The 144,179-nt window shown below is 36.4% G+C and overlaps 1 protein-coding gene across 1 annotated transcript; it reads right to left on the bottom strand.

Annotated features, from left to right (window-relative positions):
* Positions 1 to 23,071: 23,071 nt before the first annotated feature.
* BMP5 (bone morphogenetic protein 5) lies at positions 23,072 to 138,603 on the bottom strand. The gene is made up of 7 exons (XM_004615792.2): positions 138,105 to 138,603; positions 88,478 to 88,670; positions 72,458 to 72,606; positions 50,250 to 50,444; positions 30,421 to 30,497; positions 28,998 to 29,108; positions 23,072 to 24,790 (listed from the first exon to the last, which is right to left on the bottom strand). Exons 1-7 carry the CDS (start codon positions 138,592 to 138,594, stop codon positions 24,641 to 24,643), a joined length of 1,365 nt encoding a protein of 454 aa, XP_004615849.1. The 5' UTR covers positions 138,595 to 138,603; the 3' UTR covers positions 23,072 to 24,640.
* Positions 138,604 to 144,179: the final 5,576 nt, after the last annotated feature.

The following is a 144,179-nucleotide window of genomic DNA, read 5'->3' as shown; positions in this document are numbered from 1 at the left end:
GAGTCGGGGGGGGGGTTCGGGGGGGGGGGTGGCAGGAGGGATACTGGGGTCATTGGTGGTGGAGAACTGGTGGTGGGGGGGATGGGTACTCAATCATTGTATAACTGAAACATAAGCACAGAAGTTTGTAAGTCTGTAACTGTATCTCTCGATGATTCATTAAAAAATAAAATTAAATAAATAAATAAATAAAGTGAGACCCACAGAGCAGGAGGTAGTACACTTGCCTTCACATGTCCGACAATTCCTCTATCACTACACACGGCCCCCTGAGCATCACTGAGTGCAATCCAGGACAAGGAGTTATGAGCACAGATGTAGGCTCAAATAAAAATATCTGAAAAAAAGGTCCATGTGCTGGAAAAACACACATGACCATTCAAATCCACCAATATACAGAAAGAAAGTAGCATTCATTTATAGTATGGTCTATTAAAAGGAAATTGATTTTTTCAATAATCCCTAATATCTGGCATTAGAGTTAAGAATGACACAGAGCTAACAGGTCCAGTTCACACTTAGCTTGTTTTTTCAGCATATTTACAACAGACTGATCACTGATATTTTCATATATAAATGTTTGACTCGAATTATTATAAACATCAGATTTATTATTATTGAATATAATTATTTGATATTAAATGGAAGATGATCTTGTAAAGTTTTTGTATCCCCTAAAAGTTCATTAGTTATCACCTGTCAAATATTTTGGTTTGTTGAATATAAGTGTTATTTATAAAAAGAAAATAAAAACACACTTATGTTCATGGCAACATTATTTCAAGTAATTAAGATATGGAAATAACCAATGTGCCTAGCTATATAAGAACAAAGAAAAAGCAGTATAAAATATAAAAGCAATATTTGCATTTGTTTTAGGGCCATAACTGGTGATGATCCAGGGTTATTCCTGGCTCTCACTCAGGAATCATTCCTAGCAGTGCTCAAGGGGGAAATATGGGATGCTGGGGATAGAATCTGAGTTGGCTGCATACAAGGCAAGCACCTTATCTGCTATACTACCTTTCCTGCCCCATCAATGGCACATTTTATATCCATAAGATTAATAAAAATTGTGACTGTTTGAAAAACATGGATGGAACTTGAGGGAAGTATGCTATATGAATTAAGTCATAAGAGAGACAAATACTTTTATGCTCTCATAAATACAGAAAACTAGTTGGTGGCTGCTACGGGTAGAGGTGGGACAGAGGTTGCGTAAAATGGTTTTGTAAAGGTTATCAGAAACTACAAACTTAAGTGATAAATAGAATGTCACTGGGGTTCTATTCCTCCGTCCCTCTCAGAAAGCCTGGCAAGCTACCAAGGGTATCTCGCCTGTATGGCAGAGCCTAGCAAGCTACCCATGGCATATTCGATATGCCAAAAACATTAACAACAAGTCTCACAATGGAGACGTTACTGGTGCCTGCTCAAGCAAATTGATGAGCAACGGGATGGCAGTGATACAGTGATACAGTATACTGGCTATAGCAAATAATATTAAATGGAAACCGAGTATTTAAAAGTTTCTAAGCTTAAGATTTCTCATCACAAAGAAGGGGAACTATGGGAACTATGCAGGATAACAGATGTAAACTAGACTTACTTTGGTCATTGTGTTTCAGTATATACATATATAAAATTGCTCACTGGTATATCTGAAACTAGCTTAATTGTCATATGCCAAATAAATCCTGACAGAAGCAAATTTTAAAAATGCTTTTTCCAAATAATGTTAATTGTACTAAATTGAAAAATACATGGACATATTTTCTCACTCATTAATTTTACTTTATATATATGCCATATAGATATGTCTCTACTTTGAAATCAATCAACTATCATTAAAATAAAATGGAATTTTATTAATCTAAATCCAAATCTAGATAATGTTTATAGAATCTAGAAGAAAAGAGATTCAGAATAAGTTTCATCTTTATTTAGAGTTTTTTTAGACAAGGTATTCTCATTTATTTTTCATTTCAGTCTTGACTCCCTTCTTTCCATTATAATAATACTCCGGATACACAATCATCTACATACATACTATGGAGAAAGAAATTTTTTAAGAAACATAAAAAACACTGGAATCAGGTCACCTACAGAGGCAGAGAAACTTGGAAGTATTAAACCTGGATTGGAAGCCAAACAGGGAGAGACTGTATGGGGTTACCTGATAAGGGTATATGTCCAAGGCTAGTTTTAAAGGATTTATAAAATGATCTATATAAACTCTGGCATGGGATGGCCTGTGGATTTAGACTATGTCATTTGACATTTGATATAAATGTGGGGTTTTCATTTTGTATTTTTCTCTCTCCCAGCAAACTAAATTGAAAACAATTTGAGTTAGACTGTCTCTTCTATTTTTTATCTATTTAAAGGAGAACAAAAGATGGCATCAGAAGGACTTTCTCTTGGCTTTAGTGTTTATATTCATTTTCTACTGTTGTCATAAAACAAGTTACCACAAAACTATCACCTAAAACAGCACAAATGTTTTAGCTCCAAGTTCAGTCAGAAATTTCAGCTGATTTTTCTCTCTTCCATTAGCTTTAACTGAGGTATTAGTAGGGCAGACTTACTGTGAAGTTCCAGGCAAGAATTTGCTTCTAGAATCATTGAGTTTGGTGACCCAGGGTCTAAGACTTGTGGTTGTAAGACTGGGGTTCCCATTTTCTTAGCGGTTGTCAGCTGGTCACTGGTCTTGTCTTCTAGAGATGACCTATATTCTATGGCTTTTTTCCTTTCCTGCATCTCCAAAGCTAGGTCAGGATAAATAGCTCAATGGGTTGAGCTGTGCTTTGCACACAGGAGACCCAAGTCTGGTCAGCAGCACCACCTGGTCTGCAGAAGACCTGCAAGCTCAGAATCTGGAGAAGCCCTGGATCATCACCAGGTTGTGGCCCTCAAACAAACAGAGATGAAACAAAATGATACCTCGAACACTTATTTCCCCTCATATCTCAAGTCTTCCTCTTTAATGGCATTTTTTTGGATTTTTATATTCTCTTGTGAGGAGTTCATGTGATTCAGCTGCGTCCAGTCAAATAGTCCAAGATAATCTCCCTATATTAAGGTCACCTTTCTCTCAGTTCTGCTTTGGGGCAGGGGTTGGGGTTCAGGATGGGAACATCCAAAATATGGTGGTGAGAAGGTGTAATGGTGCTGGAATTGGTGTTTGAATAGTAAATTCATAAATTGTGAACTACTTTATAAATTGAACTTTATAAACTTTATAAATATCATAAATTGTGAACTACTTTATAAAAATAAAATTAAATTTAAAAAATAAAGTCACCTTTCTATCAGTTTTTAATTTTCTACATTCCTAGATTAAGTACCTTAATTCACAGGCAATAACTTAGAAAAGAGAAATTTGTTGTCACTTTTTTCAGAATTCCATTCTGTTATAAAAAATTTTGTCACTCCAACCAAGCAGGTAACTCCTCTTAGATGCTTCCCACCAAAACATTACAAAATCAGGTCAAATACCTTGGACTCTGGGCTCAAAGGGACTGGCAGCAAAGATCCTCTGCCCATTTCCCCCCATTCTCCGGCAACCCAGGGATCACACCCATAAGCCACCTCCTGCCGGCTTCAGACAATCTCGTCATCGGCCATCATCCAGATCACACAGCTTTTTCTCCCTGAAGGGAGCTCCCTGGCGACCACCATAGCCATGCCACCGGACTCCGAGCCAGGCTGTTTCACTTGGGGCACCCCAGACAGAGGCAGATGAGAGCCCGCCCCGCCCCAAGGGACCCAGCCCCTGCAGCTGTAAACCTCCAGAACCCAAGTGCTGCCATTCTCAAGGCTGCTCCCCACATGCTCGGCCGAGCCTCACCTATGAGTGATATTCCTGGACCACGTGGCCACATTTGCGGCCATGCAACACATAAGATGGTTTTCCATAACAGACAATACAAAATATATTTTGGTTGTGCTTTGGGACAGGGCTTTGGGCTTGGGATGGGAACATCCCAAATTTGGTGGTGGGAAGGTTTGTAATGGTGGTGGATTGGTATTTGAATATTAACTGTAATCAATATTGTGAACCACCTTATAAAATAAAAAAAATTAAGGGTACTGGAGCAATAGCACAACGGGTAGGGCATTTGCCTTGCATGTAGCTGACCCAGGTTCAATTCCCAGCATCCCATATGGACCCCTGAGCACCGCCAGGGGTAATTCCTAAATGCAGAGCCAGGAGTAACCCCTGTGCATAGCCAGGTGTGACCCAAAAAGCAAAAATTAAATTAAATTAAATAATAATAAAAAATTTAAAAAGCAGATCAAATGAAACCTTATTTTCCAGACTTGATTATTCACCTAAAATTCTTCTCTTGGCATAACAGAAGCATTCAATAGGTACCAATAAATATGTCTAAAATTTTGTTGATAAAATTAGCACAATTCCTGCATATTTGTCCTATTTCCATTCTGTTTACTTTATAAATATCTATTACTGAATATAGAACTTCTTATTCCTAAATAAAAATTCTATTAGATATAAATATATATTTATTATATATAATATATGCAGTTATTATTATATAAAAATTGCACAACATAATTATTTATCTTGGTACTCCTGGTGCTGTGCTCACTCTTCATGTAGTTTAGGGGGCCATATGTGGTACCGGGGATTTAACCTGGACCAGCAACATCAAGGCAAGCACCCAACCCTCTGTCCTATCTCTCTGGCCCATGTATAAAGTTTAAAAATACTGGCAGATATTTCAAAATCATTTCACGGGCCCCTCCCGCCGCCCGGGGGCCACAGGCGTGTGCGGCCTCTCTGCAGCTGCACGAGCGTGAATCCAGACCCAGCAAAACCTCTTTCGGCATGGGCAACTCCTCGCAGAATGTCTCCAGCCTGAAAACTAAGCCACAGCCCCGTGCCCGCCCAGGAGGGGAAAGGTATTTTGGTATTTCTCTCTCTCTCTCTCTCTCTCTCTCTCTCTCTCTCTCTCTCTCTCTCTCTCTCTCTCTCTCTCTCTCTCTCTCTCTCTCTCTCTCGCCTCTTTCTCTCCGGGGATGAAGGGCGTGGTGTCCGCCATATTATGACGACCACAGATGGGGTTTTCAAGCTTGCGATGATCCAATACCTGGAAGAAATCTCCCTGGACTTAGTTGTGAAAGTACAGAAATCCAAAACCGCGAGGCCACGCGACCTCATTTTTCTTCACAATAGGTCTGACTCTAGTGGGGTACTCCTAACAATAATAGTGACGTTTGTGTTGAAATATTGAATGTAACCAAAGTAAACAGAAAGTAAAGTGAAACTTATCAGTTACAAGGTGGGGGGTGGGGGGCAGGATGGGAGGTGTACTGTGTGGGTTTTTTTTTTTGGTGGTGGTGGTATATGGGCACTGGTGAAGGGATGGTTGTTTCAGCATTGTATAACTGAGACTTAAGCCTGAAAGCATTGTAATCTTCCACATGGTGATTTAATAAAATAAAATCTTTATTTAAAAAAATATATTTCACTCCCCAAGTCCCCTACCCCTACACCAAGATTTACATATCCTGCTGTTAACACAATTCCAATGCCAATTATTACCTTAAACAATATAATTATACCACTGTACTCAGACATAGAAACTCCAAGGTCCAATATATTCCCTCCTGAATATTTTCAACTATCAGACTTCTCTTAATTGAGGACGTCAGAAGATCTGATTGTGTTCCTTTTCATTTTTTACTAGTAATTCTGTCTTCATTAGGGATATGTGAGTGAAAAACATTCTGAGTTTCTTCAGTTCTCTAGTAGGTGTAGCAATGTCTGGTGAATTTTTGCTTTTCCTCAAATAAGTGGATATTTGAGGATACAGTTATCTAGTGAGTAGAAGTTAGATATGCTGCTAAATATTCTATAACTCATATAAATTTTCTCCAGAAAAAAAGAACTATCTGATACAAAATGTCAACAATAGCAAAGTTGAGAAATCCTGTGTGACACCTGTGAGAAATAAAAAAAAATGATTCATTTACTGATCTTTATTAGTCTTGATTTAGAGATAACGATTCTTCTTCATATATATATATATATAATTCATCACATTTATATAAAAGGTACAGCATTGATTTCTGGATTTTCCTTTTGATTTTATCTATTTCCCAAGAGCTTCCCCCTGAGTGAGAAGCCATTGGTTGGTGTCTGGTCACAGTGGTGTCATGTCAGCAGATCAATATCACTGTGGCGTTCTTGGCTATGGATTAGGTAGGCTGATATGATTTCAATAATGAAATTAAGGAGACTTGACTCTGGAAATAAAGTTATTTTCTGTGTTTCAATGCCAACTGGAATTAACGTTGCTTCTTATTTTTCTTCCCCAAATTTTATTTTGTTAAAGCACCATGGATTATAATATTATTCATAGTTGGGAACTTTGCTTCTTTTTCTTTCTCACTTGTTTTTCCACTGTCTCTCCTGCTCACATTTTTTCTTGGCTTAATATAAAGCTGGAGTAACTTCTCATCTCTGCTGCTTCTTTACCATGCCACTACTCATTCTAAGCCTAGTTTCTAAAGCTAAGTAATGCAACCTCCCGTAATAACTGAACACAGGTTCAGGACCAATTTGGCAACACTAAAAGGTTTTTGAATATGCAATTATCAAAAATTATTTCAAAATGAAAAATGCAATAAATCTGGGGTGTTTGAGACGGTGGTTATCCATGTTACATTTCTCACGTGAAAAGCAGGTGTATAAAGTTTAAAAGTCCTGCTCTAAAGTAACTCTGAGTTAGATGTCAGATTCTAGACTGGAGACAAATATTACTACTCCTGGTAGTAATATTTGAGAAATACTAAAGAGAAAGGAAAGATTTATCTAAGCCAAAATATTACTAATTCATTTATGCAATTTATTTGCACGCTTATCACCAGGATGTCTTCCTAGTCCTTTGTATTTCCTGATCTTAGAGTTTCTCATGGGCTGTGTTAGGACTGATTGCTCTCACTTCTGGAATCTTGGCATAGGTTTTTCTGCTCTGGTTTCCCCATTAATTCCATCCCACCTGTTTTTTAGCTTCCAGGTTTAGGCTTTCTGGTCCACTGGTATCTCTATTTCCTGTTTTTCAATGCTATTTTGTTTTGATTCTTAAGAATGGTGGCCTTAATCATTTCAACAAAACCTTAAGGAGGAGGAGGCATAAACATGTAAAACAGAAGTTTTCCTAAATGAGTTACAGAAATTTGATTTAACAGATATTTGTTGGTTTTTAAAAAATTGTCAAATGCCTTGTATTTGGTATGTTCCCCAGATGGATGTATATTCTTAGATAATGATCCCCATATTTATTGATGAAATTAATGATTAATAAAATTTTGATAAGGTAACCTACTGTGGGTATGAGGGAGCAAAGTAGGAGACACTCAAATGTGATAAGCAGAATAATTTTCCTTCTGAAAAAACATCATGCCACATATTAATCTCCCAAACTCATGAGTATGCTACCCTCAATGGCTAAAGCAATCTTGTTGGTGTAATCAAGTTAAGGATTTTGGAGAAAAGAGATAATCCTACATAAACTAACTGGGCTAAATATTATCTCAAGAACCATTAAAAGTGGTGAAAGAGGGTGCCAGGGAACTAAACATATTTTTAATGGTTCCTTGTCTACTTTGAAGAGAAAGAAACGGCCCACAGGTCATCATCATCATCATCATCATCATCATCATCATCATCATCATCATCATCATCATCCCATTGATCATTGAATTTTTTGAGCAGTCTCAGTAACATCTCCATTTGTCCTAGCCCTGAGATTTTAGAAGCCTCTCTTTACTCGTCCTTTCCAGTGGTGCCACATTGGAGTCTCTTTCAAGGTCAGGGGAATGAGACCCATCATTGTTACTGGTTTTGGCATATGAATTATGCCATGAGGAGTTTGCAAGGCTCTCCCATGTGGGTAGGAAACTCTCGGTAGCTTGCCAGGCTCTCCCAGAGGGAGAATTAGGCCATAAGAAGTCTTGAGGCTGCAAAGGGGCCATGCACTTCCAGGAGCTTGGTTTTATAGTCTCTGCATGTTGGCCGTTGATGAGATTACACGGTGCTGAGGGCAGTCCGTGGATGTGACTGCCTAGCTATTGGAAGATGGGGAATCTGGGCAGAAGAGGCCCAGTCTGGATCCGAGCAGGCTTGGAGGTCTCAGCCCCGGGTACCACACACCTGGGTTCCTCTGCTGGTTCCTTCATGCGTGAGGCTCGTCCAAACGTGTGGAGAGGGACCTTGAGCATGGCTGTGGCTGGGGTCCGGAGGTTTTTGGCTGCAGAAGCTCTGCTCGGGGTGGGGAAACTGAAGCCCACCCCCTCTGAGGGGGCCCAGGGAAGACAGCTAGGCACAGGAGCAAGAGACTCTCTGCCCACAGGTCAAGGATAATTATAGAATAATTATTCTATAATCTGGACTAGACAGGAAGCACTCTGGAAACAATGCTCCTTCTGAGCTTTCTGAGACCTCAGCATTGCCAAGCCTCCATTGGCCCAAAGGAAACCAGTTTGGGCTTTTCACTTTCATTTTGAAAAGTGTTAACCTATTCATGCTCTGATAATTTGTCACAGATACAAAAGGAAATGAATACAATAAACAACAGTGAAATCTCTAGTAAAAATCCATCATAAGTTATCTTTGACCTGATCCCATAGACGTATCCAGGGGTGTTAAAAACTGCCTCAGAGTTGCTCCCATGTAAGTGGGTGTCATTAGGGACTGTCAGGACTGTTCCTGTTGACAATTATCACTAAATTTCCAGTATTACTCAAGTGGGAGCTCAGATCCGTAAAAATGCTTCTTAGGTAAATGCTGGTGCTGTGGTGTTACTCATCAACCTCCCCTCATCTCATCCTCGTTTCAGAAATCAGGCCCAAGATTTTAGAGAACTGACACCTCTAAATAAAAATGCTTGCACGTTCGAAGTAAAAAATTATTTTTCTGGTGTTAAATTTCTGCCTTCCTGTTTGGAAATGTTTTTCTTTAATTTTACTAATAGTGAGTTTCTACTTTTCACAACCTAATGCTTGAACAACATGGCAAATGGATTATAATATAGAATCTTCAAAGGGATCGGGACTTGGTTTTGACTGTCTCCCACTCTAACTTAAATAGGGTACCAACTTATGAAAGTCTCAAAATTGCAAGACAGGAATTAAATAGTTCTTATCATAAATGCTGATATCTGAAGAAAAGTATTCTCTTAGATCATTAGTAACCAAATATCTTTTGGAGGCATTTAGGTTTGCCTATCTAGGATTTTATTTTTAGACCTGAGAATACTATGAATGGTATAAAACAAAGATTTAAAGGCAATTGATTCCATATAAATAATTGGTTACAATAATAGAAGCCACAAATTGATATACTAAATATGATTCAGACATAATTTCAGAAGATACTTCCTGAAGCCCAACCTTTGTCTCATACTTAACACATAAAAGACCAAAACCAAAAAACATAAAGCAAATTGCTTCACCCATTCAATGTATCCAAATGAGTACATTTTAGTAATGTTTATAATGCAGTGTCACATCTAGAATTAGCAAGAATAATAAGGAGTAATACTACACATGCTCTTTGATTTCAGAAAGATGATAATCGTAGTATAGGGCATACATACATACCTAAATATATGACATATAAGTATATAAATATGAGATATATCTATATGATATAAATATTTTGTGCACTATTAAATATAACATACCTCATTTACCTGAAGCAAATACAATGAAAAATATAATTCTGGCAATTATATCATTAAAGAAAAACTAGCTTAAGATACACTGTGTTTGGTTAAATAATTACCATGAAAATATGGGACAGTAAAAGCATCTAATCCAAGTAACAAATTCCTTCCCACCAACACTCATTTCCTGATTCCACAAAGATATTTCCATCAGCTTTGGTTAAGAAGGTATATTATCTACATTTCACCATATGAGAAAGTAATTGCCTGTTTCATCATATCAATGTGGTACTTAAATATGTAAAGATATAACCAGCTGTTTAACATTTCAACCATCTTTCACTTTACTCCGATTAACTTAAAACTTTAGTAATTGCCATGTGGGAATTCAAAACTCTCACTGGTACAGGAGATGAGGTTTGAAATTTATTTTTCATATTGACACTTTATACATTCTTAATATTAGAACCATTAATTCTAAGAAACTCATTGACAAATTAAGGCTTTATTGTATTCTATACCTGAAATTACTTGATTCCAACAAAAATAAAACGCAAGTTATATCTACTTACTGTAAAGAATTGTTACATTTTTTTACTTCAGGGTTTTTCCCTTGTACATATTAAAATAGGAAATTTAAATCCAAAGCACATTTAGTTAATTTTCCTGTAGATTTAAGGGCAAAATATAAGTTTCAGATCCTAACCAAGAGTTCATAAATCAGCGATACAGTTTCATCAGTTCAGTTGGATTTAATTCACAGAAACTATAATTAAAATAGATTGAGAGTAACAAATTAATGAGACAAAAATTTACCCAAAAAGTTTTTTTAACCATTATTTGTAAAAGATTCTAATTTAAATTCAACTAACCTAGTTGTCAATATTTTATTGCCCTTATTCTATTGCTTTTATTATAGAATTCAGCATACATATTTTTTCTCTAATACAAAGGCCTTTAAAAAATTTGTTCTTTTTTATTTGAATTAATGTAAGTTTATTTGGGAAATAAGGAGTGAGAGAGAGGGAGGGAGACATTGTGTGCACAAGAGAGCTTCATGGGCTTCTTCATGGAAAAACTGCCAAGTACACATCTCTGGCAGATGTGGGCCAGTTCCTGAGTCCACGTTCTTCACAGATGCAGGCCATTCCCCAGAAGGGAAATGTACCCTCAAGTAGAAAGTATAGGTAACAGACAGTGATGTGGGCAAAAGTGCCATAGGATAAGACAATAAACATCTCGTGGGGAAATGTGGGCAAATGCATTCTAAGGTAAAAATAACAATGAATACACATCGCAGGCAGATGCAGGCAAATGTGCCCATTTGGTACACACACTTTTAAACTATGTATTATAGTTTATTGTGGTGCTGCCTTCTTCATAATGTTTATTGTTATTATTTATGTCATTTTTTATAGAAATTCACACAAAATACCATTTTGGACTCTGTTTAAGGGAAAGTGTAGCCAATGACACTATTACAGAGAGTGAGTACTTGATATTGGACAAAAACCATAGTTAAGTGAGTCTATATGACCCACTTATACATAAGTGTCTTCTTCACTGCATACTTTCTGCAATGTTTATCATGAAACCAATTCCTTTTGAATTGTAACCAATATGTATCTACAAGCTGAATAATTTATTAAAATTTAAATATTTGATCTGATGTGACACCACCGCACCCTATAATTACTTCCTACATATTAATAAGAGAAGAATGCAACCTAAATAATACATAATGGTCTATGGTAATTGGTTGTTTGGTAAAGCATGGACATGCAAAGGGCATCTCTGGCATGAGAAATTCGAGAAGGCATGTCTGGACTCAACTTGGGGAATATGAATATTCCAAGTACCCAAGTGAGACATAGTCAAGTTGATTTGATTTTCTAAGCAGGAAATATCCAGCTATATATGGGATCAGATGAAGAGGTAGTTAATTTTTCTATCCTTCCACATTAATTAAAATTATAAGTTAAAGAAAATAACAGTGAATATTTTTTATGTATTTTAATTATCATCACTCTTTCTTAGTGTGCTTCTAAATAAATGTCTACAGTTGCAAAGGTTTATATAACAAATTTATTAGTCTTAATAATTACCACTATAGAATGACCATTAATCTAAAATATAAATTTCAGTTGGAATAGATAATATAGGGATTAGGCATTTATTTTCATGTGGCTAGTTCTGTTTAATTCCCTGGCACCACATATGTGTCCTGAGCTCTACCAGGCGTAATTTCAGAGCACAGAGCCAGGAGTAAGCCCTAAGTACTGTGTAATGTGACTTAAAAAACAAAATCAAAAGCTTTCAGTTAATTAGAACATATATGGACCAACACCAACTTGTTCTATAAGGTTTCCAAAACAAAATTTATCAACTGATTGGAAATAAGATCTAAGTATCAGGATTTTTCTATCATGCAATGAAAAAACTAGATAGATCATAAAGAATGTCACTATTCTCTTGACTCAAAGTAAAGTGAATATTTAAAATCATTTTTGAAAAGTAACTTGAATTAATACAAAAATAAAGTATATAAAACTAACAGAAATTGAAGTATGCAATATACTACTTTGCATTTTCTATCTGAAAAGTTAAATGGGAATAAATTGTAAGAATTCCAGTTGTAAGTAAATACTCTTTATTTAAATAATATAATTATAATATAATAATATAGCGTATAACATAATAATAATGTAATTATAACAGACTGTGTTATGACCACATTGAAACCACTGAATATGAATAGCAAAATTAACTCCTATTTCTTCACTTTTAACCTAATGTAACATAGGATGTGCTTCTAAAATTAGAGCTTTGCTTTACCTATGAAAAATAATATATTCCTTCTGGAAATACTCTATATAACATAGATGTATGTGTAATCTCCCAGCAGTAAGAGTTTGGAGAAATTAGTCCGTAATGATATCCACACACAGGTCTTTTATTATGTCAACAACTGCTCTTCACCACTGAAAAATAGGCAGAGAATCCTGTCGGGTCATCTAAAGGGGGCAAGGCGTGGCAGCTCTGCGGATCTTGATTGGGGTTGTTCCTGCGTCACATCCTTATATCCAAGTTTCTTGTCCTTTAGGAGACAGCAGCCTCACTAAAACATGCCCGTCTGGTTCTGGCAAAAGTGCAATGAGCGGGACTTTGTGACTGAGAACTCTGGGTTCAACAAGACAGGAAATGGAGATCCTCTGCCCATACCCCGTCTCTGGCATGACTCAGCAGTCATGCTCATAAGCCACCCCTGGCTGGTGCCAGACAATCTCCTCATCGGCCACCATGCAGATCATACATCCTTCTCTCCCAGAAGGGAGCATAACATGATGCCTGCCATAGCCATGCCACTGACCCTGCGCCAGGCTATTTCACTCAGGGAGCCCCAGAGGGGACAGGTAAGAGCCCTCCCCACCCCAAGGGGCCCAGCCCTGGCAGCTGAAAACCTCCAGAATCCAACCACTGCCGGTCTCACGGCCGCTCTCCACATACTCAGGCAGAGCATCACCCATGAGTGAACCTATTCCTGGACTGATACTTCAAACCACACACCCTACCCGTACTCCAAGATTACAGCACCATACTAGATAGGGCTCAAAGTAGGAGGGGAAATATACATTTTTTTACAATGTACCAATCTTAGAGGGAAATACACATTTTTTTACAGACACGCATATTAAAAAAGCACACAAGGCTCAACCTTTAACAACATGTTAGTCATCTCATATAGAAGGGCTTAATTGCCCCTGGGTGAAATACAACAATCTTCACACTCTTTCCTCTAAGGTTACTTTTTTGTAGCATTTTCAGTGGTTTTTCATAACAAACAATACAAAACATATTATTTCAGTTCTGCTTTGGGGCAGGGATTGGGGTTCAGGATGGAAATATCCGAAATATGGTGGTGGCAAGATGCAATGGTGGTGAGATTGGTGTTTGAATATTAAATGTAATGAAATATTGTGAACTACTTTATAAAATTTAAAAATTACTAAAAAAAAGTGCAATGAAAAATGCCCAGTCATGCAAGTCCTTTATGATGCCTTTTTCAGCCACCAACCCTCCATTCATTAATCAAAGTTACATTATCAAGCTCAAAGTGAAGAAATACATTTTTTTCTTGGTTTAAGTTAGAGGAATAACAAATCCAGTAACAAAGGATGTGGATACATAGAAATGTGAATAACTGGACCTTTTGGAATTTATCATAACCATTTATAATACAAAGGTGTTTGTGATACTTCTACGGCTTTCTTCTATAAATCCACAGGCCGAAACCACTGCCTTTGCTACTGGTGGTTTTATTTGCTTTTAAATTTATATGTTACTATATAAGTTTTTTATACAAAACATTTACGATTAATTTTTATTCAATCAAACTTCTTTGTTCTTTAAATACCTGGTCAGAAAGACCTCTTAGATACTGCCTATTAGAAAAAGTGATTTAGTTAAATGTGGTTACTTTTGTTCATTCTTGAAAAGAAAAAAATCCTTAATATCACTTGATTCCTTGATAAGAGCTTCCTTAATGAGGCCAGAATTAGCTTCCAGGATGACTTGGGAAACACTATTTCCAATTGGGTAGCTAGGCATCCAAGATGAAGAGGACAAGGATTTGGGTGAAACACAAAATACCTAATTAAATTTTCCTATCATCCCTTTAAATATGTTTCAATTCTTTTAATGACTCAGAAAACAAATCCAATGCCTTCTTTAATGTTATTCGTGTGAGTGTGCCGTCTGGTGCCTCTGTTTACATAGGTAATAGAAACAAAGCTAAAATTCTGTTGTATCAATAAAACTAAACATTAAAAACTCCCCCCTCTCACCTTGCCCTTCGTTGCTTGGAGGGTGTTTCTTTGGCTACACTTCTGTACCATCCTACCTCCCCCAGCCCTAACCCCATGTGCTCAAGGTCACCAGCCAAAGCTTCCAGCACTATGACTCGGGTCTTTCCGTCAGAGCAGCGCTGCTCCTGATAGCTCCCCGTGCTCTGCACCTCTCCGTACATGCTGCCCTTCCTTTCTCTTACTGGGAGGTTGGTGTGCAATGGTGCGAAAGGCTTCTTCATGGATCTGAGCTCAGGGCTCACTCCTGGCAGAGCTCAGGGGACCATGTGGGATGCTAGGGATTGAACCCAGGTTGGCCGCATGCAAGGTAAGCCCCTTACCTGGTACTATATCTCTGGACCCTGCTGCGCTCTTTCTTTATTTCATTGTGCAATATTTCATATATGCAAGCAATATAAAAAAATACATTTCAACAGTTCACCCGGCAGTCTGATCAGTCTCTTGTAGACAAGGTGTGGGTGGAGGGAGAGTGGAAGAAAATGAGAGTGACTGCAGGGGGAAAGGAACTACTCCTCATCCATGCTTCCTTCTCTTGCTTAGTTTTCAGAAAACCTTATCTGTGTCTTTGCTAATCTTGAGGTGGACAGTTCTACAACTTGTCTTGGCTTAGGAGACAATTGCAAATATGATGCAAGAACGTGAAAAGGCCTCTCACAATTACACAGCACTACCCAGCTTTCCAGGGGACACTGTGGCCTGCACAAGTGAGTAAGCCTGGATCAACTGGTCACCAAAGTCATCAACCGATACACTGCTGGGCTACTAAGAAGGTCTCCTAGTCTCCAGCTCAGCAGATGCGGAAACTGACTCAACTGCAGAGATGAACTCAAGCAAGAGGAACAGAACAGTGATATTTGAGCTTTGTCCATATTGCTCATCTATAGAATTATGAGCCAAAATCAATACTATCACCCATTCAGCTGCAGCAATCAATATATATCTTTTATTGGTTCACCATGAGCTACAGTTACAAAGCGTACATGATTGAGTTTCAGTCATACAATAATCAAGCACCCAGCACCCATCCCTTGACGAGTGCACATTCTCCACCACTAATGTCCCCAATATACTCCCCATTTCCAATTTTCCCCTCGCCTCCATGCTAGATATTTCCCCTATACTCTCTTTCTCTACTTTTGTACATCAGCATCATGGTTTGCAATACAGATACCGAGAAGCTAACACATTTGGTCCATTATCTACTTTCAGCACACATCTCCCATCTCGAACTGTTTCTCCAACCATCATTGACTTAGTGATCCCTTTTCTATCCCAGCTGCCTTCTCCTCCAGCTCAAGGGGCAGGCTTCCAACTATGGAGCCATCTTCCTGGCCCTATCTCTACTGTCTTTGGGTGTAAGTCTCATATTATGTTATTTTATATTCCACAAATGAGTGCAGTCATTCTATGTCTGTCCCTCTCTTTCTGTCTCATTGCCCGTAGCATGATACTCTCCATGTCTATCCACTTATAAGCAAATTTCATGACTTCATCTTTGCAGCAATATTTTTACAAAGCAAAATGTGGATGAAGTCAGCCATTTTTATTACCATAGATACTAAGAATAGCATCACTGATAACCCCATTCTCAATTAAAATCACTTCCCCATCAATAAGGATGGGGAACATTTTGAAACTTTACTATGAATAACTTTGTAAATCACTGACTCAATAAAAAAGCAGTTTAAAATATTTTTGAAACATCTTGAACTTTTTTCTTGTCATTCTTTAATGTACTTATGCACATATGTGTCCAAAATACATTACTCAGTTTTGCTTCAAAATTGATGAAAATAATACCACCTGTCACTATTTCTCATACAGGGGCTATATAGCTACCAGAATATCCAGAAAGCTACAGGGGAAAAAAATCCCAAAATGGGCAGGTGGTGGTGGTGGTGGAAACACAGCAAAACAGTAGTGGGCCACCCAGAAGCACATGGAGGCAATGAAAAGAAAGTAAGTTGGAAGGAGGCCATGATAATCAAGGTGGTTCTAGTATTCTATAATATTTCTTTTCAACATTAACTTTCTGTTATTTATACAGTTTTGTAGCATATTTATGTTCATACTTTGGTCCATTTCTCTAAAGATAAACATCTGTGTCAAGTTTAGGCTTTTGATTATAAGATATATATGCTTATTCATTTTTGTATCTCCATAATTATTATATAATTTCATAATTCAGACCTCCAGACATGTTCCTGGAATGAATACTTAACAGAGGAATCATTGGGTGGTAGCATATGTAAATTATTTTAACATACTTATACAAAATCATTTTTGAAATTATTTTACCAATTACCCTATAGTATTCTATCACTAAATATTAGATTAGTCTTTAAAACTTCTTTGCCAATATGGCAGAGTATGTAATCTTATTATGTTCTTTGTGAAGTTATTTTTACATATTTCTTGGTCATAACTTTTTCCTTTTGGGAAAAAAAGTTTCGCTCAAATGTTTACTCATTATTCTATTGGATTATTCTGTATATGTTCTCATTTCGTTTTCATTTTCTTCTTTTTCATTATGCTTAGAGTGTATACCATGGAAAATTAGGAACACTGTAGGAAGTCAAACTCCCCATGAAGGAAAACTATGTTTTTGGTTTTTAGACAATGAAGAGTAATGCATTATGCAAATTGTGTATGATAGGAAATTTTCTACCTTTAGTTTTCATGGGAAATATTATATCAAAAACAATTTAGTGGGGGTCGGAGTGAAAGACAGCAGGCAGGACATTTGCCTTGCATATGGCCAGCCCAGGTTTGATCCCCAGTACCCCTTCTGGTTCCCTGAGTCCCTTAGGAATGATCCTTTAGTACAGAGCCAGGTGAGGCCCTGAGCACCATTGGATGTGGCCTCCCAACAGACAAACAAAATTTAGTGCACGTATTTAAAAATAGATTATACATTTGTCTTTCTGAGTTGATTGTCAGTCGCTCTTGCTGGAGAGGGGACACTTGAAAAGAGGACATAATGATTTCTTTAAAAGACTCACCACAGTGTAACATGCAATAGATGTGGCAGGCTGAATCCCTTCAAAGAGTTGTTAGGAATTGTGGCTAATAAACAAACAAAACATACACTATACTGAAAATACTTCTTCGGGATCTACAGACAAAATTTTAGGTACTTATACCTAAAACTAAATAGGAACATCCAACATAGATGTAAAACAGTATCTGAAAAAAATGGTGACATAGTCTACATTGTGTCACTAGCATTAACACATGGTATCTAAAAATATTTAATAATAAATAGTTTCTTGATTTAATAATATTGCCTACCTATGGAGTCATTCCACTAATATAACAATTAAGAAAATTTGCCCTTCCTTTTGATATAAATTCCTTTCTACAATATATATGTTGTTTAGAAAACAAACTTTCTTACTAACTAGGTCATAATGCAAAAAACCTCTAATTTTTTAAATGGGAAATAACTAATTTCTGTCCAAATATAGCATTTGATTCAACTAAATTTTAATAATATGCAAATGATATTATAGTTGGAAGATTTAAGGCAAGTTTGTACCTTATCAATACTGAGAGATAAGAATTACAAAATACTAACAGCAATTCTAGAAATGTTCTTCCTCCTTTTATTGGAAAACTATCTTAATATTTATTAAAAACTTGAATCTAGAATGCATTTCTTAGTAGATGCCTTCTCTTTTAACTCTTTCATGTAATAAATGTGCTGTTATATTTATTTCCTGGTGATGTTTGTGCCTTGCCAACAAGATCAGGAGCTACTGCGATCTGGTTCTGTGCTGGAGAGTTTGAAGCCAGTGAAGCCCCGAGCATCCTTAGTTCTGGAGATGGAACTCGAGCTTCCCACATACAAAGCTGTACTACCTACTGAATTCCTAATGATTAAGAGCTCATAGGCATGTAACGTTTTTGTCAATGACATTTTATACAAATGGATATTCCGTTTTATTCATAATTTTTCCCACAGCCTTATTCACTTTCTGAAGACTACTTGGACTATTTTAAATGCAAAGCACACAAAATTTTATTACTAAATTACATTAGTATGCTTAGTAAACTAATATTTAGATTTACTTTCTGAGAAATGTTCAGGAATTTAACCAAAGTTAAACTTGCAGAGATTTAATGGGAGTTTAACTTCAACTCTCTCAGGACACAGAAATAACCTTATTCATAAAGTCATAGGACTATTCATAAAGTCATGGTTCCTCATATGTAGACATGTGGCATGATTGAGCTGGTAATGAAAACCAATTCTCTTTTATTGCTAGTACCTTATATCTCCAGGGATAATTTTGCTAATCTTATATATCTTTGAAAGACATTATATGCCAATTAATGTCACTGTCCAAAACCTTTTATCTTAGGATATATATTCATGTGGGCTTCTCTCTCAGAAGTTAAAATGCCAAGTAGTGGTGGAGTGGGGGCTGCGGGGAGGGAATCAGGAAGCACTGGTGGAGGGAGTAATCTTAAATTAGTCTAAGATGCAACTCTCAGTAACTTTGTAAATCATAGCTCTTTAATCAAACTCAAAGGAAAAAAGAAGTTAAAATTCCTACAATCAACTTATATTCTGGGAGCAACTCATCCCATATTCTGTTGAAAATAAATTTTCCTGTTTACTTGGGTACAGGCCACCCGATACCCCCCAACCTGCATGTGCTGTGAGAATACTCACACACACACAACTCACACACACACACACACACGCACGCACACAAAGCATACACATGCACACATGCACACACACATGCAAATACACGCACATGCACACACACTCAATGCATGCTCACATGCACACAGACGCACATACATGCACACACACACTCACATATGCACAAATGCACTCAAATGTGCACACACGCACACAAAGCATACACATGCACACATGCACACACACATGCAAATACACGCACATGCACACACACTCAATGCATGCTCACATGCACACAGACGCACATACATGCACACACACACACTCACATATGCACACATGCACTCAAATGTGCACACACGCACACAAGCACACACACATACACACATATGCATACTCACACACACACACACCAAAATTAATATGGTAAGCTACTTGCTATTCATTACCGAGTAATTTATGGAACATTAACTCAGAAAATATTTTTATGATCATTTCTAAGGAATTAGAATAAATGAATGAACATGGTAGGATTTCTTCGTCTTCCAGTGTGTAAGGAGTACAAGATTTCTTTCCCAAATAACTGTCATAGCTGGTATAATGTGATGCATAACTCAGAAATAAGAGTGTGGCTGTGGTTTATTGGAGGGATCAAGCACATCTGGTTTGGTATATTCAGCTTTTGTGAAGGAAGTAGCAAATGGGAAGGGCCTTTGGGAATCAGGAGAGTACCAGCAGGCAGAATTCAGTGAGGCCATTTCTCTAAATGGAAAAATTTTATCAAGACCTGGAAGCTAAATTAGTGTAGTGGGGATACAGGAAGTAGCTTCACGTCTTTTCACGTAATAACAGCCCTTGGAGTGTAGTGGGATATGAGAGTCATTGGAACAATTATATTCAATAGCCAAGATCTTTCAAAAATTCCTCTTTCTCATATCTCTGGACTAAAGCTTGTGCTCTCATATCTACTTTATTTTATTTGCTAAGTGAAGCAACTTTAGGAAGGCTTTGTCAGACCTAGAGGTGCTGTCTAGGCAATACTCTGGTCTTTTTTCTTTCAGTCACACAATTTTAGATCCACCAGTGTCAATGACCTTTATAGGGAATGTCTTTCTGAGCTAAGATAAAATCCCTTTGATTTATTAGTTTTAAGCAGAAAATTTTAAAAGTTCTAAATACTTTTATGAGGAGGAAGGCCAACAAATGAATAGGTAACAACAGCATGTTCTTATATTACAAAAGAGGACACTGTAATTTAGTTATAATCTTTCTGAAGGAAATATTGTTTATTTTGTAGTTGTACATCTACAGGAAGAAAAATTTGTTCTAATGTACTTACACATCATAAATTTGGCCTTGTCATGAATTTGACCTGATTCAGCATATGGTTTTTAAAAGTGGGTGAAATGACCAATTATAATATGTTTTCTGTTTGCTTGAAAATCATGTCTATTCTGCAGTGTTCTATATGTTCATTAAGTTATCCTTATTAATGAGAACATTTGCTGTATGTCCATTCATTTTTTTCTCTTGCAAATGTATCACTTAATAACCTTATTCATAAAGTCATAGGACTATTCATAGAGTCATGGTTCCTCATATATAGGAATCATATGTAGTAAATAACCTTATTCATAAATTGTTAAAATTTTATACTCAATGGTGTACATTTAAGTTTTTCTTGTAGTTAATTTTACTTTTTATATTCCAAGACGGTTACTGCCATACATATAAACTTTCAACTGTGTCTGGAATTTTAGATGTGCCTATTTGAACAGAAGTAGGAAAATAATTCCTTACCTCACACCATTGGCCTTGTGGCTCGAGAAAAAGAATTTTCCTAATTTGGGCTTTCTCCATGGCCCACTGTAAGAGAAAAAAAAAAGTACTATCTGCCTTCTTAAGTAGAGTAGATTTATGTTTCCCCGTAATATTTGTAGCCACAATGAACTCTTGGCAGGGGCTACAGTTTTCACTTCCCACTTGTGCTCCCACTTAGGACCTCTCTGACACTCATATATAAACTGACAAATTCTGATATGGGGGCATAGAGACAGTGGTGAAGTAGGCAGAGTGAGAGCAGAAAGAAACACCCCAGGAGAATGGGCCCAGGGAACCTCCCCAGGGGACACAGAGAACTGCCCTCTTAGTGTCTTACTCTTCCGCAATCCTCTGTTTGCCACTTTGCATACCTTACCCCCCATGTAATGTGCTCAGCAGTGCTCTGAGTGATGAGCGTGTAAAAGGAGAGGCTTTTCACCTTTATCAGATCAATTTAAGGACACCCCATGCCTTAGCTTTCCACCCTTTCATGCCTTTTCTTTCATAAAATTTCTATTGAATTCCGCTGCCTCGTTGCGTGTATTACTCCCAGTCTCTGAGAACTGTCTCTGGACAAGAACCCACAATCTCCAGGGTCCACTGTCCTCGCTGTGAGCTTTCCAAAGTGAGTAAAGACTAGGTGCTTTCAGGAAGCTGAAACAAATACTTAAAGGTTAAGTTGCATGTTTAAAAATTCTGAAAATTCTTCGGAATTTCAAAATCTATCTGTGCAATCTACATTCCTCTGTTTTTTTAAAAATACACTCCTATCCTGATACTTTCAAGCAATATTTAACAAATAGTTCAACCCACTTTGAAGTAATTTTTACAGAATATTTATTCCCTTTAAACTGTTGATTTGATTGCCATTGATTGTTACTTTTCCTACTTTCCCTTCTATTATGAAAAAAGAACTGAATTTAACGAAGATGATTTAAAAAATCTATGTACTTAGCAATGTGATGCTTTCTTGCTAAGATGGACCCACTTCACGTCTAACTTTAAAAAGTTCCAGGTTCCCCTCATTCCTCTCAAAAAAAAAAATTCTGCAAAAGAGAAAACAGAAAAACAGGTAATCTGAGATGGAAATTGGATGGTTGATTGAGCACTTGACTGGATGGTTATGAGGCAGTTACTTGTGTTTGAGATTGAGGATTTCTTATGCCTTGACTGGAACTGCGACATAAGCTAATTATTCACTGGGAATGTCTCGAGAGATAATATTTGCCAGACCATTTACTACCCAGGGCTCTGGCTCAGAACTGATGCTGGTGTATCAGAACTTATGAAAGAACAGTTCTTTCACTGGAAAAAGATAACTGAATTCTCTTGTATTTTCTTGTATTTCTATAAGATAATTTATTTTGCTTAGTTTTAAAGAATTTGAATATTTCTTTTTTGAAATATTCAAAAAAGAATATTTGAAATATTGAATCTTTCTTTTTTGAAAAAGGGCTAGGGCCACTTTACAAAGCAGAACATTTATAAAGCATAAAATATTTATAATACACAAACAAACAAAAAACTTTAAACCTAAAAACACCTAAGTAGTTGATATTCTATTAAAATAGATAAGATAATTTTTATTCCTAGTAACAGCATTAGTGTTACTAAAGTAATGTTAGGAATTTGCTCTCATTGTTAATTGAGATTGTTTGCATGTACAAACTTATAACATGTGCAGATATATGTAATTTGAGAAAATAAAAGTAATGAAGGTAATATTTCTGAAATTAGAGAGAAGTTATATATTTTATCACCCTAATCATATATTGCTATTTTTAAAATACCTTTATTGTTTGAATACATTAAAATATTTAATTCATGAAATGATCATTTGGTCATTTAATAGTGAGTTGTTTATTAACAATACAACTAGTTTGTCAATTAAAAACAAAATAAAGAATTATATAATCCAAAAATATTTTACATCTGATATACTTATAATCTTATTTTATGACATACTTACAGTTTAAATTCCTCTTAAATAAAGAGCCAAATCAAGGAGCACATAGAAACTAGCATTATAAGTTTAATATATTTTAAAATATAGAAATATTTTTAAACAACACATTTAAAGAATATAATAGTCTTCCTTTTAAATTCTTACAATGGTATACCTTTAATTAAAAAATATATTACTTAACGTACTCCCAATATAGTTATCAACTTTTCTTTTAGATAAATCATATTTTAAAACATATTGCAATAAACCTGAATTACCAACAACCCCATAGCAGTTTTGAAGAAATATCTGATACAAATTTATTTTAAAAATCCCAAAGGATGAGTAATAAATGTTTTATGGATATTTTAGATAACTGTAAATAAACATAAATGGAGTCGTATTCCATCTAAATGCCATTCTTCAAAAACTCAGTGTTTGTTAAAAAAAAAAAAGCAAAAACTAGAAGGCAGAAAGAGAAAATAAATTAATTTCAGAGGAAAGGGCACACATGCACATACATAAACAGGACCTTCCCACTTGGAGTTATTTGTGCTTGGAGGAAGGTTTACAAAATCCCCTTACAAAATAAGGTTTTCATTGAGCTCATTCTCAAAGATATGAAAAATGGATTTCAGCTGTTCTTTCGAAATGGCAATTCTGTCAAAGCCATTCTGGGATTTTTGGTAATTTCCTCCAGTTTAGTTTCAGTGCTTTTACCCTAAATAAAACCCCTTGTATCGCATCAATCAGCAAACTCAGTTATAAAGTAGAGCTGGAGAAAATGCTCTAAAGCCATCTTTGCTCTGGTGTATTTTATACTCAGTGACTCTTTGTGGGGAGAGAAGCAGAGCAAACGTAAATGTTTCTTTATCTTGGACTATTCTTAAATTTCAGGGGAAATGCAGCAGTAGTGTTCTAGATAGTGGGCAGGCATGATTTATTTGAGGTAAGAAGGTTGTCCTGGAATTTTTTGTATGAACTCAGAAAATTATGGACACAGGCTCAAGCTCACCTCCACAGAATCCCTGAAGTTTTGAGCTCTTTGCAAAATCTACAACCCACAAGCCAAGAAGAAACCGGCTAGCGTCCCACCAATTCTGTTTAAGCAAACAGATAAAACAGTTATACGTAATCTTTGAGCTGCTATGTTCTGCCTACTGTTGACTTATTCAAATCCATTTCAACATTTTACTTTATCTAATGAAACAAAATCTATAAAGGGACTCTTGACTTAAGGTTTTTGTTTAATTTTTTTAAACTTTAGTTAAAAATAAATATTATGTCATGGCTTTAATTGGCACAGCATAACTAAATGCATTTGAATTTCCTTCCACAAAAATTTAAGTCAAGGGAGTACTAATCTCAGAAAATTAGATAACAAAATATTAATTAGAAACAAAAGGTTGAAATGGTATTGAATAGGCTGGTGAACCAATTGTGAAATATAGTAAATTATAAAATATATTTTAATAATAAGGTATCCACAAAAGAGAATATATACCTTTAAATAAATAAAAGTGACTATATACATGATATCTACATAGAGATGAAATGAACCACACTAATTTTACAAAATTTCCCTGTTGTCTGAAAGCAGTATTTTTATTGTAGTCATAACTTTAATACAGAATTTTCTTATTAACGTTATTATTTAATCTTAGTGACAGCCGCAGGAGCGCACTACCATATTTCTGTATTTTTTCAAAATAACATTGGAACTGTCATCAAAGTACAGCACAGAGATGGCGTTTAATTTGGTCGGAGCGCAACAGGGTTTGGGCACATGGTCAGGAAACATCAGATGAACCTGAGAATGAAAACAAATGTTTTGTTTTTTAAAGAAATAATGTAGACATTTTGTCTGCAGCTTTAAATCACTATGCTTGCTTTATCACTTATACCCAGCCGTACCCTTCAGCTACCATTCTTTCTATTTTCGTAGGACATAAAGAGGAAAGACATTAACTAAGACATTAACATTTAGAATCAACCCAGCCATGGCAATTATGTGTTGGGGCCTGGAAACATATTCTACCAAGGAAGAAAAAAAAAAAAAGGTCCCTCGATGGAATATTTAGTGGAAAATTTCCCTGGCATAAAAAGACATGGCAACTCTCTGTGAGTGGCATTTAGTTCAAATAACCATTTCAAATCCTTTCATGAGAAGCACAGGATGAAAATGAACATTGCCACCCGACTGACCGTAGAAAGAATCGAGCTTAAGAATTATTTGTAAAGGGTATTTAACAATGAATCATTAAAGGTATGTGCACTTTTAATTATCTACGGTAAAGGATGTATAAAAATCACAGCAACATAAACCCTAGGTACAATCTAAGGCTTGCTTTAAAGCAATGATTTCAATTCTTCTCCACAGAATTTTTACCATATTGGCAGAAGTTTTAAATCCCTCAATTTTCTCTCTTAAAAGGAAGTGCCAAAAAGCAGGCTAAGTCAGAAGCAAGAGTCGAGATATTTTACAAATTGCATATTCACTACTCTCCCCTGTTCCAGACCTTAAAAAAAAAAAAGAAAGAAAGAAAAAGAAAACCAAGGTAGAGGGAAAGTGAAAAGCTTAAATAAAAGGTTTATACTCATTTTGATCAGACTGGCAGTATGCCTGATTTGCAATAATTGAGAAAGGGACCAGAACGTGGCTTCCCTTCCCACCACCTAGCCCAAGCCTTTTCCCCAACGGGGTTGATGGGAAGTACTGCTGATGACTCCCGAGGGGTCTACAAAAAGCAAACGCAGCCTCTTTAGAGTTTGGCTGCACAAAGTCCTGGCTGAGATGATATAAGAGCCCTGCATGTGGACAGAAACAGCAGGAAAAATGAGGTGAGCTGACATGAACTTGAAATTTCCTAAGACCTCACAAAACTAAAAGTTGGATAGCTTCGACAAGTTCAGACACAGCCTGGTCCCTGGTCAGCTTCATCTTCCATGACCCACACACACATGATTGATAACCCTCTGTTTCAATGGCCTTGGCAGCCCCACGAAGCAGTCACTGAAAAAATGGATTGTTCTTAAATGGTTTCTCAAACCTATTAGTCACAAACATGCTTTTCTTGAACAACAAACATTCCTGTCTTGTTTCACATCCTTCATAGAACAAACGAAGAAAGTACACAGTGCCAGAAAAAAGGGGAAAAAAGACTTCCCATGGACACTTCAAGTTTGGCGATGACTTATGTCCTATATCCCAGGACAGTGATGCAGAAGTGAGGTCTTGTTCCAAATCTATGTAATGTTTTTTACATTTTTTTCCTGACACAGCCTTCTAGATAGACTACAGCCCTGAAAGCTGACAAAATGGAGATGAACATTTATGAGAGAGAAAAAAATAGAAATCAAAGAGGGTGCTTGAAGAATTTTTTTAATAATTAAGTATTGTTTGCTTTAAGAAACATTTTCTATATTAGATATAAACCTAAAGAAGTAAAAAGAGGGGCTGGAGAGATAGTAGAGCGGGTAGGGTGATCACCTTGCAACCTACGCGGCTGACACAGGTTCAATTCCCAGAATCCCATATGGTCCCCTGAGCACTGCCAGGAGTAATTCCTGAGTGCAAAGCCAGGAGTAACCCCTGTGCATCGCCAGGTGTGACCCAAAAAGCCAAAAGAGAGAGAGAGAAAGAAAGAGAAAAAAAAAACCTTTTTAAATCACTGGCTGGAAGGACAATATTTTTTAAAAGCAAAATTTTCTGAGAATTGAGTGGCATGTCTCCATAAGCTAATGACCCTCATGTCCGTCCTGTCTCTCCAGCTATCCCTCAGAGATGGGAAACAGCAGCATTGCTCACTCACTCAATGGACTTTAGGTCACTGTGAATGTTTATGGCCAAGGATAGACAGCTAGACTTTCCTAGAGATTCTCTGTACGGTGGACTCTTGTCTCCCAGCACCTTCCTGACAGCATCACTGTTACTCAGCACCCAGAGAGACAGCCAGCAGGCGAAATGTAGGAACTCAGACCTCACGGCTCCCCCAAGAATAACTCACTGCCTACTGGCTACACAGTGCAGAAGTCGGCAGGCCCACTGGTCACAAATTGATACAAAGACCATTTCTAAGTGACGACCTTCCCAAACATCCATTTATCCAGGACCGGAGGGGCTTAGGTGAGCTGGAAGTGCTTTCCTTCTGCTGCTCTGCCTTCCCCAACCATCCAGACTCTGGTAGCTTCTGGAATGGAAGGGCTCTGGCCACTCCCGAGCTTGCTGAGGAATGGGGTGAAGGAATGAGGGAATCTCGGAAGTCCTGGCCCTCTCGTTTCCCTAAAACCCACCCCATTTTCCAGAAGGAACACTGCTATATCTCAAGGGCTAGTATTGAAAGACACGGTCAGAAGCCCTCAAGCCCGGGAACACCTGAGCGCTCACTGTCTGTGGGTGGTGGTGGGGAGGGCACAGGCCTGGAGCGTGTCTAACCTTTGTCCACCGGCACCTGAACCTGCTGTCTAAATAGAGATGTGCACGAGACACACATTGATTTGATCTCTGTTTCTCTCTACTCCAAAGTTCTCTCAAAACTTTCAATAAGATGAGGGTACTAGCAGACACAGATGTGAATTGTGATTAGCTATTTCTGAGTGACTCCATGGTAAAAATGCATAAAAATGCATCAGGTTACCCAAGGATTTAGTCTGTCAGTGTATACTTGCCTCTCTTAGTCAGAAGGTAACTTACCGTTTTCATCAGCTTTCCAAATTAATTGAGGAAAAAATAACCCTTTGAAGAGTTAATGCCTCATAAATTCAAATAGCTAAATTTTCTTTGGGTCCTAAACTAGTCACACCCACAGAGACAGATTTTTTTTCTGACAGTTTGTTCCCTCCTATTGCCATCCACCAAATACCTTCCATTATTCATCTCTTAAATATAAAAATCGGGGCTGGAGCAATAGCATAGTGGGAAGGGCGTTTGCGTTGCACATGGCCGACCCAGGTTCGATTCTTCCATCCCTCTCAAAGATCCCAGCAAGTTACCGAAACTATCCCACCCGCACGCACAGCAGAGCCTGGCAAGCTACCCGTGGCGTATTCGATATGCCAAAAACAGTAACAAGTCTCACAGTGGAGTTGTTACTGGTACCTGCTCGAGCAAATTCATGAACAACGGGATGACAGTGCTACAGTGCTAAATATAAAATCATCTATTTTTTTTCTTTTCTACTAAGTACACATTGCTAAAATATTCTCCCTGATCCAAATAATCCCAATAATTAATTGGAATTATATCAAATAGTCTATTACCCCTTCTGAAGCCTCTCTATTTCCAAGATTACACCTCTGCCATAGTAATGAGTCACATACCAAAATACAGACTATTTCAGACTCTCAAGCTTCTCATGAGCATGTTATAGGAAGCACATCTTCACTTTTGGACCAGAAAGTGCTTTTTTCCACAAAATTATCTGTTTTCACAAAAATAAACCTAGGGTAGTAGAGGTTAAAGCACCTGAATATTCCTCAGTGTGGAAGTGACTAATGATGATTACTTTCTAGCTGGAAGATAACCAAAATTTGGTACCAAGGTGCCAAGAAGTAAAGATGAATCTGCTACATATATTTTATTTAGGTGAATTTCTGTAAAAAAAATATATCATGGGGCATTCTTAAACAATTAGAATAAAAACTCTCAGCTGAAATTCAGTAGAGTTGGTATTTAATATTTTCACAAATTTTACTGATGAATTGCAAAGTCTCAAACAGTCCCTGGAAGCTGGGTGGTGAGTCACCGTGGAGAGTGAAGAAATCATCACAAATGACCTTCTCATGTGATTGTTCCAATATTCCATCCACATTTTTTTCTTATTCTGGAATCAGGGTTAGAGATTCTTGAAACCAATTTGAATCTCTCAACTATACCCAAAATTGCCACTACGGCTCTAAAAAAAAATGCTAGGGTAACTTGGAAAATAATGCACTGATGACTATAAATCTCTCCTTAAAACAATTTATATTATTCTAGGCTCATAAACCATTTATAATGCTACAAAAACAAAGCATACCAGAGTCTGGACTATGGCATGGTTGGTGGCATTCATGTGAGCATTGAGTGGGAACGAACACTCCCCGTCACAATAAAACGCAGCATATCCTTCTGGGGCTATAATCCAGTCCTAAAATGCACCAAAAAAGAAAAAACTACATTAACACAATAAAAACAAAACATTTCAAAGAATATTTAAATACACTTATTCTAGATATATTTTGTCTTCTTGGTCTAATGATTGTTCTAATAGAATATCCTCCAAGCCGTTTATTTCTACTTGTTATTTTTAAATCCACATTGTTTTTAAATCAAAGCTTACAATAAATATATAAATATTTCACAAGAAATTGCCTTCGTAATATCTCCTGAGATTGTTATAGAGGATATTTGTAATACAAATTAGCCCATGTGTTCATGAATAAAATGATAATTATGAAATAGCTTTATTGTTTAAACAGGAAATGATGAACTCTGGAAAGTTCAAGTGAACCAGAAAGGAAAAGAAGAATAAACATAATTTTAATAATTCTAATTACTTCCTAATAACTCACCCTTGTTTTAGAAGCCTGAAAGCCTCCTAAAACTATGAACAATTGTTTACTGTGCCATTATTTTCATTCACATATTAACTTGATAGTCTCTAAAATAAATGTATTAGCAGTGTATTGAAAACAGAGAATGAATTAAAAATTGTGAAAAAATTTTAGGAAGCTAAAAAACAGACATATGAAATTATTGCAAATTTTTTCCCTTCTAATGTACAACTTTGTTCAAACATTAAATTATTTAGCTATTAATGTTGAAGGTTTACTATAAAATATATCCCAAAAGTTTATCATAAATTGTTAAATTTTAATTATTCCCCAATAAGATGCTAATATTCTAAGAATGCAAAATAATATAAAAATTTCAATTTAAGTGACTTATTAACTTATTCACTTATTCACTTCTTTAAGTGACTTATTAGCATGTGAATTACTCATCTATTCAATACAAACTTTACAGAGCCATTAAAACTATATAGTTAAATCTTTTTTCTTACTCTATTTGTGAAGCACATATAAAAGACAATGATAGGATTTTTAAGTGCAAGAAACAATTTTTTCTGAAGATCTGCCTTATATAATGAAAATATTATACTTGAGGATTTGATTTCCTAGACAACTATTTTGGAATCATGGGGAACAAATGGAGTTAATCTGAAAAATAGTGGCACATTTAAACAACACCTTTTCCCTTCCCTTTTCTTCAATATAGTTGTTTACTATAAGTTCTGGCAATTAGATTCAAATTATAAAAGAATAATGAGGCATCTTAAAAATGCAAATACCGAATAGTCATGTCAAAGCCAACTGTTACTGTGTTGGGGAAAAGATTGTAAGGAACTCAGGATATATATACGAAGCAGATTCGGACCTAAGCTGACTCACTATTCTTACCTGCCACCCCAGGTCCCGGAAGCTCACATACAATTCATGCTTCTTACAAGCTTGTTTTTGTTCACTTGTGTTGTAATCTGAAGATTTGAAAAAAAAAATCAAAGTTTAAACAATGGAAACTTATCAGGTACACAATTTTTTATTCTGTAAGATAACTGGAAAAAAGTTTAAAAGGATATATTTGGAGTTATAAAGTGTAAGTTTTAACCGTAAAGCCAGAATCACAAACATGGTTATCAGGCAAATAACTTGTCCTATTCTTCCATAGCACTGTGTCACTGTCATCCTGTTGTTTATCCATTTGCTTGAGCAGGCACCAGTAACGTCTCCATTGTGCGACTTGTTGTTACTGTTTTTGGCATATCAAATACGCCATGGGTAGCTTGCAAGGCTCTGCCGTGCGGGCGGGATACTCTCAGTAGCTTGCCAGGATCTCTGAGAGGAACAGAGGAATCGAACCCGGGTCAGCCGCATTCAAGGCAAACACCCTACCCGCTGTGCTATTTATCTTGTGATGTTTCAGTAAGAATTTGATTAAATAGCCCCTTTGTGATAGCAGATAGCCTGAGGCTAGTCAATCACTGAATACCAGTTATTCAATGAATATTCACTCTTAAGTACTATTATATTTCAATAGTACTTAATATACATGCACATATATATGTACACATATATAAATCAAGTAGTTCATACAGTAATTTTTTTGATAATTTCCATGAGGTAGACCATGGAAAGTATCACTGGAATGTAAGAGTTGTTGTGTAGAGGTCACTCCTAGTTCAGTACTTGGTGGTCACTCCACTCTGTGCTTGGGGGCCCATGCAACACTGTGGAGCAAACCCACGAATATCACATGTGAAGCCTGCAAACCTGCCCTTTGAGACATCTTTCAGCCTTTCATTGATCCTATTTCAATAATTATCTTTAATTTAAGATTCCAATGTTGAGATTTTGACCTTCCCCTGCAAACTAGTAACCTGTGGATGTCTCCATTCTTGAATAATTGCTGCTTTTTGAGTAGAAACAAAACAAAATTTAATTGACTGATATTCCTTATTCTTTATCATTCCACTTCACGTCTTCCAAAAATGTACTATTCCTTTAAGTAGCTAAGGATCCCCTACTTCATGACTTGAATGACTGATCCTGTCCAAGCACCCATCTTCTCTCCCCTGAATTTCAACAATATCTTCATTGGTATCCTCCCTGCTTCTCCCCTTCCTTCCATATACCATTCACTCCCCACCAATAATCCCACTAAAGTTACCCCCTCTTCTAAGTGGCTTTGAAGGCTCTATGACATTTGGTGTCATTTCCTAACACCCTTCCTCCTCTTCGCTTGACATTTGCCGTGATGATGTTCCATCTCTTACACACAGGACATCTTTTTCCCATCGTACGATCTTCATTGGGCTGGAGCGATAGCACAGCGGTTGGGCGTTTGCCTTTCACGCGGACGACTCGTGTTCGATTTCTCCGCCCCTCTCGGAGAGCCTGGCAAGCTACTGAGAGTATCCAACCCATGCGGCAGAGCCTGGCAAGCTACCCATGCATATTGGATATACCAAAAACAGTAACAATAAGTCTCTCAATGGCAGAGACTCAATGAGAGATGTTACTGGTGCCCGCTCGAACAAATCGATGAGCAACAGGATGACAGTGACAGTGACGGTCTTCATTCTCAAATTACCTATGCCCAAAATTCAGATTTACTTGCTTACTATATGTATTAATTCACATCTGTTTCCCCCTACTAGAAAAATGCTCTTGTCAGGCAGAGAGATAGTACTGCTCGGGGCTGGAGAGACAGTATGGCAAGTACGGTGCTCGCCTTGCATGCAGCCAACCAGGGTTCAATCCCCAGAACCCCATATGATCCACCAAGTCCTGCCAGGAGTGATCCCTGAGCAGAGCCAGGAGTAAGCCCTGAGCACCTCCAGATGTGGCCCCAAATCAAATATATATATAAGTATATAAATATATATAAATAAAATATGCACATCGTTTCTCTCTGGTTCACTGATATAACCCAAGTGTTGGATTCAATGCCTAGCACATAGCAAGTATTCAATAAATAATAGAATAATAAATTAAAATATTTCCTCAGAATGTTCCACAAATGATTTTCATGGCTTTTGGAAAATGATTTGAAAATTTACAACTGTTTATTAGTGATGAAAAGAATAATGGTAAATATATAGACCCAATCTTGCATTTTGGTAAAGCACAACAGTGAAGAAACAGAAATTTACCCAAAAAAATCTCCCTATGTTTTTCTCTTGCAGCATTTCACAGTTCATATGAAAAGCATTCTGTAAGATAATCCATTTGGACTATATCCAATATGAACTCTGAAGGAGGGAAAAATTTAGGGTGAGGGAACAAGTAAATACTTTACTTTTTAAGAAGACAGCTAAATAAATGAATTTTTAAAAAGACAGCTTTTCCCTCTTTCTATGTATAAATTCCACATAAATTTGACAGTCACCTCTGAAAAAATCAATGGAATATTTTACTATACAGAAGCAATATGTCTTCAGGTGCCAACTTCAGTTAAATTATCCTCAACCTCTAATGAAAATATAAACATATCAAAGATCCAATGGGCCCATCTTAACAGGTCCTGTCATCTGCCTTTTATGGTTATTTCAACTATTTATTTAATGTCAGTCTAGAAAACATGATTAAATATTTCACTCAGAACATTTTCCCTTTCTGGACAAGTTATTCCAACAGTGCAATGGCCTTGGCTTCAATAAATCTAATATGCAGGTAATGTTGAGAAAGAAAGGAAAGAGAATTTAACTAAAACATGGTCATCCTATTATTTGGGTAAACTTCAAACATAGAGTAACACTAAGAACAGCTCAACAAAGTGGATGTGTTATCCAAACTATGTTTAGGGCAAAGAAACATTTGGATCTGGTGTTACTTTAATTTCATAAACTTTCTGATATTTAAATTTGGGAGTTGGGGACAAGCAGCCTACTAAGTAGTGCTCAGAGGTCTCTGACTGAGATCACCCCCTGATTCTTGATAGCTAGTCAGTGGCCCAAGGAAAGGGCCTGAGGCACCAGCGATCACACCAGCCACACTGGTGCTGCTCAGGGGCGTCCACAGCACCCCCTGGAAGTGCTGGAGGCTTTCAGGGATAAAACCAGCAGGACTTGGGGGTCCTTGCCGTGTAAAAGAAGGATAAGGGTTGACGACATGCAAGACATGCAACTTAAATCCTGTAGCATACCATTGACCTTAATACTTGAGGTGATTTTTAAGTCTGCTATGCATTAGACCAAGTATCAGCAAACAGTTTCTTTAAAAAACTGTTTATAGTATCTCTATCAAAACCATTCTACTTTGCTTCTCTAGCAAGAAAGCAGCCATAGAGTATCTATAATGAATAGTTGCGGCTATATTTCTATAAATCTTGCTAATGGATGCTAAACTTGAATGTCATTGATTTTACATGAAATTTAAAAAATCATCTTTTGAGTCTTTTTTCAACATTTAAAGATAAACAAACATTCTTAGCGGCTGGGACGTACAAAACCAGGCAACTGGCAAGTTTAAGCTTTCAGATAATACATTGCCAACCACAAAAATAATTTTTCACTTTTACTTCATTAAAGGGACTGGAGCGATAGCACAGTGGGCAGGGCACTTGCCTTGCACTCAGCCGACCCGTGTTCGATCCCTCTGTCCCTCTCGAAGAGCCTGGCAAGCTACCAAGAGTATCCTGCCTGCATGGCAGAGCCTTGCAAGCTACCAGTGGCTTATTAGATATGCCAAAAACAGTAACAAGTCTCACAATGGAGACGTTACTGGTGCCCACTGGAGCAAATCAGGACACAGTGCTACAGTGCTACTTAATTAAAACATTGAATACAGTGAAAAAATGAATAAAAACATTGTAAAAATAGGACCTATAAGTGCACATGAAATGCTGTATGCTAGGTATATCATTTTTGAATTCTGTGTTTATAAAAAAAGAAAGGTAGTAAAACTTAAAAGTCAAAATATATCTGCTTCATCTATGTGTTTTCCATGCAGACTAAGTGATATATATAATATACATATAAAGTATGTTTATATGTATATGGGTAATGAGCAATGAAATTTATAACAGAATCTGGTTCCAGGAATCTGATTTCATACAATGTTGGGCCCATACCATATGCTTATTCTGTCCAGAATAAAAATTAATGGATACTGAATGAAGTAAAAGTTGTACCCAAACCAGCAAAATCTGTAGTTAAGTTTACTCTCAATGGCTGAAGGAAAAAGCTGTGAGAGGATGGGCAAAGAAATTAGATTTAAACCTTTATTTAAAAAATACTGGTTTGCAGCTGCCCTTAGGATAATAAAACAAAATAGACATAATGCTACTGTTGATGAACACACCTACAGATGAGAAGTTATATCAGAAACTATTAAAATTTCCTGGTATCACAACTAACACTTAAATTACTTAAATTCCTATTGCTTACATTCCTTAGCAATAAGAAAAGTTTTATTTAAAAATATATTTGAATTATTTAAAATTATATTTGAATTATATTTGAATTATATTATTCAAATTATATTTGAAACAATAATGTCAAAATATGAAAAGCATTACTCTAGTGTCTAAATATGTAAATACTAAATAAATTTCTTTAAGGTAAAAATCCTAAAAATAGAGTAAGTTTAATGTAAGAATGCCATTTTAAAAGATATTTTTTGTCTGAGAAGAAAAATGTCAGAAATTAAAAGACATGGAAATTAAAAAGTAGTAGATAATTAATTCCTGAGATTTATGTAAGGTTTTAGTGGTCTGTCCGTTCATCACTGAAATCACCAAATAAATAAACAGAGGTTAACTTAGCTATGAAGGTGAACTAAGATAGTCAATTGCTGGGGCAGAGAGATAGTACCAGGATTAAGGTGCTTGTTATGCATGCAGTTGGCCCCGAATGGGCTCTAAACTCTGCATATGGTTCCCTGAGCACCCCAGGAGTGACCCCCGAGCACAGCCAGTTATAGTCCCAACTCCCACCCTCCAAGAAAAGGAAGCCAAATTTTTTTTTAAATTCTGTTTAACAACATAACTTCTTTTTAAAAAAAAATTCTTGTTAGATCTTTTTGGAAGCAGAGCAAAGTTCCACTGGGTGGATGCTGCCTTGCAAGCAGCCAGCCCACGTTTGATCCTGGCACCCTGTGTGGTCCCCATAACCTGTCAGGAGTGATCTCAGAGCTCAGAGCCAGGAAAAAACCCTAAGCACTGCTGGGTGTGACACCCTCCACCATTTTTTTCCTCTCAGGTCTTTCAGAGGATAAAATAAATGCATATCTGTAAAAAAAAAATCAAAGTAGAATTTCCAATTACAGCAATTGTTAAAATAAGCCAAATATGAAGGAATGTTTTATTTCAAAGTAGAAAAAGATTCATCATCTCCCACTAAGTTCTCTAAAAGAACATTGTAAAAAATCAGCACCTTTAACATCAACTTTTAAATTAATTTTTAAAAATTAAACAAAGATGTAGGAGGCAAAGACACAAAGATACCATCAAAGACCATTCAGTGGCACACATTTTGGAAGGCGTTGGTATGAGAGAATTTACAATTAATGCCAAATAATAATCCCTCCAAGATGAGGAGTAATTCAAACTACTAATGACACCCTGTGTAACCTCCATCTTAATCGTCATGTCCACTGCATTTCTCACTAGGAATGTGTGCCCACCCTAGTAGAAACCACTGTTACTGACTCCTCAGGAATAGCAGGTTTTGTCTGTGTACACACACATGTGACATGAAACAGACACCATAAAATAACCATGATCTGGTTTGCTTATTTCACTCTGCTTCGCTGAGTGTCTGTGTGGATGATCCATCTCACATCCTTACCTCTGAGCTCATTGACATAAAAACCTGTCCACAAATCTGTGTTTCCAACTGCTCGCCAGACATCTCTAAATTAAAGTTTCCCAGATGCTTCGCACTTACTCCTTTTTCTTTTGACTCACACAGACACATTGCTTAGTACTTTGGTTTGAACAGTATCACCAGGTGTCTACTGATCCAAATGCAAAAGTTACTATGGATTCTTGATTCCCTAGCTTCCCCCAATCCCGCCCCATCATATTCTACATTAAATGGGTCTACAAGGCCCATTTCCAATCTAGCTAGCCTAAATCTGAACGTTTGGTTACTTAATTCCCCGTCACAATCCTGTTAGTGTCCAGGACAATACTTCATCCCCGGATAACGCTTCTCTGATAGGAATCCAGTCCTTCAGCTTTTATGGAATTGCTGTAGCTTCCTGGCTAGTAACATGCTAACACTTCCCGCGGAGGCTCCATCGTGATATTTCCGCTTGCTTTCTTTTCTTTGTGGAGCTATTACTTCCTACCCTTCTTGAATAATCCATGCTCATGACTCTACCTTTTCCCTATTTCTTCCACTTACTGTTCAGACTCTAGAGTACTAACACATCCACCTTGCTGGCTCCTTTCCATGTATTTCCTGGCTTTCACTGCGTTTCTCTGCAATCCCAAGTACTGCCAGAATCTTCATTGCTCAAAATAGTAAACTTGACTTTTATTTTTTAAATTTATTTCCTTTACTTATTTAATCTCCTCACTTCCTCCTCCCCCTACCTTCAACATTCAGGAGATCTGGGTTATCACCAGTGCTTCTAGGCTCTGGGGCTGATCACCAGTGCAAGGGCTGAGATGTGAGCTGCTGGGCCCTGCAGAGCTGGGAACTTGGACCTGCACCTTGTGATGGATGCTTGAAGGACCGTGAGCTGCTGGGAACAGAACAGGGAGGGCACACGCCCTAACTGCTGTACTAGTCTGGATTTCAATTTTATGTAGTCTTTGGATTTCCTTCCTTGGAAATCCATCTTTCATTCTGGTTTTGTATTTAACCTTGTATTTATTTGTTCAGTTAATTTGGTTTGAGGGACATACCCAGCAGTGCTCAAGAGTTATTCCTGCCTTTGTAGTTAGGGATCACTTCTGGTGTACTCAGGGGACCTTACTGGATGATGCCAGGAATGGGGCCAAGGTTGACCATCTGCAAAGCAAGAGCCCTACCCACTGCACTATCACTTTGACCCTATTTAACCTTTTAAAATGAATATCTGAGTATAGGACGCCCTTTTTCCAATGATCTACAAAGATACCCTAGCTCCTGGTCATCACTCAACTACATAATAGCAAACTGGTTGTCTTACCTAATTTTTTGATATCTCAGTTTTCTTGCCCAATACACTTCCTGCCCTTTGACATTGATACATGACTCTATAACTATATATATATGTATATATATCAGTCTAAAATAGCTTTATTTACCTCTTAATTTCTGTAAGATATAGTTTCTTATCAAGTTTACTTGGCCATACCCAGGCACTATTTAGGTGATCTATATTATCTATACTTTCACGAAAATAACTGATCTCCCAATAAATATAAATTATCTTTTCTATGCTTTTAGAAATGATTTGGGGATAGTAGACACAACTCACTCTGCTCAAGGGTGACTCCTAGATCTTTGCTCAGGTTAAGAATCACTCTTGGCAAGTCTTCAAGGGACCATATGGGGTCCCGGGGATCAAACCCAAATCAGCCACATGCAAGGCAAGTATCGTAATTTCTGCACTCTTTGGTCCTTATGGGAATGATTTTTAAGAAGCAAGATCCTTATGCCCTTTTTATATATTGTCTACTGTAAATACTGTGCATAGTCATATGATGGCTGCTTATGTATAATACTGAATAAATATTATCATACAATAAATTATAAATGTGCATCAGGTAAAGCATTTGCCTTGCAAGCGGCTGACCGGGTTCAATTCCTCTGTCCCTCTCTAAGAGCCCCGCAAGCTACCGAGAGTATGCCGCCCACACGGCAGAGCCTGGCAAGCTATCCGTGGCGTATTCGATATGCCAAAAGCAGTAACAACAAATCTCACAATGGAGACGTTACTGGTGCCCGCTCGAGCAAATTGATGTGCAACAGGATGACAGTGACAGTGATATATATATAGACAGATAGATAGAGAGAGAGAGAGAGAGAGAGAGTCTCTGTGGATTCTCAACCTGAATCTTGACAATAGATACAGTAGATTAAGAATGTTTTCTCAGATGAAGTCATGAAATTTGCATGTAGGTGTAACAACATGGAGAGTATCATGCTAAGTGAAATGAGTCAAAAAGAGAGAGACAGACATAGAAGGATGGCACTCATTTGTGGAATATAAAGAATGGGAGACTAACACCCAAAGATAGTAGAGATAAGCACCAGGAGGTTTGCTCCAGGGCTTAGAAACTGGCCTCACATGCTGGAGGAGAAGGCAGCTCAGATAGAGAAGGGAACATCAAGTAAAGGGTGCTTGGAGGGCCTACTCGAGATGGGAGATGCATGCTGAAAGTAGACTATAGACCGAACATGATGGCCGCTTAATACCTGCATTGCAAACTACAACACCCTAAAGGAGAGAGAGTAAAAGGGAATGTGCCTGCCACAGAGGCAGGGGTAGGGGTGGTGGGAGGGATACTGGGAACATTGCTAGTGGAGAATGGGCACTAGTGGAGGGATGGGTACTCGATCATTGTATGACTGAAATGTAAGCATGAAAGTTTGTAAGTCTGTAAACTGTACCTCACGGTGATTCATTAAAAATAAATAAATAAATAAATAAACAAATAAATAAATAAATTTTAAAAATAAAAAAGAATGTTTTCTTATATTTACTTGCTCAGAAAGATGGTCAAATTAGATCAAAGGCTAAAAGTCCTGATTTCTGAAGTCTTAAAAGCCAAGGAACCTCATAAATAAATATGCAGGAATACGGGAACTTGGCTCTCCTCCCAGATGTGATCACGAGTGGCCGCACATGAGTGGCCCCTCCGTTCCTGAATGCCTGTGATCCTGGAGGCCACTAACTCTTGCAGCACCCAGCGCCTTCTTGCAGAAATGCCTCTAGACTGTGAACTAAGCTATGGCCCCATGATGCCCCAGGAGGGGAAAGGTTTTTTCTCTCTCAGCCTTTCCTTTCCCTGGCGGCGGCATGGTGACCACCATCTTGTAAGGCCTACTAAAGAGAGGTACGAGCTTGCAATGATGCTACTTCTGGCAGAAATTTCTCTGAACTTAATTACTAAAATGCCAGAAATCCAAAGCCGCACAACCACTATTGCTGCCACGCAACCTCATATGCTCTTCATTCTCAGCAATGGAAAACAAATTATCAAATGATGCCTTTTCAGCAGGTCTGATTGCTGGGGGAAAATTCCAATAATAATAGTGAGCTTTCTGTTGAAATATTGAATGTAATCAAAGTAAAAAGAAAGTAAAGTGAAAATCATCTGCCACAGAGGCGGGTGGGGGGTGAGATGGGAGGTATACTGGGGTTCTTGGTGATGGAATATGTGCACTGGTGAAGGGATGGGTGTTTGATCATTGTATGACTGAGACTTAAGCCTGATAGCTTTGCAATTTTTCACATGGTGATTCAATAAAAAAATTAAAATAAAACATTTCTGAATAAACCTAAAAAAATACAGGAACTTATTAGAGAGAGACATAGCACCCAGTACCCTCTGTTGTAAGAGTCCAAACTACTTATGTACCAGGTCTGGAAAAATAAAACTCTCTAAAGCTATTTAAAAATAAAAATAATAATGCAGAGAAAGCATTTGACAAGATCCAGCATCCGTTTATGATGAAAACACTAGCCAAAATGGGTATAGAAGGGACCTTCCTCAATATAGTCAAAGCCATTTATCACAAGCCTATGGCAACCATTGTCCTCAATGGGGAAAAACTAAGAGCCTTCCCTCTGAGAACAGGGACGAGACAAGGATGCCCACTCTCTCCACTTCTGTTCAATATAGTACTGGAAGTACTTGCAATAGCGATTAGGCAAGAAAAAGACATTAAGGGCATTCAGGTAGGAAAGGAAGAAATCAAGCTCTCACTATTCGCAGATGATATGATACTATACTTAGAGAACCCTAAAACCTCTACCAAGAAACTCCTAGAAACAATAGACTCGTACAGTAAAGTTGCAGGCTATAGAATCAATACCCAAAAGTCCATGGCTTTCCTATATGCAAATAATGAGAGAGAAGAAAGTGACCTGAGAAAAGCAATCCCATTCACAATTGCGCCTCAAAAAATCAAATACCTCGGAATCAGCTTAACAAAGGAGGTAAAGGACTTGTATAATGAAAACTATAAAACACTACTTCAGGAAATAAAAGAGGACACGAGGAAATGGAAAGACATCCCCTGTTCATGGATTGGAAGAATTAATATTGTCAAAATGGCAATTCTCCCCAAAGCATTGTACAAATTCAATGCGATCCCTATAGGGATACCCTTGACATTCTTCGAAGAAATTGAGCAAGCGCTCCTGAAATTCATATGGAACAATAAGCCCCCACGAATAGCTAAAGCAATCCTTGGGAAAAAGAAAATGGGAGGAATCAACCTCCCCAACTTCCAACTCTACTACAAAGCGGTAGTCATTAAAACAGCATGGTACTGGAACAAAGGTAGAGCGGCAGACCAATGGAACAGGGTTGAATACTCTGACATACACCCCCAAATATATGATCATCTAATCTTTGATAAAGGAGCAAGAAATGTGAAGTGGAGCAAGGAAAGCATGTTTAACAAATTGTGCTGGCAAAACTGGACGGCTACATGCAAAAAAATGGGCTTAGACCTCCATCTATCACCATGTACAAAAATCAGATCAAACTGGATTAAAGACCTCAACATCAGACCAGAATCCCTAAGGTACGTTGAAGATAAGGTCGGCAAAACCCTCCACGACATTGAAGCCAAAGGTATCTTCAAAGCTGACAGGCCACTGGCTAAGCTAGTGAAAACAAAGATAAATAAATGGGACTATCTCAAACTAAGAAGCTTCTGCAACTCAAAAGAAACAGTGATCAAAATACAAAGACAGTCTACAGAATGGGAAAGGATATTTATGCAGTACCCATCTGATAAAGGGTTGATAACAAGGATATACAATGCACTGGTTGAACTCCACAAGAAGAAAACTGCCAACCGGATCAAAAAATGGGCTGATGAAATGAACAGAAACTTTTCCACAGAAGAAATCCGAATGGCTAAGAGGCACATGAGAAAATGTTCAACATCACTAATCATCAGGGAGATGCAGATCAAAACAACAATGAGATATCATCTCACACCACAGAGACTGGCCCACATCCCCAAAAACAAAAGCAACCGGTGTTGGCGTGGATGTGGGGAGAAAGGGACTCTCCTTCACTGCTGGTGGGAATGCCGACTGGTTCAGCCCTTTTGGAAAACAATATGGACGATTCTCAAAAAGTTAGAAATTGAGCTCCCATTTGACCCAGCAATACCACTTCTGGGAATATATCCCGGAGAGGCAAAAAGGTATAGTAGAGATGACATCTGCATTTCCATGTTCATTGCCACTCTGTTCACAATAGCCACAATATGGAAAAAACCAGAGTGCCCGAAAACAGATGATTGGCTAAAGAAACTCTGGTATATTTACACAATGGAATACTATGTAGCTGTCAGGAAACATGAAGTCATGAAATTTGCATATAAGTGTATCAACATGGAAAGTATCATGTTGAGTGAAATGAGTCAGAAAGAAAGAGACAGACATAGAAAGATTGCACTCATATGTGGAATATAATGTAACTGAGAAGTACAAGTTGGCAACGTTGCAACTTCTGGCAGATATCTCTCTGGACTTAGTTACTAAAATACTAAATTACAGAAACCCAAAACTGAGAGGCCGCTAAGTGTGGTCACTGGACCTCATACCTCTTCATCCTCAGCAATGGAAAATAAATTATCTAATGCTTCCTTTTCAGCAGGTCTGACTTTAGGGGAGAGACTCTCCAAATAATAATAGTGAGTTTTGTTGAAATATTGTATGCAATTAAAATGAAAGTAAAGTGAAATTTATTAGTTACACAGGCGGGGGGGGCTTAGGGTGGGGGGCTAGGGGCGTGGGGGGGGTTGGGGTGTGAGGGGGCGGGGTGGAGCTATACTGGGATTCTTGGTGGTGGAATATGAGCACTGGTGAAGGGATGGGTATTCGAGCATTGTATAACTGAGATTTAAACCTGAAAACTTTGTAACTTTCCACATGGTGACTCAATTAAAAATTTTAAAAAAATAATAATAAATAAAATAAAATTAATTTAATAACATAGCTAATTGCTACACAGTAATAGATTTTCTAAAAATAATAAAAATAAAAATAAAAATAATAATGACTAACACTGAGTAAACATATCATTTTTCTCAGTTCATATATATTCACATTCAGTCATGTCATTTTACTTTATAAAGCAAGTATTATAACATTCTCACTATACAGAGGTAAAGAGAGATGATATATCATGACTAGTGATTAACCCATGATTAAATGAAAGAAATATAGATGCTAAATCGAGAGAACAATGGATGGAAAGACAGTAGGGAGACCCAGAGAGTGAAAGAACTAGAAACATATATCAAAATTATTGTTTTAGAAAAGATTTATAAATGTATAACTTGGGAGGTGATACATCAATTTTTTTAGTTAATTACTTTACAAAGTATGTGGGTTAGGTGCCAGATGTGGAGTAAAGTGATAAGGGTGCTTGCCTTGCTTTTGGCAGACCCAGGTTTTATCCCTAGTACCATATCCGACACCCCAGGCACTGCCAGGAGAAATGTCTGAGCTGATGGCCAGGAGGAAGCCCTGAGCACAGCTTGATGGGACCCTCCAAAAACCCAAGACGAATCATGTGAGTCGGAAACACTATAAAAGTTGCAGCCTTTCAGAACTTTCACTGAACCATTGACTTTGGGGTCCCATTTGGAAACGCGAAGAGGGACAGGATTATGCTCTGATAGAAGCGCTACTGGACATATTGTAGCAGTTGAAAAGAACAAAATTAATTCTATTTTAAATTGTTAGATATATTGTTAGAATACATAAAACAAATTATATGATATTTTGGAAAAGGTTACATGTAGGGATTAAAGAATCAGTGACTGATAGGTAAAGGGAGGGAGGCAGAGACAGAGGGACAGACAAGGCAGTTCAGCCATCTCTGTAAGCATGATGGACATACGATCTTATACATTGGTCTAGACAACAGAATTGACAACATTGAGATTGACCCCTACAGAATTTGGGGAATGATTATTTCAATGTAAATCCATTCTCAAGAATAAACATACCATTCTGGTGAGTGATGTTGATAATTTGAGAGGAAATGCATGAAATAGAACAAGGGTATGAGGTTTCTGCACTTTTCTTTTAAAGTGTGTTGTGAACTTAGAGCTACTTTTAAAATATTCCTTAAAGGTATATATCATACATGTAATAAAAATAAAACAAAAATATTTTCTACAAAAGATATATATTAAAGAGTAAAATTTCAGCAGTTTCATTCCATGATGCTATAAGTTTATCAAGAGTAAAAGATTGGGTGATTAAGGGAGAGCTTTAGCTTTACTGTGTGATCATTGTAAGGAATGCAAATGTTTATTAATTATCTAATAGAAAATAATAAAGAAAGAAAGAATTCAATTAATACTTATGATTGGATTAGTATCTTTGGCCTAAAGACATGAGTTTACTGATTTTCAGACATGTCTTAAGAAAGCACTATAGTTTTAAATAAGAAAAGCAGTATCTGATTCATCTCAGGAGGTTCTTAGTATCAAACATACAAAAGGAAATTTTTCAAGTTTTTCTGCAATAAACCATGTCCATCTGAAGTCTACTTGACTTGTCAGTTCTTCCAAATTCTATGACTATTTTTCCCAGCACTAAACAGTCTTTGAACAGCATCTTAATCACAGTAGGTTTTTAAAATCTTATTGTAGTAGCATTATATCAGAGAGAGTTAAGTAAAATTTAGCTGTGACATCTATTTCCTTACCACCCCCCCATCCCAAGATTCAAAAACATTCATTGTGCTGCTTCAGCATCAATTAAGTAATATCTTCTGCACTGTAGATCTGATAAACCTTCTTGCCCAAAACCTGAAGAATAAATAGGGAATTTTTTTGCAGAACATCTAAGAACAGTGGTTCTGTGTATATTTATCTGAAGAAGAAACTTTTTCACATAGTCAACACATTAACTTATTCAATAAGCATCCAGGGGTTCCTAGTTAGTGATCAACACTGTTTTAGGTGCTTCCTTTGTTTCTTTGAGGGCAAACATCTTGGAGTAGAAAATAAGTAGGGTGAAGGAAGTAAGAATGTCCTAAACTTTGATTATCCTTTACTAATTTCTATATTTGATGATATGCATTGCAGAAAAAAGTGCAATCAGACAAATACTATACATTTGCAGTGTATTTAAATTCATACACTTCCCCTCCCCACTGACCTGATTCTTAGCCCTGGAGTCTTGCACAGTATTTTATTGTAAAACTAGTACTTGTTATTTATATTTGGATAATTTTAAAATTTCACTGGCATTTCAAGTCTCCTACGTATCAAATTTTGTGTTTATATTGGCCTTCTCTTTCCTTAAACCCCTGTCTGTTAGGCCAAATCCTACCAGACTTCTTTCCATCTGCTTGATTACTACCTATTGAAAGGTTAAGTCTCACCGACACAAACCAGCCACTTTCTTCCTTCTTATTATCAAAATATGAACTTGTTCCAAAATAATCTACCACATAGTTCACAGAAATGGTTGCCAATTACAAAGTTTTCAAAAGAAAATATTAGTTTATATTAGAAAAATTTTGCACTCTAAATGGCGTTAGGGAACTGGTGAAAAGTTTTGTGATTTCTACTCCACGTGTTTTTATTCATCTCTAGTTATAGAAGTCCATTTGTTAGTTGTAGTCAGGAAGAGAAGATAAATAGAATTCACCAAACGGAGAAGGACTCTGATTCAGCGAAGGCCCACCTCTGCCAAAGTGCTTATGAGCTCTTGTAATAAGTATGAGACTTACACTTTTTCCTTTGTAATTTCCTCAAAAATTATTTACTATTCTATTAAAGAGTTAACAAACCATTTTCTTAATGTAGTCTGCTACACTAAATTAAAAACATTTCAACCAACTTCAGAACCATTCTACATGAAAAGAAAAATATATAACTTTGACAGACTAGTATTTACAAGGAAGAAAAGGTCTTAGAAAGTTATTTTTCTCCATCTTTCAGATTAAGCAATTATAATTTTTGCCAAACTAAATATCTTGAGAAGACCCTTATAAAATAGCTCTGTAATAAGGCACTAATATCATATTTTATTTTCAAATGACAGTTTAACTTATTTGTTGGAAAATTATTTTTAAATATTACTTTACATGTATCTTATGATATAGTATAATGCAGTTGAATATAGAAATTTTTACTTCTGTTTCTGTTGCTGTATACAGCAAATAGAATTTTTTAAAAAAATTTTTATCTAATCACTGTGAAATAGTTACAAGCTTTCATGTTTGGGTTACAATCACACAATGATCAAACACCCATCTCTCCACCAGTGCACATTCCCCACCACCAATATCCCCGATGTGCCTCCCTTTCCCACCCTCCCCCTGCCTCCATGGCAGACAGAAAATAGAATTTCTTTAACATGTTTCTCCTGGTTCCAATAGGAAGAACATCCTAAAGGTTCCAAAGAATATTTTTGTGAAGTTACCTGCTGCACAAAGAGAAAAAAATTAAAGAACACTTTCTGTTTTATTTTTAATGATTTATTTATGTAACACAGATGTTTGAGTAATAATTGCAGCAGAAGTGAGAGGTTTCAAGTGATTTAGAAAACAATGATGATTTTAAAGACAGTGGGAAAGATTGATGAGAATATGAGAGAATAAATCTTTCTCATTTATTGTTTGTTCTGTCACCAGCTCATCCAATCTGCTTCTTAAGTGCTCTGCTTACACTGGTCTTTAATAAAGAAGAGCACATATTTTACAAATTAACAGACATGTTCCTAAGCTGGGATGCTTTAAAAGTTTTCTTATCCTAAGAAAGATACTTAATGAAGATAATTTTCTGAAATAATATATACCATCATTTTCTCCTAAGAGTAGCTTATGAAAAATGTTTTGCAGCCTGAATTATACAAACTACTTAATGGTATGCATAGTAAGATTAAATCACTTAAGGTTTTGGTAGATACATTCTGATGAACTGTTCTTCTAGTTTCTTTTTCTATCAATTAATAGATTAAACTGCAAGCACAATGGACTCTACTTAAGATTTGAAATATTTTATTGATATATTTTCTATATGGTATGTGCATATAGATATATAAAATAGCTCTTCTAGGCCATCACTTATCCTATTATTGAGGTCAGATAAACATATAATTTGAATGACTTACATGTTTTATTTGAAATACTAAATAAATATTTTTATGTTGAATTAACATGGTTACCCATCCCTATTTGAGAGGACCTGGGGGAGTCTGCTCAGCAAGTTTACTCTGGGCTAGTTTTTGCTAATGCAGTCATTTCATAATTTTTAATTTTTATTTCCAGCTTGATTTTAATTTGAATTGAATCGCTCAACATACGAAGACAGGACTTGTTTATTTTTAATGGATTACTGAGTGGTTTACCAGAGAAACCTTTTGGAGGTGCTAGAAATCTTGCCAGATGATTTAATAGACCAAAAGAAAGTGTATCCAAAGGGTAAATTGACTGTGGCTACCTGATTTGCAATATATGACCTGACTACAGGGAACTGTCCTCAGGTAAGGTGTCCACTTGAGCACCGAGGCAGGAGGGGTTCATGCAGCTTTAGAAATGCAGCAGAAGTAGAACTCTAACCCAGGACCAGCACCAACACAGCCCCTCCCCTACAGGTACAGTGGTGACGGAGGGCATGGCCTCTGGGGTGGAAGCCATCTCTCCAATTATTTTTCCCTCTCATAGCACTTTGGACTCATATCTCAACCCCCATTACCTAATTCTTATGAGAACAGCCTGGCTATTCCAAACACATTAGGCCAATAGTCCACTAGCCTATTCCAATCAGTACTCCCAAAACTCACCAAAATAAAAGTGAACACAGGAATCTGAACAAGCCTATGTAAAAGAACACATCCCCTGAAGCTTCACTAAAGGCCTCACATAAGGCACAGAGGAGCACCAAAGAGGAAGTTAGTATTCTAAAAGGGGAGAAAGGAGACCACCATTGACCGAGCCCATCCAGAATCCTTTCTTGCAGTGAGAGGTGGTCACTAATAATAAACTGGAGGGACCCATCTCCATACCACCACAGCAACATAAAGAAACAGTGCAGATGCCCACCACAAAAACTAGATGAAAAAAAGAGCCCAGAAGCCTCAACAGGGAATACCCACAAATACAATCTCTCTGACAAAGAATTCAGAGAGTACATTCAGAAGAACAAAAGCAATAAGTGCTGGTGTGGTTGTGGGGAAAAGAGGACGCTCTTTCACTGTTGTTGGGAATGCCAACTGGTCCATCCTTTCTGGAAAACAATATGGACAGTCCTTCAAAAACTAGAAATTGAGCTTCCATATGACCCCGCAATATCACTTCTGGGCATATATCATGAGGATGCAAAAAAGCACAGTAGAAATGACATTTGTACTTATATATTCATTGCAGCACTGTTCACAATAGCCAAAATATGGAAACAACCCAAGTAACCTAAAACAGATGACTGGTTAAAGAAACTTTGGGACAGCTACACAATGGAATACTATGTACCTGTTAGGATAGATGAAGTCATGAAATTTGCTTATAAATGGATAGACATGGAAATTATCATGCTAAGTGAAATGAGTCAGAAAGAGAGGGACAGACATAGAAGGACTGCACTCATTTGTGGAGTATAGAAGAACATCACATGAGGTTGACACCCAGAGACAGTAGATACAAGGGCCTGGAAAATTGCCCCATAGCTGGAAGACTGCTTCATGAGCAGAGGGGAGAAGGCAGATGGAATAAAGAAGGGATCACTAAGAAAATGATGGCTGGAGGAACAAGTTGAGATGGGAGATGCATGCCAAAAGTAGATAATGGACCAAACATAATGACTTCTCAGTGTCTGTGTTGCAAGCCATAATGCCCAAAAGTAGAGAGAGAGTATGGAGAATGTTGTCTGCCATGGAGTTAGGGGGAGGGTGGGAAGTGGGAGGTATACCCAAGATATCGGTGGTGGGGAATGTGCACTGGTGGAGGGATGGGTGTTTGATCATTGTGAGACTGTAACCCAAACATGAAAGGTTGTAACTATCTCATAGTGATTTAATAAAATTTTTTAAATAATAAAAATGAATAAATAAATAAATAAATAAATAAATAAATAAATAATTCAGAGAGTAAATGTTGAGGATCTTCAAGGGGCTCATCAGGTAAAAATAGGCATCTAGTAAATTAAAGGAGGATATGAAACAAACAGTGGAAGGAGCAGTCTATAAGATACAGGAAGAAATGAGAACAGGAAATGAAAGCTACAAACAGAAATGTTGCCAATAAAGAATTCGGTAGAATAAATTTAAAACTCAGTGGGTGCCTTCAACAGTAGCATGACAACAGCCAAAGGCAGAATCAGTGAGCTTGAAGATGAGCTGCAGAAAGCATCCAGGCAACAACAGATGATGGGAAAAGAACTCAAAGTGCTTAAGGGGCAAATAAGAAACCTAGGGGATGAATTCAAAAGAAACAATGTAAGAATCATCAGAGTTGGATGTGGGGAGAAAGGAAGTCTCCTTCACTGTTGGTGGGAATACTGACTAGTTCAGGCTTTTTGGAAAACAATATGGATATTTCTCAAAAAATTAGAAATTAAGCTTCCATTTGACCCAGGAATACTACTTCTGGGAATATATCCTGGGGCCCAAAAACACACAGCAGAAATACCATCTGCACTCCTATGTTCATTGCAGCACTGTTCAGCATAGCCAGAATCTGAAAACAACCTGAGTGCCCAAGAACAGATGAATAGATAAAGAAACTATAGCATATCTACACAATGGAATACTACGTGGCTGTCAGGAAAAATGAAGTCATAAAATTTGCCTATAAATGGACGGACATGGAGAGTATCATGATGAGTGAAATTAGTCAGGAGGAGAGGGACAGACACAGAATGACTGAATTTATTTGTGGGGTATAAAAAATATACATAGTAGAAGTCTAATGTTCAGGCCAGGGAAAACAGAGGTTAAAGGGACTGGTCAATGGTTGTAACTAACCACAAGTGTGTGGGAGGCTGAGGGTCAGTAAGATAAGAGAAGAAAACCAGTATGACAGTAATAGTGGAAACGATCATGCTGGACAATATCTGAGGCTTAAAAATAGGTATAGGGATATTCTTGGTAACCTTTTAGTATCTATTGCAAACCACAATGCCCAAAATGAGGGAGAGGGGGAGAGAGAGAGTGAGAGAAAGAGACAGGAGGAGAGAGAGAGAGGTGCCTGCCATAGAGGCCAGTGGGGATGGCTTGAAGGGATGGGAGGGAACATGGGGACACTGGTGCTGGGAAATGTACACTGGTGGAGGGATGGTTGCTGAAACACTGTGTGACTGAAATCCAATCATGAATAGCTTTGTAAGGGTCTACCTCACAGTGATTCAATAAAAAAGTTTCCAAAAAAATTATGACCCTATATTTCTCTGGCTTATTTAAATTTTTTCTTAGTTTATATGGGTCACACCCAGCAATGTTCAAGGCTTACTCCTTTCTCTGTGTCCAGGAATTACTCCTGGTGGACTTGGGAGACCATATAGGGTGCCAGGGGTAAAATCCAGGTCTGCAGTGTGCAAGGCAAGTGGTCTACCCGCTGTATTACCGCTCTGGCTTTATCTCACCTCCAACACTGGACATTCTGGAGGAGTCCTGATGAGAGCTGGATTTGTTGCGATTTTGATTCTTTCGTTTGTTTGCTGCTCTCACAGATCGGAGAAGCACCTCGCTTGCCTTGAAGAAGGCCACCATGAACGGTTGTTTGGACTGAGGTCCATGTCGTCCCACAAGACCAGCAGACTTGATGTTGATGCTGCGTCCTAGAACACAATGCACAGCACTTGGCTTAGAGATGACGTGAATTAATTTGAGAGGACTTTGAAAATGAAAAGAAGCTCTGAAATATATCAAAATGTTGGCTTGACAGGTTAGAAAATCTTGTAACACAAAAATTTAGTATTACAGAGAAATATTCAAGTTTGCTTTTTGAAAAAAAATTAAATTTAAAAAGTACTATTAATTTTTTATTTTATTGAATCATCTGCTATCATTCTTACAGCACAGAACACCCTCCAGATGCTACTCTCCCTGACTGCTACTTCTCAGACCCACTGGGAAATCAGCAATATTTTAAATGGAAAAGTCTCACTGGAAATATCCACATGAAATAACAATTTTGAAAATATTAGCTATGGGCTCTTCTGCATTATTTGCCCTATAATTTTCTCTAAGTGATAAAAGCTGAATGGCTGGGAGACTGTTTCTACTTCTCCAGCTTATTTCAAGCCTTTCAAGTGTTAATTAGTGCTGAGAGCCTCCCCCTTTCACCTCTGGCCTGTGCCCAATAAATTTTGCTGAGCTGTACTCTACTTAAATCGTTTCATAAGTCATTCTAGAATCTTCTGCTGGGCATAGAGGCTTGGCCTTAAATTCCAGTGCTTTCTTAAGGAAAAGAATTTTGAAGTAAATATGGAAATTTCAGAACTTGAGTTCCTCTGAGACACACGTGAATTTTTACTGAGAGATTTTCAGAAAGTGAAAACCAAGCCAGAAGAAAAGAATTGCCAAGGGACATTTGGGGCTGCCTTTTGTCCACACCAGCCTCAGTCCCTGACCGTCTGAGCCTGCTTGCTGGACAGCAGAGAGTAACTTAGGTCTGGACAGCAGTGGGGCACCAAGGTGTCCTACAGACTAGAAGTAGATGCTGATAAAAGAGCTTTTTCTCACTATTTGGATGGTAAGAATAATAGTCATAACAGTGCATTTAGAATCATGTACTTGTACTAAATGTAGCAGGGATTATTCTACTTCTCCATGTATACTAGATATTTTTCTAAGTTTTTCACACATTATTGAATTGGGTTCTTTATGTACCCTAAGACTTAAATATCACAATCCTTCTCTTGTAAAATTCACTCTCGTTATGCACATCTAATTTACAAAATTATCACAAAAACCAATAGCGCTTAATTTATAAAAACTAAAAGAAAACCTAGCTCCAAAAATATCTCTCAACAAGGATGAGCCATTTAATCTTAAATTATAAATTTAGTTGAGAATCACTCAGAATGCAAGTAAAATTTATACTTTAGATGCAGAAGTTACCAAATCTTTTAAGAAAATTGCATCATGCAGTTTGAAATTGGGCATGGTTGGCTCTGCCATGCTCCTTGAGAGACTTACTTGTTTCCTGAACATATTTATTGAGTAGGCCTGTGTACAACCTCAGTCCGTTTAAGACCAGACCCACTTTCGATGAAACACAACAAAAATGGGCCTTGGAATGGCATTAGTGGCATTTTAGCAAATAAACTCTTGCTATGAATGAAGTTTATTCTGGCGGCATAAACACTTTTGTGTATGTATACTTGCATTGTGCAGAGACTTTGTGCTGTCAGAAAAACGAGACTGTGTCATGTGAGGCTGTGCAGCTGCAGGAGGGACACTGAGAGGCTCCTAGTAGTTCTCATTTGGGGGAAGAGGAAGAAAGAAAGAGACAAAGAGAAAAGGAGGAATAAGAAAAAGGAGAGGAGATGAATGTGTCATTGCAGGCAGCTTCACCGTTCTCAGTAATCATTCTGCGACGTACTGGGATAATGTGTTCAGCTCTTACATATATAAATGTGAGCATCTGCCTCACAAATCCTCCTATATTCAGTCCAACCCAAGAAAGAACTTACAAATAATCAAAGCAGTAAACCTTAAACAAATAAGCATATAGGTTTCTCTTTTAAATGCAAACTTACAGTGGCTCTATGCCAGAGTCTATATTTCTTAGAAAAACTCTATCACTGGCATAAATGAAAGAGGCAGTTTGATTTGTGGTCAAAGCAATTTCCATTCTACTTCCACTGTAACAAATGTATTAATTCAGCTCAGACTTCCTCCTTCTGGCAGCCCTTTTGCTGTAAAAAGAGAAATTAGAAGTTCTAGCCAAATACCATACCTTGAACTGACCCACTTCAATACATAAACACTTTTACAACATGTTTATTCAGGTGTAGCACTTGAAATTGGTTTAAGATGTTTCAAGTGACAGAGAGTTCAGGGAAAGACAAAAAAAAGAACTGAGAAAGTTAACTGTTATGGAACAGAATAACTGGCAATCTATTCATTTATTTTATTTATTTTTCTGTCCTGTAGCACAACATAAAGGTATTTGTTGAGTTTTTATTTTTATTTTAATGAAGTGTTAATTTAACAGAAACTAAATTTCTACTTGTATGCATTGATGACTGAAGAAATCATTTTTAATATATAATCTTTCTAATACTTAAATAGGTTGCCACGAGATGTTCACAAATGGAATATAGTAAAATCGGTTTTCCATTCATTACAACACATACTCTTTAATAGTTCAGTAAGCACTTAACACAAAGTTCCAAGTTTCCCTTGCTTTGCAAGAAGGTTTCTTTTATTATTATTGTACAGGCTTTCGATATTTTAGTTTTTATCTGTGGAGAAATAATACTGCTTTCAAGATTTATGTTCTGAAAACTGTAAGGATGTGTGTGTTACAAATATAGGATCTGCGGGCTCCACAAAGGTGGATATTGTGTGTGGAGCAAAGTACCCTTCAAACCAATGGGAACTCCCTTTAAAATAACTTGTGATATTATTAAGTTTCCTCTTGGTTTCCTTTTTACTTCAGCAATGAGGTGACTATTAAGATTCCATAAGTTAGTGCTTGCTCAGTTCCTCAGGTCTAGAACTACATTATAGAGGCATTAAATATTTGACCTACTCTTTCAGACACAATACACCTAACTGATTGTGTTGACAAAGTCTTCTGAATGGCTGAACAGTTACTTTTATTGGCAGAACTAATGGAAGTTAAGATTATATTGCTTATGACAACAATGAATCTTTTATAAAATTTTCTTGAAAAGGCTGGGTTTTATCATTAAGTGCAAGGTATGTTTTGTCTATTGCATATATATCCATATATATCTTATATCAGAATGCTTTTGGTATATGTATCTGATTCCTAAAGTAATATGATTTAAGAAAAAATATCTGTAGGTATGTGTCATCATAGATTTACTTTGAAAAGCTGAGGATTCTTAATGATTTAAAGTTTTTAAAGTATGGGTCAATAATGTAGATGACAAATAAATTTTTATTTAGTTCAAATAAAAATGGGGCAGGATAAAGAAGTGTTGAAATTAAAAGTTTGATATAGCAACCCATAATCAAGATTAGCCACAGTATGATTCAGACATGTCTGAGTATAGTCTGAACATGGTGGGTTTAATTCACAAGGAATATTTCAAAATGAGAATTAAGCAACTGCAGGGGGCTGAAAGTGGCAAACACTGAAGACTCTATCGTGGCCCACCTCATAGTGTATCTGTGTCTGGTGATTTTGAGTCTATAACCAGTGTTTTTTCTGCTGCATCGCCAGTGATCCAAGAACTGATTCCTAGAGAACAAAACGCGATCAGGGGAAATCAAATAAAATGGCTTTCCCCAAAGGTGATGGGAAATGCTAGCATGGAAGCTGGCACTGCTCCAGAATCTGGCTATTGCTGTGGCCCAAATGGTTGAGAAAAGATTCTTTGTGCAGTTCCAGAGTGGCGTCTGAGTGCTTCTACCTGGGGACAGGCAGGCAGTCATCAGTGTGCAGCCCTGAAATTCTTCCAGCTCATCATTACAGGAAGAATTCTGAGGTGCTCTCAGTGTTCTGTGAGAATGGTGGCACCACCGGGTGGACTAAGCAGTAATCTGAAAGCGAGGAGTATTTTAATGTACACCAATAACTATACTAGCATCACTAGCCTTTGTGGGATATAAGTAGCTCTTCTAGCAAGAAGAATGTGAGAACTACCAAATATGGGCATAATTGGATCTGAGGACTCAAGACTTCCAACTCTTTATGATTTTGAAGGGGTGGGTTTGGATATCAGAGTATTGTATTCACATCTGTTTCAAGACACAACCGTTGCAAATTTAAGAGTCAAAGAGACGATAGGCTGGCAAATGAAGAGCCATCCCAAGTGCACTGGTTTTGTATTTCAGACCATCCTTTTGGAAAGTGTGACTTTCAAAATGTTTATCTCTTTTAAAACTTGATTATTAATGGGGACTCTGACATGAAACAGCTCACTGGAGACATACTGGTGTAATGAGGATAAGTGGCTCCAAATATGAGCATTTAGTTTCCCTCCAGAATACACAGTTCAAAAAAAATCACTTGAGGATTTATCAGTCTAAACGTTATATCAATTGAAGATCTTAACATAAATTTTGGTTTATATTTGTTCCTATAAACCACCCAAAATTGACTGCTTAACCCAAAACACCTGTGACGGAACTTAACACAAATCACCTTTTCCTCATTTTGAAAAAGGTTTGCAGCATCCTTTGTGGTCTATTTCATAAGAAACAAAATACTACACTGTTTCTCATTCAGTATCCCTGATCTTTAGGAATTCTTAATTTGTGATTAAATTTGATTCTGGTACTTATAGTTTCTGTGGCTTTAAATTGTATTGGAATATTTCTCTTTTCTCTTTTAAGGAATGTGGGAAAGAGAGAGTTTTGTCTACTCAAATGCCATATACTGAAAGGTACTTGGTACAACTTTAAATTAAGAATATTGTAACCTGGCTACAAATTCTGACAGATGAAAGTTTGCAGTTTCTAGTTCTCAGTTAAAGAACAGCTTTATTGTCAAATATAAGCAATAGAGCAGAGCAGTACTCATGCTCTGAACTTACTTGTTTTTAAGATGGTTTGAATGGCCTTATAAACCTGGACAAAACCCAGAAAATCTGTGAAACTCACAAGATATCCACATTTGAAAACATTTTTTAACTTTATAATGCAAGATATTAAGAGGTTTGAGTAAAGTTTATAGTAATTCTGAGATTCTATTTAATAAAATTTCTTTGTTCCTTTTGTTGATCTTTCCATAATTTTCTTTACACTTAGTTATAAAAGTTTGTTACAAGTGTGATATATACGCTTTAGAGTATATATCATCTTCACAATTATATGTTCAGTAATAAAAGGGATTAAAAACAAAAGGGACAGATGTAAAAAGTAAAAAAAAAGACATGTAGGACAAAAAAGGACACAGCTGAAGTGTGAAATCCAAGGAGAAAAATAGGCAACTTGATCCTGATGCCCCAATCTGAATTGTGAGTGAAGAGATATCTGCTACTAAGAAATGTGGCTGTAGTGTCCAGTAACACTGCAGTAGGAGAGCTTCTCCTCTATGGTTGTGACATGAGAGGAGTCAAGTGCTCTAAAGGAGGAAGAGATTTAAAAATCATACTCTAAATTCTCTGCAGAAAGGACTGTGATGTCTTAGTTTAGATAGTAGTGGGTATTCAAAAAGAAAACGGGTCTTTGGTGAGGAACACTGCCGACAGAGACGCAATGGGAGAAAGACGTAAACAGCTGAGAAGGGAAGTTCATGGTACTCTAGGATGGAGAGTCAAAGGAAGAAAGGCCGGTGGCCATCGAGAGCAGACCAAAACTTTGTGCCTAGTTGTGGAAACTGTCCAGAAAGCTCCAATGTTTATTGCACTGAGGGTGGGACTGAGGTGATGGGGAAAGACTAGTTTCCTTCCAGGGGACATCAGTCTGAAATGAAGAGGCTCACTGTCTCATGCATGACAGAACAACAAATGTTTTTTCCTGGGCCCTATTTTCTGCCAGTGGAAATATGAGTCTCATAATAATAATTGTAGTTTAGCCCTATATAGCACTTATTTTTTAATAGTTCTTCTCTTTATAGAGCATCTCCCCCTGAGGCCCTACAAGCTACACAGACATCATCTGTCACATGTCCCCAAAAGATTGATGAGCAGTTGGTCTTACAGCCCTCACTTATTTTAAGAAAGCAGAAACATTCTTTTCACAAAACTATTGGAAGAGTGAATTATTTTTAATCTTTTTTCCAGTCATACGATTTTAAAAAAAGAGCATAGATACACAATCCTTTTAAATCCTGGGAGATTTTAAACAAAACTATAATAAAGCAGAGTTTTGACAGAAATCAACCCCAAAAGTCTTTAACAACTATTACTGTGTGTTGCGATGTCAACAAGAAGTTTTTAGACATCAGTTTCATTTTATTTTGTTTCATAGTCGTTAAATTAATTTAATTTTATACTCCTGTGTCTCTAGCAGAATTAAGTGATCTTGGAAATGAAGATTATGCAGTTACTTTAGAAATTTATGATTACCTAAATGAAAGATTCTTTTTTATACATACTTATGCATTATTTAAAAGAATTTTTGTCATCCAGAAAAGTATAGTTCATTAAATATTCAACCTTCCTTTTCAATTTGGTACAGGAAAGGACCACGGCTACTTCCACAATCTTTAGAACAGCCCAGTACCACCAAAATGGGAGACAAATCAATTATTTTGACACATAATAGGGGAAAGTGAAAAGAATATTTTCCAAAACAGGCAGCAAAAACTGAAAATTTAGTTATTTAATGCATAAATTGTCTTTTTTTGGATAAAACATCAACAAACAGGATTAAAGCTTTGGGCAATTCTTTTCTTTTCATACAAAGATTGTGTCGCAGAATACTCTTCTTAATGAAGAGAAGCAGAACTTTTCTTCAGCAGTTTACCAGTTGTGACTCAGTAAGAATTGTAAACTGGCCAGCCCCACCCAGCTCCAGAGCATCGACGTAAGAGGAGTCATGATTGCACAGTGGGGTATTTAGCAGCCTCTCAACCCTACATTAGTAACAGATTTCTATTAATTACTCTATTTCTCATTGCTGGGGTGGGAAGCGCTACTTTTGTATCAGGTCTCAACTTTCCACTTTCAGATGGAGGAAAAACATCTCTGGCACAGGACTTCCCAGGGGCACTATCGGGAAAGGCTTATTTGCATCTGCTGGTTTTATGTTCAAGACAGAACATAAGAAGGAATATAAGTTTCTAAGAAGGAAGATAAGTTTCTTCAACATTTCTTACAGGCCATGAAAGAGGGAGAGCTTTTCCCAACTCCTAGTCCTCTTGAATTAAAGCTTTGACAGTACAGAGAAATTAGTATGCTTTTCTAAGGAACTGGAATATATAATTTCCCTATCAACACTAATACCACAGAGTTTTGCTTTAATTAAGTTATAAATTTGTATTAAGTAATACATACCATATAATACATGTTAATATAAATTTGTATGAATATAAAATGAACCTGGATTATATAATGAAGTGAATATGCAAAAGAAAGCACCAAGCAAGTTAAAGGTTAGAATGTATTCCCAGCATTTCTGGTGATCAGCATGATTGGTTGCCACTTTCATACCTATTATTGGCTTTGACTGATGCTTTTATTTCAGTTGGATTTTCTCACTCTTGTGAGCTTATGTCATGTGTGCCAAATTTAGTTCTCAGCAGCACAGGGCTATTGAGACTTCTGTGGAATCTACTGCGAATGGTGGTACTCCATCTTGTTTCTTATTGCCCTTTGAGATTTCTGAGTGAGTTGTTGAGTGCGGTCTGACTCAACAATTCCCTGTTTGCTTCTCATGGCCAACTAAGAAAGAAAAAGGAGAGGGTCACCGGGATGTCCCACATTGGGATTGGATGTACCCGGGGCAAGCAACAAAGCTACCCCAGCATCAAAATGGAACAGTTTAAAAAGCGTAAAAGCACGGTCTTGTTGCAAGCCATTGTGATTTAGGAGACGAGATATGCTGGACCAGCCTGAGGACCTAGTCTGGGATTTACAGTAAAAGCCTTGCTAGCCCAGAGAGCTAAATGTTGGAGCCTATATCTCTTATTGTGTTTATCCAAATAGCTATAAGTATTAACAAGAAGCAAACTTAATTGTTTAATACATACAACTAAAGGGAAAGAGAAAGCAATATACATGTTCCTGGGACACAGAACATCTCCTTGAGTTAACCTCCGCAAGAAAATTGTCTCTTTCTAAACACTTTACCTCTGTAAATGATCAATCACACCTAAGTGCAGTTCTATACTTGAATCCCTTCAGATGTTCTAAGTATAGTAACACCTCTGTGTTAAACAGACCATTTTGGCCATCTCACCGTGGTGCCCCCTCTCTTGGTTCCTCTGCTGGGGAGGCTGGGAGGGAGCTCACAGGCACCGAATGCATGCCTTGTGCACTCACCTTTGAATTCACACTTAGAAATCAACACAGTTTCAAAACAAGTGACGTAAGTTCCAATCATTTCTCTGTTTCACACTTAAGAATTTTCCTCTGCCCTAGTATGGAAGATCACACATTGAGACTGCCCTTGGGTATGGACCTGAATTGTAATTCCAGTTCTCAAATGATCACTTTCCTGATTACAGCCCAGCTTACTTCTCACTTGATGCTTCTCATGCTTGATGCTGATTAAAAGCCATTTCTTCCTTGTGTTCTTCCTGCTCATGAAGTAAAGCCAGCTCTGCTGTTAGTTTTTGCATTGTCTCTTAGAGAAATATGCATCAGTATAAGTCAAAATTACAGTGGAAAGACAGACAATTCCAATGATGAGACTAAGATGAACCTACTATCTTTTTATTGTCCAAACTTGATATTACCATGAAAATATTTACACCTTGGATCATTAGTAAAACCAGAGCGAGAGCTCAGAAAAGAGAATATTGCAAACAAAATCTGGAAAATGTTTCTGACATTGGCATTTGTTTGGCGAGATTGGTGCCTCAAAATTGCTGTTCTTAATTAGAGAAAATCAGAACCAGAAATGTAGATATAAGCCAAATTCTTCCATATTTCTTTTCATTAAAGGAAATATAAAAAATGGTAAAATATATCTTTTACCAGATAATGAAGCAAGACTAACTCCTGTTTGTCTTTGCTTATTTTAAGTCATTGATTTCGAAATGCCTTTTTAATGTTTTGTTTTAATAGTGTGATGGTAAAATTTATGTTTTGCATGTGGCTCATACTCAAATATAAATATACTATGAGCTAAAAACAAAGAAAACTACCTTTAAATTTTAGTTTTAAAAGACTGTATATATAATGGTCTACTAATTCATTACTGAAGATATTCTTTATCAATGTTTATTTTTAAAGGAGAATTATTTTCACTCTATGAAATTTCAAAACTAAACTAGGTTAATAGAGACCTATTTCAGATTAATGCTTGAAGAAAACACAGACATAAAAAAAATTGAAAAAAACCTAGAATTATGGCTTTTCAACTGAATATGGGAACTGGACATCACAGACATCACATTAAGCCTGTCCACAGTCTGAAGCATTGGGAAAGCAGTCTTGCTTGACCCTGCTAAGCTCTGTGCGTGTCAAGCACTGTCTCGTTAAAATCATGTTTCACTGCCAGATAATTATCCTTCAATTATTTGTGGTTCAAAAAAATAGCTCTAAAAGTTTCTCTTCAAAACACAGTTCAGGTAGATGAAGCTTTCTTTGGGGTTTAAGAGCAGGAACTCATTATTAGCTCCAACAGACAACTGAGGGCGGATGGTGAGGGGACAGATGGCTGACTTTGAAATGACGGTTTACAAAACAATAAATTCAGGAAATTTTATTCCTGACTTATTTTAGGGTGCTTGTTTAAGCTAAAATCCCTTGTTTAAGCTAAAATCTTGAACACCAATTGATAATTTAAAAGGGCAGTGACAGAAGTAGATATGACAATTCCTTGGTAGAGAATATGGATTAGTAAAGAGTAAAATAGAAAAGGAGAGAGAACTTGGGACAAAAACAAATCAAAATACATTAGTGAGCACCATAGGACACAAAGAAAGAAGGTGGTTCATTATTAAACACAAAATAAAGAAATTAAACTTAGCCAAATTTAATTACATGTTGTAGTGAGTCTCTGGCAGAAGCAAATGACTATTCTTCTTTTCAACTTTCAATTTGTAAATTTATCAAATTAACTATAATTCCATAAGGGGTTAAAAGATATATTGAATTAGCAAATAGAAAAATATGGTTGAAATATTTTTTGAAATTTTCTGGACTGAATCATAGTTAATTCCAGACAGAAAACCAAAGTTAATTCCAACAGATCCAAGACAAAATTCAATTTTGTGCTACAACAACCAATCATTATAAATAACATGGTTTAATTTAAAATTACATATATACATATATGTATTTGTTTCTTCAGTTTGGAATTTGCCCAAAATTCACACATTCTGTAAGAGCTATAGTATATGAATGAGAGGTGGATCTGAAGATCTGAATGTAAATCATGTTTAGAGTCATGGGCAAGATTCTTAAACTTGCCCATGTCTAAGATGAATTCTCTCACGTAAAAAGTAGATGAAAACAGTGATAATAAAGGAAACATTACCTTTAAAAAATTTAGCAGTCCTGGCATTCAGAATACCCAGTAACTATTAGTTTTCATCAACTATTAATAGTATGTTATAATCACACCAAATACATGCTGGAAAATATATTTTAAAAAGACTTAATTATAAACCTAGAAAGTAATGAATTATTAACAAAGAATTTTTTTAAAAAGGAAATATGAACACCAAGGAGTAATTGATGTTGAACAAAAGTACTGCCAAAATCAGGACTAGGACAAGGACAGATATTTATAAATGTTGGCAACAAGTTTTGGTACAGTAAACAAAAGTATATGAAGCATTCTTATGAAAATCTTATATGAGTAATGTGAGAATTAATAATATCATGGGTTGAACAAAGAAACTTAACAATATATAGCACAGCGGGTAGGGCGTTTGCCTTCCACTCGGCCGACCCCGGGTTCGAATCTTCTGTCCCTCTTAGAGAGCCTGGCAAGCTACTGAGAGCATCCCGCCTGCACAGCAGAGCCTGGCAAGCTAACTGTGGCGTATTTGATATGCCAAAACCAGTAACAACAAGTCTCACAATAGAAACGTTACTGGTGCCTGCTTGAGCAAATCGATGAGCAATGGGATGACAGTGATGCAGTGATACCATGGAAGGCATAGTGATGATTTGTTTATTTTTATGAACTTGGAAAAGCAAAAATTTAAAGCATACAGAAAAGATTTGGTTATCTTTTTTCCCTTTACTGCAATACTTTGCATGTTAGATAACCCATCTGTCACAATTCACTTGAACTTAGAAAAGTAACAAATACTGATTTAACCCCCAATGGAAGATCCAAGTCATGTTTGTTTTCAGTAGAAATTTTTTACCCTTAAGGTATCAGAAAGCTTCTCTATGGAAACTTTTCTGTAGCATTTACAAAAAGTAACTATTGCAGTTGACTTGAGGGTGAGAGATATATCAAACATTCTCCATTACTTGATTTGCAGAAAATCTATTTTAAAACACTCATATACCATAATAGGTTAGTTTATGCTTTTCTTAAATGTGGGGAATTTGGGAACGGGGTGGTGACAGCTGGCAGTGCTCAGGCTTACTCCTGACTCCACTGAGGAATCAATGCTGGCGGGACACTAGGACCACGGGGAGACTAGGGATTGAACCTGAGTTGGCATACACAAAGCAAGTGCCCACCCATTGTGCTATCTTTAATTAAATCTGTGTGATTTAATTAAAGATTTCAACTATTAACCTATAGCTGTAGATCAGTGGTAGTTGCACCTGTGCCTATGTCAAGATACTCTCTCTCACTCCCCGCCTCGCCCCCAACACACACAATGGAGGGGAGAATGCGTGGGGAAGAGAGTCTGTTCACACAGGCTGGGCGCATGGGACTTGAAAACAGCTACAGCTTCCTTTCATTACAGTCTGGCGTCTGATTTTATGATATCTTGCAAATTTGGTTTTCGTTTTGTCTTGAAGCGCCCAGCAGTGCTCAGGAATTACTCCTGGTTCTGGGCTCAGGGATCACTCCTGGAGGAGTGGGGACTAGATGGAGTGTCTGAGAACCAGCCTAGGTAGGTCATATGCAAGCCTGCCTGCCAGAATGTCACTCCAGCCCTTACACCCCGATTTGTTTTCCTTACATTAATACTAGGCCTCCTTAAGATGCAACATTTTGATTCAATGTGCACCTTCTGAGTATTTACATATGTACAATGATTAAAATATAAAATTAAACCTATAAATTATAATTGCTTGATATGATCTTACAATACACTTTTTACAAAGAGTAAAATGGTGAATTCTATTGACTTCCTATGGCTCATTACTTCACAGTAAGAATAATTCCATAGCTGGAAACTTCCATTCTTAGAAGCCATTATTTCCCTTGTATTAAACCTACCCTTTATACACAATGATTTAATTTTGGACCATGAGATAAAGGCTCAAGTTGATTATTTCTTTTATTTTTTGAAGATTATTATTATTTAACTGTCCTCCAAATGTATTCCTAAATATTCATCGCCAAAGTCAAATATACCCTAATTTTTCTTAACATTAAACAGTACATCAGGAACTACTTTATTTTACTAATATTTATCTACAATAAATCATAGTAATATATGTTCCCCTTTTTCAGACTATTTAACAAGATATGTGATTCAGTTTCTTGGATGTAAAGACTCCCTCTTTTATTTATTTGAAAGCAAGTATCATCACCATAAATTCAAGGAAAGGAATCCATATGGTTTTATGAACAAAAATGACTAAATTGCTGTGTAAGATAAAGTTAAGATAAGGGAGAGAATATTATCCAATCTCTGTTTAAAAGATTCTTTGATAAGTGGTTATAATTCAACTTCTTGAACTTAGATAAATACTGAGAAACTGTAGTCAAAACAGCAGGACAAAAGAAAAATATCACCCTTGATCTCTAAATTTCTTCTGCTACTTATTAGCACTATGTGAGCTGATATTCAGATTAACCAGCCACATAGATCATATGATCCCTGACATAGATTAAGAATCATCTAACTACAAGGGACCTAAACTGGAGCTGTTTCCCCCCGAAGTAAAAACAACTATAAAGAAGTCTCAAGTTAACGCAACAAACTGATTTAACCAGATACTTTAAAAACAACTGATTACAGACCTCAAAAAATTTAAGCAGAGATTTCATAAAAACTTTCCACTTCTCTCACACAAACAGGCGCATATTTTTAAAAGGTGAAAAAATAATATAAATTTAGCGACTTGTACTTTGTTTTACAGACCAAAAAGACATGAGGATCTTTATCATAGGATGTTTTTCTAATTAGGAATATATATCTTGTAATATATTACAAGAGGCCACTCAATACCTCTATTGCAAAAGACGTCATAAGTTTTGAAGATTTGGATTTTTAGATAGAAGATATGTAGAAGTTATTATAGACTGTTGTAATTTTTAAACAAAATTATAAATGTGTTTAATTACTATGGTAAAAAACAATGGGAACAAAAAAATTTAACATGAAGTCTGTAGGGGAAAAATAACTAATCCTGTACTTTGGTATCAATTGTAGACTTAGAAGTTGCTGATTTCCATGTACAAACAAACAAAAAATCCTAAATTTAAGAGCAGAATGAATGGTAAAACCCTAGGTAATAAAGTTTAGAGTATAGACTTTTAATTGTCTTGAGAACTAAAGTTTTCAAGGGGCTGGAGCAATAGCACAGCGGGTAGGGCGTTTGCCTTGCACACGATCAACCCGGATTCGATTCCCAGAATCCCATATAGTCCCCTGAGCACTTCCAGGAGTAATTCCTGAGTGCATGAGTCAGGAGTAACCCCTGAGTATTGCCAGGTGAGACCCAAAGAGCAAAAAAAAAAAAAAAATGAAATTTTTTAATTTTTTTTTAATTTTTTTGCATTTTTGGGTCACACCTGGTGATGCACAGGGGTTACTCCTGGCTCTGCACTCAGGAATTACCCCTGGCCGTGCTCAGGGGATCATATGGGATGCTGGGATTTGAACCCGGGTCGGCCGCGTGTAAGGCAAACGCCCTATCCGCTGTGCTATCTCTCCAGCCCCCCAAAATTGAAATTTTTAAAAGTTTGCACAGTAGTGTTGAAAATAAAATAAGGTTAAGTTATTAGGACTTTTAGCAAAGCTCTGATATTTATATAATTTCTAAAAATGAAAAATTTTTGTGTATTAACAATTTTTTTAAAAGACAGTGTGATGCTGGGGGAAAAGGCAGCTGAGATCCAGAAGGAAACACCTAATAGAGAATGTTGGGAGGACCCACTCGGGTTGAAAACTGTGTGCCGAAAGTAGACTATAGACCAAACATGCTGGCCACTCAATACCTCTATTGCAAACTACAATACCCAACAGGAGAGAGAACAAAAGGGAATGCCCTGCTGCAAAGGCAGGGTAAAGTGGTGGGGGGTGGGATGGGGGTGGTGGGAGGGATGCTGGGAACAATGGTGGAGGAGAATGGGCACTGGTGGAGGGATGTAAACAAAATGCAAACATGAAAGTTCATAAGTTTGTAACTGTACCTCATGGTGATTCACTAATAAAAAAAAAATTTAATGCAATAAGAGAAAAAAAAAAAGACAGCATGAGTGATGTCTGGAATCAGAACCAGAGCTCCAACACAAAAGAAATGTGCTATACAACTCCGCCACATCTTTATCCACCAACCTATTTATCTATCATCTACTTTTTATCTGGGATGTTTTGATCTAGAGCCTGCAGTTTAGGGGCCACTCTCAGCTCACAGTCAAGGGACATTTACCTTTTTTGTGTCAAGGAATTAGATGCTGACAAGAATGAGCTCTAAACTGAGATGTGACAACAAGATCACAGGTTTACCTACATACATCTCTGCGTGCTCTCCCAATTAATTCATAAGGTATTTAAATGTTTCTGATTATAGTATGGGAAGTGTCATTTCCTTTGTAGAGATTTTATGTGACTTGTAAATATCAGCACAGAATATTAGAACTGTAGGCCACCTATTTATCAGACTCAATATTTCTTTAGCCATTGGGTCTATACGTATTAAAACACTGCTTGGACTTTTACAATCTTTTAAGCTGCCATCTTAACATGCAAGATTTAGCAAGTTTAGTAAGTAAACCTAGTAGTTTATATTGAGGCATTTCTGGGCTGGAAAATTTATCTAGTATTAACATAGGCTGGCCTATGTTAATTCTGTATGTAACCTACTGAGTGACAAATTAATTTCCCTTATATTAATTGATGTAATTAGTTATTCCCCCAAATAACTATGATTTTCTAAGAATAAAGCAGTTGGACCTTAAAATGACCATCTTAAGGTGCTGTAGAGTAAGGGCAGGAATACAGGTGCGTCTGGCATGTGGTTTCACCCTGGTCCCAAGCCCGGCACCACAGGGTTCCCAGCGCATGACCAAGTGCAACCCCCTAGGCTCTGAGCACTGCCAGGGCAGCTCAGATGACCTTTGCCCTCCAAACCCTTACACTGAACCCCTTGCTCTGTTGTCCAAGAATTGCCCTGACCACTCTCAGACCTCCTGTGTATTATTGCTAAGGACTCCCCCAAACTGCCATATCTAATTCTAATAATTTTGTGCTCTCAGATGCCTATGAAACCTAACCAAAGTAATTTATCAATTGATCATGACATATATCTGCATGTTTATTCCATGGCTTCATATCCTTGGTTAAAATATGTCTAAAAGTTTTGAACCAACAGTTATTTTACTAAGCAAAATCAATAAAATATCAGACATAAACCTAATAAGATAACCGCCTTGGTACTATGCTGCCAACTCAGTTTAAGAGCATCTATTAATAATGTTATGTTTCTTAGGTGGATTATTGTTTGTGAATGTATCTGAAGTTCCTATGAATCACTTGCAGAAACTCCAAGAATTTTCTCAAAATGTCTACACAAAAGAATCAGTCTTAAGGGTTAGTGCCAAGTGGAGCAGGCGAAGGTTTCTGCGTGCTATTAGTTCACGTAATTATGAAGACATTCCCATGCATCCACATTTCTGATGTCATCATCTAATCCAGCCTCAGACTGTCCTTGTAAAGGCATCGCTACTAGACTCATCTTTTTGATTTTAAATTTAAATTATGAAATGTTTTGTCATAGCCAATTTGAATCTAGTTTTCCTAATGATTTCATCTAGGAATCATTTTTCCCAAATGGAGAGGTCCGTTCTATTTACTTGTCTTTCTTATTTAAATTCACTTATCTATACTTTAAATCTTTTTCTTTCTAGCAATAATTCTAAATTTTTTATATGTGGCATCAGTTGTAATTTAATTAAATCTGATAGTAAAATTAACCCCTAAAATAAGTTTTCCTTGATGTAGCTATACAACTTAGTGAACTTTTCAATATCTGACTTCAAATCTGAATTTTTACTTTTATATGCTTGAAAATTACACCCCAACTTTGAGGAAAAGTGTATTTCAGAGTCTTCTTAAAAATAAACTTATAATGTTCCCTGGCCACTAAACAATATTCTAAAAAATTAGCATTTTGATTACTTGAATGCAAATGATTCAAAAACATACGGATTGAATTTTCCTTGATGTGTAAGCGGGTTTGAATAGAACAGGAAAAAGTCATTGGCAAAATACATTCTATGCATTGCCAAGCCTAAAATATCTGAAAACATAAGTTTTTCTAAAATAGTACATTTTAATAGACCCCAAAACACTATCTTTGATTTTACATCTCTAATTATCCTATAAATCCAAATTTTTAAAAAGTAATCAATTTATTTGGGAGGTTTAAAGTACATAAAATATAAAAATAGGGTGGTGGAATGACAGTATTGCAGGGAACCTCAAGTCTTAAAGACACATTAAATTGCTTTCAGTATAACAAACTGAATATACAAGTAAAGGATAATACTATTGATTTATTATCTATTTTAATCAGAATCTAGAAAATAGCTAATGTATCATAGATAATTTAAGAATCTGAAAATTTTGTAATAAATTATGAGATAGACTTTATGGCTATTTTCAAGTGCTTATTTAGTCACAGAGGTTTATTAACCACTATGAAAGTGTGTCCAACTTTGAAACAGACTTTGAACAATCTACTACAGCCAAGGATGGAAATCTTTATTTGGCCATTAACAAACAGGAGTTACTCTTTTTGTTTATTTGTTTGTTTGCATGTATGTTTGCTGGTTTTTGTCCTGGAGCTCAGAGAATTCCCTATTCTGCATGAAAACAATCAACAGATTAAAGTCTTCTTCCAAATTTTTGGCAGCTCATTTTTCAAGTTTATGAAATGAATATTTTACAAACTGACATATTTCCACAGGTTGTCTCATGATACTAGGGCTACTTTTAACTTCAATAGTCCCTTTATTTTCAGAATATACTTAGTTCTCCCACTTTTCTTGGCAAGGCTAGGCATATTTTAATAATATATGTGTTTTTGTAGGTGACTTCTTCTTCACCTATGACTCAAACAATTTTAACAACTCTATCTTTACTTAGATGTAGTAAATTGACTTTTTTCCATGGCAAAAGTAAATTACAAACATTTCTTAATGTTCATCTTTTAAAATTACATTCTTTTTATTCATTGTAGTTTAGGTAATTATAATAGCTTTAAAGTTTATTCTACCAATATACAAAGTTGCTACACCCAATCATGACCTTTTATATCTGTCCCAGATTTCTTCTGTCTAGAGTCTTCTGGTCCCTCTTGGTTTTGTATTCCTTTGTCAAGAATGACCAAGGTTTATCATTGTCTAGGACTGTCTACTGTCTATTGTCTGCTTCTGGCTTCCTATATTCCACACATGAGTGAAATCACTTAGCATCTTTCATCCCTTCCCTGACTTATTTCACTTAACATGATACCCTCTAGTCATAACCATATTCCCACCAATGACATGATTTCATCTCATGGCTATAGAGCAGAACAAAGGGTGGCCACTGAGCATCACTGGATAGGGTCCCAGAAACAACAAATAAAAACCATAGCCTTGAAAATTACACATGGACTCAGTGATCCTTCAAGATAGGTTTTTAGTAACTACAACTTGCTTTGTACCAAGCACAGAGGCTACAACTGTGAAGAGGAAGAACCGTGCCACATAAAGCACAAAGCTGACATTCTTTTCCTTTGTTGCAGTTTAGGTAACATGACTATGTCAGTGTGGATTTTCATGGCTTTGATGTACAAAATTACTGCACCTTCACCAGCACCAAAGTACCCATAATGCTCCACCACTCACTGTCTTCAGATCACTTATAGTCCATCTCTTCCTTCTCTCCACCACTCCTCTCCTCCACTGCTCAATAATCTCGGTTTTGTAGTACAAGGCCAAGGATTACAGAATGTGAATTCTGTGATACCATGCAACTCCTTGTTTTCTTTCGCTACACATCACAGATGAGTGAGTTCATCTGATATTTGTCCTCTGTGTTATTTGGCTTTACAGGATGCCCTCTAGCTCTATCCAACTTGTTCCACAGCTAACTACAAGATTCCACACCCTTTAGTCACAATAGTCATTGCTGTAATCAAGTACTGCATCTACTTTTTTAAAATAATGTATGCTTGGCTGGAGAGATAGCACAGAGAGTAGGGCGTTTGCCTTGCACACGGGCAACCTGGGTTTGATTCCCAGCATCCCATATGGTCCCCCAAGCACCGCCAGGAGTAATTCCTGAGTGCAAAGCCAGGAGTAACCCCTGAGGATCACCAGGTGTGACTCAAAAAGCAAAAAAAACAAAATAATAATGCATGCTCAATCTATAGGAGTACAATAGATCTCATACTCCAAATCTCCAGATAAAAACTTCAAATTATTTTCCTCAAATTACTTTTCTAATTGTATCCGTAGTTATTGTTTATTTATTCAGGCAAACTTTTTCAAGCCAGCTAGACTATATTTTATCTTTACAAGAATATACTATCCCATCTTATTTTTCTGTGTATTTATTCACTTTGTTTCTTTGCTCAAGAAAAAATACTCCCCTCTGTTCTTAATGCTACTCCATTACCTCACAATTCCCTCCATCCTCATCTCTTAAAAGCCTCTCAAAAAGGAAAAAAAAGAGAGAGAAGAGAAATAGAAAACAAAAATCTACCCAAGAGATGTTCCTTTTGTTTCTATCCCACTTGAATTTAATCACCTCTCTTATATTCCTCTAGTATTTTAATTATCTCACTAATTTTCAGCATTTGGAACAATTCATTCTTCCTCTAATGAACTACATACATCGTCTTCCAGACTATATTCTCTGTTAACATGTGCTCTTGCATGTATAGCAGCACATGGAGTAGCTTTGTATGGAGCAAATGAATAACTGAATCACAATGAACAAATGGATTTGAAATTGGTTTCCCTGTGTATTCCCTTTCTTCATTTCCAATAAATTTTACTGAGAAGGAAACAAACACATTCAGATCTGTTATTAAAAATAAAGAATGATTGGCCTGCTCTGTTTGGAACAATATCACATTAAGAACATCAATGGCAGTTATGGCTGAAGCAGTATGAAAAAGAAGCATCTGTTGATCCTGATATATAGAGGAGTGGAACATGCTTATTCTTCATGAGATCACATGAAGCATTTTATAATAGAACTATAATACCCAGAGGGTTACTTGCCTTCCTAAGGCAATATATTACCTGCACCAGGTTAAAATTTATTTTAGCTATTGCCGAAATGCAAAATTCAATTTGCCTAGCATAGTTAATAATTTAATTTCTTTTCTTGTCAGACAATATTAAAGAAATTAAGAGAAACAACAGAAGTCTGTACACCTCAAATCTTACTCTTAAATGAAGAATTTGGAAACCTTTGGGAAAAAAGTAAAACAGTTTCATTTAGGCTCAAAAAGTACAAACAACCCCGCCCCCCATAAATAATACAACAGTAATTTAAAGTTTAATTACCCCTAAAATAGAATATAAATAAATCTAGAATGGAGAGAAAAAATATTAAGTAGTTTTCAGAGAGAAAAAGATAAGTTGAAAGCAAGACAGAAGGTAAATTATATAGTAGTAAAGAAAATAGAACTGATACAAGAACAGTATTTGGAGAGAGAGAGAGAGAAGTTTCAGAATTTTTCTGTGGAGGGAAAGCAGGGTGGGTAACTGAAAGCAAATAAGAGGGTCATGTTTCCCAGATCTTGAGTTGTTTAGTCAGACGTTTCAAGCATATCCCTAAGGAGAAGACTGGGAGAAGCACATACCACTAATTTAATTTTTCTTGTTTGGGCCACATACCAGGGAAAGAAACAACTGGCTCACCTCCACACTGCTGATTTTGCAGTCGCATTTCTAACCATAAATGTACAGTAGTTTAACATTGTAAGAATTCTTGGTAGATTATTTAAATATGTGCTTTTGTCAGTCTATATTTAATGCTTGAACTCTGAAAATCCTTAAGAAAATTTCTCAAAGCTGTAATTGGAAAATAACCTATAATTGAAAATCTTTGAATTGTTTATTTAAAGAAAAGTCAAAAATTTAGCATTGCAATTAAAATATATGGAAATGTCTGGATTGGGTGGGATGTCTTCTATCACATTTTCAGAAAGAACTTGCTTATTCCAAATTAATGTCTGAGCACTCAAAACCCTCAGTAGGCTAACTCTGGAATAAATCCATCTATACAACCCTTGGAAATGCAACACAGATTACTGTGTACCCACAGGCTGTGAATCTGGTTACAAGTAGGACAATGCCCCTATGACATCCTGCTGCATACAGGAATGAAATGCTGCTGCCACACTCAAGATAAGGCCACTCCAACTTAAGTCTGGAACTACTAGGCAAGGATTTCATGAAATACAGCAAGGAGGCATGAGTGAGACTCATATTTCTCTTCTCTGATTTTGCAAGCAGCTAGAAGCAATAAAATAAAAACAAGGCAGATTTGCTAATTAATCATTCCTTTATACATTTCCCTGCTTTGGGCCTGACCCTAAGATTTAATGGGAGTCAAGGCAGTAATGCAGCTCTTTAGTATTCTTCTCCTATTAAAAGTGACAAGTCAACCTAGCAAATCCTTACAATGTGTTCCACTTTACTGTCGTGATGAATATAATTGTAAATTACCTGGAAGTTAAGATTTGAATTTAGAAATTAAGTTTGAGTGATTAAAGGGTGGTAGGACCCGAACTAAATTTGCCTTTGCTTCCACACCTCCTGACCAAATGTTCTAAGGTCCTGCTTTGTGTCTCATTCGATTCAAACCTCATAAAGCCCAACATCCATCTCTACTACATTTGCTCACCATTAGCATTTAGCTAAATGCAAGCACACAGTTGCTCAATGAATACTTGCGAGCACAATAACATTTAGGAATTCTTGAAAATGAAGATTTCCTACAGAATATTTTTACAAATTATTCTGTAGCCACAGTCTTTGACCAAATAAAACAGTATGTTAAGAACCAACTCGGTTCTTAACTATTTTGTGGTTTTTATGATTTATTTATTCCATTCCCATATTTTCTCCCACCTAATCCTTATTATTAGTAGCATACAAATGTCCATCTCCCTAGAAACATTTTGGACTTTGGACATTGTGTGTACACATACATATATATGTATATATATACATATATATACATATGTAATCCTTCGCTATTCTTTGAGTAGGGTTTGAAAGATAACTTGTACATGCACTATTAATTTTTCAATGTACAGTTCTATTAGCTTTTACAAATGATGTAGTTGTGTAGCCATCACCATAATTAGGACATATCCATAGTATTCTGTAATACCACTATTGTGCATTTTATATTACAGTTCTGTATGTATATCTGTTTGCATACCTATCTTCAATACCGAACCTAAAACTCCCTAAGGAAAAAGAAAAGCATATTTTTTACCCCTCAAATTCTACTGCTGTTTATGACAATAAATGTGTATTGAGTGAAAGTGTTGAGAAACCTAATCATCTCGCTGATACATTGCACTCAGTCTGGAATGTGCTACTCATACACTTTACATACAAATATAAGCCAGCTATATTTGTAACATAAAGTGCTGTGACTCTCCACACATCAAAAGACACCAGAAAAAGTATGTAACAAGGTAGTACTTACCATCTCCTGTTTCTGCACAGAGCTGTAAGCCCAAATTGTTCTGTGGATTAATCACCCAATGATTGCTGGTTACAGTGATATCAAAGACAAGCCAACCCACATCTAAAGCTTGGGCCTTTCTTGTGTCTAACAAGAACAGATCTGCATCTCTGAGGAGAAAAGAACAACAATTAAAAACAAACAAACAAAAAACAAAAAAATTCTGACAGATTGAACAAAGATCATTATTTCCTATGTTTAAGTGAAAACCGTCCAAAAAATGGTTTTAAACTAACAGGAGTCAACAAAAGAACAAAGGGGAAAGGTGCCACAAGTGAGTGCTCCAACCCAAACCTGAGTCAGAAAAGTAATATTTGAAAGAAATTTCCGTTTTGTGGGATCTTTACTGGCCTTTGCAAACTGAGTGATCTTGATTTGTCAAATTATTTACTTATTTTGGAGTTTGGGGCCACACCTGCTGATGCTCAGGGGCTGCTTCCAGATGTGCTCACAGGAATTACTCCTGGCAGGGCTTGGGGTGCAGGGCATCGAACCCAGATTGACCACATGCACGGAAAGCACCCTCCCCGCTGTACTACCTCCTCAGCCCCCAGTAGGCATGATTTAGTTCCTAATAATCAGTGTTCCTGAAAGCACTCTGTAAGATGCCCTCACAGAAAGAAAAATGGCAACAATTAAACTGAATAGAGTGGAACTAAAAGTGACTCCTGCTGCAGCTGACCTGAATGTGGAGTCGTGAGAAATAGAGCACAGGCAGGAGGTATGATGCAGGTATTCGTGTTAGAGAGTTTTCCATTTTTCAACTTTATTGTCAATTTTCAAATTTTATTATGTCAATAATATGTGATATTATTAAGAGAGGATAAGAGAGGATATACAGAATGAGCCTGTGGATTAAGGATAAATCCCGTGAAACAAGCAGCACGTCTACTCAAACTTGCTTTGACATCTGTATGCATTAGTCCCCTAGGGCGAGTAATGGCTAAGAATATGAATGCATTGGGATCACCGTCACAGTGTTGTTATTAACATTCATCCATCCTAATGTTAACATTAAATTTACACGTATATAGATATTTATTTAATTATAAGGAATACTTTTAATTCCTGACTATAGGTAACCTGGGATAAATATCCTGACATTTAATCTTCATATTTCTTCCATATTGATGAAATTGAGGCTGGATAGTTCATGGTGAAACATCACACCTTCCTCACAGTGAAACAGGAACACACCATCATGCATTTTATGACCTTTAATATGTGGCTGAATATGCTTAAGAGCATATTATTCATATAGAGTCTCTCAAAACGATGTCATCATAATCTATATTGAATAGTGTTCTACTGCATTTACCATCTATTTAATTAGAGACGTCACTTCACTGTGACCTCTACTGCATAATTAGCAAAAATGTAATAAAACTGAATCAAGTACATCTATTAAAATTTTAGAATGACGGAATACTGAAAACTGCACTAAAAAAACTGAACTAATTTTAACAGAAGTCAAGTTATCTCAGTAAATATTTTAAAAGCTACATATTTCTTGTTGTTACTGTTTTTGACATATCAAATACGCCACGGGTAGCTTGCCAGGAGTCTCACAATGGAGACGTTACTGTGCCCACGAGAGCAAATCGATGGACAATGGGACAACAGTGCTACAGTGCTGCATATTTCTATCAGCTTGATTTATGGCATTATTCCATTAACCTAGAGATGTTAAAACTAATGTATTGTGATGAACTAAATCATCCAGTTACCCTGCTTTGAACTATGTAATAAACTTCATTCTCCTTCAGAACTTTAAATTGCTTACCAAACAATGAGTTATAGACACAATATAGAACTCTGGGTGAGGTACCTCGAGATATCTAACAAGCATGCCCTAATAAAAATATTTTATTAGTTACAACTTAAATTTTAAAGACCTATTACATTCAGTATAATGAAACATCAAATTATATCTCTTCCTCCTCACTTGGGAAATTTACCAAGTAGAATCCAAGAAAATATGGATCATTATTATAAATTTTAGAACTATGGTAAACATCCTTGAGTCTGCAATCTTATATATAACTTAACTACTTAAATTTTTAGAGTTTGTTTTAATTTGAATTATGGCAAAAAGTTTGTAATAAACTCTGCAAGTCAAATGAGCCATATTTTGATTTAGTATTAAAAAACTGAAAAAGTAAAAAATAAAAGAGGTAAATTATGAAAGTTGTTTCAACTATCTAATAGATTTAAGCAATTCTTTAGAGGAAATCTATTTTTTTAATGTTTTTCTAAAAAGGAACCCTGAAAGTGTCCAGACTCAAGCTCCATTTTTTTGTATCATTTCTATGAAGAAAACAGTTCCAGTTTTAATGAATACAGTTAGGGAAAGCACAGCCAAAGTATTCAAGAAATCCCTGAATACCTAAATTTCAATAATGCAAATCTTACCTCACTGGAGGTAATTAAAGGCAAAGAATAATGTATGAAACAGCCATAAATTTCTTGTTCACCTCTGAAAAGTTAAGGCTCACTTGTTTTCATATGCTCCATGATTTCCTAGTCCTGAGAAAAAGCTATTTATATTTTTACTGATAATATCTATCCTTAAATTTATGCTTTCTTCTTTTATATAACAAATTTTTCTTTTTACCTACAGACACCAGAATATGCTTTGGAAGAATCAAATCTATTAACAAACACAATGGTGAAAATTCTGTAATTTTACTCAAGTAAAAGTCTTCTAGAATAGGCTTTTACCAATTAATCCCCATCACTTTTCAGAAAGTTTGGCGTGATTTCTTTGAACTTCCTTTAAATTTTGGCTAACTGAAAATAATTTAACATACCAAGTATTTCCTATGAGCAGTTAAAATTAGCTTATTTTATTGTTTTAACATTTTACCTGTTAATTATATATGATCCTTAGTATAACTATTTTCCATTTCATACACAAATATAACCATAAGAGCCATAGAGCCATAGAGAGGATAGCAGGTAGGGTGCTTGCCTCGCAGACAGTCCACCTGGGATTAATCCCCAGAGCCCCATATCACCATCAGGCCAACCAGGAGTGGTCCTTGAGCATAATGTCAGGAGCCCTGAGCACCAAAGGTTGTGGCTCCAAACAGATATGTTTCTATGAAACCATTAAAATGAAAGTCTGCATTCTGCACTCATTTGTGGAATATAAAATAACATAATATGAGACTAATACCCAAGGACAGTAGACACAAGGGCCAGAAAGATTGCCCCATGTTTGGAAGCCTGCCTCATGAGCTGGGGGAGAAGGCAGCTGGGATAGAAAAGGGATCACTAAGTCAATGATGGTTGGAGGGATAGTTCAGGATGGGAGATGTGTGCTGAAAGTAGATAAAGGACCAAACGTGATGGTCTCCCAATATCTGTATTGCAAACCATAATGCCCAAAAGTAGAGAGAGAGTATGGGGGAAATTGTCTGCCATAGAGGGAGAGGCAGGGTTGGGATGGGGGGAGGGATTCTGGGGACATTGGTGGTGGAAAATGTGCACTGGTGGAGAGATGGGTGTTCGATCATTGTATGACTGAAATTCAAACATGAAAGTTTTGTAATTGTAGCTCACGGTGATTGAATAAAATAAATAAATAAATAAAGTCTGCATTGTTAGAAAGGAAATCAAATTTGTGTACATGGAATATGGAGGCAAATAGTTCAACAAGGTATTCTATTAATGCCCTTTGGTATATATAATAAAGCGACACTGGCTGAATCACTTAAAAACAGAAATTTATTATTTCATAGTTTGGGAGGCACCAAGTCCAAAATCAAAGGTGTCCCCTCGGTTGTTTCCTGTGAAGGCTGTGAGGAAAGGACCTTTCCTTAGTCACTCCCCAGCTTATCCCTCTGTCTTTGCATCACTCTCCTCTGTGTGTGTTTCTGTGCCCAAACTCCCCTCCTTTTTAAGGACTGTAGTCACACTAGATTAAGAATCACTCAATGATCTTATATTGACTTATTGTCAATAGAAGACCCAACATTTATTTCAGAAACATTAAGCTGCGCTAGAAATTAGAACTTACACTGATGAACTGTGGGAGAGATGACAGAACATAATTCAATCTCAAGTCTTAGAATATTTTTAAAAAGTAAGAATAATGCTTAATGTGAATAATCTGTTTTATTAACGTAATGTTAACATTTAATATTTTCAAAAACTAATGAAAGTAAATTTATATTTGTGGGAGCATTTATATTTAATTGATTGGCTTTCTTTTTATGCAGAATTTGAATATTTTCACTCTGCTATAGATCTAAACAATAATTTCTTAAACAACTAAACAAAGCCATCATGAATTGTTAAATATTAAATACAAAAAATTTTCAACATGCAGACACTTATTGGATATTAAATATATGTATTAAGTATAGCTACCCAAAGGTAAAAATCCATTTTTTGCAGATATGTTTATAATTAAACATAAATATATTTGAATAGCTCTTACTTTAATCATTATCAGATAACTCATTGGAAATTAGTGGCCTTATTAAAAAATGTTATACTGGAGTGCTTTTTATTTTACTGAGAAAGGAAAATTTTACATATGTGCCTAGGGAGTCTTAAACTGCTAAAATGATAATTATTTTACCAAGAACTAAGCAATAGAAGTCAAAATTTGAATTAAACTCATTCATACAGTATACCTGAAAGAAGAGATTATATACATTTAAGACTATAATGATGTAGCTGCAAAACTTGAATTTTCACCTTTACATAAATATTAGTAAATCGCAAAAAAAAAACAGAGTTTGGGGATCAGACAGAGTTGAATAAAATAGTTTCTGTATCCTTGTTGCCATATACATATAAAAAATAGTGTGATGCTTCCTGCCTTAAAAGACTGTGTAAAGAACTAATACAATGCAATCTGATTGCCTGTCTACAGGAGAGGCTAATTATAGTTGAATATTTAATGTTCTGCCAATAGTTGACTCTGAGTTGTAATCCATGAAACTTGAAAAATTGTTATGATGTGTGCATTGCCTTCAGTAGACCTCAGTCTGATGCTTAAAGTTGACCAATAAAACTGATTACAATAAATGGTAAAAAGAGGAAGAGGTGACGAATAGAAAAGAATATAATATAGAAAGGAGAACGAGAAGGAATGGAGTCAAGAAAGGGGGAGGGTGGGAAAGGGGAGGTATACCAGGCATATCGATGGTGGGGAATGTGCACTGGTGGAGGGATGGGTGTTTGATCATTGTGTGATTGTAACCCAAACATGAAAGCTTGTAACTATCTCACGGTGATTCAATAAAATTCAAAAAAACAAAAAAAGAAATTTTGTATTTATTTCCAGAAGAAGTATGGTCTCAAGATTCAATTACTGACATCTCTTTATATCACTCTTTTTAAAAAAAATCAATAAACAAGGTCTGGAGAGAGTTCAGGAAGAAGAGTTGCCTTGCATCCTGCCGACCCTGATCCAAATCCTTTGTACCCCATGGTCCCCCAACACCTCCAGAAGATATTGCTGAGCACAGACCAGTAATAGCCTCTGAGCGCTGCCAGATATGGCTCAGCCCCATTGCAAATCACTATACAGATACAGTCAGGTGTCACATTGTGTTTGTAATGATTGTACATCTAAAAAGACTAAACACAGGTAAGCAACTACGATTTTAGAAATTCAAGGAAAATTTTCACACATATACTTGAGAAACAAGGAGTAAGATTGTATTTTATATTTTATCAATAATTTTAGTTACTATAATTAATAACATCAATAAACTATCATACTTCTTACTATTTTATTGCACTGACTATAGGTCTATATCTAAAAAAAACCTAACATATATTAACATTTGATTTGCTCCTTATTTTTTTTGTTAGTTTATTTATTGAGCCATATGGAAAGTGCTCAGGGCTTATCCTAGCTCGATACTTGAATCACTCCTGGCAATGCTTGGGAGACCATATCCAGTTGCTGGGGATAAAACCTGAGTGACACATGCAAAGCTACCACCTTAGTCCCTATACTATCGCTCTGATCATTGTTTTGATTTTTGACCTGGTAAAAGTTGCACCATCTTATATGATCATATCAATATTGTGCTCTCCTTATAAGTAGGCATTTACAGTGCATAAATATGCATGCTATGACCAAGGATATGATATAAGTGAGATCTCAGCCAACTCAGGGTTCTGTTATTGAATGCTACCAAACTAAATCATGGATTACTAGAAGTGAAATGTAAATTAATGAGCCAAATTTTTATTTTTAATTTAATTTACTCTTTAATTTTTTTAACTTTTTAAACTTGATTTAATAAGAAAAAGTAAAAGAGAACTAAAACTATTTCTCATGGTCAGTCAATTAAAGAACCAAAATCCTTGTTTCCAATTTTATTTTCAAAAAGTTTTTTATATTATGGTTGTTCATTGTTTGGTTCTGATTTGTACTTCAAAACTGTTGAAAAATCATTTATTTTGCATTGCAGTACTAAAATATTGATGACAGCCACCATCTTAAGACAAAATGCACAGAAAGGAAATGGAACTTCAGAACTTCATCATTACATTAATTCATCCATGAGTCTATCCATTCGTTTATTGTTTCAATTTAACATTTATAGACTTACTATGATGGCTTTATGTATTAGTTTAAGTGACCTAGAACTATGGTGTACAGTCCTGAATTACAGCTGACTACAAAAAAAAATTAGGTGAGATTTAAAAAGTGGAAGGGAAACAATGGCCATATTTATATTTGTAAGAAGACCTTATGTTTGGATGCCCTGTCAAGATAAAACACCTTATTGGTGTGGGAAGCAGCTAGGCCTAGAGCTTCTTTAGGTTCTAGTTAATCTCTTAAAAGAGTTTCTCCACACTCAGAGGGGTAGGCATGAGGGCATGTAGGTGAGCAAGGATAAGGTAGTTAGGGAATCATCTGTGTCAACGTAATTGAAGCATAGGGAGGGGGTTCAATTTGTCCTCCGAGATCTAAGATTATTTGAATAGGTTTTCCACTTTTCTTGTTTCACCCAGTTCATATGCATCTTTCCTTCCTGTCTGGTCTGAAGACCTTAACTCCAGCATCAAATACAGAGCAATAGACTTATATAGACTGTTCACATTCTCTAATTGCATCAGATCAACTCCGTGCAATAAATACTCACAGGATCTCTCGTCAGAGAGATTTACATTGTTATCTTATGTTTGGTCAACTATATCATAGAGAGGAAATACCTTCTACTCAGTGGAATAAGCACTCAGATTATGAATTTTGTCATGGAATTCCACACAGTATTGCTTTTGATCAAGCTACTAGTTTAAAAGAAAATTTGGTGTAGATTGGGGCTGGAGCAATAGCACAGCGGGTAGGGCGTTTGCATTGCACGCGGCCAACCCGGGTTCGAATCTCAGCATCCCATATGGTCCCCTGAGCACCGCCAGGAGTGATTCCTGAGTTCAGAGTCAGGAGTAACCCTTTTGCATCACTGGGTGTGACTCAAAAAGAAAAAAAAAATTAGTGTAGAATAGGCTCAGGCTTTTGAAATCCACAATTCATACCATGTTTAAGAAAACTGTGTTCCTATACTATATATATTAATGTTCCTTTACTAATGTTAATATATTTTATTACAGAGAGTCTCTTGCCCACATGCCTGGCTGTCTTCCCCGGGGCCCCTTGGAGGGGATGGGCTCCAGCTTCCCTCCCCACCTCGAGCAGAGCTCCCGGCAGCCAAAGACCACCGGAACCCAGCTACAGCCATGCTCGAGGCCCCTCTCCACACGTTCCGGGCCTCACGCATGAAGGTACTGGCAGAGGAACCCAGGTGTGTGTAATCCCATCAACGGCCAACATCCAGATACTTAAACGCCAGCTCCCAGAAGCCCGCTGCTTTGCGGCCACACAATATCTTGTAGCCTACTTCCCCCTGTGGGAGAAATTGGCAAGCTTCTGAGAGTTTCCTGCCCACATGGGACAGCCTTGCAAGCTTCCCATGGTGTATTCATATGCTAAATCCAGTAACAAGCTGGATCCCATTCCCCTGACCCTGAAAGAGACTCCAGTGTGACATCATTGGGAAGGCCCGAGTTGAGAGAGACTTCTAAGATCTCAGGGAATGGACAAATGGATAGATTACTGAGCCTGCTCGAGAAATTGATAATTAACGGGATTTCGTGGTTGTGATCGTGATACATATTTAATAATTCCTTTATACCCTTTCCCCATCTGCCAACTATCCAGTATATGCAGCTCTGAAAGTAGCCAGTCACTTATATCAGTATTAGAGTTATAGCATTGCAATTAGTAAATATAATTCGTCTAGAAAAGAAATGAACAATATCCAAGAATATAGATAACACTGGAAAGTAAGAACAGTTTCAAGGTGTAGGGCACTTGTTTACATGCGGCTGACACAGACTCAATTCTCAGATGGTCTCCCACGCCTTGCCAGAAGCCACGTCTGAATGTAGAGTTGGGGGTAAGCTCAGAGTATAGTAGTGTGTGGTCCTCTCCAAGACAAAAAAAAAGGAATAGTGCCAGAGAGAGAGCGAGAGAGAGGAGAGGAAAAGTGAGAGAGTGTGAGCAAGAGACAAAGACAGAGAGACAGAGACAGTGTGTGTGTGTGTGTGTGTGTGTGTGTGTGTGTGAGAGAGAGAGAGAGAGAGAGAAAGCATGAGAGAGAAAGAGAGACCCTGCCCTGGTGGGGCAGGAGGGAAACTGGGGACACTGGTGCTAGTAAATGTGCACTAGTGAAGGGACGGGTGTTGGACCATTGTATGACTGAAACTCAATCATGAGCAACTTTGGGGAAAAAGATAGGTGCCAAGCAGAAAATGTTGGACTACTGTAACTTTTTGCTCTGTCAACATAAACTATAAATAAATATCTCAGAATTCTCTTCCTTGTAGGGTTCTGTGTTAGCCATAAAAGAAACTTTTGCAGGAATAGAAGCGAGGCGGGGGTCATTCATGCCTGGAAGGCTGGAAAGCTCCAAACTGTGGGCGCTTAATTGTTGGCTCTAGCTCTCAAGGATCTCAACTCTTTCCCCTGCAGATCACCATGATTGAAGGGAGAAGCTCTGGGTGAGGATGTGGGTTGAACTCCTTCTGGCAGTTGTAGTACAAATCCTTATCTACTTCTCATTCTTTCCTTCTCCATCTGCATTCTTCCTTCCTAGACATCCGTGCTGCAAAGCTTAGATTCACCAGAGCACTACATACCAGTTTAGGCAGGTCCCAAATTAGAAAAAGTCAAATAAATGTTAGTTATCCCTTTATGACTCCCCATGGTTCTGATGCACATAGTAACATGGGCATGTGGTCTGATTTGGAAATGAGGTCTTTGCAGTTAGCAAGCCATACAGTTAAATAATGTCACTGGAGCAAACTCCCACCCAACAGACTTTTAAGAAACATTGAGCAAGACCTAAGGGAAGATGCACCATAAAGTCAGATGTAGACCCTGGAAATGATTCCAGGGTTGCTCCCAGGCAAGGAATACTAGTGGATACCATACTCAGAATGAAATAAGGAAGACAAATCCTCCGCCTAGAGATTTGGGAAGGAATATAATCCTAGAAACCCCTTGATTTTGTTTGGGTGTGGTTGAGGGCTTCTGGGTTTTTTGTTTTTATTTGTTTTTAGCATCTAGTCTATGAAACTGAAAGATAATAAATTTATATATTGCCTGAGTCTCCCAGATTTGGGTCATCTGTTATAGAAGATTGATAAAACTAATACTGTCCTCAATTTCTGATATTTTACATATTTAATAGGAGGTTGTCAGCTATATAAAATACTGATTAAAAATAAGAAGAATAAAATCTCATCCATAAGGGCTGGTAGTGAGGAGGCTATTGGCAGATGATAGGTCGAGTGAAATAGAAGAATCAGATTGCAATTGTTGAGGGGGGTGAAAAAATATATAAGAAAGTGAAGGTTTTGAAAACAGTTTCAGACAAGATAGAGAAGAGAAATAGAATATAAGTTTGGCAGTCAGAACAAAATTAAATGGAGTGCTTTCTTTTTGTTTGTTTTGCTTTTTAGTTAAGGCAATTTAAAAAGAAGCTATTTACAGGACATATGTAAATCCATACTTAGAAAATAAAACTCGTAGTTTCAACATAAGAAAAAATGCACAGGGGACAAAGTGATAGTACATCGAGGAGGACATTTGCCTTGCACTCGGATGACCCAAATTCAATCACCGGCATCCCACATAGTCCCCCGAGCACCACCAAGAGTAATTCCTGAGTGCATGAGCCAGGAGTAACCCCTGAGCATTGTCGGGTGTGACCCAAAAATCAATAATAATAATAATAATAGTAATAATAACACACATAGTAAATACAGATCTTCCAAAATATGCTCATGCTCGGTCTCTATGCATGGATTTCATATGCAAGACTTCTTTATAAATTAAATCACTTATTTAGAAGTGCAACTTGGTAAATTAATGTGCACTGAATTAGTTCTTAGATGGGACATCCATTTGTCTCTTGCTGAAATTTTCTTGATCAAGTTTTATTTATTTAGGCAAAACCAGCAAAAATAAATCCAGTTTGCCACAGACTTTATTTGGCAAAACTGCTTTGCCCAAATAAATATTGTAGCAACTAAATGCTCTTACCTGCTTCTAAGTATTATCAACAAACTTTAGGATCCTATTACTTGAGCAGAAAGTATAAAACTCATGGATCCTCTGATGAGCATCACTGCAAGTCTACACTTAAACCTAAGAATTATAATGAATAGAATTGATATCTACTTTAATTTCAATAATAATTTGTTAAAGGTAGACTATGCTTAGTATTAGAAAAGAATCATTCTGCCCTCTTTCGAGATTCTGTTTGTTCTTTAAATGAACATTAAAATAATATCTGCCAAAATAAAGAATAATAATATGATATGTTTCATTAATTTATCACAGGGATAAAATGATACACAAATATAATTACCACACTTGTGTTTTCTTATCAAAATACATTAATGGCGGGCAATTTTGAATATCAAGTATATTAAGCACAAATAAAACAAAATGTACTTAATTTCTATAAAAGCTTACTGACAAACTATACCTATAATCCTGGTAGAGAAATATTTTTATTTTATTTAATCTTGGTAGTGCTGATTGTATGTATAATTCACTTAAAAATAATTAACTTGAAAACTTAACAAGAGTAAGTAAAATCATTTTAAAATCCAGTAATGATAGGTAATCTGAGAATTTTATCTTAGGTTATTATTATTTCAATTGCATGTATATGAACAATACACATACACTAATATGGGGGGGGAGAAACAAATAAATAGCTAACCAAGTGATGACTCTGTTATCTAATCAGAAGCACAAAAATCTTGCCAAGAAAAGCTATGGGAAATTGCTTGCATTATGCAGATAAATTTCAGGCAAAGGCTTGCAATATTGCCCCATAATCATAATACATAAGCCTTATAATCCTAATTTTATTATCACTATTGAATCTCTTCTCTCACCATTCATCTCCTTTTGTCTTAGAATAGGACCTCAAATATATTATTTATTTATTATCAAATAATTAATCCCACTATGAAAATTCAATCACTTTTTTTCCCGCAGAATTTTTGTTTTATTTCAATAAAACAACTAAATGTAGTAATAGGTACCCATGAAGATAATATCTTTCTCTGGGTATTTGACAGGAATACACCATATCATTTAAGAAAACTTATGTGAAGCTCTAAGATGGAACACAGACAACAAATCATATTCTATGTGGTTTATAATCTAAAAATTTCATCAAAACTGTTAGTTTAACATACTAGAATTAAATAGTCCTAATTTCCAATTTCCAATTATTTTTCCTAAGGCAAATATGAAATAATAGAGGCTGGAGCCATAGTACAGCCGGGAGGGAGTTTGCCTTGCACTGGCCTGCCCAGGGTCGATCCCTGACATCCCATATGGTCCCCCAAGCACCACCAGAGGTAATTCCTTAGTGCATGAGCGAGGAGAAATCCCCGAGCAAAGCCAGGTGTGACCCAAAAGCAAAAAAACAGAAATAATAAAATTCTATAAACCTCACAGCACATCAATTTTCAGAATGTCTGATTTAATACTATATTTTGATTTTTACCTTTACAAATGCAGACTAGTAAAACAGTAGTACTAAATAAAATTAAATGTAAACATAATAAACATGGAAAAACAAACTGAATTCTCACTATGAAAATTCAATCACTTTTTTTTTCCTGCAGAACTTTTGTTTTATTTCAAGATACAATTAATGTCTACTGGGTATCTTTAGCTATTTTTCTCCTGCAGAGAAATCTATACACATGCTATTGAGTAGAATATATACATTAGAGGACCACTTGTTCCAAATCAAAAGCAAAAGTAAAATTATTAACATAGTCCCATCGCTTTCAAAGGCACCAGAGTGAATGTGCAAAGGTATCCATGACATTTTTAAGTTCTTCTGTACTACAACATTTTCGATCCAAAATACAAAAAACTCAAAAGAAAAACTACTTCCATGACATAAATTATGCCCACTTTTAGATTTCTAATTTTCAACTGAAGAAGGATAACTCAAGCTTTAGCTTTACCTTTTGGCCAGATCACTCACTATCTCGAGCTAGGGCTCTCCTGCCCTGGCGGTTTTGCAGTCAATCTAGCTGCATTCCTCCGGGAATTCCTACCCACAGCATGTTGGTACCTCACCCGAAGCCTCCCCAGGTGGCAACACCGAAACAATAGCCACCCTTTAACTAAGCATCTCTTGAGGACAGATTGTCATTTCTGAGAATCCCATTGCTGTTGCCTGCATGCTGAAGAAAGACCAGCTGTGCTGCGACCTGCCCTCTACCCTTAGAACAGCATCCGCCAGCTGAGGGGCCTGCTCCCTCCACGGCTCTCCAGAGACCATGAAATCCTCCTGAGTGGAAATTGTCAGGGCGTTCTGAATTATATGCACAGAAAAATCACAAATCTTAAAGAAGCAGGAGGTGGGAGATGATGTAAACACAGAGCTGACTGTGAACTGGAATGATGACAGCTTAACTAAATAGATCCAAGTCGTGTAGGTGGTTAATGACATCGAGCAGACTAGCTTAAAATGTTTTTACAATGGAGTACAAAAATTTATATTCATAGCAGAACCTTAGGAAAAGGTTGAATTATACATAACACATTTTCTTGGGGGAATATATCAATACTTGCATTTATGAAAAAAATTAATTCAAGTAAAGCACTTAGCACAGCGCCAGACACAAAGTGAGTGCCCATTAACTAGCCGTGTGCCAACTGCCTTCCTAGTAGCAGGACTGGCGTCGATCACTTTTATTGGTCTTATTTAGTTCTTGCTACATTGAAACATTTTAACGCGTAGGAATATTTTTTGAGGACACACCTCTCTCTTTCTCTTTGCTTCTTCCTCACTCTAGAAATTCCTCATCCCCTTGAGAGGCTCATGTCCAGGAAGAATTCCTCTCGGTGGCATCTCCCAAAGTACCACCTACAGGAAGAATTAATTTTCCCTTCATTTGTATTTCCACAACACTTGGTGCACACTTACATCATGGCGCTTAGCACATTGTTTTATAGTTATTAAAGTCTGTGTGAGGCCCGCTTTGAGTCTCTGAGCTTTTGAGATCCTATTTACTGGGCCTTCAGTTCCCTGCGATTTGCCACTGGTAGGCGCCCAGCACAGCGTGCCAAACTCTGCTGAATTATCTGGAAAATTCAATCATGTGGAAATCTCATTTCCCAATAATGCCGATATATGAGGTGTGACTGATGAGCAGTGCCTTCTATACAGAATTTAAGGCTGTCAAACCAATATGAAAAGATTAAATAAGTGAAATGATGCAGAGCATTATTTTTTTCTACCAAGAAAAATAGAGCTTTGGATAAATATCAGAACACCCCTTTATATTGCACACATTAAAATCTGAGTGAGGATAAATGGTGGAGGTGAGAGATGGTAGGAATAAAATACATAATTTAATGAGTTTGAAGTCTCACTTGGATAAGTAAGTATGAGTAAGATGACATAATAGGTCTTTTTTCTTTTATGACTACATGACATCATCAAAAACTGGGTGGCTATCAGATTAGATAATATATAAAAATATAATCATAAACAAAATATTCATTATGTATCCCAAATAGATTTATTATGTTATTTTAATATAATAATATTCATCAGTCAATGTTAAAAGACAGCATTATTGTTTAGTATAAAAATGTAGCTTGCCCGGTTAATCTCAGAAGGAAAAATGTATATTAAAAAAATAAAACTAGTGTATTGAGATTTAAAAACAAAACAAAACACTTCCCTACAGACAGATATCAGAGCTGAGCTAAAAAAGGAAGAGAGATCTTTTTGTCTTAAGGCTATTACTCTTAAAATAACAATGTTCATAGATAATATTTATTAAAATGCATCCTCTGAAACAGCGTTTTTTAGAATATTAAGTATATGCTTTCAAAGAAATATTTTATAGCCAGTAATTTTTTTTTTGCTTTTTAGGTCACACCCGGCAATGCACAGGGGTTACTCCTGGCTCTGCACTCAGGAATTACCCCTGGCGCTGCTCAGGGGACCATATGGGATGCTGGGAATCGAACCCGGGTCGGCCGCGTGCAAGGCAAACGCCCTACCCGATGTGCTATCGCTCCAGCCCCCTATAGCCAGTAATTTTAAGGAGGACTAGGTAAAATAAAATTAATCGTGTAATTAAACTTTTCCAAGACTTTGATATTCTGATATGCATTATAGATTTCCTAGAAGATGCTCTAACAAGAAGACATTTAAATGCATTTGACACCAGAAGCTTTTAAAAAAATTTTTCTTACCTCATTGGAAATAAATAGAATTCTGTAGAACAGCCATAAAATAAAACAGAACAACACTCTGGCACACTAGAAGCCTAAGAAAAAAATCTAAACAGGAAGTAGAAATATTCACCAAGAAGAGAAGAGGTTTGTGGTAGGAGGAATATGATCGAAGGAACATGATGGCTATCTTTAAGGATCTGCATCTGGAAGAAGGACACCGTTTCTATGAGACCTAATGAATGGAAGTTAGCATGAAATGGACTCTATCTCAATAAAATATTTCAATAAGAGTTTTTAAATGTTAAGAACTTTTCAGCAAAATGTGAATAATCACCTGTGAAAGGTATTTCCCAAGAACTTTCTGCACTGCACTAAATTAAAGGTCAGAAAATGCCACTGAGATTCCATTATTACTTTCCTGCCTGACGACTCATTTGCAGTAGTTACTAACTAAGATTTCATGCTTTCTGTCTTATGCTCTTACATGGAGAAGTCATATTATATATTGAAACATGCAGTCTATAGCTAAGCTATATCCTCTGCCTAAATTATTATGTTAAAGACATATACAGGTGATCAAACCAATGCAAATATAATCTTATCTCAAAATATCAAAACACATACACTAGTTATGTGTAGTCAGGAAAAGTAATGTGATCTCTCTTCTGTAACTTAAAAACACAGTGATTTAAATCACCATAATTAGAAATTCAGGACCAGAGCAATAGTGGGCAGGGTAGGACACTTGTCTTGTATGAAGCCAGCCTTGAGTTACATTGTCAGCATCCTATACAGTTTCTTGAGCTGCACCAGGAGTGATTCCTGAGTACAAAGTTAAGAGTAAGCCCTGAGCAGTGCTGGGTGTGGCCCCCAAACCAAATAATAATAAATAGTGATAAGAAAGAAATTTCATATATTCATAATAAATTGAATAATTCCACATTGATAATATGAGACAATAATCTTGAAAGGTACACTTGGGAAAACAGAGACTGTTTCCTCTGAACCTTAGCACAGGAATATGGAAAGCTGGGGAGTTTCTAAAGGCCCTTTTCAAAGCAATTACTTTTTCCTTTTCTTTTTTTAACAACCTTGTAATGTGATTCCTCTCAAAGAAAACATGACTTAATATAGTACCTGGATTAAGTCATGTATATTATCATAATTTAATGTTTGTCATGATAATAATTTACATATAAAGTTGATACCTATTCGCATATTCCTTGATGATCTGATATATGCTAATCTTAATTGTTTCATTTTCAAATCGATTGTTGCTCCGGTCTTTGTATATCCGAAATTCCGCTGCTGTTACTGCTTCTCCATGAGGAATTTGAGTAAGATCAAACCTGAATTCTTTGTAATGCCTCCGCTGGTGAGAAAAATCCTTGTCTCTTTCAACTGGAAAAACAAAGGAAAGGAAGGGAAATAAAGGTTAGTTCTTTATACAATATGGAAATTAATGATAAATTCCTCAGCTTTCAAAATGAAAACAAACAAGTAATCTATTATAAAACAGGGAAAATGCTAAACCACAGACTCATGTGTGTTTCCAGTTGAAGGAAATTCCACAAACTGACAACCTTTAGTTCAAAAGCAATATAACCTCTGTGGTTCTAGACAAATTCCCGGAGCCTAACTGGAAAGGCTCTCTAAATAAGTCTTCTAAAGTGAAGGTTGTAAAGTGATTGCTAGCATGTACCAAGTACCAGGACACAGAAGGGCTCATACAGGAATTAGGAATACATTAGAGAAACCTCTAGAGTTCCAAATGAATTTAGTGGTGAGATTTAGCACAGCCAAGAGACAAAAAAGCAAGAAGAACTAAGGAACTGCGGGCACATAAGGACTGTTTATGGCATTCTGGAGGTCAAGCAAATAAAACACATTCATTTTCATAAGAATTATTACTTCTAAAATGCCTGTGTCCCAAGATTTTTCCCCTTTCAGTAAATGAGATTTTGCTTTAAAAAAGTATTTTAGTAACTTTTTTGGTTGTTTAGTATAACCTCTTTGAGAGGATAAAGCCTCTCGAGACCTGTGTCTGTTCTTACTAAGAACTAAAAGGACAACTTACCTGTCTCCTTTAGCAACCTTCCTACCAAATGAAATCAGAGAACTTTCCTCTTGGAAATATTAAAGAATGCACAAAATTTAGGACAGTGTCAAGCATGTTATGGTGTGTTATCAGGTGGCCAGAGAGATAGTGCAGGACTGAGGCATAACGCCTGGAGTACAGTGACCCCCATTCGACCCTCAAGCACCGCACGGTCCCCAGCGTGAGTAGAGCTCTTGCTTGGCCAGCATGTTTCTGGCACCTGGGCATGCACCAGCGCTACCTCCATGGGCTCTTGCATTGAACCATCTTCCCCTTGGCCAAGAGTCACTTGGAGGGGTGGTCGCTGGGTCGCTGGTGCTCTCCATCCCGAAGATAGGAAACCTAGGAACAAGCCCCGAGTGCCCTACCTGAAGCCATCTAAGTCTACCCAGAATTCTCTTTAAACATTACTTACTCAAACATTTACAAATACAGTATCATTAGATAGAATAAAATTTCTTAGCAGAGATTTGTTTCTCAAATGCCAGTTACCTAGGATGAAATGGGACAAAAATCACAAAACAGCAAAATAGCAAAGCACACGTGCAAGATTATGAAGCACACGTGTGATTATTGCCTAAAATAATGTTTTTAACATGTTTCTAATACACCGTCGCTATAATTTTGTTGCAAGAAGGTAAGAAATATATATACTGTGCAACTAGATTAACACATTCAAAAATTTGACGGATTCAAACACATCTCAATTGAAATTACATCAACACTACTTTCAATATGTGGAGTTTAGTGGATACTAGAGGAAAGGCTAAGATTAAGGAGAAGAGAAGGGGTCACTGACATCTATGGCTGACCGAGGGGGCCAAGGCCACTGGGCCTCTGTGACTAATTGTGGATGGGTTTCCAGTATGAGAAGAAGTTTCTGGCAATGGAACCCACAAATCTTTGTCTTTATTCTCCAGAATAAGCCCTGGCTTATTTTCTCAGATGAGTCAACTCATCTTTGTCTTCACCTCACACACTTAAGTCAGTGGCGAGAAAAACATAAGCTACACCTATATATGGTTTTCTCCTGTGGACCTGGCAGAAACAGGGCTGGCAGGCTCCTGATCTGCCGCCTCACGTGATTCCTGGATTTTGATTTTCTTAAAATATCATTATCTCGGTCCTTAGGTCCATGCCCAGAGATCACTCATCAACTTATATAAATAACAATAACCCCAATTTTAGGATCCATTTTGAACCAAAATTCAAACTCCTCTTGATCTGAACTTCTGCTGTGTAATATAATTTGGCACAGAATGCTATTCATGCCTGTCCATCTGTGCTTGGCCATTATGATGAGGCCATATGAAAGAGGAAATTTATTGCTAAAAATTACTTACACACGGAATATCTGATCATGTAAAAGAGGAAAAGCAGGCACAAATTTTCTTTACGAAAACAGTTTATTATTTATTTACTTTGGGTTTCAGTCTATACCCAGCTCTGTTCAAGGCTTACCCCTAGCTCTGAGTTCAGGGATTACTCTTGGCTGGGCTCAAAGACCATCTGGGGTACCAGGGATCAAACCCGGGTGACCATGTAAAGGGAAATGTCCTACCTGCTCTGTTATTGCTCTGGTCTCTAAAAAATTAAATTTAATTCATTCTATTCTTGTTTCTTTTTCTCTGATACAAATTTAAATGAAGTGGTGACATTACTAAGCACTGCTTAAATGGAGCTATATTACAAGCATTGGTCTAGCATCTTATTGCAATTAACATAATATTTCATGGCAAACTCTGAGGTAGTCTCAACTATTCACCTTTTTGTCTGTTTTTGTTTTTGTCACTGTGCTCAGGGCTTACTTCTGACTCTGTTCTCAGGGATCACTCCTGGTGCTGCTGAGAGACCAAAACTGAATCTGGGGGTTGAATCTGGGCCACCCGCACACAGGTCAAGAGCCCTCCTCACTGTACTATCTCTCTGGCCCCTATTCACATTTCAAAGGAAAAGTCAGGCATAGAGAATAAACGCTTTGGCAAAGAATATGAACCCAGGCATTTGCTGCCACCAAACTATAGTTCCTAAATGACAGGATATGCTGCTTCTGAGTATAAACTTATTCCACTTTATTTTTAATAAATAATTAAATGTTAGTTTATAAGTTCAAAATTTTAAAACTTCTGAAAATGGCTTCAACCTCAGTTGGCAGAAGATGGGAACAAACTGATGGAAGTGATTTGAAATCACCATTCCACTTCGCATGAGCATTAATTGCGTTACTCCAAAAATGATCGTGCGTTTGATAAGGTTGCACGAACACAGACCTCACCTGAGGAGCTCCATAATTTTTAATACATGCACCAACTAGACACTCATAGGTATATTTTCTCTATACTGAAACTCAAAATGCAAGTCTATGTTTTAATAATCATTATTGCATTTTTATTAAGAATCAATTTTGCATTTGTAATGTAGAACAAATAAATATGGTCTGAGAATTAAAGGTTGAGACCTGGGTTTGTTAGGATCCAATCTCAAGGAAGCACCTGCACATGAAGATGAGTATTGAATTCTTATGATATATAAAGTCTTCTACTGCTCTGGGATTCCCCCAAGAGATGTCAAAGTAATAAAGTGGGAATCTTGTATTTCAGCTGTTAATATAAACTTTCAGTTTTCTAATCCAGGCTTTTAAACCTAATCCCAGGTGGGACAAAGATTCAAAGAGTTTAATAAATTTTTACATGAAATATACCACACAGAATAAAGTTGCTTGACAAATTTGTCAAGTGACTCAGATTTTTATATCCTCATGCTCTGAGCCATAATTGCACTAGCAAATTGTATAGATGATGTTGGAGTGAGTAATGGAATACAACCTGGTTTTATGTAGACTCAGACTCCTACTAATGATTCTAACAAATATTCACCAGGTAATTTCAAGTTACCTCAAAGAGTAATATTGGGGGGTTGTCAAATATTAATATCCCTGACTTAAGGATAAGAAATTGGGTGCTGACAGGTGCTATGGATGTCTGTCTTCTAATGCTCATTTGAAATCTGTGTTCAATATCTATCCACCTACATGCTGACTTCCATTCTGCACTTACAGACTCATTCACGGTTGGTATATTTAAGCAATGTTTCTCAGCAATACACAAAAAATTACAGAACAAAATAAGGGGTTTGGAGTGCCAGTTATCACCCAACACAATATGTCTACTCCAGTGAAGTTCTCTAATAAATACTGGTTGATTGAAAATTCTATAAACGGGTCAAAATGCATTTTTCTCCATTCAGCATCAAACCACTGCAGTTTCATTGAGGCACAAAGTTGACTTAACTCTCACTGCTCTGGCATGCATTCCATTTCATTTGCACAACTTTGCTTGTGTCCATAAATTTTTATAGCTTGCCTAAGTGCCCACAATTTATAATTGGGAGAGAAAAGATTTCATCCTATGGATGAGACTAATTTCCAAGTTCTCAACATAACCCTAGATCCATGTTCTCAAGTACACTTTTATTTTACATAATTATTTCTCAGGACATTAAACTTCTTTCGGTCCCCCCACATCCCGCAGCCTGCCCCCAGTTCTAAAGCTCAAACTCATGGTCTCACAGTGTTCTATGACTGAGTGACAGTCCTGGCCCTCAGCACTTCTAATTTGCTCTAGGATGTTCCTACTCTATAGAGGTCATATTTCTAGACTCTTCATATTTCTAGAATTCACTAGTTCCAATCTTTATTACAGGAAATGCTTTTGTTCATTTAGTTAATAGTGATTTCATTTTTCATCTAGAATAAGAATGCAATTTGTTCATAAACTAAATAGTATAACTGTGTTAGTATCCAAGGGTCATCATTTTGCTGTAAACATATTCTAAAATAATTATAGGTCACCAGCTGCATCCCTCCACTCCCCAACCTTTCTCCACCAGAACCATGACAAAGCAACGTCACCAAAATAGAGAAAAAATACTGTTAACAAAGATTTTATATGCATTAAGCTTAAGGGTTGGGAAGACTAAAGAGCAGTATCAAGGGTCCACACCTACTGATATGCAGGCAACAAGGCCCACTCCTCAATGCTTGGCCCCTGCAGTGAAGTACCGGTCAAATACAGGGCAGTGGGGGCCTCCAGAAGCAGCCTTGCCATACTCAATCAGCCCTATTAGACCCTTGGGGCTCATGTTTAGAAGGCAACTGTCACTCCCTCAAAAAGTGGAGGAAAGAAATGAACATAAGCCTCCTCAAAAAAAAAAAAAATACAGGGGGCTGGAGCCTTAGCACAGTGGGTAGGGTGTTTGCCTTGCACGAACCAATCCAGGTTCAATTCCCAGCATCCCAAATGGTCCTCTGAGCACTACCAGGATTACTGAGTGCAGAGCCAGGAGTAACCCCTGTACATTGCTGGGTGTGACCCAAAAAGCAAAAAAGAAATTAAAAAAAAAAATACAAATGGCCAAAAGTCACATGAAAAAGTGTTCTACATTGCTAATCATCAGGGAGATCAAAACAATAATGAAATATCATCTCACACTACACCACAGAGACTGACACACAGCCAAAAGAACAAAAACAACCAGTGCTGGCGTGGATGCGGGGAGAAAGGGACGTTCCTTCACTGTTGGTGGGAATGCCAACTGGTCTATCCTTTTTGGAAAACAATATAGCATTCCTTCAAAAACTAGAAATCGAGCTTCCATATGACCCAGCAATACCACTTCTGGGAATATATCCCAAAAATGCAAAAAAAATACAGTATAAATGACATCTGCACTTGTATGTTCATTGCAGCACTATTAACAATAGCCAGAATCTGGAAAAAACCAAAGTGCCCGAGAACAGATGACTGATTAAAGTAACTTTGGTACATCTACACATGGAATACTATGCAGCTGTTAAAAAATAGTTGCTCAATTTTGTATTTTTAAAGTTGGGAGAGCCAGCTGTGTTCAGGGCTGACTCCTGACTCTGTGTTCAGCGATCATTCCTGAAAATGCTCAGAGGACCATAGGTGGTACTGGGGATCAAACTAGGGTCAATTGTGTGCAAGGCAAGTACCTACCCTTGTAATATCTTTTTGGCTCAAAGTTGCTTATTTATTTCATTTTTTGGTTTGTTTGTTTTGGGGGACCATATCCAGTAGGGCTCAGGGGTAATTCTTGGCTTTGAGCTCAGGGTCATTCCTGATAAGGAATGACCATATGGGATGCAGGGATTGAAGCCCAGTCAGCCATGTGCAAGAAGACATATGCATTTTATCACTCAAAGCACAATAGTAAAAAAAAAGGCAGTGAATATATTTCTACCTTTAGGAAACAGGTTTGTGTGTATTTTAAATGTTTTCTACTAATTATTCATTAGTATGGTCAATTAGAGCAGCTAAAAAATTTACCTATAGAGACAGAACCAATGGATGTATTATTTTATTTTGGTTTAAAAAGAAGCAACATCATAGCATATGAGGAGTAAAATATGAAGAAAGATTCTCAGCGTGATTAATGAACTGGTAGTGGGAAAAGACAACCCAGGACTGGCTTTGTATAATCACCAAACTGCATCCTGAATGCTCTGAATTTCTAAACCTCAGCAAAGATTAAATTTCTTGCGTTTAAATACTGACACCAAAACTTTTCATTGTTGAGACACAATGTGACAGAAGTTAATGACTGATTGTTGTCTTTTTTCTAAACCAGTAACTCTCTAACTTTATCATCTATAGACTTGAATAGAAATGTTCTGACCAAATATTTTTCATGTCTCCAATACCTGAAGAGCAGATTTAATTAACAGAAGATTGTAGTTATCTATTTAGTGATTTATCTGCCTCATAAGGAGATGTATTCATAGGCAATCAGTCTTAATCTCCCACACAAGGGCTGTAACTTGGAAGACACAAATAGAATCAGTAGCTGCAAGACAAAGATAGCTCTCTCCCAAGAGCCTGGCCAGCTGCTGAAAGAATACAGATCATAGTTTATTGCTGAGTGCAAAAAGTCATTAAGAGATTACTCATAGAATTATAACTTATCTATGATGCATTTTTAAGTAAAAGAGGGAAAAGGCAAAGATATGTGATTACTAAGATCTAGCATTGCTTAAGACATCTTTTACTTAGCAACCCATTGAGAAACATAAACTTGGTCCTATAGAGGCCTATTCATTGGCCAGTGAATGCAAAAGTACATTTCTGAAGTGTATAGCCATTTCAGTGAGAATGGTAAATTTCACGTTTCAGAAACTCTAAGAGCCTTTTAGCAAAAAGCAATGTGTGACTTAAAGAACAGAAAATTGTCTCCTAAATGGTTTGTTTCAAAGAATAATTTCAACTGACTTTCAAAGTTTTCATAGTTAAGATAAACTTACTTGTACTTCTAAATGCTTTATAAATACTGTTTTCTACAAAATAAAGTCTCAATGAGACTTCAATTTAATAATTTATTAATTCATTAATTTAATTTAATAATTTGAATGATTTGATAATTTCAATAATCCAGACATTTTATTTTCTGAATCAATTTAAATTTCATGCATATCATTTTAAAATCTGAAGATGTAACTATTAACTGTTAATTTGCTTTAAACTATAAACAATCTAGAGACACAAAGAATTACAGTTATCTAAAGAGACTTTGGGGGTCTCTTTGCTACATATTATATTTAGATTGGATATGCCCAGCACTCAGCCTTCTGCGGTTAACTGTTTAGGATATTGAGATAATATTGGCTATACATATATCAAGCAGGCTAAAGCGATAACACAGTGGGTAGGGCATTTGCCTTGCACACAGCCGACTGAGGCAAATTTAGATGATGTTTTCATCTTCCTTCCCAAAGCCAACCCTAATATTTCAGCCATGTTCTCAATATCCTTTATACATTCCCAGATTCTCTCCCCACATATGTACAATTTTTCTCTCTACTCTTGTCAATGGGCTGGAGCGATAGCACAGCGGGTAGAGCGTTTGCCTTGCACATGACCGACCGGGTTCGATTCCTCTGTCCCTCTCCAAGAGCCTGGCAAACTACCGAGAGTATCTCACCCTCACGGCAGAGCCTGGCAAGCTACCTGTGGCATATTCGATATGCCAAAAACAGTAACAACAAGTCTCACAATGGAGACCTTACTGGTGCCCGCTCGAGCAAATGAGCAATGGGATGACAGTGATACAGTGATACTCTTGTCAATACCCTAAACCACAGAACACTGAGAACATTAAATAAACAAGTTATTGATTTGTTTGAACATACACAGTAGAATGGATACCATAAAAATGCCACAAGAAAAGGGTACTAGGAACAACTTATTAAATTTGGGTAAACATTCAAAAGACAGGATTTTTCTCTGAAACTAAGTACTCTTAGGAAGCAAAGTTAATATCATAATTCCATATTTTATTTTATTTATTGAAGGGCCAGGGATCAAGCCCAATTCCTAATACATGCAAGGCATGTGCTTTCTCTTTGAGCCCTATTTCCCACCAACACTTTGTATTTTAAAACGTTTTGTCAAGAAAGTGAGAGAATAAAGAGTATCAAGTCATAAAGAAGCAAAGATAGATATATTCAATCTCCAAATGATCAGAAGAATGCTTTTTCTCTTTCTAACTTTCCACATATACTTACCTTAATTATCCTAAAAATTGCTTCTCTTCAACTTCTAAGTTTATAACTTCCCCGAATATCTATCATAACAGCTCTAGACTTAACTATAATTTCTAAGGTGATATGAGCAAATACAGGGGCCAAGCATGAGAAGAACAGATATAAATATATATATATATATATATAAGATATCATTGTGGAGCAAGAAATCTAGCTCAAAAGGGTGGAAAACATGAACTACTAGAGGCCCAAAGTTTATCCCTGGCATCAAATGGCCAGTTTGTGTTTGGTGGCATTTAACGTAGCCAAGAATGACGACTGAGGACTTCTCATAGTGTTTCTGGATGGAGCCCTATATATAAGAAGAATACAACTGTGATAAGGTTTTGGGAGGATGTATGTCATGAGGCAGAATAATAAAGGAACAAAACATTGTACAAGAGAATTGGTGAGATTATTTTGAGCTTGGTCTTGAAAAACTATCTCTAATCAGAGAAAAGCATTCATGGAACTAAAAAGAGATGTGAAATCTTACAGCAAGAATAGTGACAAATAAAGAAAATAGTGACTAATATAGAGTTGATTGGAAGGTATGGGGTTTGAGATTCAAAAACAGAATATGAAAAGTAGTAAATATATACCAACTCTTAAATAAGTTCTGCGATTATTATAATATTTCTAATAATTGAGGACAGGGATTTTTTAATCAATTTCACCTCACCTAGAAGAGTGCATTATCAATACATTGATTTGAAAGAAAGTTGGATGAATTCAAATTTCTTTTCTTTTTTTTTGTGTGAGGCAGGAGTGAGTTGGGGTGTTTCACCCATGCTTAGGGTTCACTCCTCACTGGGCTTGGGGGCCTCTCTGAGGCTGCGTGAGATCAAACTGGGGTCGGCCACATGCAAGGCGTGCACCCCACCCCTGTACTATCTTTCTGACAGAATTCATGATTGCTTGATAACCATAAACATTTCCTGACTTGATGGTTTTGCTTGCCCTTTTCTTTAAAACACTTTCTCCATTGTCAAGATTCCTAATTTTTTATTTATTTATTTATTTATTTTGGCGTTTTGGGTCACACCCAGAGATGCTCAGGGGTTACTCCTGGCTCTGCACTCAGGAATTACTTCTGGCAGTGCTTGGGGGACCATATGGGATGCCGAGGATTGAACCCAGGTCGGCCACATGCAAAGCAAACATCCTACCCACTGTACTATCACTCTGGCCCAAGGTTCCTAATTTTAATGCCACAAGTCTACTCTGAAAATTTCTATTCAAATGAATTCCTTGTGCTGGGAAACCACAGCACTTTTTCTGTAACTTTATTTTGATAACATGTCACAGTCAAACGTAGGAATTTGAAGTGGCTAGAACTGGATTTGAATCTAAATTCCCTAACTCATTAATTAAATGTGATATTAATAAAGTTATTCCGGGACTAGAAAGATGGTATAGAGGTTAACGTACGTATCTTGGTTTGATCCCCAACACTGCATCTGGTTCCCTGTGTAAAGCCAGAAGTGGTCCCTTAGCAGGTCTGAGAATAAACCCTAAACACAAGTTGGGCTTCAACCCCTGACTCTTGCCAAATACTAACTCTGACCCCTCCGCTAGCATTTCAAGATCATGCCACCATTATCAGATGGTTGTTAATTAATAACATGCACAAAATTGTGGCATAGCGGGGCCTTACTGGGGAGATATATTTTTATTTAGCATCCTATTTTATCATACATATACTATAAGACGCAAAACATTCAAGTCAATGACAGTTGCATAAATAAATATAATAAATTTGGGAAAAAAATAAAATTAATTTGGGATATAAAGACTACAAAAACTAATTCAATATGCCTTTTTTATTTACCCAACTTTAAAATGGAGGCAGATAACTATTAGGACCACTCAACAGGGTGCTGTAAAAACTAAGTTATATTTAACAGAAAGCTTCTTAGTATAAAGTTGCAACAAAACAAGTTGTCAGGAAGCAAAAGTATTAATCATTTCTCTTGCATTATAGTTATCACATCATTTTATATTTACCCACGAGTAAGAGACATCAAAAAATATTCATGTGGGGTTTTTTGGTTGTGATTAGTATTTATGTATTTCTACAAATGATCCAAATAACAATTTTTAATAAAGCAAATTATAACTAAAGATTTTATTGTATTAAACTATCTGACCTAAAACACAGACATCTTGATGATCAAAATGCCAATCTCTTTACTTGAAATATGGGTTTATTAATAAGTTATATTAATTCTTTTGCTGTTTTATAGTGCAGTTACAAAAACTTCAAACTGGATTTCTACAACAGAGTACATAAGACAAATCATATTTTTTAAACCTTCGAGAGGTATCTATATAGTTTAGATATATATAGCAGCACACATTTTGACACATATTGCTTTCATTCAAATCAAATTTACTGGTTCTGAAATGATGCCTCTTTAAACAATCTAAAACTTTATCCATGGTAACAGTTATGCATTTTGAAGTGTATAAACTACTTTACTTTGGCTTTCATTGAAGGCATCTTATATAAGAAATCATGATTTGTGGTTTTATAAACCATTCAGCTTTAATGGGTTGGATATTAATATTAAAATTCAAAATTAGTTTAGAATACAAAAGATTGTATTTCATTTTGTATACAAGAATATTAATGAGTGAATTTGTTTATAATATGTCCATACATCATGGATTTCAATCACACTATATACAAACATTTGAGAAAAGTTTGTGTTTATTAGAAGGAGGTCAATGTAAAGACACACTGATACTTTTGATAAATACTTAGTTCTCATGTTTCTTTAATGGAAAAATCTTTGGGTTTTATATATTGCCTAGCTGCTAGAGGTCAATACTTCTAATCTCACCAGATTTCACTGAATGACCTCATGAATTCTTCAGTATTATCAGTAAAAGGGCATTTTTAACCAGCTGAAGGTGATTACAGTAATCCCCATACAACAAACAACCTTCCTTCAGATCTTAAGTGCAATGAAGTGAGAATTTAGCTGCGTGAAAATTTATCTGCGTGAATGCTTTGTGTGTGTGGGGGGGGGGGGTTGTAACACCCATGCAATGCCAACCAGTGCTCAAGGCTCATCCTGGCTTTGTGCTCAGGGATCACTCCTGATGCTCAGCAGACTGTATGTGGTATTGCGGGTCAAACCCTGGTTGGCCAAATTGTAAGGCAAGTGTTCAAACCCCAATTCTCTCTCGATGGTCTATACTCCGTTGTTTGAAAGGAAGAAAAATATGAAAGCTTAGAACCATAATGTTGTGTGTGTGCATGTGTGTGATGAGAATTATATATGTATATATATGAATATGAGAATTATATATGTATGTGTACATATATATATTTCTAGTTTCACACTAGCTATACTGCTTGTAAAAATATAAGCGAGGGGCCAGAGAAACAGAACAGCAGGTGGTGTGCTTGCCTTGTCTACGGTCCACCCAGAATTGACTCCAACACTTCGCATGGTCCCTGAGCACTACCGGAAGTGATTCCAGAGTGCAGAGTCAGGAGAAACTCCCATGCACCACCAGGTGTAGCCCCAAAATAAGCTAATAGAAAATCTATGATGCTCAGATATACTACCCTTGGGGAAGGAGAAAAGGTAATGAGAAAGTTATTAACATTGCTTCCCCTATTTTCTAGTTACTTAATAGAACTGTATTAAATTAATGTATAGAATGAATTGTGTGTTGCAGAGTATAATGATAATATAGAATTAATTGATGAATATAGAAATTCATGTATCTCCATTAACTTGTCTATATTGCATAAAACATTATAATTTTATTCTCTTATGTATATATGGTTTAATTAAATCAGTGATAACATATTTATAATCTTTTCCCTAAAATGTCAAAAACAGTTTTTCCTTCAAAATGTTTGTGTTAGGCACTTAATTTTTTTAATGCATAATTTTTATTTAGCATGTTTTCCAACATCATCTTTAAATGTGGGCGCTCATTTTTCTGATCTGTATGTTCATTTCATCAGATCCTGTATGATTTGCTTAACATTTCTTCTTGCACATTATCAAAACTGTGAGTTGGATGAATTCATATATTGTATTCAAAGACATTTTGTAGAATTGGCAACCAACTTCAAAACATGTGCTAGATGTAATAAAGATGCAACAGGTGCCAAAAACAATAAGGAAATCACACACTCTTCCCACATTTACTGACTGAGACCACAATGAAATTAGAGTTCAGGGATCCTCAGCAGTCTGAGGTCACAGGGCATTCATCTGAGGACTCTCAGCTTTGGGTTGATCTGGTTTCACACTCCTGGGTGTCTCCTTTGTACTGGGATTTCAGGTCAACCACAAAACTTGGAGCAATGTTCAGCTAAGCACAGAGCAGTATCTGGTTTGGGGTTCAAACTACATAAATGCTGCAACTCTCTCAAGATGCACACCTGGAAAGAACAATAAGTCTTCTGAGATCCAAGTCATAGGGTTTCACTGTAAATTTAAATTTAATACCTTCCTGAGTCTCCATACCGTTTTATATTGCTTATCAGATGGCCTGTTTTCTGATGCTTTTGTTGCTACAGAAAGGCTGTGAAAGCCAAAAGTTGCCATAGGGAAAGTTTGGTACAGACTACTTAAACCTCATACCCTCAAAATGGGCAGGAAAGAGTGATACTTAGGACCTTCAGAAGTTGGTCTAGAGGGCAAGGATGAGTTTAAAGTCACTTGCCTTGCTGACAGCAGAAGGAGGATTTGGTAGCCTGCCTCGAATCCCAGGCACCACCTGGGTCTCTAAGCACCACCGTAGATCACTCCTAAGCACAGAGCTAGGAGTAACCCTAGAGAACACCTGGGAACTTCCCAAACCTGCCCCCTCAAAAAATAAAAATGGGGGATTTTTGAGTAGAAGATATTTTAAAGAGATGGATTCTTAGATTGCTCTTCACTTGTGAACTGCTGAGTGACTGTTCTCTGCCACATTTGCGCAAGTTTGCAAGTATTCTGGAAGGAGGAAAATCCAGGCATTGTAAATAATTATGAACCATAAAAGCAGGGTAAGGCTAAAAGTAACTCAGAGTCGGGGAGAGATTAAAAACAGAGGAATCAATCGAACGTGTCCCAGCTCTCCTTCCCCGCCTGGTTCTCACAACGTTGACAGCTAGGCCTATGATTTTCTAACGAGAATGAAAGATCCTCTCATTGAAAGCAAACCATTCTGAGAGGAAAGATTAACTCTACAAAACAGCAATGAATACCCTAAAGAGAAATGACACAGACGTGCTCTACCCAGATGCTAAAACTTATCTGCTTTCTAATCTCTCACTATTAAAAAAGAGCAGACAAGGAAGGATCACTAGGTAGCTGAGAAAATATTCTGACTTTGAATACAGAGACAAAATAATATTTTTTTAAAAAAAAGAAACTCTGAAGGGAAAAAGATAATCAAAATCTGCCATCATCTCCTTTAAGGATAAGAAAAGTTATAATATCCATGAAACTAGCTGTTAAAAAAACCAATAATCAATGTTAAAACATCTCTTAGGAGGAAGACTGAAAATCAATCTGTCTGAAATGTGTGTTTAAGAAATTTTTTTAAAGGAGGAAAATTTTAAAAAGGATTAAAAAATAGTAGAGGAAAATTTGGGGAAAAAAATGATCAGTCCAAACTTAATAGTATTTGCATAGTGAGTAATTGACAAAAGGGAAATAAGAGAATCACAAAAGAAATAATTGTGTCTAGTAATTTAAAGTTCAAAAGTTTCAAGATGTTTGCCTTATGGACAAGAAAAGTCTCTAGGGGCCAGAAAAATAGTACAGGAGGTGAGGGCATTTTCCCTGTATGGAGCTAACCCTTGTGTGATCTCCAGTACCCCATATGGTCCCTCGCCTTCAGAGCCAGGAATCAGAATGAGCACCACCAATATGGCCCAAGATCCATCCAGAGAAAATTCATCCACCTGCCAGAGATTTGCACAGGCATGAAAATATCTGCCTTGCATTGTCAACCCCCATTTAAATCCTCAGCAACATGTAGAGTCTTCAAGGCAAGGTCAAGGGTAACATTTTAGCCCAGAGCCGGGAATATCTCCTGACCACTACTGGGTGTGGCTCCCAGACCACACCCACCCAACCAAATCAAATAATCAAATAAATAAAAAAACAAAACCCACAAACAAATTTAGATTTTTCTAAAACACTGCCAACTACAAGATGTGAGGAGTTCCCTTAAAACCAAAAGGGAAAATTATTTCTCCTTTAGAATGGATCCATGGTGTATTCGATATGCCAAAAACAGTAACAACAAGTCTCACAATGGAGACATTACTGGTGCACACTTGAGCAAATTGCTGAACAAGGAGACAACAGTGCTACAGTGCTTAGAATGGATATTTGCCTAAAATTATCCACCGTATAAAGAAGCATATAATGATCATTTCAACATGAAAGTTATCAAAAATTGATTCTCAAAAATCATACCTTAGGAATTTCCTGAAGAATTTGCTGCAAAAAAATAAGAAAGTATAGAAGAGATAAAGGAAAACAGAAGGACAAGGAAGAGAAAGTTTCACCAAGAAAAACATAGAAAATTCCCTGAATGATTCTGAAGGGACATGTCAGGATAACAGCTGTGCTCCAGGAACAGAAGGCAAACAGTTCATACCGAAAACATGACTCAGTAGAAATATAAGTTGAGAATCTCAGAAGAAATAGATATTAACTCAGTTATATGTTGAATATCTCATTTCCATTTATGCCATTTTTGAACCAAATAAAGTCTAAATAAGTTTGACCAAGATGTGTGCCTGTAGGGAGGTTTACAGGCATGTATTATGGGATCACTGATGTCTTTCAGTGATTGTCTGCTGGCGAAATACTCCAGATATAGACGCTTTTTCCTGTTTTTGCTTCACCCTCAGAACTGGCTATTTACCATGATGCTCTTGGAAGCTGAGAATCCAGAAAAGCTTGCATGGTCTAGCAATGTTTCAACTGACAAGATCAAGTTTAGTCCATTGCACCACTGCTCCCAAACTTTGCAGCACATTACATTGCCAGAAAGGAACTTTCAAAGGCTGTCAAACCAAACGAAAACTGATTCTATAGTTATGTTTTTTTCAATTGAATCACAGTGAGATATAGTTACAAAGCTTCCATGATTGAGTTTCAGTCATACAATGATCGAACATCCATCTCTCCACCAGTGCACATTTTCCAACACCAATATCCAAAGTATACCGTCCCCTCCCCCACCCCATAGAAATTCTTAAGACAAGGTCAGAAATATTACATTAGGTAAGGTGTTTGCTTTGCACATAGAAAAGTCAGATTCAATGCATGGCACCCCATTATGTCCCCCAAGCCCCACCAGGAGTGATTTCTGAGCACAGAACCAGAAGTAGGTCCTCAGCACAGCTGGGTATGGCCTTCCCCCATAAAATAAATAACTAAGACAACTAGTTTGGAAGAAAATGAATACATCTATGAGAGTAGAATTCTAAAGAAAGCTCATTAATATCCATTACCTAATAAATTTCAGCAAGAGGCATCCTAAACCATGTAGATAGAAGAGAAATTATAGAATAGAGTTCTATTGTCCTTCCTTTTTCACTCTTAAAAGTGTGCAGTGTACTCCATATTTAATTATGCAGTTCTAACAAAATAATAATGGTTTGGCTGCTGTGTGGAAAAATGTTTAGAATCAACAATACTATACACTATTACTAACTTATACTGAGACTTATGCTAACTATGCATGAACTTAATACTGTATGCATTTAGTGAGAGAAGAAATTCAATTAGCATTCAATGACTTTTTTTATTCTGTTATCATATTCTGTACGCACAACTGGGGGACTGAAGGAGAAAGGAAGATAGAAACATAAAGTTCCCTCCCCTTAGGTAGCTAGTTACACTCTGAAGTAGTCTGATCCAAAAGAAAGATCATGGAAAGTCAGATAAAATAAATGTTAATTAAATTAGAACTTTTTTCTCATCTGTAACTAACATCTTTTTGTTGTTGCTGTTCTTCTCAAATCAATTTAGGCTAAATTTCAAAAGCAAGCACTTCCCTTACTCTCCTCTTGACTCCTGCTTTTCATTAACTCCTACTTTTATACTGAAAATATAATTTAATAAATTTTCTTGAAAATAAGTTAACATTATGAATGTTATCTGCACTAACATAGTAAGCAAAATTTTGTATGCATGTGTTTAAGATTACTTGCCCCATCTCTGGTCGTAAAAGACTTGTCTCTGTCTACCTCTACCTGGGAGGAGAGCTTGGCCCAGGTCCTTCCTGGCACTGTGCTCAGGAGAGCACTTATGAGGTGTCAGGGACCAAGCCTGAGTCAGCTGCATGCAAGGAAGGGCCTTACACACTGTGCTCTCTCTCTGCCTTATTTACATGTTGTAAGATTCTGAATGGTCTCAAAAAGAAACTTGAACTTGGATGAGTCATGTATTTCTCTTTTCTGTTACACATTCATTTAGTTTACGACTCCTAAAATCTAATCACTGTCATTACATTGAATCTTGCACAAGGCAGATATGCACCAGGAATCTTGACCCTTCCCTGCAAAAATAAAAATAACAATATAAATCTTCATTTACTTTAAATAAGCAATATTTAAATTGACAATTGATGAAATTTTCAAAAACAACTTCTAAATATGCTCAGAATATACTATACTATCTAAAATTCTGGACATGGCTAGTTTGAGATTTCCTTGTGAAAAGCAATACTCATGTTCCCATTCACTACAACCCCGTTTGCTGAGAAAGTTTCACCTGCTTTTTAACATGCCACCGGGAGAAGAAATTAATAACTATAATAGTCAGGACCCTGTCCCAAAAAACATGCTCTATAAATATAAGGGGAACTTGCAGCATCTTGTATTTCCCCACCACATTTCCAAAGTCGGTGGAATTAGATCATAATTGTTTTAAAATGCACATGGAGGGAAAAGATTGGATGGACAAAGCCAAAGCTCTCCAGTTATTTGGGGATTTTCTGCTTTTGTTTTGGATTTGGAGGATCATACCTGATGGTGCTGGGAGCTTTTCTTGCCTCTGTGCTCAGGAGTCACCCCCTGGTGGTACTCAGGGGACCATAGATGATGTTGGGTATTCAAACCAGGCCTGCGGTTGATACAGCTCCGTGCAAGAGAAGTGCCCTGTCTCCCACACGGTCTCCAGGGCCCTAAACACTGCAATTTTGCAGTGTTTCTGCACACAGGAGATGCTGCAAGTTCCCCTTATGTTAACAGAGCATTGTTTTTGCACAAGAAGTTCTGTATTAAGCTATGGGCAAGGAAGTCCTATGCACATATATACCACTTTTGTGCCTAGACTACATTGTTCAAGGCGCAGGGACATTTATTTCTATTTTTCCCTCTCACCCTGCCTGAGGCTTGGATCCTGTCCAGTTTCCAATAACCCATTTTTCCTTTCCTGAATGCCAGCTACGGCCTTCTTGGTACTCAGGAGGAAAAGCAACGCACAGAGCAGATTTGCTACACTTGAAATTCACCTTAGGAAGGAAGGAATTTTCTGTCCAAAACCATTTGAAGAAGAGTGCTAACTACGTTTCCTGTACAAAGTTAACATTAAAGAGATGATTTTAAACAGTCCTAACTTAAGACAAAAGAATAGGAATATAAATCATACTGCTGTCCGTACATTTTCAATGCACTTTAATTTATCATGAGTGAATTTGTTCTTTTCTAAATGTTAAGTGGAATCATGACACCATCTGATTATTTTAATTGTAGGAGGTGTGGCTTTATTTTTCCCAGCAAACAACAAAAATCAGAACAAATGAACACAATTGTGAATTTGGTTAGGATATCTAAAAAAGACTCATAAAATACCAGCAAATAAATAATTATAATTATAGGTGTTATTTATTAAAATTTAAAACACACCATGCAATGAATTAAAGTTATGTATGCACTTTTATGAAATGCTATGTGAAAATGCATAACTGAAAATCAAGATAACACTGATAGATAATTATTAGCAATGGTTAAACATGAACCCAAAACTAGAACATATATTCATAGAACTGTTTGACAGACTAGCTAGACAATTACTAAAGCAAAATTAAAAAAAAAACTTTTTTTAATCATTCTAGAGATATTTATGTCCAAAAGTAATAGCTCCACTGCCGAAATGGAAAGATAACTTATAAGATAACAAATGGATAGATGGCTCTTGATGAACCAAATTACATGATCAATCAGAAGAAAGAATTTTGTCTACTGACTTGCAGATTTCCAATTTTGCCTACTGACTAACCCCAGGCTTAGAGAACCAAGTCACTTGCTGCCCCACTATTTACACATGGGTCTATATCATCAGGAGCCCTCGAGATTTCCAGTCTGCCACGCCAGTTTTCCGTTACTTAATAACACATCCCAAGGAGCTCTGGAAATTCTGGGCTCAAATAGATTCACTCCTTGTAATTTCTTGTTCCATTGTGAAACATGGAGTCAGAAGTTCATTGATGTATCTTAAATAACATTTAACACTACAATTAAAATGTTCTATTAAATTAATAGCATTTTAATTAAGATAATAACTAATCTTAAAAACAACTTTATGCATTTTCACCACTTCTTTGGGGCCCATGGGAAAACATTTCTTCTATTTTTTTCTTTATTTTCCCTAGAGCCAGTTTAAATTTTAAATTTTTATTGATCGTGGAAATGTATACTGGTGAAAGGATGGTGTTGGAAAACTAGAGAACTGAAACCCAAGCATGAACAACCTTGCAACTGTGTATCTCAATGTGATTTAATTTTTTAAAAAATTGTTTTTATTTCTATCTGTTATTCAAAGGTCCACACTAGTAAAAATAAATCAAAAATAAATAATCAACATCTAATTTTTTTCTATATTGGAGCTGAGTAATATAGAAATTCAAACCAGAAAACATACACCAAATAATTATAAGCATAATATTTCAAATACCTAAGATATAATCTATCAAATACCAGGTTTTATTTTTATAAGGGATAAGAAAATTGTTTAAAATTATTACAAAAATAATTTTTAAAATTCTTATAAACTATAATTTAAATATATATGAATATCAAATATATATGAATAGATGAATGTACAGATAAGAATAAATGAAGATAGCTTAGAAAAATAAATAGATGAAAGACACTTCACTTTTGCCAATTCTTCCTAATCTTTCTAAATACTCACTAAACTGCTAAAATCAACTGGCAATTAACATAATGGAAGGGGAAAGGCAAGAGAGTAAATCAGGATAAAGGAAATGAATTTGGAACTTTTAACGGTGACTAAATGTGGCTTATACACATGTTGATTTTCAGTGATGAACACATAGAAATTACAGAGTGTTAAAAAACAATGTTACTTCACTTAAAAACATGTTTATAACTAATAAAATACATACTACAAAATGGGAGTGTTCTCCAGAGCTGGGCCTTCTCTATATTAAAAATAATTATTTTTACCCCTTTATTGCCCCATGGGCTGGAGGGATAGCACAGTGGGTAGGGCATTTGCCTTGCACTTGTCTGACCGGGTTCAATTCCTCCATCCCTCTCAGAGAGCCCTGCAAGCTACCGAGAGTATCCCGCCCGCACAGCAGAGCCTGGCAAGCTACCCATGGCATATTCAATATGCCAAAAACAGTAACAACAAGTCTCACAGTGGAGACGTTACTGGTGCCCGCTCAAGCAAATCAATGAACAATGGAACTACAGTGCAGTGCTATTGCCCCATAGAAACAGTTTTAGAATTAAATATTTTCCTGATGCTTTTTCTGTCACATCTCTATTGAACTTTATAAATTATAAATAGTAACATATACTAATCTTTCTTCCTTCTAATTATATTTTGGAATTTCATACCAGACTCAAAAAAGCCTTAACAATAGGTTCACAGATACCATAGAGAAAGAGAATGCTACCAAGCATTTAAATTGAAATATTTTGAGAAAAACTCAACAATAGGTGAAATGTTAAAAATGTTTAACTGGTAGATAATACCATGACAATGAGGCAATGAAACTTGATTAATTTCCCAATATAATCTGTTCACTGGAGATCCCTTAACAGTTGCTATTTCATTTGATTTTTGAAGTTACTTTCAAATCAGAATGTGTGAAATATTTTCTAAAACAAAAAATATGGTAAATATTAAACCATGAAAGAAACAATATTTTTTAAATATTTGTTTACTGGAACATGTTCAATTTCTATTCTAACTCCTAGATGACTAAAGTTTTTAACATACACAAGCTGAGAATAAACTGGTTTATCCATTTTAATCATTATCTTTTTTGACTTACTGTTTTTTTGGTAAGAAAACCAGTGCATGCTATAGCAAGCTTTACTATGCTTTCCTTATTCCTTATCTTAGGGAAAAAAACACACTCAGGTGTAATGTTTGTTTTAGATTTTCTGTAAATTTCCTTTGTAATACTAATATTATTTGCCTGACCCTTAGAACTTTCTTATAGAATTTTGTAATGCCAATTTCCTTGCTTTGAACCGTCTCCATTTCCATTGATTTAAAATACTGCAGTGTTTGAGCCATAGCTGATAGACTGTAGAGCAGCTGCGTACAGTTCTTGAGAAGTCATTGGGTTTTGTTTTGATAAAAATTCCAATTCTTATGAATCCTCTGAATGCTTTCAAGCTTCCTCTTATGATCTTTTTGGAGTAAGTATATTAGTTGGACTTTTGTTAGGAGGAATATATGACTTCAACCTGTATCTCTGCTTCTGTAAGTATGGTCTTCTTGGTGTCCCAACTAAAGATGAAGAAGCCAGCAAGGTCTTCTCTTGCTGACTTCTATCTCCAGTAGAGTTTGAGTTGGAGATCTATTCCAACTCCTATTCCAGCTCTGGCTGGAATAAGTCTCCCCTGAGTTGGCCTCAGATCAGCAATCATCCTGAAGAGGTTCCGCTGGGCCTCAATTGAAACCTGAAGATGCAGAGCCCAACTCCTGGCCAAGTTTGGGAAGGGAGATTGTACCTCTGCAGACCTCCCTCATCTACTGCATCCTTTCCTGGAGCATCCAAAGGCCTTTGGAGCCCCAAGCTCTAATCCCTGGGTCCTCAGTTCAGTGGCACCAACCTCAAATTGGCCTCACCTTCTCATACTATAGTTTACCCCCGCCCCAGTCAGCGACTCCACACAGACAATCTGGACAAATGTGCCTCTTGCCTTATGCAAACTCTTTTCATTCATGGTTATAAGCCTCCACTGTTTGCTGCTTTATGCCTAGAAAATTTATCTCATATTTTTCTTTCAGTTCCATAGATTCTTTTGTTTGGTTTTAATTTTTAACATAAAAAAACTTTCTAAAGTCATTTATTCACCAAGGCCAGAGAAAAACATTTTACATATATAAATGTATAAACTAAAATAATATTTACCAAGTTTAAAGTTTTATTTATACTTGGTAATCAAAATACATCTTTGTATAAGATTTAAAACAACCTAGTTGTTTTCCTGTACAGATGAGGTCTCTAAGTACTGAATATCATAGCGGAATTAAATCTAGTAACTGGCTACTGATTTAAATTCTTTGAACACGTCACATCCAAAATATTTAAAACAAACTGAAAAATAAAAACAAAGATTTTTCACTTTTTTTCGAAATATAGCAATTTTTAAGAAAAAATACAATTGGGGGGGTCAGAAGCTATGTCAAAGGCCTTGAGCAGTGCTTTGAGTCTGGGAGCCTGGGTTTGACAGCACTGATATGCACCCCAAGTCACCTGCAGTTGCCCTGACCACCACCGAGTGTGGTCCTCAAAACAAAACAAATAATTCGCATATCCATACTGTGCCAAGTGTTCATCATAGTAAGAATATATATGATTTTTATATTTTGATAATAATTTTTAAATCAGCTGCTTAATTGAGTCACTTTCTACCAATATATACTGTTCCATAAAGTTCAATAAATAAATCAAAACAAAATTTACCTGAGTACTCAGGAATAACCCCTGAGCATCAGTGGTTAGACCAACCGATGATCCAATCAACAAACCAACAAACAAAACTAGCCCCAAAATCTAAAATCTTGGGACTAGAAAGATAGTACAGCAGGTAGGATGCTTGCCTTGGACGAGCTTACCTAAATTCAATCCCCAGATCCCATATGGTCATTTTTAAATTGATTTATTATTGACGTACAACATGACATGCTACCAAAGTTCCTTTGCTGCTCTCTCACCCCACCTCCCTTCCTTCCCTAACCATCAGTTTTCTCTAAATCTAGGAGTTAGTTTTTCGGTTTTGACATTCTGTTTGCTCCAATTATATAGCACTGTAGCACTGCCTTAGCACTGTCATCCCATTGTTCATCGATTTGCTCAAGCGGGCACCAATAACGTCTCCATTGTGAGACTTGTTGTTACTGTTTTTGGCCTATCAAATACACCACAGGTAGCTCGCCTGGCTCTGCCATGCAGGCAGGATACTCTAGATAGCTTGCCGGGCTCTCCAGGAAGGACGGAGGAATCGAACCCAGATCGGTCACATGCAAGGCAAATGCCCTAGTTGCTGTGCTATCTGCTCCAATTATATATATAGTATAAATCAGTAAAACCATCTTGTATCTTACTTCCTGATTTATTCCATTTAGCATAGCCACTTCAAACTCCATTTTCCCCCAAAGACATAATTTCATCTCTGATATTGGCATGATAATATCCCAGTGATAGCAGAGAGAGGGAGAGACAGAGACAGAATCAGAGACAAAGAGAGAGGCAGAGGCAGAGAGAGAATGAGGAAGAGTCGTGACTTCCTGACCCTGCTACCCATAGATGGGCACTTTGGATAATTTCATGATGATTTGGCTACTATGCACAATGCAGCTATGAACCATAGGGGTGCAAATATATTTCGGAATTAGTGTCTTCACCTCCTGAAAGTAAATGCACATAGGGCTGGTATTGCTGCTTCATATGGCATTTACATTTTAAATTCTTTAGAAATAGCTATATTGTTTTCCATGGAGGCTGTACAAATTTACTTTTCCAACAGTATACAAAATATTTCTCTTCATTACATTCTTGAAGCCACCTTTTGTTTACATTTTTTATACAGGCCATTCTCACAGCTTGAGGTGATATTTCTGTGTGGGCTTTGATTTGCATTTCCTTAGACTATGAGATGCTAGATACTTTTTCACATCTGTGGTTATACATTTTTTCATATGTCTACTTGTCTTCTTTACATAACTGACTACTCAGATATTTGGGCCATTTTTTGATTGTCTTTCTTGCTCTTGTGTAGTTGGACTATGTGATTTTATCTATTTTGATCCATCCACTTGGGCCCCACAATGCAAGAATATGACACTTCTTGCTGACCACCACTCCCAACCACTCTTGAGTTTCTACTGTGAACATTTTATTCGATTGTGATATGCAAATATCTTCTTCCAATTGCAAGGTTACCATACTTGTTTTTGTGGCATTTTATTTTTCTGTGTAAACATTTTTTAACTTGATAAGTTCCAAAATTTAATACTTCTAATATCTCCGTGTGCAAGAAAAAAAAGTTCAGTATCTGAATAATTTTTGAAACTCAGATTGTTGTCCTTTCCTTTAAAGTGGAATGGTCCTTAATTTTAGCAAGGTATTAATAACAGACTTTTTATGAAAAGTCAAATCTTACCATTACCATATCTATTAATATCTTTACCATCAGGTACACTAGAAAAAAGATGTAGGGGAAGCCTACATAGGACCATGCATTTCTACTGCATAGCTCTTATTTTTATATAATAAATTTTCTATCTATCCTTCAGACAAAGCCTCATTTTATTTATCTGGACACAACAGCAGTCTACCAGTTCATCTTTCTGCATTTTGCAATAAATTGCTTCCCCCATTAAAATTTTACATTCAAAAGAGCAAAAGAAAATAGAGTTTGGAAGTGGCCCGTTGACAATTTATTAATTCTTTTAACTGTACTGTTGCCATCAAATTTTATTAATTTTATTTTAATTTGGGTAATTGAGTATAAACACTGCCAGATTTTCTTTCCTATGACATCAGTATAAAGAGAGAACTTTTAAGTTAAAAGCTATTAATATGGGGATAATATAATATCGTGAGGTTATACAAGTTTATAGCTTCAACATGTTATACATGTTTACGAACTCCTTTTTAATGACATTTATTTAATCTAGAAGTAATTTCCTTTTTATAATAAATTTTCTCTTGATTATGATTTTGTGAATTCTATATACTAGTAAATTACATTGTTTTTTAAATTGCAGACTCCAAAATAGCTCAGAGTAGTTTGTTAAAATTTATCAATTACTAAATGAAATATGAACATATTCATTAATAGTTTTATGAATTGCATAAATTTGCCTCGCCCTTTAAAATCTAGTAAATATACAGTTTAACTATAATTATAAGTTGAAATTCTACAGAAATACTCAAGACAAATGTTATCTAAGAAAAAATAATGCTGTTTAATTCAATGCCTATCAAAATATTTTCAAAAAGACTTACATGTTTAGTTAAATATGTACACTTTCAAATATTGACCCTGACACATTAAATTCATTTAAGTTCATTTCAAAAGCAAAATAATGACACCTTGTTTATATCATATAGCTTTAGTTTAATTCACCATGTACATGACTGCCACTTGTATTTATTAGTTCCTATATACACATAAAACCATAAACAATTGCTATTCTGAAGTTATTTGAAACGTACCAAAATTTGAAATCCCCTTGGGGACATTCACCAAATTTTATGGCTAATATCTTTAAACAACACATGCATATAATAAGAAACAGAGCTGTCATATTGACTTCAATAGATATTTAAAATGAGATTTATATGTGTGCCAAGAAACTTGAGTTTCACAACAAATCAGATATGCTGAGACAATGAAAAATAAACATGGAACTTTATGAATTATTCCAAGATATGATTTTACCATATGAATTACTTAACATCTGCAAGTAACTAAATCAGCCCGCAACAAATTCACCTGAAATCTAACATGGGTTTGTGGAACAACTTTTGAAAGGAGACTGTGGTCTGGATGCATTGATGTAATGACATATGCAGAAGGTAGAGAGATTTCCATTCAGTGTGTAAATACACAACACTTCGTTTACTATAAAGGTGAGTGTCATCTACTGGTGTCAAGATGTCTTTTAGTTTGTCTTACACTCAAACCCATGAGCAATACCACCACAGAGTTCCCTTAAGTTTTCTAAAATATCAAATCCATTTACCTAGGTTTAATCCCATTAGATTGACTGAAATGAGCCCGGCTTCTCTGTGGACCAACAACTTCCACGAACTTCTTTCCTCACACCCACAGCACTGGGTGTGAACCCCATAGTAGCAACATGAATAATACTGCGCTATCTCGCACTGTCGTCCCATTGCTCATTGAGTCCCATTGCTCATTGATTTGCTTGATTGGGCAATAGTAACGTCTCCATTGTGGGACTTGTTACTGTTTTTGGCATACGCCATGGATAGCTTGCCAGGCTCTGCCCTGTGGGTGGGATACTCTCAGTAGCTTGCCGCGCTCTCCGAAAGGGATGGAGGAATCGAACCCCGGTCAGCCGGTCAGCCGCATGCAAGGCAAACACCCTACCCACTGTGCTATCGTTCCAGTCCCGCCCCAGCCCACTTTCTTATCATATACAAATAATTCAATTTCTTATTATCAATCCTAATTTAAAAGGACCAAATTTCCTTTGATTTAATTGAATTAATCAAATTTGAATGACCTTACTGAGGTATTGTAGTTTACAGTACTAGTGAGGTGTTATAACATGGTTTAGAACTGCTACAGCAATCCTCCACCAGTGCACAGAATCTCCCCACCGTTATCTCGGCATCCTGTTCCAATTCGATTGATCCTGTATAGGGTGTGTTGCATTAGGATTGTTTAATCCCTCTCTTTGTTTTTTAAACTCCATACCTGAGTAAGATTATCTAATATCTATCTTTTATTTTCTGCCATTTCACTTAGCTTGACCCTTAATTCCATCTCAAATGTAGTGACCTTCAAACTTGTATCTTTTCCCATTGCTGAGTAGCATTCCACTGTGTACACATATAGTAATTTCTTTATCCTTTCATCTGTTGTTGGACACTCAAGTTGTTTCATCTTGTGGCTGTTGTAATTAGTGTAACCACATGCCTCAGTGTGTTTGTGTCCTTGGGATATATGCCCAGGAGCAGAATTTTTCATTTTAATGATCTCAGGTCTCATGAGTGCTAGCATGTCTGTTAACACTCAGTCACATCATTGGATCACTGGTTCTCATTTTTTAAATGGTATGACTTCTGACACAATGAACTCAAATTCAATATTTCATTACTAGTAGGAGCAATCAACTATTTTATTGTTTTACCAACTCATATATTTAAGTAGACAATAATAAATTACTTTCTTTTTGGTCTTCCCTTAATATGACATTTAAGGAATAGTCGATATTTATGTGTACATAGAACATATTCAATATTTTCAAATTCCAAAGTAAATATTCAGAATTAAGAGATATTTCTTTAGTTTTGTGGTTTTGGAGACATGTATGCTGGTGCTCGGGACTCACTCCTGGAGGGGCTCTGTGACCATCTGGACTTGGGGAATGAGCAGGGGCAGCTGTGTACCAGGCAAGCACCCTACACACTGTACTATCTCTCCAATCCCAGAGGTAGAAATACTTGAAGATTCAAAGCACGCTAAGACACGGATGGGAGAGCAAGTGTTGACCGTGAACTATACCCATCCACGAACATTCGCAATTGTATTATCTCATCCAGTGTGAATTACAAGAATCTTAAGTTCTAAGAGATTTGTACTTGCCTTTGTTTGTACACACGATCAGAACTGGGCTTCAAAGCCAATGTGCTGGAAGATACACACCATCTCTGTCTTCCCTCCCCCAGTCCAGGTCACGGGCTGCAGAATACTGTCATTCTCCAGTCTGACCCAACACATGCTTTCATGCTAAATATTTTGATATGTCTCTGTTTGCAATGTATTACATTTTAAGAAATATGCTTATTCATTTAAAATCACCTCATGTTTTCTACCTGTCATAAATTCCAAATATTAGTAAAAATAAAGATTATAAAATAATTTATATGCACAGTAAAAGTACTCATAAATTCATCTCTCCAGACTGTACCAGGCACAAGTGTAGGTAGATAAATTTGCTCTGTCCTCAGACAATATTCTCACAACTGCATCAGTGTTTCTTAAAACCCTCAGTTCCCCTCACCCCAAACATAAGTGCATTCATTCTTTGATATTAGAGCTGCATTAAAAGAGAAATGATGAGTGTAAAAATTAATTTAAAGGTTTTTATTTTAATTTTAAAGGTTTTATTACAGAATTTAGAATCTAAGCTTTGTCCTTTCAGATTAGATTTGTGTAAGTGGCAGAAAATTTTCACTGCATAGAACATGATTATAAACAATTTAGCATTTAAAATATTGGTAATATCTCTCAATATTATGAAAGTTAAAAATAATACTCTAAAATTCTGCAAAGAAGCTTTCAAAAAGAGATCACATCACTCATGGTTTTTCATATCACTAATATTCCTAATAAAGAGTGCATTTTATTTTATTCGTTAATTTACCATAGAAGGATAAATGCTTTAACAGATGCAGTTTGACTCTTAAGCCATTATTTGAAAAGCAGATTTTTAAAGAGTTCTATTATTTACTTTTTTAGTCAAAACTTCTGGTGAGCCAAAGTTACATTTAGGCTTCTCTATGTGAGGTCAAAAGTTTCTACTTTCAACCAAAATGCTGCTTTGTGTATATTTCTTTAACACTGCTTGTAAAATGTCTAGTTTGTTGTTGTTTCCTAGAAGACCACCCTAATGTATGAATAAATATCCTGCAAAAATTCAGCTGATTCCAGGTTTATGGTTAACCAATTGCTGTCACTTTGTTATAATCATTTAAAATCCCAAAGAATGTAAATTTGTAAACAAAAAACTAAATTCCAGTCTCTAAATTCCTTGCTCAAACTATTGTCATTTAGTAATGCCATACAAAGTTTAGCTGAATAGTACACTATTCATAATTCATTTCATTCATAGATCCAGTACATGCACTTGCATACACACAGACACACACATGTAAGCAGAGCTAACCAGGACAGATGACATCACAATGAGAAGGCAAAGTCCTCATTGGTCTCATTTCCTGCTTTACTCTTTGGGCTAGAAACAGTGCCTGACTCAAAACTGGGGCTTAATAGATACCTGTTGGTGACTACAGAGCTAGGTCTTCACACTGTGATCTGTCAATAGTCACGTGGGCTTTGTTTCTGATTTTCTAGTTTTCAACTTCCTTTTCATAGGATCTCTATTATCTGTCAGCCCTGAAATGCTGTGATTATGTGTGTGAACCAGGTAACAAGTGGGATAGCACAGAGTCATTTATTTCCTTTTTTTACAGTCAAGCAAGATTTCAAGGTTAAACCAATATTTTTTTTTCATTCTTGTCCCCAGTAAACCAACTCTTAAAATTCATCTAGTTGTATCTAGAAATTTTGCACAGAGTCAGAGCCTTGCATGTGTGAGGGCTTGGGTTCACTCCCTGGCACTATGGGGGTTGGGGAAGTTCATCTAGTTGGAGAGGATTCTCTTTAAAATAAAATAAGGCAATATTGCTTGCTCACCTTTGGTAATGGGAACCAACCACCCGCAACATTCTTTTTAATCTTTGAATTAACTGAGACTAAAAAAAAGCCTCAATTTGGGCTCAAATTTGATTACCAGTAATTTAGATGCTTCAGATTATGTCTAATGATACTCATGATGAGTTAATTCAAATATTTACTAGCCGACTGCATTTGCCCTTTCTCCAGACTAAATATTTTGTCATCCATTCCTTTATTAAAAGTTTTGTGAGTCTAAAAAAAAGTTTTGTGAGTCGACTGTATGCAAAATAATTTTGGAGATTAGGAATACACAACAATAAATAAACTAGACAAAAATTATGATAATAATTACAACAGTGGCTCAGAATTGATGAATATATGCAAATTTCATAAAAATATATAAGGTCATATGCATATATATATACAGGAATGCATACATGCATGCATATATTTTAGGATAAGTGATAGAATGTAGTCTATGTAAATTATTTTAGATTTGATGGTTCAGGGAGAATTCTGAAGCATGGTAATTTAGTAAAATGAGAATAAGCCATATATGTATATTAGAGAATCATTTAGACAGAGTAAATACTAGCTGCAGAGGCTCTGAGACAAGTTTGAGTGTGTCTAAGGAAGAATAATATGAAAAGACTGGAACCATGTAAGCTGCAAAACTAATTAAGGAAAAAATGTAGGAGAACTAGCAAGACATTGAATTGTTAGCACCTTGCAAGACAAAGTGAGAATTTACTCTCTTTGATGGAAAACTATGAGTTCCTGAAGAAATTATTTACACCACTCTAACCACTAATACTCACATTGTATGATGTTGTTGAACTTTGTAATTCTTTTAAGTTGTGGAAATTGGGATGGGAAAAATGTATGACAAACAAGTAAAATAAGACTATTTCCAAGCTCTTGATAATCTACTCAATTAACAAAGCATGAATTTACAGTAGACCTTCTGGTAGGTCTATCAACTTGATTTCTCATAAACTTATTTTCAAGACCATTTTGGTGTTTTCTGCCAAACACATGGTATTTGTCAAGATCTCTCAGTGCTATATTTTTTGGTTTTGACCCAAAAGAGTTTATTATGTTTGTCTCTAATTCCTCATATTTTCCTGGATGGATTATATCCATCCAAGATATCATTTACTATATGTCCAATCTTGACCAGTTAATTTCTTTTTCTTGGAAATTGATTAATATTTATGTCATAATTTTGATAAGGATTAAATGAGGTAATAAGGGCAAATTTCTTAGAACATTCTGATAAATAACAGTTATTTTAGTCAACTGTAATCAGCTGACATGAAACATTATTTATATATGCATTGTAGATTATTTTACACAGATATACAATATTCTTCCACATAAATCCCAAACTAGGAGTTCTAGAGACCATTTTATATACAAATCCCATATTCCCTCATTACTGAAGTCATTAGTCAATTGAGTGCTGAGGTTCTAAATTATATTCCATGCTAATCTTGTTCAGTATCATATTCTGTGCATGTTTTTCACACCCCTCTTTACTCATAGTGATCATGATCTTTTCTAAAAATGCAATCATAGTAATGCTTCAGAACATTTATTGCCATTAATTTTTATATCAATAATTCATGTAGCATCTACTATATATGCCTATGTATAATTACACACACACACACACACACACACACACACACACGGAGACTGTTCACAAGCTGTTTGATTCGTACCCAGTCTCTAAACTTCCTAGTTGAGAGATCTATCGCAGCAGAGCTTTAGACTTCTCTAAGTCTCAACTTCCTCTTTGGCAATAGGAAAAGTAAATAGGACACATGATAGGATATAGAATAAGTTAAGTGATAGTATTTGCAGTATCCAATATTTTGTTCATTTCAAAGTAGATTTATAGGAAAAGCTAGTTATAAACAAAGCTTCATTTTGAGCTTTATAACAGACCATGAACATCGTATATTGTGTTATCCATCTCTTATACTCAGGCTACAGCACTCTGTGTGACTTATTGAGTGTTGTATGTTGTTTTGGTGATTTTGATAGAATAAAGGGAGAGCAATCTGTTTTAATCTCTTCTTAATTTTCTTTTCTCCATCCACATGCTGCATGCTATTTTAGGGGATGATTGTATTTATAACAGAACATTGTAGGTTGTGGGTTGTCTTGTTTTAGACCTCTTAATGTCATGAGGGGGATGGCGTTAGTTGTCAGAAATGAAAAGGGGAAAGCGAATACTTTGGAAAGGAGAGAAGGGGGAACAAGAGGAAACAAATAGGATTTGTTTCCTATTTGATCACAAATTAAGATCACAAAGAGGGTCCAGAGCCCATTCTTTGCTGGGAGTAGGAGGGGCTAATTCCTTGGAAAGCAGGTATGGAAAGCAAGCTTCCAACTGCTGGAAAGGCAGGAATATTTCTGAAGAGAGAATCAGCAGCTAAGGCTCTAGATTTCAAAGAATTCTGTGACTTTGAAAACAGAGTATTTCTGTTTTTGAACAACACTTCAGACCATTATTCAAAATGCATTCATGGGTAATTCTGAAATATTAAGATCAATGTTAAAGGATTAAGTACTACAAAAAGTATTTGTGAATTTTAAGCACTGGTTATAGCTATAGTATTATTCTGATCAGATGTCACAGAAAGAAATGATTAGACAAAAATCTATCTGTTTCCTCAGTAAATCACAGGAAATATACCTTTCAAAGTATGAAAAGCTCAGTTTTATAAAATCCTGACATTTGCAAAAACATGAAATGCCCTAGAGGGTATTAAGCTCAGTGAAATAAGCCAGATGGAGAAAGACAAACACCGTATGATTTCACTCATACGTGGTATACAGAGAAAACAAACAAACAGATGAGCTAAATAGAATTAAAATAAACTTCTGGACTAGAGGACCAATAATGGTTACCAGAAGAAAGTGGAGAGAGGGGTGTAAATCAGGACAAGGGGGAAAAGTGTGAGGTAAAGGATAGAATTGACCTTTTAATGGTAAACTTAAAGTGTATATGTACATTTACATCTTTGTTTTCTCTTTTCTCTTCTTTTGGTTTTTGGTCCACACCTAACAATGCTCAAGGCACTATCCCTGCCTCTGTGCTCAGGGGCTATTCCTAGCAGTGCTTAGGGGGACCATATGTCATGCCAGGGATTGAACCAGGGTCAGCTCCATGCAAGGCAAGAGTCTTAACCACCAAACGATGTGACACTCATATGTGGATTTTCAATGCTGTAACCCTGGAACTTACTGTTAGAATGCAGGTGTATCCATTCTAAATTGGCTTGTCAGGCTGGTTGTTAGTGTTCTTACTCCTTTCCTTGGAGACCCTGCTCATTTGTGATATAGTTAAAACAGCTTTATGTTTGCCAAAATTATTTAACTTTCCATTACTAGTAGACTTACTTCCCCCAAAATGTGCTTCAAAATAGCTGAACAAGAAATGACACAAAGACAAAGGTGGGGACTCTTGGACATTTCAGTGGTGGTGAAAGTGCAATAACTTTGTTCACCAAAAGCATACATGATAACACCATTGTAACCACTTATCTCAATGATTACAATAGTATAAGTATCATTGTATAAATATCAGTATCTACTGTTGGATTGTTAGTATCATATACTTGGTATTGGCCTGAAATCACTGAGAGGACTTAAAAATGTCTTAGCCCAAGAAAAAGAACTGTAACTGTATGTGGTTATAGATGTTGTAAAATCTCTATGACAATTATTTCACAATATATGCATATAACAAATCATTACCTTTGAATCTAAATATAATACAATGTTATATTTCAAATCTCAAAAGGATTAATGAGGTAATTAAGTACTAAAAGCACATGATTTAATATTTTTAGAATTTAAGTCTAAAATTTAAAAACTAAGAATTTAATATTCTTTTGATTTGTTTTATTGTATACAAATTACATTAGATAGTGGTATTTCTTTCTTAGCTATCCTTTTTCATGAATATCTACCCTATTATACACAAATGTTAGACTGCTCCTACTGTGATTCTAGTATAGTTTCTTCCTTTACTGGCTTCCTAATGAACAGTAACATTTGGTAGGAAGAGTCTAAAATCTGGTGTTAAGCTATATCCTAGCTAACTCCTTGGTTCCTCTAAAGCACCAGATTGGGAACTTCTCCCTCCAATACAGAAAATTGAGTCGAACAATTCAACACTCAGGGCTGGAGACCAAGCAAGCAGTGCCGGTGATGGAACTCAGTCTGCACACAGCCTGTGTGTGCTCCAGCCCCTGCTTTCCTTATCAACATGCCTCAGCAATTCTAAATAGGATTTAACCAAACCTGCTGTTTAAACATAAGAACGTGGAGCAGGAGAACCAGTTCTGTAGGTCACAGGGTCTGCATGGAGAGGCATAGGTCTGATCCCAGCACTCAAGATCCGTCTCAGCAGGAAAAGAAGCAGTGCCCAAGCATGGTTTGAGAGTAGCCTCTGAGCACTGCTACGTGTGCCCCTCTCTCCAAATAAATAAACATCAATAAACATGCAGTTCCACACGCATGCCTCAGAGACAAAAAAAGCGTCATGGAGTAAATTTGACAAGTCCAAACAGCTGTGAACTTTAAAACATTTTACCAAATACAACAGATTCTTCTAAATCTACTGAAAATATTCTAGTAGAAAAAATTTAGATATAAAAACTTTGGAGAGTTGCTAGAAGAAATCCATAGAAATAAAGACAGCCAAGCTAGTATTGTAGCTTTGCAATTTTAGTAATGGCAAAATTTAATTTATGACTAATTTGTTCTTTTATTTAAGAGTTTATGTATCTATTTCTGCAATGATATATTGGTTCATGTTTATATTTTTCTATTTAAATAATGTAAATTATTTCAGTACCTCTTTTCTTGTACAATTTTTACCATTCTAGTTTTTAATGTGTGTATATATATATATCAAATAGTAATTTTCATATTCTGTCTTGATTTTCAGAATTAATTTAATGTTCATTGAAAATTATTTTTATAGAGGGAAAAATGACATTAAAATGATCTGGCTATCTAATATATTAGATATGCCATTCATTATATTACATAGTATATTGAATTAACAGATCATCCTATACTAAATCATCCTTTTATTTCCTGAATCAAACTTAATTAGTAAACATGATGATTTTCTAAATTAGTCTTAATTTCAATTTTATTTTCTCTGGTGGGAAGGTGTTGGGGTCACTCACAACCTGAGGTGTTCAGGGCTTACTTCTGCTCTGTACTCAGAGGTTACTTTTAGCGGGGTTCATAGGGAATCTCCATGCAAGACAAGTGCCCTGCCAGCTGTACTATCTCTCAAGACCCTTAATTGCAATTTCCAATTATCTCACCTAAGATCTTGAAGAGGATTTAAAATTTCAATTTCAATTTAATCAAAGTGTGTGCCATGTAAGAAAGACCCTTGAATATGTAGTATCTGCTTTACCACTCCTTGATTTTATTCCTTCTCTTCCCCTGATAGCACAAATCTACAAATCTTTGAAAAAATGTTGTTAATATTAATAGTGTTTACTTAATCGTGTTTCTCATACATGGGCCAGTCAGCAAAAGTTCATAATTATGAAGATAGGTTTAATATACTTTATAATGCGTTAAAATATATATGACATTCCATTTTCTCTTTTGTGTTTTCATGCCATTTAGGGAAAGGGAGCTGTTTGTCCACATCCAACGGCGCTCTGGAGCTGCTCCTGGTCCTGTGCTCACAGTGACTTTGGGGTGGCTCGAGATTGAACCAGGGTTAGTGGCATCCCATGGAAGCACTTTACCTCTCCTACTATCTCTCCAAACCCATATGTTTTGACGTGAATTTCCAGAAGTTGTGATTACTTTTGTGTTTGTTACTTATTTGACTACTAGATTTCAAATACACCTCTACAAAAAAGATGTGCAAATGCTTCTAATGAAACACTTTAGGAAAAACAGTATACTAATTCTGATTAAAATGAGTAAAGTATTGAAAGTGCCAGGAGATTCCAGTGAATTAAACATGTGTCAGTTACTCTGTCAGTGAAGTTAGTCAAATCAAAATTCAATCCAAATTTAACTTGTTCACAAGTAATAATTTTGTCCTTTGGCTTTCTAAGTATCCCTCAGCCTAGATAATTAAAAACCAGTTATTGGGATTTTTCACAATTCATCTGACATTACAAGTGGGTTGTAGGGAGACAGGACTGTAAAAATTAAGTAAAGTGAGGGAAGAATGGGCGTAGGTGGGAGAGCGTTTGGGGGACAGGGCAGGAGCGGAGAACGGGCTGGTGAGACCCAAATGACATACCTTTACTCTGCAGCTTCACAAGTTTTTCCAAGCACAAACTGGGTATCAGTTACTTAGCTAAAAGCCAAATCTAACAATAGTACCTGTATTTTTTTAATCTTCCTTTAATTTTCCTTGATCAGTACTAAAATTTTGTTGGCTTCATGCATTTTAGCATTTCCTTTGAAATTTTGGTTGTCTCAGGAATCGTCTTTAAAAAAACATTATTCCAAAATCTTAGCTTTTAGTTCATAAGACACCAGAGGCAGAGAAATAAAATATTTTTTATAGTATAGAAACAATGGGAAAGCTGAATTAAAAAAAAAGAAACCGAATATTTAAAAAATTCACTTTATACCTACAAGAGATTAGGACTAATACGGCTACAAACGAAGAGATTTATGTGAAACGTAAAGTGCACAAAATTTTGTGGAAGACGAAGATTCCTACCCCAACTAGCAGTTTAGAGCAGTAGCTATGTGCCAGAGTTTGTATCCAAGGAATTTTTGAACCTGTAAGTCAGGAAGGTTCTGCAGCCCAAATTTCCACTTTAGTGAGTTTCTCATGAGAATCACTAGCTGATCCGGGATTCAGTCAGAAGAAGGATGGGAAGCCTCTCATATCATGTTCGGAGCTGCATAAGCTCTGCTTGTGTGGCCATCTCCACTGGCCAGCAAATTGGCAGCTTTCCAGCATCCAAATAAACGATTTATTCCAATCTGCAACCACTGTTTTTGAGGCCTATAATTCTGCACCCCTAAAATTCTGCCTGTCTTCTCTTTGTTGCATTTCCTCCTGCTCACACCATGCTTTTCTTTTATTGGTGGGAATCAATATAGATCATCTCTCCTCCCTCATTACCGGGCCTGAGCTCCCATGCCATAGGGGCCAGTGCCCACAGTGCGTGTAACATGCTTTGTCCAGTGACCACATTCATCCAGCTTCCAAGTTCTATCGGAGGCCTGGAAGAGCTCCACCCCAGGGACAAGACTCTTGGTAAATTCATTATGAGAGCTCTTTTCCAAAAATATAAAGCATTACTAATGAAGTGGAAATATTCCAAATCCTATACACAATATACTGGAAAAACATGTAGAACTTTACAGAGTTCAAATATATACCATTTACTAATGTAATGTATTGCATTTATGAAGTCAGCACAATATAGCAGTGAATGGCTTGACCTAAGAGAAATTCAGTTTTTCTTCTGACAAGAGATAGGGCTTTGAACAAATGGTCTCAATATCTCAAGGTCTTGCATGGCTCAGTTATAAAAGTCATTTTGTGAAAACTAAATTAGAAGCTAACATGCTATTAACACACTCTCGTGCCCTTCACAAACATGGAATACATGATAGTTTTAGAACATAGAAAATTTCCAAAATAAAAAATACTAAAGGCATTATGTTCTAGTTTCTTACTTTTCTTTGTTGATTGCACAACAACATTCTGTTGATATAAATTAAAAGCTAAAAACAATTATAATGGTCTTAGTGGATTTTCATGGGCATTTGTCACAAAATTATTAATAAAGAGAAAATCAGAGATAAAATATCAGTCCATTTTCTCAAGACACCTTGAAATACTAATTGCTTGATGCATGAAAGCCAGAGTAGACTCAAAAGCAGGTCTTTATACCCATTCTTGGAATTCTCATGTTATAAAATGTGTCTCTGTGGACCCGTTAAAATTTGAATTCGAATCATTATCAGCATGTACTGTGTGAAGTAAACACTGAACATGACCTGACAGCACATAGGGTGAAAGCTAAAGATCTAGATTGATAAAACAACTTAATTTCGAGAAATTGTCTGAACTTTTACCCTTACTTCTTGAGTACATAACACATAAATAATGAATAGTTAAGCTGTACTTGTGCTTTGTAATGTACAGTAAACATACTGCATAAAATGTGAGCTTTCATTTTGTTTTTTTTCCTTGAAAAGCACTTACATTTACATCTTAGGGAAGTGTTTCTACTACCAGGCAGAGTTGAGACAGGACCCAGAAAGTTTTCTGAGTCTGTGTACCCCCTGTAACAATGTCTTAGGAATAAAAAAGAACTCCTTGAGTTCTTTTTTGATGCTACCAGGCTCCTGTTATTTCTTCCTTTCTTTCTTTTTAATTTCTTTAAAGTAACTGGAAATTGAAAATTATTTTCACTGTACACATCAGGTTAATTCATTCTGAGTATTTAATTAAAGAATATACTCTTTAATACTGCTTATTAGCACTTTTACTGTTACTTAGCGCTGCATTTTGGGTGTGATTTCTTTAAAGCATAAGACTGACGTAAAAAGAAAATCCTAGGACAAGATCAGGAATCGTAGACTTAGCATCACTCCTCTTGCCCTGTGATCTTGGCAGTGAAACAGGCACAGACTTTAGCACAGTGCCCGACCCAACGGTAGGTAATCAGCTTAAATTTATCAAAGGGCCAAGTAAGTGACCTTTAAGAACTCCTGTATCTGTAGGTGTCCATTCTGAGATCACATCTACCTTCCGGAGGGAAATATGCTATAGAACATAGAATAAAATCACATCAAGTATGCAAAGATATTCTAAAAATGACTAAACATTATTACTGTTATTAGATATTATACTCTTTTTTCTTTGTGTTTTAAAAGTAAGTTATCAAATTAAAAAGTAAAGACAACTTTTTTAATTTAGTTCAGGGGGCCAGAGTAAGTTGGGTTCGGCATTCATTAGCTTCTGCTCCCCCACACCACATATGTTCCCCCAAGCCCCACCAGGAGTGATCCCTGAGCACAGAGCCAGGAAAAACACTGAATATTGCCAGATGTGCCCCAAAACAAAACAAAACAAATGTAGTTCAGTAGATTGTGGTTACAGTAATGATTTGCTATGTACCAATCGGTCACCTTTATAAACTCTTTAGTTAGTCTTCGATAACCTCAATTTTTCACAGGAAAGAAAAAGAAAGTGCAGGAAAATAGAAAAATATTTACTCAACCATAATTGAGATGCACAAAAATTGAAGTAAAGTCTACCAATCACTTGGTGAAATTATTGATACAGAAATTATACTTGTTACTGTTACTTTATTTACTGCTAGAACAATATTATAATCAGAATTATATATATTTGACAATATTGGATATTTTAAATATAGATCACAAGAACACAAAAAGATGATTTGTTTAATTTTGATCAATTCTATTTTTGTTTTGGTTTTAGATCCTCGTAGGCTTGGGGGACTTTCAGGGACTCCGGAGTAAGACCTGGCTCGACTGCACCAAGACAAATGCTCGATGCACTGCACAAGCTCTCCAGCCCCAAACTTTGATCAATTCTTTCCCAAAATGAGTAATAGTAGACTGATAACATTTCTACATAACAGTAAGAGATACAAAAACCTTAAAAGTTGATATGAATATGCCAATATATATAACTGAAATCCATATTTTATGTAGGATATTTTGCTCATCACAGTTAAACATTGAGTAATCTTCTCAATGCCTTTGTTCACTATGCTATAAACTAACAAAAACCCAATCAATTCATGTTTTACTATTCATCGTTTTACAAGATATTGAAAGTCAATAGAATAATTTTACAATATGGATGGTGTAAATATAAGATGCCACAGTTCATACATGCATTTTGTGTGATTTCATGATCAAACCCATAAAATTTGCTTCAAAATATTTAAATGAGAAAAAGATCGGCAAAATTAATAAAGATCTATCTTCTAAAAAAAAAAAAAAATCCAGCCAATCTCAGAAAGTTGAAGAATGTTTAGGGATTTCAGAGAGATAATAAGAGGTAGGGCTCTTGTCTTCTTGCATTTGACTGACCTAGGATAGAATTCCTGGCGCCATAGTTAGTCTCTCAAGCACTGCCAGGAGTGATCCCTACCTGAACTCACAATCACTGCTTGCTGTGGTTCCAAAACAAAAACAAAAACATTAAGTTTGAAGCCTGTAAAAGTGAAAGAAAATTATAATAATCATAACACGAACGATGAAAATAAATAAAAAGTAATTCATCATACAACCAAATATGATTTAAATAATAGACAATACTAAACACTCCAGAACTGAATGGCATTTGACAGAGTGGCTTTCTTCCTGAGAATTCAGGAGTTTACTCACCAAGATTTTCATCATGAGTCAGGTTTTGTTCTTTTAACAAAAATAATAAAGTTAAAATAAAACAAACAAGTCAACTTAGGAAAATAATCCTTAAAACTCTTCACAATTTTTTTAGCCTTCTTTCAAAGGTTCTTTTAGAGAGTGCCATGTCTTCACGGCCAAATATGTTCAAATTGTACATTATTACTTTGGCTTGCAATCAGCTTCCGCTTCTTCATAACAAGCAAAAACATGGAATGGGTAATATCTGAAACTAACATAAGACCATGGGTTTGTTCTAGGAGTTTGACTGAAGGTGATATAAAAAGCACTTTAGAGCAGCACATCAGGAAAATGTTATCTTTGAATGCTCAAAGGGAGCTCCACCACTTCCTGAATATTCTGTCACGGGCAGACTTTCTCTAGAACATACTGATATGAGGAATAGTGTCCATCAAGGTCCAGCTTGCAAACAGATTCAATGAAACTCAAAGGATCGTTTTCTCTTGGGTAGAAGAAAAATCACATGCACGATCTCCCTCATTGCAGTGAGCATTTAGTTAGCTAACTGAAGAGCTGGGGTAGATATACCAACATTCAACTAAATAGAAGTCATTTCAATAGCAGGAAGGACCACAAAATTAGTACTTTCCTCATGCCGACTTAAAGGTCTATAACCTTTGTTTACTAAGACTATTTAAAGTTCTATATTATGATTTCCATTTTGGAGGTAAGGAAACAGCTCCAATTAAGCAGAATCATTTGCCAGAGTCTATATAACTGTTAGTGCAAAGCTGGTTTTCAAATCAATCTGACCTAAGGTTCTTATACTTAACTACCACTGACATATTTGGTTTTGATGTAGTTAAAGAACCAAATAATCCTGCCTCACACTCAGTAGAAAAAAATCAGCAAGATATTTGATAACTCTTCAATGCCTCCATCAAGGTTATTTGGAAAGAATACTAATTCTTTTTTTAAGTTGATTTCTCTTTTCTCCTTTTCTTAACAGTAACAAAGCTGGATTAAAGTTTTCATCCTTGGTGACCATAAAGGGGGCATGTAGACTATACTGGAGTTAAATTCTTACTTGTCTGTGATTAAAGGGCAGGGGGACAGTTCTGCCTCAAGGCTTTGTTGGTGGTTATTTGTGAGAACTAAATAGTAGACATACCTGCTTCTCTGATAAATTCCTCCTCTTTGAGTCATAGAGCAAAATAGCAAAGAAGAAACAAAATAATTCCCATTTACTCTACTTTAACATTATTTCTCCCTGAAACATTAGCCAAAGGCATTTTCACATGATTTCCTTTAGAATTTAAAAAGTTTGGGATATTTCGGAAATAATGACAGGGGATTAAGAATACACAGATCTGAAGATTAAGAGTCAGATTGCTGTTCATATTTACTCTACATATTTAGCAGAAACTTGCTTTCTGATCTTAATTTTTTATTAGCAACTGTAGTCCATATTTTTATGCTGTGAGAAGGACAATTTCTTCTTGAATATTTTCTTTTGTTTTATTTCAGTTTGTTGTAATATAGCCTTAGCCTATCAAATGAAATTTCTGGTTCCCTATACAAGTATTTTTCACCATGCCATGCTGTGTCTGCCACTTCAACTCATGAATCACAAAATTATGATTATCTCTTGGATCTTATAGATCAACAGTGGCCAAGGTTGACACATTGTGTGAGCTTGTCCAGAAATAAAGTGATTTAAAATTCCTGCTGAATTGATAACCCCATGTGTGGTATACAAGTAGGGCATTGGATTCAAGTCAGCCTGGCTTTCAATACTGGCTCTACCATTTACAGTTCACTATTTTCATCTGTAAATGGAGATTATAATGAAATGAACTGGGTGAGATTGATAAGCCGGTTAAATGAAATAACAAAAGCAAGGCACACATAATAGAATAAGTCTTATTGACTATGTACCAAATATTAATTTATGTCAAATATCTTTCGAGTGGGCCTCAAAATCCCCTCACCACATTATTACTCTATACTTGACATTAAGAGCTTCACAATCTCTCGTGATCTCCATCAACAGACTCCAAGGGTCTCTGGAATTCAGTGAGGAAAACACAATGGCAAATGTGGCAAAAGTGCATGGCCTGAATATTTATTGCTTGGTCCCACTCCCTGTCTCAGGGCTGGTGGCCGCATGGTCTCTCAGTCACTCGGGCGCCTGAGGATTTTCCCGTGATGTGCTGATAACTGTTTCTGCTGCTTCCAAGCTTCCTTTGCCACTGTCCTTTGCTCCCTAACTTTTCAAAAGGAGCAAAATGGAGAACTTACTCACAAAACGCAAACCTATGAAGACTGAAACATTCAACTCTCTTCAAATGACTCCCATTTGTTCTCTTTCTCTTTCTCCTTCTCTCTCTCCCTCTCTTCTCTCTCTTTCTCTTTCTCTTTCTCTTTTTCTCCTTCTCCCTCCCTCCCTCTCTCTCTCTTTCCATCTCTGCCTCTGTCTCTCTGTCTCTCTCTGTGTCTCTCTGTGTCTCTGTCTGTCTCTCTGTCTGTCTGTCTCTCTGTCTCTCTCCCCCCCCCCACTGTCTTTCTCTCTCTCTCTCTCTTCTGAAATGGTGATACACATCAAAGATTTTTTAAAGGGATTCTCAGAATCTGCTTCCGGGCATCACCTATAGTCAAACACAAAGGCTAGTTCATGTACAACTGACCAGTACAGCTGTCCAGGCTCCAGACTCAGGAGGACGCTACAGCCACCATCTGAGACTCTTTAACCATTTTCTAACAAGATCTAACAAGGCTGGCAGTGGGGGGTGGAGGTTACATTTGTGTTTTTCACAGGGTTCCTCAAATTATTTACTCACACGTGAAAATATGGCCTAGATGACAAATACAAACACTCCTCCGGTCAGAGTTATTTACTGAAGTCTCACTGTGCTCTGAATACTCTTAAAATCACATCAGTGAGAAAAAGCGCTGTTATTGTTGACACTTTGCAGATATGAGACACATGTCAAGGAAGCAAAGACGGGGAGCACTTTTTTTAACTAGATGGCAATGCCACAAGGGTTAACTGCACTGCACTGTCATCCCGTTGTTCATCGAGTTGCTCAAGTGGGCACCAGTAACGTCTCTATTGTGAGACTTGTTGTTACTGTTTTTGGCATATCTAATACGCCACGGGCAGCTTTCCAGGCTCTGCCGTGTGGGCAGGATACTCTCGGTAAGCTTGCTAGGCTCCGAGAGAGACGGAGAAGTCAAACCTGGCTCGGCCTCGTGCAAGGCAAACACTCTACCCACTGTGCTATAGCTCCAGTCCCACAAGGGTCAGCATATGGAATTCCAATCCAGGTATTTGGGCTTCTTCTATGTCATTATCCTTGGTAGTGGAAGAACAGAAAAGGTAATATAAGGTATAATTTACAGTTAAAGCATGAAGTATTTGAGTAGTAAAAAGCATGGATTTAAAATTATAAAAAATAAATAACTCTTTCCAATAGAGGGAGGCTAATCAAAAAGTTACAAAAGGGACAATATGTATAGGAAATAGAAATAAAGTTGAATTTCTCATATCATGACAGCATAAGGGCAATTAAAAGAGTTTGCAAATGTAGAGACATTTTTTATTAGCCTTGACATGACATGCATGTCTTGAAGATTTACAGCTGCTAATTATGACATTTGGAGGCTACCTTCTTGTAGCAGAAGACAATCTTTTGAATGGGGTATTGCTCTGCATGCAGTGACCCAGTTGTGTTCCCCAGGCACCACCAGGAGTGAGCACTGAGTCAAAAGTACAGCCCTGAGCACTTCTGAGTGTGGCCCCAATAAAGCAAGAAAGGTATTTTCTTCATTCCTACCAACCAAGAGAGATGGTACACAACAAGATCAGTGTTATTTACTTCAATAAAGAAATACAAAGCAGTATGAGAGCTACCTTTATTAAATTTGGTGATTTCTGAACTACAGAGGGGTTTCTTCTCATGCAAGCACTGATCACCCTACTGTTTCTGAGCAGAGCAATAAAGACATATATATTACAAGGAAGACAGAGATCTTCTTCAACTTAGAAACCACAAAGTAATATGCAAACTAACTTCAGCTCTTCATCAATCTCAAACATTCTTGATTTCTAAGTTTATATAATATTTGCATGATCCATTGTTTTCTAAGAGACACACATTCTCCTTGGTTATAAAATATTATCCTGATGGTTGTTTTTATTTCTCCAGATCCACTCAAGATACATAGAGATAAATAAATGATTCTTTAAAGGATCAGGAGAATAGTGCAAGAGTCAGGTGCTTGCCTTCCATGCAGTCAACTGGGTTTGATTCCCAGCAACTAACAGAGTCCCCCCGACAGGGTGTGACCCCTGAACCAGAAACAGGAGTAAGCCTTGGGCCAGGTGCGGCCTCAAAACAACAGCAATTCAGTAGAATGTTCTTTTACATTATAATTTTATCAGACTTATTTTGGTAAGACTTAGCAAATGAGGGGTTATTACTTGGTTATTTGGATTCTTGTAAACATCACTGAAAAAACGGCTGATATCATCACAAGCATAATGCTAAAATTAAGATCCATAACTGGATTTTAAGCACCCCAATCTGGCATCAAAATTGCAACAGATCTTTCCCCCCAAGTAAAGGAGTTTGTTGGCAAGGTTGACTCATGACCGCTTTAAGCGCTATCTTACCAAGGGTATTATTTTAAGGGATGAGCAAAAGGGTAAAAGCTCAGAGCCCAGCCAATAAAATATGAACGGAAGGTGCAAAGAAGCACTCATAAATATTGCCTAGAACAAGGGCCTCATTGTTCCCTGCCAGCACTCTCCCTGGCTCCTCTGTTCATCGTCATGCAAGCCTCTTCCTTGAACCTGTGGCTTTTGTCAAGCTGAGCCCCTCCATTATTTATGGCTGTAAATGTGAGTCGCCTGTCGGTATGTTCCTTGTACACACATACACCAGGAGCCCCTGCTCCATCCCTTCCTTCCCCGGATTCAGCATTTCAGCATGCTAAGATGAAAGGGCTCCCCCTGGAACCCTGTGACTTGGGGATGCTGAATTAACTGCTGTGTCAGTGTGAGGCAGACAGAGAACTTCCCAGCAAGTCCCCACCTGCACCACCCCCAGACCAGCCTCTAGTGGCTCATGTCGTTTGTTTACTTTCTTTCAAGTGCTCTTTTTATAAAAAAAACTTATTTCTCTTTCTCATTCTCATTGTTCCCTGCCTCCAATGGTTACTCCTAGTCTTTTTATCCTCTCCCATCATTTCTCTTCAGCATAGTAAGAGCAGGGTGAGGGGCGCAGGAAATAGTCCATTATTTTCATATATGATATGAGTAGTAAATAAAAACAACCTAAGCAAAAGTGATTTTTATAAGCTAAAACTGAATTGCCCTTTTTAGCTTGTGCTATTTTGGTCCAATGTTGCTTTTTCTCCCCATCACAATCCCCTTTCTCATAACAATCCCCTTAAATTTTCCCTTTAAATTTTATTTCTGTTATTTAAAAAAAAAAGGAACAAAAAACACAACCCCAAAACCAAAAACCAAAACAATTAAACTGTGCCAGTGGGATCCCCAGGGAAAGGGAAGGAGGGAGGCTGCTGCCCTGGGGGGGGGGGGGTCCTCCTGGTGGGCGGAGCCTGCAATTGGCACATCACAAGCTTTTCCTTCTCTACTAGAGGGAAAACAGGAGACTGTACCTAAATGGTCAAGCCATAACTAATTGATTTTCAGCTAATCTAAGCCTCCAGCTATGAAGAAACTAGGACCAAAGAGAGACCCCAGGAAGGGTGGGGGCAGCAGAAGGGTGCCAAGAGAGCCGGGGGCTAGAGGGACCAGAGGGGCCAAGAGAGAAGCCAAGTATGTGAGGCTGGGCAGAGAGGAGGCTGCAGACGCTTCAGAGGCTGAGGTGGCGGGTGGGGCTCCCAGGCCATCTCCCACAAGTTTCCATACCTTCTTCCTTTCAGCTGTCACTTTTCACTAAGCCTTTACAACACGTTCCTTGTGAGTGATCACTATCACACTGAAAAAGAACCCTATGAAGCAAACTGAAATTTTAACTATCTCTGCAGGCACGCCCGTCATCTGACAATAAAACAGCTCTAAAGGTTATTTTAGGGATGCCAAGAGGGGTTTGAAGGAGAGAGAATGTTCTCCTCATACTGTAACTTCTATTCTCTTCAAAAGTTCGGTGTTTCAAAAATAATGTTTTACCAGTCTTAGTTAGCGTTTGCAATGCCAGACAGAAGCCCTGGTGAATATTCTAATGGTTTCTCATCAGCTTTCCTCCCGTCCAATCACTCATGTCTCCTTCCCGTGTTTATGAGTGTGTTTATGTTACATGTGTTAATAGCCCTGCCGGAGACCAGAGAGAGCATCTTAGGTGTATCCTACAGGAATTCCTCTCCTGGGGCATTTGAATCAGCCAAAACCAACAACAAATATCACTGACATCTTTCAAATCTGTCAGCTAGAGACATCAGCATTAAAGAATTCTAGTACCATGAAAGTTTAAAGATTTAGGAAAATAAAGAATGAAGAGTATCATTTGAAGTCTTGAAGGTTATTTTTCTTCTATTTCATATGTTAGAAAGTATGTTGTTATTGATATATCAAAAATATCAAATTCATTTAAAGTTACATTTGAGAATTAACTATTCTTGATTTATATCTGAAAAATTTATGACTCCAACTAACTTTGGATCAGTGAGTCAAAAACCAATAGTAAACCCAGAGTTCTCATTATAGAAATAATATAGACAACAAACAATCCAAAAGTGAATTTCTTTTGTTTACTAGTTTTTATCATTTTCTCTAAAACATCTACAATGTTATATCATTTGATTTTGAAATTACCATGTAGTCAAATAAAATTATTTGCAGACAAACTGTGCTTATATAAATAAAGATACACTTAAATATCACAAGCCAATGATCTAATAACATTCATTTGCATAGCAATTAGATAAGGAAATAAATTTGAAAAGAAGGTTAGAAATAAAAATTCACCAGATAGTTATTTTTGTTACTAGCAAAATATTGTGGTATTGATCAAGCAAAAAGTTAATAGTTTAGGAATAGAATGAGAAGTCAACGTGTAAAAGTTAGAAACAATGAGATTGAATAAAAGTTGGATCACAAATAATGAATGCAACAAAATGGAACATTTCTCTTCACACAATTGATAATTAATATTTGTTTCCTCACAGAAAAGCAAAGAAATTTTATCTATCAATTATTTTCTCTAATTATGTATGTAAGTTTATTAATAAAATATAGCTCAAAATATTTGATTTCATGTTTACATTGGTCTGAAGAAAACTTAGATTTATTAAAGTAAATTCTATTCTCTCTCATGACCATCTCACTTTTTAAAAAGTACTTTAAAAAATACAATTCAGAATTTAAATTTTTTTAATGTTGAAAAAGTGTTGGAAAAACTTTCTGAATAAAATATATTTTAGAAAAACTTTTTTATCTGTAAATGACAAATACAAGTGCTAATCAAAAGGATGCTACTGTCATCCTGATATGTAATTTACTTTATTATGGGTAATGTCAACAGATTCTTTTCACATATTTAAATATCCAGGTGACTTCCTCAACAAAAATCCCTTGCCTATTGCTAATTTGATCATTTGCCCTTAGTCTTCTCTAAATACATACCTTTTAAGATGTCAACAAAATAAAATACAATTCCCCTGAGTCTCCTAAAAACAAGAAACTATTTGCAGAGAAAATTTGTTAATAAATAGTACATTAAAGTACACTGACGTTCTTAGTGTAGTTTAGACATTAACTTCTTTACCTCTTCTAACTATGCTTTGACCCACTTTATTATGGAAGAAGTATAGAAATCAAAGTTCTTTAGTAAGTAGCAATTTGTTGCAAGGTATGTTAGAAGGCATGGCCTAACGATAATAAAATTAAGTTGTGGCTTAATTTTCCTCAGAGACTAGCAGGAAAAACCCACTTAGAATCAGAATCAATTTGTCAGTAATTTCATGTGAGACATTTAGTTTAAAACTGTTAAAGAAAAAATAATATGCTTTATTGCTGAGAAAAAAATCACTATAGCTCATGCATGATGAAAAATTTAAAAGTTTTTAACTTTCAGCTAACATTTTTATCTAAAGTCAACTGAATAATTGTATTTCACGGTATAGTTAGTAAACTGCTCTGCTATGATCTAAACAATATAAATTTCATTTATTAAAAAATCTAGGTATTCTTTTAATGATAAAAACAGTTCTAGAAACTATGAATTGAAACGTCTTTATTGTTTTGTGTTTTCCTATTCTATATAGATTTTTATAAAGCAGTGTCAATACAGGTTCTAAAATAATAAATATTTTCCTAAAAACTTTACTATTCTGTTGTGAATGGTCAAAAGTCAATTATAATAGAACATATTAGACAGTTTCAAATTTAACTTTTGTTTCTTGAAATATATAACATCCACTCTTCTCTTGCAGAGTTTAAATGACCCGGACTGATTGCTTCAGTGATTTATTTTATGAATATCTGACTTCACGCTAGCTTGGAATTTTTCTATTAAAATGTTCAAACTAATTTAGCTGACTGGCTAATCATTTAGAAATTTCTACAAAATAAAATGTACTAAGAACCATATTTGTAAGCCACTTACACTAGGAAAAGGCAATCAAACTAATTTTGAATTAAGCCATATTTTCATGGCTTCAAAGTTCTAAATGAATCCTATAAATTATATGGGGGTGGGGTGGGAAAGGCCTGCAGGACACCTGATTAGGGCAACCAATGATGACTGACTAAACTCAATAATGAGAGCTTTGTCTCCTGTAATGTGAAACATATGATTTATTGAGTACCTTATTCTTCATGCGAGGATAGCTAAGAGCAAATGAACAGAGCATATTAAACACTATATATTATAAAAGTATCCACATTATTAGGATCCATTGCTGTCTGACTTCTCAAAACTTTTTCTTTGAGGTATTATATGAGAAAATTTTAATTGTGCATAATAAACCATATCAATTTCAAGTCAAAGCAGACTGCATTTTTAAAGCAATATTTTAAAAGTTCTTATAGTGTCTCAAATATCTGAAATGTAATTTTTGATAAAATTTGCAGTCTTTAGAACAAATTTATTATTTTTGAATGTCTTGTGATAGTATGTTTTCACCTTCAGTTTCCACTAAAACATTAAAAGGAAATTGCAAGTTATATAAACTTTTAAATGGTATGCTACTATTGTGAGAAAATATCAGGCACTAATTTTTTATTTGAATGTCAATATATTAAAACAACTATGAAGTGCCAGAGTTGAATGAAAACTTGATTTTAAGAATTATTCACTAGTTGCTAATTAATGACTCTTCCAATTAGGATTTTTTTTTTTATCAAACGAAAAGAAGACTTTTGCATAGGTAAAGACTACCAGAATATGACTTCCTTTTCTCTTGCTTATGAAAAATGTCAAATAGGCACACTATATTTTAATCGTTAACTATAAGAAATGTCAATTATTTAATTTTTTCTCTAATTTAATTTTTATGAAAATTAAAAATCCCTCCTTGGAGTTTTTTGATAAAATCTTTTTTACAATAGTATTTGATCTATCTAAGATAATTTCACATTACTATTTTCACAATTTTTGTCTCTCCTGAATGAATTTTTTACCTAGCACTTGAGTATATACTTTCATGTTTTTAAATTAGTCAACAAAAGAAAAAGTTCAAGATGTCATATTTACTCTCCCATCAGAAAGGCTTCCTTCTTTTCAATTGTTAACTTTTTGCCTATAGCATTGTACACCACATAAACTCTCCCTTTTAAAATCTACTTGTGTGTTTATTCCTCTAGCAAAGAAAGTTCGAAATGCTAACAATATCTGAAAAGATCGAAATCTAGATAGATCATAGGTGTTTGAGTTTAGCTTTTCACATTAAATATGGAAACATATATAGACCCACGCAAGAATGTCTTGCCTAAGATAAAATCTTACATTGCATCAATGACAGGCAGGAACTAGAAGCTGAAGAAAACAGTAACAGAAACTGATTTTATGGAACTATGACCACCTACCAGGTAGCTACTTCACCATCTTGCAAACTCCCATGCTCCAAGAACAAAGATTAACAAAGAAACGAACAACATACCTAAGTTGACAAAGCTCATGACCATGTCAGCATCATTCAGAAAGTTGGTATCATGGAGGCTGGCCAGAGGCGGACTCTGGGTGGCCAGGGGAGTTGTTCGAGATAAGTGAATGCGACGAGAATACCCATTGGGAGAGGCTGGGTGTCCCTTCCTCGCTCCCCTGGTCTCTCCTGCCAGAGATGCCCTCACTGAATATTCTGAGTCTTCAGGGTTTTCTTCATTGGCCATGGCGTTGTATAGGTCCAACATAAAGAGAGGCGCAGAGGAAGCTTGTTTTCCGGGTGAGAAAGGTCTGGGTCTGTGAGGCAAACCCAAGATAGAGAGAATTTCCCTCTGTATTTCCCGTCTTTCATGGTTCCGTAGTCTTCTATAAATAAAACTGGAGTGAACGTGATTGTCTCCCAAACCTCCTTTTGCATAACCCACGAGAGCCCAGCTGCTCCAGAGGAAGCCCACAATACCCCTAAGTAAAAATACAGTCAGATGCATTTTTGTCCAAAAGCAAAAGTTGATATTTTTAGTCCTTCTTGTCCTCTTAAAAAAACAAAACCCTAAGTTGTGAGGAGGTACACTTTCCCAGGAGCAGAAAACAAATCACCTATTCCCCATGCCAGCGACAGGCCTGACACGGCATCCTCACTGATTTTTCCTGTCCTATTTTAAATATTTGGAATGTGTCAAGAACAGTAATTTCTAAGAAAGTTGAAACTCGGATTTCCAATTATCCACAGTTGTTAAGAGTTTTTGCTGCATTGATGGAGAAGCCGACTAGTATTATTTGATCAGATGACCTATGCATTCCTATATGGAGTTTTTTATAATCAGACCTTTGGCATTTGAATGAATGCAGTTGATCTTCTGGAATATTGTAGTTCCCAAAGTTATCTTCACTTGCTCTTGAGTTCTTCTCAACCCTTGAGCTCTTTCCAAGACAAATCCTGACTTCTGAATCACAGATATATGCTGATCTGGACCTTGGTGTTGGAATATATATTTGTCCGGCAGCTTGGTGATAAGTTTAACATCTTTTGTGTCCTCTTAGTGTAAAACAAGATTCAAGGTTCTACTATTCAAGTAAATGTGTTTTCCTGAATTTACTTGAAAACCCTCCTTTAAGTCCATTCAATCTCTTTCTCCTTCTCACAGCTAATTCACCTCCAGCAGGCACAAATATACCAGCCCTCTTCAAGGGAGATCTAAAGAGCAATGTAAGCACGACCCTGCTGGGAAAGAAGAGGCTTCTCATTGTAATTTGAAACTGGTAAAGCAGAAAGAACTTAACCCCTTTGCTGCCAGAAAAGCCTCCCTTTCCACAATTTTATAGCCAGACATCTAACATAGCACAGTGAAGTGTGGGGCATATAACTTCTAAGAAGGTAAAAAGGCAGCTTCCAAGCAGCATTCTAAAAAGTTTGCCACCAATTTTATATAGTTCTCATTGAGAACTTTCCCTTCATAGTACACATTTAGTGCATTTCTATATTAAGTCTCAGGTTGTGAATAAATTAACATGCTAAGTCTCAGTTTTATTTTTGAGGTTATTTCTATGTTTTTTCAAAATTATTGGTTTGCTTCTTAAAAGTAAAGGGTGTGCTGATATGAAGCTAATGCGTTTCTTAAGGATAACTAGATCTTTTCAGAATAAAACACACTAGAAAATTGCTAGTAAATATATTTCACCTTCCAAAGCAGTAGTTGCAATAATTCAATCATAGTGATTAGATAGTCCAGCTTTAAGGGCCTTTAAACATCCTAAACTTAAGCAAACAAGCATATTCATACTACCCTTTTTAAATCAGTAAGGTCAAGATACAAATAGTCTGAGACACAGTATTGTGATTCTTCACTTTTATGTCGTTTCAGCTGAAATGTAAACAGACATACAAATGAGATATTTCCCCAGGAATTTGACTCAGTAATTTGATTTGTTTTAACCCATGCAAACAAACACTGATGAAAGAGTGTTGAGCACTACCCACAGACTGAAATTTGAGTCTTCAAAAATTGATGGGTAGAATGGGGAAAATGCACACCTTTCAAAAATAGCACGCTTAATCCAAGGAAATGAGCAAAGTATGTGTTTATTCTTAATGTTTAATGCTTTTTAAAATTTGGAAGTCTACAGTATTTTTGTGAAGCTATGATTTTCCTTCCAAGCTCTCACTTTACCTTAGGGCTTACAGTACTTTTATTCTCTAAGATAATATTCTGAAACTAGGATAGATTTCCAAGCAAATACTAGAACTATTATGAAACTGTGATGTTTTTCCTTTACAGAGAAGTACCAGGTTTGTTGTTTAATTTCTCTTTAGTTTACCTGATATTTTTGACAAGTTCTCTTTGTATGAGTGAAGGCAAGACACTGAGAGCATTTGAATTTTACTCTGTGCTTCATTCTTCTTATACAAACTCACTAAACTAGAGCTTATAGATGATGATTTAATGTTTTCCTGGATAAGATTTCTTTATTAATGGCCACATAGGATGTCACAGCAGCAAATAAAACACTAGTATACATGAAGAATTTCTACAAAAATCAAACACATGATAAAGGCTAGTGCAGGTTGAAAATAACTAAAGGATCCCCATTTCATAACTAAATGGTTTAAACAATTAAAATTCTTGAAATTGCTTAATTTATATCTAAATCAACTGAAAATTTGGGGGTCTTTGGTACGGGTTTAAATAAATTACCTTGAGAAAAAAGTTCTCTTCTGCATTTGTGAAATATGTCTCAGATACTGTCTATTAGTCTGCATTTTTAAATAAATGATCAATGTTTGGTATGATTTTGCTTCTTGTTTCCAGAGCCGGACATTGAGTTACATCTAAAAACAGGCCTCACCATAGGACAATTCTTATCATCTTTCATATGTGCTGATTTCTTTTTCTAAGATAGTGCAAAATAAAAATAAGCCTATGTATCACAAGCCTCAAAATCTCTTTTTGCTAAAGAATAATGATTTATAATATCAATCAATATAATCATAATGTAATAGCTTAGCCAGTCATGTAGCATAGCTCTATACAGAGGATCACTTCCTAATATTATTGGCCAGAATTTTTAGCATTCAACCTCCCCCACTTTTCCTCCTAAGTTAGGAAAATTTTGGCAAACATTCATTTTTCTTAAAGATCAACATGTACAATGAGAAAAAAAAGAAAACAAAAAAATCTAACAGGGATAAAGTGGAAACACTAACTACAAGAAGTCAGATACACTCTCAATGAAAAGTGAATGAATTCTGCTGCTTGGGTTCCCAGATAGATTTGTAGCAAAGTGTGTGAGAGTAATTTGAAAGATAAAAGTATTCACAAAATTAAGATATACATATTTCAAAGCATGCGCTTAAACTTTGTATACATTTTATAAACATACTGATGAAATACATGCTAAGGAAGAAGTTAGGGCAGGTAAAATACACAGCACATCACAAGAATTATTTCTAAAGGTAAGAACATTTCAAAAAATGGAACCTAGTAGTTGCCAAGGGTAGATACTAACGTCAATACTCTGCTAGTGGGGAAGAAAGATAACAGTCCATTAACTTTTTCTCCATTGCAATTCTTTCTGTTCATTTAGCTCTTTTCCTCTCTATAATTTGAAACATTTACTCGACAAATATGTAAATTTTTATATTTATATAAAGCAGAGTAGATCCCTAATTTTTCCCTAACATTGCAAAAGAAAATTATCCAAAAAGCTCTGAGATGTGTTCATCTGTTTGTTCGGGAGGGCTCTTTCCACTTCACTTATACTTTTGTTGTAGTTGTTATGCTGCTACATTGCTTTCTCCTGGAAACAAAAAAATTCTAAATGAAGGGATGTTACTGCAGTAAAAGACAAGATTCTCAATGTAAACAGGCATCTGCATTTTTCAAGTATTTCTTCTGTTTGAAAAATAATTTAAAATCATTTGACTATGATCATAAGTATTTAAACACAAACTCATGCTGGAGCGGGTAAGAGAAAAGTTTGAGAATGAGACAGACTTCTCAGGAATGAGAGAAACTGGTAGCAAAGAGCTAATTTCAGGAAGATGTCCCACTCTAGAGACTGGGGTAAATGCATGGCGGAGTGCAGCACGGAGAGGTATCAGGGGTGTTAAATTGCCTTTAGTCCACTTGCCTCTGAGCTAAACACAGCATATGCATGAGCAGGAAATGCGCATGGGGGAGTCCAAAGGGCTGGAGTAGCCACACCACCAAAATCTGACTCACATTTGCCTGCAGTAACCTGACAGGGAGTAAAGTGACAGACAGACTACAGTTTTTTTCTATCTGATTAATAGTTCTTGGGGAAGACTTGGAAATGAATAATAAAATTTAGCCAACAAAAACATTTGAAATATTTGGTATTATTTTTAGTAGATGGCAACATTACTGAATATTTTCAAACGAACAGAGGATTTTTCAATCGTCTTTGCATTATTACATGCCCCTAAGATTATTTTATGTGCGAAGGTATTAAATATTGGCTTATTGGAGAATAACCCAACATTAATTATTAAAAATCAAATAGGGTGAATGAATAGCAGTCTAAAAATCAGCAAATAGACAAATTTGCTGACCCCACTCTAATTATTAGACCACATGTTTTATTCACCACCCAACTTTATAGAATATTTTAAATAACTGGGTTGACTTTTTACATAGTCATGTAGGTAAGATGAGATATCAGAACAAATGATTATTTTAAAAAAACTCATTCATAGCAAACCAACATTTTAGTGCAATTCATTTGACAAGCATTTGCTGAAACCTAATATGAAACTGACTGTAGACTTACATAACCAAAAATTCAAAGGTGCTTATCCTCACATAGTTTACTATCATGATATTATCATTTCTTTTGATTTAAGGCATAGCATCATTATTTAAACAGGGTTATTTATGATGGGAGATTCCTACTGATTTCACTGGAAGATGATCTAAAATGCAAGCTCCATAAATGTAGGCATAGAGTTGATTTTGCTCACCAGTACCAAAAATAATGTTTATATAGCAACTGACTTTTTGACAAAGATAAGCAAAATTTAGGACTTTTTTTTGAAAGGAAGTACATTTAAGAAGCATAGTTACCAGGGTTCATTAAGCATGGTAGTAGATGAACTGGTTTATCTCTTAATAGCTGGGTTTCCCAGCATTTATTAAAGTTCCCTTTCATAAGAAATTCCCTTATTACATGCCTCATCCCACAGATATGGAGAAAAGCATAAACTTCTCTCTCTTAATACTATATAGTCATAATGACTCAGAAGGAAAAGCATCACGGAACGAATCCATTAGCATAACAAAATACTTTAGTCTACCCTTACAGTGAAGCTGATTAGTTATGAGGTCTTTTTGAATTAAAGGGCCCCTGACTGAAAGAACAACTCATTCCTGTTAGCTAATACTTCATTCCTTCTTTGCTTTGTTTTGTTTTGCTGGTTTTGTTCTGAGCCCCGTAATACAATAATGACTCCCTGGAAGTGGCCATTCTGTATTTAAGATGCATTAGCCATCAATTCCACATCTGCCAAAGCTCAAGCATGTGTACGCAGGTGAGAAGCATAGTCCCACGGGCAGGAGATACCACGAGGTAGAGTGCCACGAGGTCTGAAAGTGACTGGCGAGTGTGGAAAGGCTCTTGGTGAAGCATCTGTAGGCTTCCATTTTAAAGCCAGTGATTTCACACTTCGCCCTGATTTTTGCTTTGTTTCAGAACCACAGTTATGCAGAGGCCTTCCTGTGGACTCTGTGCTCAGGAATCGCTCCTGTAAGGCTTGGGAGACTGTATGTGGTGCCAGGAATCCAACGCTGGCTAGCCACCTGCAAGGCAAGCACCTCACCCACTTGCTAACTCTCCTACCCTAAACTGCAAATTAGTGACTCTATATGTATCATATCAACACACTGGCCAATTCAAAATCTGCAGGAGTACTGGAACTTAATGGAAAACACAACTGCCAATTTATTCCACTAATGCCCACAAAGAGCAAACTAACATCCTGAGTGGAAATAAAATATGGAAATTTCATAATACATCAAAAAGGAGATCATTTGAAGGCAATTAAAAAATTACTCGATAC

The sequence above is a fragment of the Sorex araneus genome, chromosome X (genome assembly GCF_027595985.1).
Source record: "Sorex araneus isolate mSorAra2 chromosome X, mSorAra2.pri, whole genome shotgun sequence".
NCBI classification, from domain to species: Eukaryota; Metazoa; Chordata; class Mammalia; order Eulipotyphla; family Soricidae; genus Sorex; species Sorex araneus.
The sequence above is the reverse complement of the archived record's forward strand: the minus strand, read 5'-3'. Positions and strand labels throughout refer to the sequence as shown.

Excerpts from the sequence above, each read along its gene's own strand:
- BMP5 (XM_004615792.2), bottom strand. The coding sequence starts at position 138,594 with ATGCATCTGACTGTATTTTTACTTAGGGGTATTGTGGGCTTCCTCTGG. Across the intron at positions 72,607-88,477 it reads ATCAAGGAATATGCGAATAG|AGATGCAGATCTGTTCTTGT; the intron begins GTATCAACTTTA and ends TTTTCTCCTCAG. Across the intron at positions 24,791-28,997 it reads ATGCCATAGTCCAGACTCTG|GTTCATCTGATGTTTCCTGA; the intron begins GTATGCTTTGTT and ends TTTCATTCTCAG.